The sequence below is a fragment of the Betta splendens genome, chromosome 14, assembly GCF_900634795.4.
Source record: "Betta splendens chromosome 14, fBetSpl5.4, whole genome shotgun sequence".
Classification (NCBI taxonomy): Eukaryota; Metazoa; Chordata; class Actinopteri; order Anabantiformes; family Osphronemidae; genus Betta; species Betta splendens.
This window is the reverse complement of record NC_040894.2, coordinates 16,033,612-16,177,790: the sequence shown is the minus strand read 5'-3', so window position 1 is coordinate 16,177,790 and position 144,179 is coordinate 16,033,612. Positions and strand designations below refer to the sequence as shown.

General features: G+C 43.7%; 4 protein-coding genes and 1 long non-coding RNA gene across 12 annotated transcripts; 4 read left to right on the top strand and 1 right to left on the bottom strand.

Annotated features, from left to right (window-relative positions):
• Positions 1 to 28,736: 28,736 nt before the first annotated feature.
• On the top strand, positions 28,737 to 36,254 carry vps11 (VPS11 core subunit of CORVET and HOPS complexes). Of its 2 annotated transcripts, XM_055514428.1 has the most exons (16): positions 28,737 to 28,955; positions 29,224 to 29,368; positions 29,452 to 29,587; positions 29,689 to 29,852; positions 29,951 to 30,198; positions 30,620 to 30,821; positions 30,938 to 31,089; positions 31,170 to 31,356; positions 31,481 to 31,624; positions 31,774 to 31,971; positions 32,172 to 32,333; positions 32,452 to 32,585; positions 33,307 to 33,509; positions 33,805 to 33,976; positions 34,187 to 34,409; positions 34,590 to 36,254. In XM_055514428.1, exons 1-16 carry the CDS (start codon positions 28,810 to 28,812, stop codon positions 34,752 to 34,754), a joined length of 2,781 nt encoding a protein of 926 aa, XP_055370403.1. In that variant the 5' UTR covers positions 28,737 to 28,809; the 3' UTR covers positions 34,755 to 36,254. The 2 variants fall into 2 exon arrangements, with proteins under 2 accessions (XP_055370403.1, XP_055370404.1); XM_055514429.1 differs by lacking the exon at positions 28,737 to 28,955 and having other exon boundaries at positions 29,234 to 29,372.
• Positions 36,255 to 37,517: 1,263 nt separating this feature from the next.
• hyou1 (hypoxia up-regulated 1) lies at positions 37,518 to 94,634 on the top strand. Of its 5 annotated transcripts, none has more exons than XR_008696612.1 (25): positions 37,518 to 37,663; positions 38,830 to 38,905; positions 39,019 to 39,112; positions 39,535 to 39,613; positions 39,753 to 39,907; positions 40,058 to 40,134; positions 40,221 to 40,402; positions 40,530 to 40,645; positions 41,051 to 41,237; positions 41,413 to 41,547; positions 41,893 to 41,975; positions 42,104 to 42,236; positions 42,605 to 42,789; positions 42,895 to 43,033; positions 43,232 to 43,289; positions 44,328 to 44,404; positions 48,683 to 48,847; positions 48,943 to 49,109; positions 49,183 to 49,270; positions 49,422 to 49,678; positions 49,924 to 50,008; positions 50,306 to 50,567; positions 50,649 to 50,750; positions 86,123 to 88,929; positions 90,226 to 94,634. XR_008696612.1 is itself a non-coding variant. In XM_055514426.1 (24 exons), the coding sequence occupies exons 2-24, from the start codon at positions 38,836 to 38,838 to the stop codon at positions 86,197 to 86,199; spliced, it is 2,973 nt and encodes a 990-aa protein (XP_055370401.1). In that variant the 5' UTR covers positions 37,518 to 37,663; positions 38,830 to 38,835; the 3' UTR covers positions 86,200 to 94,634. The 5 variants fall into 5 exon arrangements, 3 of the variants coding, with proteins under 3 accessions (XP_055370401.1, XP_029029495.1, XP_055370402.1); XR_008696611.1 differs by having other exon boundaries at positions 86,123 to 90,371; positions 90,613 to 94,634; XM_055514426.1 differs by having other exon boundaries at positions 86,123 to 94,634.
• A 15,404-nt stretch (positions 94,635 to 110,038) lies between these two features.
• si:ch73-261i21.5 (zona pellucida-like domain-containing protein 1) lies at positions 110,039 to 139,934 on the bottom strand. 3 transcript variants are annotated; one of them, XM_029173851.3, is made up of 11 exons: positions 138,260 to 139,675; positions 134,447 to 134,556; positions 132,510 to 132,736; positions 132,220 to 132,404; positions 131,483 to 131,555; positions 113,482 to 113,579; positions 113,105 to 113,185; positions 112,597 to 112,765; positions 112,393 to 112,510; positions 112,233 to 112,274; positions 110,039 to 111,182 (listed from the first exon to the last, which is right to left on the bottom strand). In XM_029173851.3, exons 2-11 carry the CDS (start codon positions 134,538 to 134,540, stop codon positions 111,031 to 111,033), a joined length of 1,239 nt encoding a protein of 412 aa, XP_029029684.1. In that variant the 5' UTR covers positions 134,541 to 134,556; positions 138,260 to 139,675; the 3' UTR covers positions 110,039 to 111,030. The 3 variants fall into 3 exon arrangements, with proteins under 3 accessions (XP_029029684.1, XP_055358143.1, XP_029029683.1); XM_055502168.1 differs by lacking the exon at positions 132,510 to 132,736 and having other exon boundaries at positions 138,260 to 139,934; XM_029173850.3 differs by lacking the exon at positions 138,260 to 139,675 and having other exon boundaries at positions 134,447 to 136,219.
• LOC129602979 (uncharacterized) lies at positions 127,485 to 130,233 on the top strand. The gene is made up of 2 exons (XR_008692492.1): positions 127,485 to 129,338; positions 129,580 to 130,233. It is a non-coding gene; the product is annotated as an uncharacterized LOC129602979 (long non-coding RNA).
• Positions 139,935 to 140,125: 191 nt separating the features above from the next.
• LOC114869543 (histone H2A) lies at positions 140,126 to 141,014 on the top strand. The gene has a single exon (XM_029173853.3). The coding sequence runs from the start codon at positions 140,279 to 140,281 to the stop codon at positions 140,663 to 140,665; it is 387 nt and encodes a 128-aa protein (XP_029029686.1). The 5' UTR covers positions 140,126 to 140,278; the 3' UTR covers positions 140,666 to 141,014.
• The last annotated feature ends 3,165 nt before the right edge of the window (positions 141,015 to 144,179 follow it).

The window sequence follows — 144,179 nt, the reverse complement described above, 5'->3', positions numbered from 1 at the left end:
AGTTTCTGGCCCAACCACCATGTTTTCTGTTGCTGCTGCTTGTTTATCTTCCTCTCCATCCCAGTCCAACCAGTCAAGGCAGATGGCCATCAACATTGAGTCTTGTGGATTCTTCCTGAATGAAAGAAAACTGTCCATCCTGTTAACTAAAATGTAAAACATATACTTAAATTACCTACTTATTGACTACAATTTAAAGCTTGCTATGTGTAATTTGTTGTGAGTCACAACAAATCTTTTGTGGCATTGTCTCCATTTTTTTTACCCATGTTTTTGCACTGCTACACAATGTGCAATATTTTATGTTTTATATGCAGCTCAACACATCACTAATACTCGTGTGACATAACAGGGCCTCGTTTAACCTCACTTTTAGTGTGGTGTAGCGAGGTGCTGACACTTTCCAGCATGCTTTTTTTTTAAAGGGCAACACAGCTGCTTGTATTAAAATAATTTCCTAAAAGCTTAAAAAAAAACAAAGATTTGAATATGAAGTATACTGTAGTATACTGTAGAAGAGATTAAAAGTATAATCAAATTAAAGCTAAAAATAAAATAGAAAGAGTAGGCTAAGAAAGGTAAGGATTAAGGAAGGAACAAGTGGGGAATACAATTATACAGTACATATAAAACAGAAGTACTAACTTTTTCATAATTTTTCTCTTATTAGACTTAACTATTAGTGTGTAACTACAATCTACACACAGTACTTATCAAACAAAATTTAACAATAATGCTGGGGGTTGCAAAGAAAGACAAGTAAAAATAGTTCTATCATACAGTAGTTCATTGACACTATGTTCTGACAGCTGCTTCATCTATCATAGGACATCAGCAGATTTTTAGTTGATTGCATTTTGTATAGGGAATATGAAAAGGAAAATAAATGTAGCAGAGTAATTGAAAAATGAAAACAAATTCACCATAAACTGAATATAATAATCACTGGAACAGTGTAGGGTAGACTAAATTCTTGATAACTGATTAAAATCGTCAAATCATGATTCTGTATGAATGATTCTGGTGAGTTACCCGGAGATAGCAAGCTCTGTCCTTCCTTTTGCAAAGGCCAAACAAGGTATTTGACAGTCGTCATGATCTGTGTACGTTTTAACAGTTTTATTTCCCCACCAGATTAAAACAAGAAAACAACTCGTTATTTTCTTCTCAAAACGAGAAAACTGCTTTGAATCCAATTCTGTCGAGTTTTGAAAAAAATATTTTCAGCTGGTTTATTAATTTTTAACAGTGGTTTGAATAAATTCCGCTCATATCAAGAGAAACATTGAGAAATTTGGACCCAGCCGGCGCCCTGTTTTTTCGGCCTAAGCTCAGTGATTTTGTTTTTTGTCGTGCACGGAAATAATGAAAACGAAGGCAATGACGTTTTCCTGCCCGGGCTTACCGGAGGACCTCCGCTGGTGCTTCGGGGAGCTCACCAAGCAATATGCGGAGGCATCCAGTCCAAGCCTGCGATCGCTATCCTGGAGGAGGAGTATTGGTGGCATGAGTACCCCAGAATACAGGCACTCTTCGAGGGGCTCAGGTCAGTGCGGAGGGATCTGGTACGTGCTCTGCACGCGGCACCCGTCGGCGTCTCTCTGGCTGTTCCTGCTACCAGCTCATCGGCTCCAGCTCGCGTTCCTGTCGCCACTCAGTCTGATCAAGCTCACGTTCCTGTCGCCGCTCAGTCTGATCAAGCTCACGTTCCTGTCAGCGTTCAGTCAGCTCAGACTCATGTTCCTGTCACTGTTCAGTCAGGGCAAGTTCACGTTCCTGTCACCGCATGGATCTAAGGCCCAGGCTCCAGAGGCCTCGGCCTCTGTAACCAAGCAACCCTCTCCTCCAGCAGAGGGCCTCCTTGTTCCACAAGACGACATCCCCACCTCCATCGCAGGCATCCCGGACAGCATCGTCCAGAGGATCTGTTCCCTATGTGCACCTCCAGTCCTGTTCCTGTTCGCCCACTACTCTGCTGAGGCAACGTCCGACCCAGACATCAAAGACAACCTCTTCCGTGAAGCAACTGTGCTCGCCATCAGAAAACCTGCATTGCGTGAGGCCCTGGGATTCATTGAGCCGCAGTCAGAGTCTGCCTTAGCTCCTGCAGCCCAGCCTGCATCAATCTCCGCGCCTCAGCCTGCATCAACTCATGCGTCTCAGTCAGCATCAGCTCCTGCGTTTCAGTCAGCATCAGCTCCTGCGTCTCAGTCTGCATCGGTTCCTGCGTCACTGTCTGCATCGGTTCCTGCGTCACCATCTGCATCGGTTTTTGCGTCACAGTCTGCATCGGTCTTGTGTCACAGTCTACGCCTCAAGCCTCAGTCCCTGTCGACCTCACTGAAGAGGTCGTTCCAGTCCCAGTCAGCCTCCCTGAAGAGGTTGTTCCAGTCCCTGTCGGCCTCCCTGAAGAGGTCGTTCCAGTCCCTGTCGCCCCCCCGAAGAGGTCGTTCCTGCTCTTGTCGGCCCTCCTGAAGCGGCCGTTCTTGCTCTTGTCGGCCCTCCTGAAGCGGCCGTTCCTGCTCAAACTCCTGTCGGCCCTGAAGAGGTCGCTCTTGCCCCAGTTCCTGTTGATCCGGAAGAGGTCACTTTTGCTCCAGTTCCTGTCGACCTGGAAGAGGTCGCTCTTGCTCCAGTTCCTGTCTGCCCTGAAGAAGTCGCTCTTGCCCCAGTTCCTGTTGATCCGGAAGAGGTCACTTTTGCTCCAGTTCCTGTCGACCTGGAAGAGGTCGCTCTTGCTCCAGTTCCTGTCGACCCGGAAGAGGTCGCTCTTGCTCCAGTTCCTGTCGACCCTGAGGAGGTTGCTTTTGCTCCAGTTCCTGTCGGCCTCCCTGAGGTCGCTCCAGTTCCTGTCGGGCCTCCGGAAGGGGTCGTTCCTGCTCCAGTTCCTGTCCTAAAGGGACCGCTCCAGTCCCAGCAGCAGGCTCTGGGGTTCCAGACTGGCGTCCGCCGGCCTGGGGCTCCGAGCCCTCTGTTTCTCTCTGCGCAGGTGTCAACTCCGAAGGACGTGGGGGTGCTTAGGTGACCACAGCTGGGCTCGTCCCTGGCGGTCCGGTCTCCGTTGGACAGGAGGTGGCTGCTCCGCTCCTCGTTCCAGTGTCTGTTGGTCCGTTGTGTGCAGGTGCTTCGGGTTCTGGGGGTCCGGATCCAGCTACGTCTGTCTCGGCTCCTGGTGGTCTGGCACCGACACCATCCACAGTGATTACTGGTGACCCAGTCCCGGCCACACCTGCCTCAGTGCCCGATGGTCCAGCACCAACGGCGTCCGCCAAGGCTCCACGTCTGGGGTCGTCTCTGGCCTTGGCGCCTCGTCTGTCTTCGTCTCTGGTCCTGGCTCCAGCGTCTCGTCTGTCCTCGTCTCTGGTTCCGGTCCCACGTCTGTCCTGGTCCTTGGTTTGGCATCTCGTCTGTCCTCGTCTCTGGTTGTGGCTCCGACACCACGTCTGCTCTCGTCTCTGGTTCTGGTCCCACATCTGTCCTGCTCCTTGGTTCCGGCATCCCGCTAGCTCTCGTCTGTCTATGGGTGGTCTCGCCCTTGGCGCATCCTGTGGCAGGAATGGCGCTGCCTCCTGCGTCGTCGGCCACCTCGGCTGTCCAGTTCCGGAGGCGACTCCCTGCCCGCAGGTTGCTGTTTCCTGCCACGGCGATGGCGCGGCCTCTGCCGTTGCCGACCGCCGCGCCTCCTCTTGGAGCGTCACCCGTCTGGAGAGCACCAGCGCGTGCGTTGGGCCACTGGAAGCATCTTGTTCAGATGCCGGCCTCCTAAGACTCCAGCCTTGCCTTTGGGCACGGAGTGTGCCGTCTCTGCCTGGCGGCTGCGCGGCCAAGACTCTCTTCGCCACCACCCTCCTTGATGGGGAGTTCTGGACTTCCTCCAAGTCATGGACTTTACTCTCATGGACTCGGTTCTGTTCTCCGCAATTCATTCCTTGCGTTTTGATCTTCTTGTGGATTGTTTTGGCCCCACTCCTGTCCTCCCTCCGCCCACCCTGCTAGTCTCCCTTGCGCATTTTGGGCGCCTGGGACTTCGCCCTTAAGGGGGGAGTTCTGTCACGGCCTGGACTCACTTCATGTTTTATTTTCTTATACTTCAGGTTTTGTCTTGTCACTTTTGATTTAGCTCTACAGAGGCAGCCGGTAAAAGTGTCTACCCCCACCGTGTTTGGGATTCAAATCTGCTGCGTCAATGCCCGGTTTGCACTGTGGGAAGAGTGTGTTACGTCCTTCTGGCCTGTGGGTGGCGATTGACTCCCACTTTTGGTCCTAAAACATCGTAGTTTCTTACGTCATATAGCCTCTTGTAGAACAACCAATAATCAGGTCTTGCAGGCCTAGTGGTTAAGATGGATGGCTACAAAATCTTTTTGTCCGGGGTTCGAGTCTGAGTGGAAGCAGTTTTTTATTTTAATTATTGGAAAAACAGCGTCTCATCATAATCATGTGATCACGAGATGACAACGTTGTATTACTTAGTGCATGGATCGCCAAGACCATGAACCGCTGGTCGCGTTATAGTATTTAGTATAGTTATGAACGTAAGTAAGTTATGGCAAATTATGGCAGTTTAAAGGTGCGCCCTCCCCCGTGCAGCGTTCGATTTGTGGCAGACAAGCTACTGTAACCCTGATTTCTCGCTGTTGGTACAGGCTACAATTTTCTTTACGTGGAATGCTTCTTTAATGCACCACATGGCAAGACAGTACGGCACATGTACACTTTTGTCTTTACGCCTCTCTTACCCAACGTGCGTCACATTTTCCTGTCCCCCGTCAACAAGGGCAGGTAGGAACTAATGTTAATGACAAATAAAATCACAGTAGCTGAAATGTCACGTTTCCCAAACATAAAATAAAAAAATAAAAACAATACTAACTAAGGTTACACTACTACAATTTAAAAAAGTGAATAAGGATGATCTAGACCAGGGGTCGGCCACTGGTAACACCCACGTTTTCAATGAAAAAAACAAACACTGGGAGCCGCGGAGGGCGGCAATATTATATTATTTGAGAACATTCAACATTTGTTTTTTTAATCCAAAGAAGACATAAAAGTCAGGGCTCAGAGATCTAAGAGATGATAAAACATTGTCAAGGCATTGACAAGGACAGCTAACTCGCTTTTCCCTGCTTCAAACAGCTGCTGTAACTCAGAGCAACCCGTGCGGCATCACCGGTCAATCTGGAAACGTATTCATTGGTTTGAACGTTGTTCTGCCCGCTTTCATGTAGATACAAAACTCGTCAAAGCTAAAGAGCTCAGTGCAGCATTTACAAATCACATGTGAACGTTTTAATTTTTTTTGTAAATAAAAATAATGTTTGCCCTGTTCAAACCTGGGGAATAAAAACGATTCTGATTCTGAAAGCAGCTGGTCAACTTTGTAGGAAGACATTTCATATGGTACAGGTGAAAGGGACACTAACAACCCAACGCAGCCGAGGCTGTAGCAGCAGAGAAATGCAGATCTTTGTCCTGCGTGTTGATGTGTGTTTCCCCTTCCTCCAGTGTCCCTGTTCTGGGACGTGGGTGGCCCCGCCCACTTTCATTCACCAGACGGACATGAAAGAGGGAAAACGAAATAAACAGCTGGTTAACTTCGTAGGAACACGGCTGTAGCTTTGCAATGACTTTATGTGGTACAGGTGAAAGGAGTAATAACGAAATAAACAGCTAGTTAACTACGTACTGTACCTTGCAGTCACATGATTTCACTATTGGTCCATTAGCGACACGAAAAGGTGGTAAACTGTTAAAGGTCCATTCACATGCTTTTTTCCATGCTAAATAGTGCTAAAGAATTGGACCTGGATGTCTCAATAAGGTGTCTGTAACTTTTCATGCCAAAAAGCGATGCAGATCGCCCACACGGCCCGTCTGAAAACGTGTTTTAAGATCTCGCCCACAACGCTCTGTTTTAGAGGTGTGTCACAAGCAAAGTTAATTTCCACACCCCTTTGAGAAGCGCATAGCCGTGACCCGCTGTGAGGATCAAAAGTCACGGTCACTGAATCCACTGTAACAGCCAAACTGGCTACCTTGTCCTTGTAGTGGAGATCAACCATACCTTTGATCCAAAATCTGACTCTGAAGTCGAATGTAAGGCTGTTAAACTTCGACTGGCAAAAGGTATGTCTCAATGGCATTTCATTCAATTTATTGATTTATATAATATGCAACTTGATTAGCGTCTGCTAACACTAATACTAATGGTTGCCAATAGCCTATACAGCCTGTATTAATATAAAAGAATATTTACATGACTATAGCTTCTTCAGAAGCATAGCTCGATAAACTAATATAATCTAATTTTTACACATTTTTCTCTTACTCATGCTGCTGCTGTGTCAAAATAATTTCTTAACTTTCCATAATGGGAACTTCAGCTGCATCTTATAATTTCCCGTATTTGTCTAAAATTAGGTGCCAATGTGGGAACAGTGAATGCCTTTCGATGCTTTGTCTGACAGCAACTGTTGCTGTCAAGATATTGCACATGTTTAATACTTATACTCCATCAGGTTTTCCACATAATCTGCACCATAACACGAGAATTGAAAACATAATAACATAGATCAGATTATGAATTCTTCTACTACGACTACTCAAATGTGAAATCCAAAATCTCTGTGGTGATTGATTTGATTTGGGAAAAAAAAGAAAACCAAAAAGATTTAAACTTTTTATTTTTAATTTGCCTTTAATTTTAGTTTGTTGGAAAAAATCTTCTATTTGGTTGAAACATTACATTAGGGAAATTGATTAGATTAAAATAAAAATCACAATAACACATTTTCTTAATTTGGTCAAAGTCTGCTCCGGGTAGTGAGACGTCGGTTGCTAAAGGTTGGCTCTTGGAACCGAGTTTTCCTCAGTACTGAGGGTACAGACAAGGTTTTTGAACTGTGCGTTGTCCATATGTGGGTGACTAAGTTTAAAAGACGGCTTCTGAAAGATGGAGCACGTTTGCAGAGGGAAGTATTTTCAAGATGCAACGTTAGGCCCCCCTTAGAGGGTGTTCTGCCTCCAGCATTGTTCAGTTATTGTTGCTGTGTGGTAAAACTACGCCGCCTAGTGGTGTTTTGGAAGAACCATCACGCGACCAGGTTAAGGAAGCCATACGGTCCACATAGGAGTAGAAGATTGGGTGTGTCTTCGGTCACTACTTGGCAACGGCGCAACGAGCCACAAAATCTGTAAGCGGATAGGAGTGGTTTCTTTGCAACGTGTTTGTGTGTCCGTAATAATATGAGAGTGAGCTAATGAAAAGCTACACGTCAGAGCCTCATGTCGGCTATTAGTTTAAACGGTTACGTGTAGCATACAAAACAAATGCTGATTTGTGTATATTATGCTTTGTTACAGTTTTACAAGTTTGGTGGTATTCAACAGTGAACTCACAAACTGAACTTTCGCCTCAGTAACACATCTGAGTGGTTACTGAATGTCATCAGTGTTTAGCTCGCTGCATAAGCCATGCATGGACGCTTGGCCGAGGGCAGAAGAGTAAAAAGATTTTCCACACATTGAATGCACGGCCCAGGTCCGTAGGACACCTGTCTACAGTGGACATGTCCGAGCACGATGACAACAAGCACCTGTCACAACTGGAAGTCAGGTCAGAATGCAAATCGACCGCATCGCGTCGGTCAAGCAGCTCAACCGCTAGCCTAGCTGCAGCACAAGCATGCGCCAACGCCGAAGCCGCCCGCGCCAGAGCAGAGTACGCCAAACATCAGATAGACATGGAGGCGCAAATGGCTCGTGTGGAAGCAGAACTCAACGCTCTGAAGCAAGAGGGAGAGGCTGAAGCAGCACTCCTGCAGCACGGGTCTTGGAGGCTGCAGCTTTGGAACAGTTAGACTTTGTGGTCACGGCAGAGCTACTTGCAGCGGCTGCCGGTCGCACTGAAGATTATGTAAGGAGTCACTTCCACAACAACGAGAAGATGAAGGATAAAAAACAACATGGAAAACCGGACGATAGCGATGAGTGCCACCCTTTAGTATCTGGAACGCCACACGCTACAGATTCAAATGAACACCTTGCTCCATCACTAACACGGCAGCCCGGGGCTTCGACCTGTCATCCATATAACCAGACTACAACACTGGACAGCTTGTTTCCATCACGGCCAAGACCTTCTGACATATCAGACCTCGCTGTTCTCCTTTCTCGTCGTGATCTTTTGACGGCAGGGCTGACAGTGTTCAACAACAGACCAGAGACTTATATGGCCTGGAAATCTACCTTTCACAATGCCACTGAAGGTTTGAATCTGAAGTGTAACGAAGAGCTTGATTTAATGACAAAGTGGCTCAGTGGCGAGTCCCTCCAGCATGCCCTCAGAATTAGAGCCGTACACATCAGCGATCCACAAACAGGTCTTAGACGTCTGTGGGAAAGGCTGGACAGAAGTTATCAAAGCTTCTCTGTTCAAATGCTTAGAGAATTTCCCAAGAGTTCGTCAGAGAGATTTTCACCTGCTACAGGAGCTCGCTGACCTCCTTCTGGAGCTACAGGCAGCGAAGAACGACGGGTATCTTCCAGGTCTCTGCTTTCTCGACACCTCAAGAGGGATAAATCCAATAGTAGAAAAGCTCCCACATGGCCTGCAAGAGGCGTGGGTCAAACAGGGGTCAAAGAATAAAAGGGAACACAGTGTTCACTATCCACCATTCTCCTTTTTTGTCCAGTTCATCAATAGTCAAGCAGATATGAAAACAGATCCCAGTTTTACTCTGCAAAGTTACAACAACGCATATATGAAAGTAGAAAGACCCACAATGAGAACAGCACGGTTTAGGGCCCCTGTCACGGCGAATAAGACTCAGATTGCCGCGTCCCATACCAAGATGAACCCTAACGCCCTCAATCCTGACAAACTGTGTCCTATTCACAGAAAGCCACATTCACTTACCAAATGCAGAGGCTTTAGAATGAAGTCGCTTGACGAAAGAAGAAACCTTCTGAAACAGCTCTCGATCTGCTACAAGTGTCTTTCATCAACCAGTCACAGGGCAAAAGACTGCACAGAAGCTATCTACTGTTCGGAGTGCAACAGCGACGGCCACATTTCTGCCATGCACGTCGGTGCACCTCCATGGGCAGCTGCAGACCCCAACACATCGCTAGATGAGCACGGCGGGGAGCCAAACTCATCAAACGGCACAGTGACAACATCCAACTGCACTGAGGTATGTGGGAGAGGGCTACAAGGTAAATCCTGCTCAAAAATCTGTCTAGTAAATGTATATTTTGGCGGAACCCCCGAGAAGAAGAAGAGGATGTATGCGATTTTAGACGACCAAAGTAATGTATCACTGGCCCGTTCCCCCTTCTTTGATATGTTCAACCAAGGCGGAGAGCCACTACCATACACATTAAAAACATGTTCCAGCACAGTGGCTAAAATGGGATGAAGAGCCCATGGCTTCGTCATTGAAGGCATTAATGGAAAGGTCTCCATGCCACTGCCGGTCCTAACAGAATGCAACCAAATCCCAGACAACAGAAATGAAATACCACACCAGAAGCCGCCATCGCTCACCCTCATCTATCTCGCATATTTCTCTCGCAGAAATACCACCACTCAATCCAGCAGCAGATATCCTTCCCCTCCTGGGACGAGATGTCATCAGTGCCCACAAGGTCCGCAGCCAGGTTAACGGCCCCCACGAAGCGCCCTACGCTTAACAGCTCGATCTCGGGTGGGTGGTTATCGGCGAGGTCTGCCTCTCAGGAGCCCACAGGCCCACTGTAAAGTCCTACAAAACACATGTGCTTGATAATGGTCGACCCAGCTTGTTTTCTCCCTGTGAGAACAGATTTCACACTAAAGAAAGGTTCACAGCAGAACGCTCCTCGTTTGAGACGGTACATGATGAGAGGGGACTGGGAAGACGCATATTTGAACAAACAGCAGATGACGACAAAGTGGTACATTCTGTCGAAGTGGAAGCGTTCCTGAGCATCATGCGCGACGGGTTTATTAAGGAAAACCATTGGGTGGCCCCACTACCATTTCGTTATCCTCGACAACGCTTACCTAACAACAAAAAGCAAGCACTCAATCGTATCATGTCACTACAGAAGAGATTGAAGAGGAACCCAGAGATGAGTGAGCATTACGTGGAATTCATGGAAAGACTGTTCATCAGAGGACATGCCGAGAAGGCTCCTCCGCTCGAGCCTCATGAACAGTGCTGCTATCTCCCAAACTTTGGCGTTTACCATCCACAAAAACCAGGTAAAATAAGGGTAGTCTTTGACTCAAGTGCTCAGTGTGAGAACGTGTCCCTCAATCAGGTGTTGTTAAAGGGTCCGGATCTTAATAACAGTTTTGTAGGAGTACTTATGCGCTTCAGAGGCGAGCCTTATGCTGTTATCGCTGATGTGGAGCAGATGTTCCACAGCTTTAGAGTCAAAGAGGACCACCGTGATTACCTCCGCTTCCTGTGGTTCCGCGACCACAATCTGGATGGAGAAATTGAGGAGCTTCGCATGACTGTCCGTGTGTTTGGGAATTGTCCATCACCATCAGTGGCCATCTACGGGCTCAAGAGAACAGCAGCAGAAGGAGAAAAGGAATACGGAAGTGATGTGAAAGAATTTGTTGAACGACACTTCTATGTTGATGATGGATTAAAATCGTTCGCCTCTGAAGCCCAAGCCATCGACGTGATCCACAGGTCTCAAAGAATGCTTGCCCAATCCAACATCCGCCTCCATAAGATCGCTTCAAAAAATCCCATTGTTGCCAGTGCCTTCCCTCATGAAGACCTAGCTACAGGAGCTACCTGGAGGGACTTGAGCATTGAACATTCATTACCAGTGTAACGGAGCCTCGGACTGGGTTGGGATCTGTCTACAGATCATTTCTCATTTCGAGTTGAGATAAGTGACAAACCTTTCACCAAACGTGGAGTGTTGTCGGTCATTAGCAGCTTATATGATCCACTCGGCTTTGCAGCGCCAGTCAGCATCGAAGGACGCTCCATCCTGAGAGAGATTTCTGCAGAAACCAGTGAGTGGGATACACTTACCGAAAGAAAAACAGGAAGCATGGGAAAAATGGAAAGACTCCTTGAAATACCTGCGGCAGCTCAAGGTCCCTCGCACGTACACTGTCATCCCATTCTCTGAAGCTCAGAGGAAGGAAATGCACGTTTTCTGCGATGCTTCCACAAAAGCTGTTGGAGCTGTAGCTTACCTGAAGCTCACAGACATAAATGGACACAGCGAAGTGGGATTTCTCTTTGGAAAGGCCAGGCTTGCACCGAAGCCGGACATCTCTATTCCCAGATTAGAACTGGGTGCTGCTGTGCTGGCCGCAGAGGTGGCAGAGCTTCTCCAGCAAGAGCTTAACACTGCGATAGAAGCAGTAAGCTTCTATACAGACTCAAAAGTAGTGCTTGGTTACATTTTCAATGAAACGAGATGCTTTTACGTGTATGTTCACAACCGCATGCAGCGCATCAGACGTTCAACCCAGGCTCATCAGTGGCACTACGTGCCTACTCATCAAAACCCAGCTGACCACGCCATGAGGGCATTATCTGCTGAATGCCTGTCTGACTCCACATGGCTGCACGGACCCATCTTCCTAGCCGACATAAACCAAAGGTCAACAACAGAGGAATCTTTTGATCTCATAGACCCTGAAAACGACGCCGAGCTCTGTCCGGAGATTGTCACCTGTACTATGTCCTTGGCAAGAAGCAAGCTTGGAACAGCAAGATTCCAAAGATTCTCTAGTTGGAACAACCTGACAAAGGCCATTGCCAGGCTGCAACACATCGCCACAAGCTTTAAGAGAACAGCAGAACATGCATGTTATGGATGGCACCGGTGCAATAAACACAATACAGAGGAGCAGCTAGAGCTAGCAAAAGCGACTATAATTCATGCAATTCAAATAGAGGCGTATGCAGAAGATATCAGATGCATGGAGAAGAATGAGTCCACACACAGGCAAAGCCCATTTCACAATTTAAACCCATTCATAGATAGAAATGCAGTAGTCAGAGTTGGAGGTTGGTTGAGGAGAACACAAATGACAGCAGACGAAACGCACCCCATGATCATTCCCAGTAAGAACCACGTAACCCAGCTCATAATCAAACATTTTCATGCACGTGTATTCCACCAGGGGAGACACTTTACGGAAGGCGCTATCAGAGCTGCAGGGTTTTGGATAGTAGGTGGGTAGAGAGCAGTCAGCACTGTTATCCATAATTCTGTCATGTGCCGCCGACTAAGGGGCAAACAACAAGAGCAAATCATGTCAGATCTGCCAGAGGACAGAGGGTGTGCAGAGCCTCCCTTTTCATGTTCGGGCCTAGATGTTTTTGGCCCATGGGCCGTAACAGCCAGAAGAACGCGAGGGGGCAACTGGAATCAAAAAGATGGCCCGTCATCTTCGCATGTATGAGCTCTCGTGCCATACATATTGAAGTCATAGATTCTATGGACACTATCAATGCTCTGCGTCGCTTCTTCGCCATTAGAGGCACTGTTAAATTGTTTAGATCGGACTGTGGCACAAATTTTGTGAGTGCTTGTCGAGAGCTCCAAATAGACAAACAGGGCTGTCACAACAACAAGATCAACACCTATCTTGAAGATAGTGGCTGTTGGTGGTAGTTCAATCCACCACATGCTTCTCATATGGCAGGATCTTGGGAATGCATGATCGACATCTCTCGACGTATTCTGGACGCAATGCTGTTGCAGTATAGGAGCATGAAACTCGCACACGAGGTGTTAGTGACATTCATGGCAGAGGTCACTGCAATAGTAAATGCAAGGCCACTTACGACGGTTTCCACGGACCCAGAGCATCCAGAGATTCTCACTCCAGCCATGTTGCTCACTCAGAAGGTTGGAGTGCCGCCATCGCCACCAGGACAGTTTGACGACCGCAATCTCTTTAGAGCACAATGGAGACGTGTGCAGTACCTGGCAAACATCTTCTGGGGACGATGGAAGAGAGAGTACATCAGTAGACTTCAAGTACGTCGCAAGTGGAGGACGCCAAAACCTGATTTGCGGGTTGGAGATGTCGTCCTACTCAAGGATAAACAAGAAAAGAGAAATCACTGGCCTCTGGGGCTTATCACAAAAAGAAAGTTGAAATCAAGGTCGTGATCGGTGGCGTGCAGAGGATGTATTTGAGACCCATCAGTGAAGTCATTAGGTTGGTGTCAAAGGACTGAGTTCGGAGGGGCTTTGTGTAATTAAATGACATCCCACAGATGTCAAGCGGGGAGTGTTCTGCCTCCAGCATTATCAGTTTTTTTTTTTTTTTTTTTTTTCTCCGGCGCCGGTCGAGCTGGCTGCTGGTCACAACAGCTCCTGTCCTCTTACTTCTATTTATTACTTTCTTCACTTATTTAAGTTTACCTTTCTAGGGTTCTGTTAGTAGCATTAGTGTACACAACCTGTACACAGCTTTTATATAGTTTTTCTAAGTTTGGCGCAGTACAAACGCTGTTTTTAAAGCTACGATGTGCGTCGGGGTCAGAGCGCGCATTGTTTACACCGCGGAGCAGCTGATCGCGCTGCGCAGCGCCGTAGTTCTGCCCAGAGACAGACACGAGATCACCGCTGAGGTGCTAGTGAAGTCCCGACGTGGGCGCCGCGCCGGAAAACTACGACGGGAGAAAACGAGACGCTTCAGGCCCGCTGTCCCCTCCGTCATCATGGGGAACGTGAGATCTCTCCCCAACAAGATCGACGAGCTCGCGGCGTTCACACGGCACCAGCCGGAGTACAGAACGAGCAGCGTCCTGCTGTTCACGGAGACCTGGCTGACGTCACTCATCCCGGACTCGACTGTCGCACTGGACAATTTTCATCTGCTACGTGCGGACAGAACGGAGAACAGCGGTAAGAGGAAGGGAGGGGGTCTGGCTGTGTTTGTGAACACCAGGTGGTGTATGCCACGACATTGCACTGTCAAAATGAAGCTGTGTAACAGAGACATTGAGCTTTTAGCAGTGGGCTTGAGGCCATTCTACCTGCCAAGGGAGTTCACACACGTTATAATAATTGCTGTGTACGTCCCACCCTCAGCTTCTGAGACCCTGCTCTCAGTCACCAGCAGGCTGCAAACACAGCACCCACAGGCCCTCTTCCTGATCTCTGGGGACTTTAACCATGCACCTCCCTCAGCTGCTCTGCCTACATACACCCAGTATGTGACCTGCCCCACTATAGACAACAAAACACTAGACTTATTCTACGCCAACACTAAAGAGGCCTACACTGCATCCTCCCTCCCACCGCTGGGCAGAGCTGACCACAACATCCTGCATCTCCTGCCTGTGTATAAACCTGTTGTACACAGGAAGCAAGTGAAGAGGTGGAAGCTGAGAGCGAGGAGGCTCTCAGGGACTGTTTTAACACCACTGTGTGGACGGAGCTCTGCGACCCACATGGGGAGGACATTAACGCAACAACAGACTGTGTAACGGACTACATCAACTTCTGCTGTGAAAACACTGTTCCCTCCAGGCGGGTTCGATGTTTCACCAACAGCAAGCCGTGGGTCACCTCTGATATTAAAGCTCTGCTAAAGGGGAAGAAGAGAGCATTTAAATCAGGAGACAGGGAGGAGCTGAGGAGTAAAATCCGTGAGGGGAAGTCCAGCTACAGGAGGAAAATGGAGAAGCAGCTGCAGCAGAACAATGTCAGTGAGGTGTGGAGGAGCCTGAAAACCATCTCAGGCTTCAAAGCTCCACACCCACAGGCTGAGGGGGACCTGAGCTGGGTCAACGAGCTGAACTCACACTTTAATAGGTTTGACCAAGCACCCACTCACACCTCCCAGCAGCTGCCTCCGAACCTCTTGTCACCTCATACCACTGGATTACCAGCCCCCACAGCCCTTCACACCTTTACACAAAGCCCTCTACCCTCAGCCCTGACGACTGGTAACTCATCCCAACCACACCCCCTCACTTCACACCACATTGAGACACTCCCTCAACCCCTATCCTTCTCCAGCACCCAGGTGAGAAGTGAGCTCAGGAAGATCAAGGCCAGGAAAGCAGCTGGACCAGACGGCATCAGCTCCAGACTCCTTAAGTCCTGTGCAGGCGAACTGTGTGGAGTTATGGAGCATGTCTTCAACCTGAGCCTCAAGCTGAGGGTGGTACCACAGCTCTGGAAGACCTCCTGCGTGGTACCAGTGCCCAAGACACCGCACGCCAAAGACCCCAGCAGCTTCAGACCAGTGGCTCTGACATCACACCTGATGAAGACACTGGAGAGACTGGTCCTGGGTAACCTCCGCTCTGCAGTGGGAACCTACCTGGAACCGCTGCAGTTCGCCTACCGACACGGCAAAGGAGTAGACGACGCTGTCATCTTCCTCCTACATCGAGCCCTTTCCCACCTAGAGAAGCCCGGCAGCAATGTGAGGATCATGTTCTTTGACTTCTCCAGTGCCTTCAACACCATCCAGCCGATGCTTCTGAAACACAAACTGGAGGAGGCTGGTGTGGACCTTCATCTGACGGAGTGGATTATGGACTATCTCACAAACAGGCCTCAGTTTGTGAGAGCCAGGGACTGTGTGTCTGACACTCTGACCTGCAGTGTGGGGGCCCCACAGGGGACTGTACTGGCCCCCTTCCTTTTCCCCCTCTACACGTCAGACTTCAGACACAACACGGACAGCTGTGTTCTGCAGAAGTTCTCTGATGACCCTGCGACCGTCGGACTGATCACCGATGATGACGATGCAGAGTACAGAGGACTCACTCAGAACTTTGTGGACTGGTGCCAGCGGAACCACCTCCTGATCAATGCAGGGAAAACGAAGGAGATGGTGGTGGATTTCCGCAGACAGCAGCCTGCTGTCATCCCACCGATGCACATCCAGGGAAGGGACATTGAGAGAGTGGACTCTTACAAGTACCTGGGAGTGCATCTGAACAATAAACTGGACTGGACTCATAACACGGATGCACTGTACAGGAAGGGTCAGAGCAGACTCTACCTGCTGAGGAGACTGCGGTCTTTTGGAGTGAGGGGGCCACTCCTGAAGACCTTCTATGACTCTGTGGTGGCATCAGCCATCCTGTACGGTGTGGTCTGCTGGAGCAGCAGCATCACAGTGAGGGACAGGAAGAGACTGGACAGGATCATCAAGAAGTCCAGCTCTGTCCTGGGCTGCACTCTGGACACGGTGCAGGTGGTGGGTGAGAGAAGGGTCCTGGCTAAACTGACATCCATCATGGACCAGGACTCTCACCCACTGGAGGACTCACTGTCTGCTCTGGAGAGCAGCTTCAGTAGCAGACTGATCCACCCTCGCTGTGTGAAGGAGAGATATCGTAGATCCTTCCTACCTGCTGCTGTCAGACTGTACAATCAGAACTGTTGACCACATCCCACCACAGTTACTCACCCACTGCATCAGTGGTTTATATAGCAACCTGCTCTGCACAATATTTGTGTAAATCTGTGAACAATCATGTATATTGTTACCGGCACAAATCTCATACCCATAATGGCGAGACTTTGCATGTATTGCGGCCAGGCGGGGCATTTCGCCTTGCACTGCCCGCTAAAAGACTTGGCTCATCGCTAGCGCGGAGGGTAGCGGTGAGCCGAACGATTTTAGGTAGCGCCTCCGCTCGCTCACCACCAACAGTGACATTAGTTTCCAGTACCCGGTCCGTCCAGCAGGCGGTTCTCATTGATTATGGAGCCGATGCCAGTCTTATGGACGCAGGACTCGTGGAACGACTGGGCATCGCGGCGCTTCCCTTGGCTTCCCCCGTGGAGACGGCAGCGCTGGACGGACGTCGGCTCTGGAGAGTCACCCACCGCACAGAGCCGGTAATAATGACCTTTGCTGATACTCACACCGAGAAAATTACATTTTTGGTTGTGGAGTCTTGCTACCACCCGGTGGTACTGGGCCACACATGGTTAAGGCTGCACAATCCAACGCTAGATTGGCGCAGGGGGGAGGTGAGCCGATGGGACCCAGATTGTCTGAACACGTGCTTTCAGGCCTCAGTTTCCCAGCAGGCACCTGCGGACGCAGCGGCGACAGCCAGTGAGGGGATCGAGCAGGCCAATCTAACTGGAGTCCCCGAGTGTTACCATGACCTCCGCACAGTGTTCAGCAAGGCCCGAGCGACCTCTCTACCCCCCCATAGGAAGCACGATTGTGCGATCAACCTGCGCCCAGGGACCACGCCACCCAAGGGGAGATTGTATCAACTCTCTCCCAAAGAAAACCGGGCCATGAGGGAATATTTTGGACGCTGCGTTGGCATCAGGTATTATTCGCCCTTCATCCTCGCCTGCGGGCGTGGGGAAGAAGGACGGCTCACTGCGGCCCTGCATCGACTACCGGGGTCTCAATGACATCACCATTAGAGACTCCTACCCTCTTCCATTACTTTCCTCCGCCTTTGAGTTGCTAGCAGGGGCCACTCACTTCACGAAACTGGATCTCCGTAACGCGTACCACCTGGTACGGATCCGAGAGGGGGACGAATGGAAGACGGCCTTCAATACCCCGAATGGACACTACGAGTATCTAGTCATGCCCTTTGGCCTTACCAACGCGCCAGCCATCTTCCAGGCCTTCGTGAACGAGGTATTAGGCCCTATGATTATTGACTTTGTTTTTGTGTACCTCGATGATATCCTGGTCTTTTCTCGCTCCGAGGAGGAGCACATAGCACATGTCCGCCTGGTCCTCAAGAAGTTGCTGGAACACCGGCTGTACGTAAAGGCGGAGAAGTGTGAATTTCATGCGGACCAGGTCTCTTTTTTAGGGTTCATTGTCTCCAGGGATAGGATCGAGATGGATCCGGCCAAGACCCAGGCAGTCCAGGAGTGGCCGGTTCCGCAGAGCCGCAGGGAAGTGCAGCGCTTTTTGGGATTCGCCAACTTCTACCAGAAATTCATTAGGAGGTTCATCTGAATTGCCGCCCCACTGCATGCACTAACCTCGTGTAAGACTGCCTTTCAGTGGACGGCTGAAGCAGAGGAGGCGTTTCAGCGTCTGAAACGCAGCTTCATCACCGCACCCGTGTTGCGGATGCCCGACCCTCAGCGGCAGTTCGTGGTGGAGGTCGACGTGTCCAACTCGGGAGTGGGGGCAGTGTTATCCCAGAGGAATCCCACAGACGATAGGATCCACCCCTGCGCGTTCATGTCCCGCAAGCTGTCCCCGGCTGAACGTAATTACGACATCGGAGACCGAGAATTGCTTGCTGTTAAGGTGGCACTAGATGAATGGAGACACTGGCTGGAGGGGGCAGACCAGCCCTTCCTAGTGTACACTGACCACAAAAACCTCGAGTACCTTAGAACGGCCAAGAGGATGAACTCACGCCAGGCCCGATGGGCACTGTTTTTCAGTCGTTTTAATTTCCATCTGTCATACCGTCCTGGATCTAAGAACGTGAAACCTGATGTCCTGTCTCGCCTGCACGACGCGCAGCAGGACCCAGCGGAACCAGAGCCTATCCTACCACCTGGATGTCTGGTGGGGGCAGTCGCATGGCCAGTGGAGCGTCGAGTACGGGAGGCCACCCGTGACCGTCCAGCTCCATGCGGCGTCCCAACCAACCGGCGGTTCGTGCCACCCGACCTCCGGGGGGAGGTGATCCAGTGGGCTCATGCCTCACTGGTAAGTGGGCATTCCGGGGTATCTAGCACCTTGTTTAGGTTGGGAGAACGGTTCTGGTGGCCGACCGTGAAGAAGGACGTCCAGGAAAACGTTGCGGCATGCCCCACATGCGCCATGGGCAAGTCTTCGCACCAGCGACCGGCCGGCCTGCTGCATCCCCTGCCGGTACCGCATCGCCCATGGTCACACATAGCCCTAGACTTTGTTACCGGTCTACCACCCTCCCAGGGGAAGACAGTAGTTATGACGGTGTTAGATCGTTTCTCCAGGTTAGCTCATTTTATCTTGTTGCCCAAGTTGCCGTCAGCCAAGGCTACGTCTCGCGATTTTGGCGGGAGTTCTGTAACCTCATTGGGGCAGAGGTCAGTTTATCGTCGGGGTACCACCCCGAGTCCAATGGACAGGCCGAACGGGCCAATCAGCAGCTGGAGGTGGGACTGCGGCTCCTCGCCTCCAGAAACCCGGGGTCATGGGCCAGCAAACTAGTATGGGTAGAGTTTGCCCATAATACATTGCCTTGCGCCTCCACCGGACTAACCCCGTTTCAGTGCGCTTATGGGTTCCAGCCACCGTTGTTTCCGGCCTTGGAAGAGGAGGTTCACGTCCCGTCGGCGCACGCACTGGTTTGGCGCTGCCGCCTCACGTGGTTGCAGGCACGGCGCACCATGCTGCAGGCGCGGGACCGATACAAGTGGGCGGCCGACCGTAAGCGGACACCGGGCCCGGAGTACAAGGTGGGCGACCAGGTCTGGTTATCCACCAGGGACCTCAGGTTACAGGCCCAGACTCGTAAGTTGACCCCAAAGTTCATTGGTCCGTACACTATCTCACGCATCATTAACCCTGTTTCTGTGAGGCTCTCATTGCCCAGGACGATGAGGATACACTCTACCTTTCACATCAGCCGTCTCAAGCCCTACCGATCATGTCCCATGATCCCTCCTCACCAACCGCCTCCTCCTCCACGGATCGTGGACGGAGGTCCTGCCTACACGGTCCGGGACCTCCGCGACTGAAGACGCCGGGGTTGAGGCTTCCAGTATCTGGTCAACTGGGAAGGCTACGGGCCGGATGAACGTTCTTGGGTGCCGGCCCGGGACATATTGGACAAGTCCCTCATCAGGGACTTTCATGCAGCGCATCCTGAGGCCCCGTCCCCGGACGGGATGGGGCAACACGACCGAGGCTCCGCAGACGAGGAGGACTCCGGCGCTGGTCCCTCCTCCTGATGTCCTCCCTCCGCCCACCCTGCTTCGACATCCGGCCGAGGGGGGGGATTCGAGCCCTCCTCCTACGACCTCCCTCCACCCGCCCTGGGCGGAGGGGGGAGGGGCTCGTTGGCGCCGTGGAAGACGCCATGGGGGGGGGGGTACTGTCATGTTTCACGCCATGTGTCACGCCACATCCTGTTTTATTTTGTTAAACTTCCTGTTCAGTCAGTTGTCACTCACCGGTTCCCAGTATCCACACCTGTTACCAGCACCAGTATATAGCCCCACCGTTCACAGACTCATGTTGCCAGATTGTTAGTTCCGAACTCTTTCCAGCATTTCATGACGCACTGTACAGGAAGGGTCAGAGCAGACTCTACCTACTAAGAAGGCTGAGGTCGTTTGGACTGAAGGGAACACTCCTGGGGACTTTCTATGACTCTGTGGTGGCGTCAGCCGTCCTGTACAGCGTGGTCTGCTGGAGCAGCAGCATCACAGAGAGGGGAGGAAGAAGCTGGACAAGGTCATTAAGAAGTCCAGCTCTGTCCTGGGCTGCACTCTGGAGTCAGTGAGGGAGGTGGGAAACAGAAGAGTTCAATTCACATCTATGCTGGACCACAAGTCTCACCCATTGCAGGACACACTGTCTGCCCTGGAGAGCAGATTCAGTGACAGACTGATCCACCCTCGCTGTGGGAAGTAGAGATTCTGCAGGTCTTTCCTTACTGCTTCTGTCAGACGTTATAACGAACAATTATAACAGGGTGCACATTTCTACCACACTGCCACACACACGCTACATCTCCAGAGCAATTGCACCAGTCACTGTATATATCGCACTCACTTTGTTTGGTGCAGTCACCTTACCTCATTGTTATATGTACATGATGTTGATAACCTGTGGAGGTCTAAGTTCTAATTTCCTATAATTATTATTGTTATTTCTTCTGTATATATGTCTATATGTCTCTGTGCTGTTGCAACATGGTAATTTCCCCATCGCGGAACAATAAAGGTATTCTATTCTATCTATCTACCATGCATTGAACATCTTACGTGCATGTTCTTATGATAATGTCAGTGGAGCTCTTCTCATTCATATTAACACATTCAAATTAACTTGACAACTGTCTGTACCTGTCTGGGACCAGTACAACCAGTAGGAAGCTCTTTCCACGTTGCCAAAAAGTGATTACAGCCAATATCTTTTGAAAAGAAGCTTATTTCTTCCTTATTTTAACTTCATTAAGTTAAAATGACAGGTTTAATGAATATCCACCTCATCTGACCACTGTCTGTACTTGTCAGAGACCAGTACAACCAGTAAGATGCTGTGTTTACGTTGCCTAAAAGTGATCACAGCCAATATCTTTTGACAAGAAGCCGATTTCTTCTTCATTTTAACTTCATCAATCTCATCAATCTCTTAATAAACATCCAGTTCACTTGACCACTGTCTGTACCTCTGAGACCAGTACAACCAGTAAAATGCTGTTTCCACGTTGCCAAAAAGTGATTCATGTCAATATATTTCGACAAGAAGCCTATTTCTGCCTCATTTTAAGTCAGTTGAGCTCTTCTCGTTCATATTAACACATTCAAATTCACTTGACCACTGTCTGTACCTGTCTGAGACCAGTACAACCAGTTAGATGCCCGTTTTACGTTGCCAAAAATTGTTTCATGCCAATATATTTTGACAAGAAGCCTATTTCTGCCTCATTTTAAGTCAGTGGAGCTCTCCTCCTGCTCTCCAGATTTAAGTTAACTTGACCTGTATCTGTACCTGTCTGAGGCCAGTAGAACCAGTAAGATGCTTTCTTCACTTCGCTTAAAAGTGATTCAAGACCCTCTGTTTTGATGAGACACTTATTTCTGCCTCATTTTAACTTTAGATGTGTTCTACTGGATCAAACTGAAGATTTAGTTACTGTAACATCCAGTCCATCTGATCACTTCTTGTACCAGTCTGAAATCAGTAGAACCAAGAAAAGGCTTGTTATCATGTTGCCAAACAGTGATTCTACCTGATTCTAGGTGTAGACTGTGGTCAAGTGAACTTAAATCTGTTAATATAATCAAAAAGAGCTCTTTGGACTTAAAATGACACAGAAATAAGCTTATTGTCAAAAGATATTGGCATGAATCATTTTTTGGCAACGTGGAAACAGCATTTTACTGGTTGTACTGGTCTCAGAGAGGTACTGACAGGGGTCAAGTGAGCTGGATGTTCATTAAACCTGTTAATACTGTATAACCAAAAAGAGTTTGATGAAGTTAAAACGAGGAAGAAATAGGCTTCTTGTCAAAAGATATTGGCATGAATCACTTTTTTCAAAGTGAACACAGCATCTTACTGGTTGTACTGGTCTCTGACAAGTACAGACAGCAGTCAAGTGAGCTGGATATTCATTAAATCTTTCATTTTACCTTAATGAAGTTAAAATGAGGAAGAAATAAGCTTCTTATCAAAAGATATTGGATGTAATCACTTTTTGGCAACGTAAACACAGCATCTTACTGGTTTAACTGGTCTCAGACAGGTGTGGAAAGTGTTAAGATGTACTGGATGCTCATTAAATCTTTTATTATAATCCAGCAGAGCTCCATGAACTTAAAATAAGGCAGAAAGAAGCTTTCAGTTAACAGATATTGGCTTTAATCACTTTGTGGCAACATAAAACCAGCATGCTACTGGTTCTACTGGTCTTGGTGTATTACATCTGTAAATATAACAAAGCAGAGCTCAGTGTATTTAAAATAAGACATAATTAAGCTTCTGACCAAAAGCTTTGGCTCTAATAATCACGTTTTGGCTACATGAAAGCATCTTACTGGTTTAACTGGTCCCATACAGGAAGTTAAAAGTGGTGAAACAACTCCGTGGTCACTCGTGCAGTTTTAATCAGACACAAAATGTGAAGAACAAACATGTTGCAGCAACATTGGGTCGTAGATCTGAGTCCTAGCGTCATGTCATAGAGTTAAACAGTCACGATCGACGATCGCTGTAAAGAGAACTACGATGATTATTTCCGTCGTTTACACAAAGTTTAAAAGACGTGGTGTTACTACGTCCACTAGAAAACGTGTAGCGGATAATATTTACAAGTTCTGGCCGTTTGAAGCCGAAATAAGCAGCTGCAGTCCTACACAAACCGAGCTAAACGCATTAACGAGGCGGTGCGCGCTCCCGCGTGCGGAAAGCAAATTCTGGCAGACAGTCACTTTTTGGCACGACACCTGTCTATGCTCTTAAGCCCAGGAAGACTCTCTAATGTTGTGCCGATCTTTGCAAGTATTCTAAACAGTGATTTATTACTATTATTATTATTATTATTATTATTGTAAGGCAGTCCTAAATCATAGCTCTGCATGCTGTTGTTCTTCTGGAGTGTGTAAGGGATTTTGGCCAAAAGAGGACATTCGTGTCAATTATGACTGTCTCTCTGCCTCATATAGGTCATAGGACTGCATTACAAGAGGTGAACCCACAGTGCTCCAGGATGCACTGTTGTTTCTGATACATCTGTCATCCTGATCTGAGGAAAACAGTCTGTAGCTCTTTTAGCAACTTGTTTTCAAATAATTAAGCCATTGTTTTATATGTTCCTATGCTGATAGATAATATTACATTTTACATGTTCAATAAAGTTCAGCCTTGAAGATGTTGAAGATTTTGTGAGTTGGCAGATTTAAACTTGGTAAATAAACATTGGTTACAAAACATATGGGCAGTTCTGACTACAAATGCTTTGTGAAAAAAAGGACTGCTGCTTTATTATCATAAGAACATGCACGTAAGATGTTCAATGCAAGGTAGATAGATAGTCTGACAGAAGCAGTAAGGAAAGACCTGCAGAATCTCTACTTCCCACAGCGAGGGTGGATCAGTCTGTCACTGAATCTGCTCTCCAGGGCAGACAGTGTGTCCTGCAATGGGTGAGACTCGTGGTCCAGCATAGATTTGAATTTCCCAGAACTCTTCTGTTTCCCACCTCCCTCACTGACTCCAGAGTGCAGCCCAGGACAGAGCTGGACTTCTTAATGACCTGATCCAGCTTCTTCCTCCCTTCTCTGTGATGCTGCTGCTCCAGCAGACCACGCTGTACAGGATGGCTGATGACACCACAGAGTCATAGAAAGTCCCCAGGAGTGTTCCCTTCACTCCAAACGACCTCAGCCTTCTTAGTAGGTAGAGTCTACTCTGACCCTTCCTGTACAGTGCGTCTGTGTTGTTAGTCCAGTCTAGTTTGTTGTTAAGGTGAACACCCAGGTACAGTCCAATCTCTCTGGATGTTCATTCCCTGAATGTTCACTAGAGGAGGGGGTGTAGACTGACATCTGCGGAAGTCCACCACCATCTCCTTTGTCTTCCCTGCATTGATTAGAAGGTGGTTCTGCTGACACCAGTCCACAAATTCTGTGTCAGTTCTCTGTGCTCTGCGTCATCATCGTCAGTGATTGGTCCAACAATTGCAGAGTCATCTGAGAACTTCTGCAGAACACAACTAGATGAGTTGTGTCTGAAGTCTGCAGTGTAGAGGGTGAAGAGGAAGGGGGCCAGGACAGTCCCCTGGGGGGCTCCCACACTGCAGGTCAGAGTGTCTCACAAAGATGATACGATGCACATTAGGGCAGTCATGGCTCACAATGAGTTTAGTTATTGTGAGGCAGGTTGAGTGTATTATTCTCCCGCAGGTAAAGCAGGCTCTGACACAGGAAGTCCAATGATGGAGCATGTCTGAACAGCCACAATACACTGTGATAAATCACTGTTTAGAATACTTGCAAAGATCGGCACAGCATTAGAGCGTCTTCCTGGGCATAAGAGCATCAACCGGCCAAGCAGGAGGACGCGATTTCAGTCTCATCATAAACTGAAAATCACCGAAACACCGCAGATGCGCTAAATTCTACCTCATCAGGTGTCGACAAGGTCGTGATGTCGCTGCAGTCTAATGAAGCAGGATGTCCCGAAAACTTAGCTTTATTGGCAGGTGATTCTGTAAGTGACCCGACGGTGGCGAGCTGACTGACCTGTCATTCGTTTAGCAAACGCCATGAGTCGTAACGTAAACGACAGTTGTCAGCACTTGGTTAAATAGCTTGGTTAAATAAATGATTTAGATAAATGATTGTTACATTGATTAATGTTAACAATGTGGGTCTCAGTGTGTGTCAAAACACAACCGCAATCCTTCAAGAGTTACAAATATTTGTTGATGTTGCGCTTCAAATCCTGTTGGGCGTTTTATTGTGAAAGTCCGGCCACTGGCCCCGCCCCCGGTTTCCCTTTTTCGTATTTTGTTTTGAAAGTGGAGAAAAGGAGAATGTGTAAATCAGTATATCGCAAATGTGTTTTACCGATTTACGGAAATGAAACACAGCATAAAAAGACGTTATTTAATTTTCATTTTACACATGAATAATGAATTGCACTTCATGCACGGACCCTGTTGACATTTTGATTTCAGTTATTTGAGAGTTATTTGCTTTTGGACTTCTTGTTTTATTATTCTGTGTTTTACAAAGTCAACCTGTTTTTTTCCTTTTTAAATGACCTATATAAATAAAGTAGGATGGATTGCATATAAACACATTATAACCAGGGGCCGTGAAGATTGCTACATTTTAAATTAAATACAATCACAGAAATAATAAAAAAACGAACAAGGGATGGTTGCAGAGATAAGCCAGTTATAAGTCTAGCACATTCCATGACAGCGATTTGCTTGTTCTTTCATTGCTCATCTTCTCCCAAAGCATGTTTTCTAACCGTATCACTGTCATCTGTTCTCTGTTTTAGCAACAGCAACAGGACCCTTCTCTCCCCTGTATGTAGTGTACAGAGCACAACCCAGGGCACAGCTGGACTTCATGAGGAGCCCAGTCCAGCCTCTTTTCATAATAAGGTAAGTATGCATGCATGTGATGCTGACTTGCTGGTTATAGCCTGTAGTGGGTAGAGCAAGCAAGCTGTGGCGAGGGTGGTGGGATCTCCTGCAATACAGAACACTTTGAACATTGTCTTGTGTATGCAGGTTTGATAGACTTTAGAAGACTTGATACACAGAGCTTTGTTTGACCCTTCCTTTACCGCTCAAATTGACCTGTTTCAAATTTTAAAACTTTTTTAAATAGGCAAGTATTTTTTGGGGATAAAACTTCTTCTGCTTTGCTTAATAAGGGCAATCAACATAAAAACAAAAATGGTTCATTTCACATACGTGCACCCCTTCCCCTACAGGTTTCTATTAAAAAATCAGGACCCAAACAGCATCATATGTGGTTGTCTCTTGTGCATATTTTTTTCCTAAATTCTGCCTGCAGGTGACTGCATTCCTGGACCACGAGGTTTCCAGTTCAGTTTCCAACCTGTTCTCACCTGCCCCTCTTTTCTCCACTCACCACTAGCCAAGGCAGATGACTGTTTAACATGACTCCTGTTCTAGCGGTTTCTTTAATTACATAGCTTCAACTGTAGGTTCCTGCAGCTAGTGTGAACCTTTCTGTAGATTTGCTTTGAGAATCTTTCTCATAACTTTCTAAACAAACTAATGTAACAGACCATAGAGTGTGCAGAGAAATCATTCAACATTTGATCAAACATTAAGGTTAATAGTAATGAGAGAGAGTTTAGACTTTGAAGCTTTTCTTTTTGCTGGTTTGCACATCTGGTGGGTTTGAATTACACACGGTTCATCTGGAAATATTCTGTTATTGTGCTCTGAGTAAGGACACATAACTCATCCTTCACACACCTTCCCGTGCCTCCGCTCTACTACCAAACAGAGACGCGAACCAAACACAGTGGAAGTCACTTCCACGGGGATAAAAATCCCGGACGAGCCCCCAATTTATGTTACTGCCCCGTCTAGGTAGGGCACATAACTAACTTTCCCCACCCAGACGCCCAATCAAACGCGGGGCCAAGCAATTTCCCGTGCAACAATTTATTTACAAACCAGCTACCCATGTGTCAGGTTTTAGTTCTTGGTTTTATTTTGAAAGGACTTTTCTGTTTTTGATTCCAGTTTCCGGTTTTACTTTGTAGCACTTCCGTTTCTGATCACACACCAGCAGTTCCCGCTTCACTCCCGGTCCGCATTACACTCACCTGTTTTGTATCAGTAATCAACTCCTTGCATTTAACCACCACCTGTCACATTAGTTCTCCGCCAGATCGTTGTTTTGTGTGTTCCTGTCGTAGTCCCGTCCGTTTATCTAGTCCTGCCGCAAATCATGTATTTTGTATTGTTACTCCTGTCTTTCGTGAATGACTCTGCCTGAACTGACCTCGCCTATCTGGAATAAACCACCCTTAATCACCGTCTACCTGTGTACGCTGTGCATTTGGGTCCTCATCCGAGCGCCTCCGGTGACACCATGAGTGTCAGAGAGTATTTACAGTGTAGAACGAAAAACAACCACAAAAGACTTCGCGTTGAACCAAGGCCAACACAACAAACAAAACGATGTCTACTGTCCCCCTGGATCTTAACTAAGCCCTATTACAGTACAAAAGTAAACGGCAGAAACAAACAGACATTCACTAAGCCTAACTCCCTACGTAATAAACAGGAGGAAAGCAATCAAACAAAAAGGCAGCTCACCCCTACGGTGTGGCGAAATAGGCACATCGGCGCAAACAAAACAAATCACACGATTGTAACTAAACGAAAACACTGGTCACACTGTTTAACTATCTGTCAGTTCAATTCTGTCATCTCTCGTCGTTTGGGGTGTGTGTGTGTGTGTGTGTGTGGGGGGGGGGGGGGGGGGGGGGGTGCTGGTCTGGCTCTTCGTCCCTTTATCCCGCGACGTCGCTGCCTCTACCAATCAACCTCCCTTCCTCCGCCGCCTCGTCCAATGGTGGAAACTGTCTGCGGTTCTAGTACAGTGTATTTATTATGTTAAGAGCTACATGTCTGAAAATTCAGGAGAGGCGGATGAATACCTCTCAGCAGTAAATCATGTGTTTTTAGTGTTTGCTAATGTTTGTCATTTTTTATATTATCAAAGCATACAGCTCATTTATGATACCGACATTGTCACTTCACTAGTGCACTGTGACATGCATGCGACACATACTAAGATCTTAATAGTGATACTTATAAAAAGAGTATAGAAATTTCAAGCCATGGGATTGAGGTAGGTCTACTCAAGTCCCTGTGGCCTAGGTTGTTATTTGCTGCTGTCCAGAATGGTTGGCATCCAGTCCAGTTACCACGTGGGAACTTGCAGCTAACTTTACCTGGGCAAGAGTTTACAGAGATTTTTTGGAACAGTAATTTAAAAAGTAGCACTGTCCATCAATTGTGTTTACTGACCCTGTGTTTCTCATTGTAATCACAAAAGCAATGGAACAGTTTTTTTGTTGAATTATTAAAACATTAATACTGTTTCTGTAATAATAATAATAATAATAATAATAATAATAATAATAATATGTACTTACCATATCTTGATCCCTGCACCATTTCTACTACAGTTGCTCAGCTTCACTTACCTACCAGTTGTGCTATGCTTTAGAATATTCGTTCCTTTAAGCAAAGAAGAGGGGGGGTTATGAAGCATAAATAGTACGTGCTTGATCATTTTGACTTTATTTTATTATCTTGCTGTGTCCCTGTCTACAGCATTCAGTGAAAATGTTCTTTAATAGCCTAGGAAGGTGGCATTTTGAGCTCTAGTTCAGTGTGCTTACATACAGTATTATCTGTGAGCACTAGTTATCGACTACTTTTCACTGTCGTCAGTGATTGGCTCGTTACTTTGTATTGGTGGGGAAAAACGTAGGCGGGAAAGAACTGCATAGACAAAACGAGACGCGTCACAACCGGACATGACGCTTTTTGAAAGCGCCACTCAGTCATGTGCCTCAGTCACATGACATCGGCCTAATTAGCGCTAGTGCTGCAGTGTAGTGAAATGGCAGCGTTCCTACAGTGGAGGAAATTTGTCTTCTTTGACAAAGATGTAGTCAAGGATCCTTTGGAAAATGGGAAGAACTTTTATCTTCCAAGCGGAATATCAGCATGTGACTCCGGACGTGGTCATATTGTTCTTGGTGATATCCTTAAATAAACAGTAACTACCTAGCGTTAGCTCCGCGAATGCTATTTACCAGTCAAAGGTGCATCAAGTAGAAAGAATTTGTCCCCTGTTTATGCTGTTGTGTTAAAGATATACGGGGATAAGATTACAAAGCAATAACGCTAGCCTCGTTGTGTTAAAGATTATTTTCACTGACCTGCAACAAGTGCTGTTTTGTAGCATTTGGCATACATGTTCTACTCATTGCACGTCTAGGTCACTGTCCTTGACTTGCAGAAAATTACATATGGGGGGCAAGATTTGGCTTTTGATGCGCTCCCTACAATTAACACATTTTCAGGCCTATAAGTTGCGGGTGACCCACATCTATCAGCTGAAGCAGCACAGCATCCTTGTGTCAGTGGGGCAGGATGAACATGGAATAAACCCTCTAGTAAGTGAGTAGTTTTTTTGGTATTACTGACAATTGTGTCACAGATTATTGACCACCACGAAACTACATACCTGTATTTGAAGGTAAAGGTCTGGAACCTTGACAAGCGAGATGGTGGAAATCCTCTCTGCACGCGGATTTTTCCCGCAATCCCTGGCAACAAACCGGCTGAAGTGTCCTGTTTAAGTGTGCACGAAAACCTCAATTTCATGGCCATTGGTAATAAATATTTGAAGAAAGGTTCTGTCTACTGAACCATCAATTACTGATTCATTAATCTGAATTTCTCTTATTTCGTATGTGCTTTTGTTTCTTGACAGGCTTTACAGATGGCAGTGTGGTATTGACCAAAGGTGACATCACCAGAGACCGTCACAGTAAAACTCTGACTTTGCATGAAGGAACGAGCCCAGTCACAGGCCTTGCCTTCCGGCAAGTGCTAAAGGTCACACATCTGTTTGTTGCTACTCTCGAGAGAGTTTATGTAAGTATGATTATTGTGAAGAATAACTCCATAACGTTTTTGACAATTTTCAAGATTTGCGACCTCTTATCCTCTCCTTGTATATTTCCCCTGCTCAGTGCTACGCCCTGTCTACCAAGGAGTATCCTAAAATACAGCTGGACACACACGGCTGTGCACTGCATTGCTCATCCCTTTCAGATCCCTCTCAGGATTCCCAGTTTATTGTGGCTGGTGATGAATGTGTGTACCTGTATCAGCCTGACGAACGAGGACCATGCTTTGCTTTTGATGGACAAAAACTGTTGGCCCACTGGCACCGTGGATATCTGTTTTTAATCATCAGGGATGCAAAGTCACCTAACAAGTAATGATTTACTTTATGACATGTAGATACATTTATTATTGGGGTAGTTCCCTGTCATATGCACACTATATTTTCATTTTAAAGTAAAATGTGGGCAGGGCTTCATGTCTGCCATGTCAAACACTTTGTAAGCGCCAACACTTTGTTGTTGCACCAAATTAAAAAGTAACTTTGCAGTAAATTCAACAGTCCAGTATAATTATGAACGCAGCAACTAATATTTAAATGACAAAATAAAGAAATCTTGAAAGAAGAAATAACGTTAAAGAAAAATTTCTCCGACATAGTCATCTGTCTTGAATTGTGCTATGTATCATGGTAAGAAGTGTTTTGATCCTAGCACTAAAGGCCAACTTATCTGATGTGTGACAGGAGCCCCATGTTTCTTGTTAAACTACAAATATTTTTAATTTGAACACAGGACAGGGTTTGGTAGCCGGGAGAGCTCTTCGGCAGAGAATCAGCTTTTGACGATCTATGACCTTGACAACAAGTTCATCGCCTACAGTGCCCCCTTTGAGGATGTCATTGATATAGTGGCAGAGTGGGGCTTGTTCTACATCCTGACCAGAGATGGCAAAATGTTTGTTCTTCAGGAGAAAGACACGCAGACCAAACTGGAAGTGAGTCCAGCAGTTTACCACTAACGATTCCAGACTTTTCTAAAGGCAATGACTTGGACAAATCAGTAATAGGTGATCAGGTAACACAGTTGTCACCTCTTTGTTTTTTTTATAAGATGTTGTTTAAGAAAAACCTGTTTGTCATGGCAATAAACCTGGCTAAAAGCCAGCACCTGGACAGTGATGGGCTGGCAGAAATCTTCAGACAGTATGGTGACCACCTCTATCTTAAGGGAGACCATGATGGTGCCATCCAGCAGTACATTCGGTAATTGCTTTACTAAAGCTAATGCGTTGTTTAACCATATGAAAAATATATTAAATTCTTTCTGTTTGGTTTTTCAACAGCACCACTGGTAAACTGGAGCCATCATACGTCATCAGGAAATTTCTGGATGCTCAGAGGATCCACAACCTGACAGCATACCTACAAGCCCTGCACAGACAATCACTAGCCAATGCAGACCACACCACGCTACTGTTGAACTGTTACACTAAGCTAAAAGATAGCGCCAAGCTGGAAGAGTTCATTAAGGTTACTGATTTTTTTTTTACTGTAACTGTTCATGAGAACTAAGATGTCACTATTATATACTCTATGTAGTTTGGCCTGTGACATGTTCTATATACCAATATCTTTCTGCAATGTATTTTAACAGAGTAGTGAAAGTGAGGTCCACTTTGATGTTGAGATAGCCATTAAAGTTTTGCGACAGGCTGGCTACCACAGCCATGCTGTTTTTTTGGCTGAAAAACACAAGCACCATGAATGGTACTTGAAGATCCAGCTTGAAGACCTAAAGGTAAAAATCATTCAAACAAATGTATAAACTGTAGATATTTTAATTTTTTTAAAAGTCTTTTATCCTTTCATTTTTATGTTAACAATTTGTAGTTAAATTAAAATTTTCATCTGCATACTGCATACTACATACTGTGATGTTCGCACTAGAACTACCAGGAAGGACTTCGTTACATTGGGCGTTTACCGTTTGAGCAAGTTGAGAGCAACATGAAGCGTTACGGAAAGACCTTGATGCACCATGTTCCTGAAGGTACCACAAGACTTCTGAAGGGGTTATGCACCAAGTACCAACCCAGTGCAGACACTGCTGAAAAAGACCTTTATGAAAGCAGTATTGTCAACAAGGTTGGTTTTACTGTCTTTACTATATATGGGTTTCCACTAGTCTCGTTGTCTCGTAATTGTAATAGTAAGGGCATTTTTTGATATATGTATGCATGTATGTATAATACTAAAGTGTACTGTTTGTTTACTGTTTACAACCAAATAAGTAATTTCCCCACTGTGGGACTATTAAAGGTTTTCTTATTTATTGTTTGTTTAAGGCCAACTCTGAGGAATTCATTCCAATTTTTGCCAATAACCCTCGGGAGCTGAAAGCCTTCCTGGAGCACATGATTGAGGTGGACACTCTATCTCCTCAGGGTGTGTATGACACACTACTGGAACTCCGGCTGCAAAACTGGGCACACGAACAGGACCTAGAAGTTAGTACAAAACAAATACACTAGTCATAGGTTCTTGCATAACAAAGATGAAACACAGACAGATTTGTTTGTTAAATAACAAAAGTGAAGCTAATTTTTTAATGCATGTGTGTGCCAGAAAAAAAATATTCTACAGGGAGAAGCTTTGTCACTGTTGAGAAGTGACCACACAGTGTTTGATAAGGCCCTGGTCCTGTGTCAGATGCACAACTTTAAAGAAGGCGTCCTCTACCTTTATGAGAAGGGTAAACTGTAAGTAAGCCAGCAGCAAATGTATGAAAAGAAAACCTGGATATGTAGCAAAGATGTGTGTTAATGAAATCTCTATAGGCTCAGCCTGTTCTTCTCAAAGTTTGGTGTCGATTGGCAGAGCTCAATTTGGGCTCCCTCTGGAAATTATTTCAGCTGCTTGTCCTTTGGATCTTTTCATTTTATTCATGAGTAGAATGAGAAACCAATTGGTAAAGTAGACGCTTAACCTTTTGGCGCATCTGGTTATTTACCACAACAGAGCATTACACCAATCAGTGTTGCGGATGCACCAATATGTCTCTTGATTTTATATGCCATCCTTGCCTCAGTGCACATCTTCAGCATTAAGGACATCCTCAATAAATGACATCCAGTCAGGAGAGACATGATACGAAAATATTATGATAACATAAATTAGAAATCTATATCTGTCCACCTATCTGTGTTAAAATATTACTTTGTGTGGCAGTCAAACCCATGTACATGGGTTTTGCTCCGGGTCCAGTTTCTCCCCACTGCTCAAAGACATCCAGTTACTGTAGGTTGAAAATCTAAATTTCTAATTTGTGTGTGTAAGAGGTAATGGGGTAGTCTATAACACACAAACACACACACGCACGTGTGTAGTGTGTCTTATTCCTTCATATTCCCCAAAGTACTTTGAGCATTTCATGTGTTATAACATTATTTCTGTTTAAAACTTTGCCACATGTATACACAGGTACCAGCAGATTATGCACTACCACATGCAGAATGAGGAGTATGGTAAAGTGGTAGAGGCCTGCAAACGCTATGGAGACCAGGAGGGCTGTCTGTGGGAACAAGCACTAGGATACTTTGCCAGGAAGGAAGAGAACTGCAAGGCCTACATCAGTGAGGTCTTGCAGCACATTGATCAAAACAACCTGATGCCTCCATTACTAGGTGAGCAGGGAAAATTTGGAGGCACTGTGATCAAAATATTCAAGATTTAAGAAGTTTACTATGCATATGCATGATAAATATAAATCTAATAAGGATAAAAAGACGGCGTAGATAAATTGCACGGTGACTCTACTGAGTCTGATGCTGTGTTTTCTTTTCTATGTGTAATATATTGTCTTTATTGTTATGGGCCTCTTGATGCTCCCTTAGAATCATTACATGTAAAGTGAGCAAATACTGAGCTTGACTTTTGTGAAAATCAGTAATGCACGTGAATTTTATGTGGACTTTGCAGTAGTTCAGACACTGGCCCACAACTCAACAGCCACTCTCTCAGTCATCAAGGACTACCTTATCAACAAGCTTCAGAGGGAGAGCCAACAGATAGAGGAGGATGAACGCAAAATTCGCCAGTACCGCGATGAAACTGCTCACCTTCGCTCTGAAATCCAAGAGCTCAAAATGAGGTGAGTCGTGTAAAAAATTACGTTTGGGAAACTCTTAAAATTAAAAATATGTTCTGTCAATGTAGCTCTAGTTAAGTAGGAGGAGTGTTTTTTTTTTTTTTTTTTTTTTAAAAACTGGAAAGCACCTTCTGCTAATGTGGCCTACACGTATCAAAGACTGCCATCATGGCAATCGTTGTAATGGTAATTTCTCCACTTATTTCCACATAGTGCCAAGATATTCCAGAAGACTAAGTGTAACATGTGCAACAGCCCCTTGGAGCTTCCATCTGTGCATTTCCTGTGTAGCCATTCCTTTCACCAACACTGTTTTGAAAGCTATGCAGAGAGCGAAGCTGAGTGCCCAACGTGCACTCCGGAAAACCGCAAAGTCATGGACATGTTGCGTGTTCAGGACCAGAAACGTGACCTGCATGATCATTTCAACAGACAGGTACGGATACTTGAGCTTTGAATGAACCTTTACCATTCTTATGTGTTGAATATTTTACTTGCTTCAATTTATAATGTGCCATAATTAGTGTTAAATAGGAATAATATGCTTTGTTCATCCATAGCAAAGCAATTAATAATTATTGATGTTGTATACTGACACAAATGTTTGTTTTTACAGTTACGCACCTCCAATGATGGTTTTTCTGTGGTGGCTGACTACTTTGGTCGAGGAGTATTTAACAAACTGACTCTGGTCACAGACCCACCTGGTAGCAAAACTGCAGGTAGCCTAGAAATGAATCTGCAGAGAGACCTTCTTATCCACACCAAGAGAACCTGCTAGAAACTTCAGCTTGTGTATATGGTTCAATGCAGCATGTAATACTACAATATATAGCAACATATGCATCAGTCTGATTTTAGTACTTATGGTGTAACCTTTTGCGGAATTATATTCATCATCTTGTAATCTTCTGGGGATAGTAAAAATGTACTTTGCTTTGAAAATTTGTTACATGGTTTTCAGTGTGTTTTACTGTATGTACTATAAAGATACACAACACTTTAATGACAGAAACAACTGTTACAAAGGGGCAATATTGTACTTAATTTTAAATGGTTTTTTGCAGCAAACAATCTGAAATTAAAATCATGCACCTGCTTCTTAGTGTTAATGTAAGATAGTTGTTAATGTTTTAGCATTCACACACCCATGAACTTGTGTGTTTAAAAGATGAGAAGGTGGTAAAAAAGCAAATTACAATTACAGACTACATAACACATGTTTTTATGCAGGTGCAGTTCTGAATATGCCTGAGGTGATATACAGTATCTCACAGAAGTGAGTACACCCCTATTAAATATATAATATTGTTATATCTTGTCATGTGACATTGAAGAACTTTGCTACAATGTAGCAAAGTAGTTCCTTTGCATCTTGTATAACAATAAACATTTTGCTGTTCCCCTTAAAATAAGTCATTAATGCCATTAATGTCTAAACAATTGGTCACAAAAATGAAAACACCCCTAAGTGACAATGTCCAATTTAGGCTGAAAGTGTCAATATTTTGTGTGGCCTCTTTTATTTTTAATCTGCCTTAAAACTCTCTTGGAGGCATGGAGGCACCTGTACCACTGTACCACTTCAACTCCTCCATGGCAATGTCACGGAGCTGGTGAATGTTAGAAACCTTACGATCCAGCAGCACTTATGCATCCCCACACACCACGACACTCCTGCTATGTTTGACTTTAGGCAAAAAACACACCGAACTTGTTTGCTGCCACACAAGCTTGACACCATATGAACCAAATACTTCAAGTTTATCTTGGTCTCAGACTACATCACATACAGTAGTTCCAGTAATGCATATTCTAAGTCTGCTTGTCTTCAGCAAACTGTTTGTGGGTTTTTTTGTGCATCATCTTTAGAACAGGTTTCTATCTGGGGCAAAAACAATTCAGACCAACTTGATACAGTGTGTGGTGTATGGTCTGAGCACTGACAGTCTAAGCCCCCCACAACTTCAACCTCTGCAGCATTGCTGGCAGCACTCATATCTATATCCAAACATAACCTCTGGATATTATGCTAAGCATGAGCACTCAAATTCTTTGGATAACGATGCCAAGGCCTATTCTGAGTGGAACTTGACAGCAAATGTTGAATGGTATACAATCTGTATAGTTACTACAGTACTTTATTTTGTAACAAAATGTCAATTTCTTAGTAATGTCATATGACAAGATACATTAAAATATTCACATAAATGTGATGGATGTACTCACTTTTGACATACTGTATGTAATTAAATAAAAATCAATAGTAATCCACCAGACAGTTTATTATTGATTTCATGAATTTTTGTCCCGACGGTAAAATAAAATATATTGCAGTATATATATATGTCTACATCAGTTTAAACCGGAGCTGAGGTATGTCACAGAGGTAAAGATCACAAAACTGTAATTTGATTGTAACATCACTGATATATTTGATGCTGGGAGTCAATAAGTTTAATCTGTGTGAAATTGTTTCTTGTAAAACTCTGACTTGATTCTGTTAACATCCATTTGTTTAGATCATTTAAAGACAAGGCATTAACAAAACATTGACACGGACAGCTAACGTGCTTTCTTAATGCTTCACGCAGCAGTTCAGGTCAAGGAGCGTCAGGTCACCAGTTATTGTGGACACTAGTTAATACAGAAGACTGGCACTGCAACTCTGGTTAGTTGAGATCATGGTATAATTGTAGTTGTAAAAGCACGCCCTGTGTGTTCTCCTTGCTTAGCTGCCAGTTTGAGGCACCATTTTTATTGTGTTGCAAGTGCTTGGAAACATACAGTTAAGATGTTAGGACAATTCTTGGAGTAACGGTTAATGTATAAAATACATGTTTCTTTTTATCTCACTACAGGATTCCCACTGTCAGGCAGTAAATAGTCAAATTCATACAGTTTAATGGGTACACTACAAAAATTATACAACAAATTATAATTATATCTCCAGCTGTCACCTCTTTCATCTGTTTTCCAAGCGAAGTGCAATTTATCCTTTCATCTCGAAAACATCCCTCTGCTGGTGATAATTTTTGTATTTTTAATGTATGGGAACGGTGTGCCTAGACTAACCTAACTTAACCTGGAAACGCCGCCCTATGAACGCCAACTGTCTTAGCGTGGACCAATTGCTTTTTTTGTTTTGACGTGGACCAATTGGACATAGCCAGGAGTCTATTTTTGACGTCACTGTATTTACTTGCGCAATTCTACTCACGTGGACCAATCACCGAGCAGTGCGTGGAGGAAGTTGGGCTCGAGAGCCGGAAGCGTTTCTTGTTGTACCCGGCATCAAGACAGGTGACGTAAATTACAGGTTGAAGAGGATGTTCCTTTCAAAACAAGAGCAAGTGTATATATCTTGAAATGCAGTTATGTAAGAATACTGTAAAACGTCATTGAGAACGTTTTTTTATTTACAAGTCGTTACAAAATTACTACAAAGCTTGACATTTTATTACAAAACTATTAACTTGTTTAACAGTGCGTGCAGTGTTTTGTTATAACCGGACGCAGTATGGTCATAAACAGACGACTTGACAGTTTTTCCTTTCAGCAGCGGGTCCTGCGGATCCAATGAGGTGACGCCGCGTTCTGGGCCTGACTAGCGAGAATAAGCCATTGATAAAGGGGACTAAACACTATCAAGCGTGATAACAAAGCTGTTCCGAATACACTCAGAACCAGGTAAATTATTCTTCGAAGTTTCCCGGAAAGAAACTGGCGTACAGTTAACATCTCTTGCACACACTGACGGGTCGTACCTGAAGAAGGTAACGTTGTGTTCATGCCACAACTGTGTGTTAATCATGCTTTCCTATTAATGGTTGTCAGACAGTATGATAGCTAAGATTATATGTGAACTTGTGTAATGACTACGTCCTCCACATAAACATTTATTGTGCTACTTTTAGTTGGAAAGGTGCGCGTACATATTTCCGGTTTTGTTGGGATGGATGAAAGCTAGATTTGTTGTATCGATCTCATTTAGCTGTGCGTAAAGTTCTCTTGTGACCATTAACTTCACCAAAGTCATTTCCATACGATAACATACACTGTCTTTCCTAAATCGTAAAGGTTGATCAATTTTGCATTTTATGCATCACTGCTTCATCAGCAAGAAATTTACATGGAGATTGTTTTTCAAAAACACAATTTTATAATGTTCCAATGTGTATTTTTGCTTGGTCCGATTATGCACTTTTACTGCTAAAAATTTTAAAATGTACTTCTTAGATGTTAAAGCTTGAACTAAGAATCAGAACTTGACAACGACAAATAATGCCACGTGTTTGAAACTATGTACGAATCAGGTGCGTTGGATTGACATTGGACAGCGACTCTATTACTTATTGCTAAAATATGCAACGTTATAAATGATTTATCGATAAATATATGTAGATACACAATGATTTTTTTATTATAAAAAGTCGTATGATGACGCAACTATCCCCGTTTATACTTGTCGAAAAATTACTACTACAAACAGCAATAGATGAACCATCGGGGAACCACAACTATGGCGACCAAAATACCGTCGTTTTCCTTTGCTATTTTATTGCACTGTCAGTTAATCAAAAAGAGCAGCTAACCAGAGATTGGTTAGGACTTTGGTTGCAACTTCTTGGTTATGTTTTTTAATAAGAGGCAACAGCACTTGTTAAAACACATAACTACCCTGCAGGTCAGTATTCTAGAATACAGTATAAAGCATTTGTTTTGTATGATTATATACTGAACTTAAATAATAGCAGTTAGGAAGCTAGGGTTTTGATACGCAAATGTGAACAATGTTAGAGTACGCTACACCCTGTGAATCTATTCACATAACTGTTTGATTCATATTTTTGTAGCTCATCATGGGAGCGAGGAAGCTGCCAGTGGTTACTCTGTTCTCTCTTGTTCTGGCAATTTTACCCACTTACACAGGTAAACAATAAAGTAATATAAACACATTTATGTACTGTTTTCTTGAATCACTTGCTGGTAAATATTGTTGTCATACTGGCTTGATTTAGCGTACTGTATGTCTTTGTTTGCAGAGACTGTAGCTGTCATGGCAGTTGACCTTGGTAGTGAGTGGATGAAGATTGCGATAGTGAAACCTGGTGTGCCAATGGAGATTGTTCTCAACAAGTGAGTTCTCTGGTTTGGCTGCTAGAAAAAATGTGATAACATTTTTTTTCTTTAATAATAGTACCCTGAAGTTAAGGTTATGTTCACAATTTGTAAAGTGTGTCTGAAAATGCTATGGTGCCCATAAGGCAGATTTTCCTTTCTATTAATTTGAACTTAATTAAAACTCAACTAAAACTTGAGAGAATGCTTTTCTCATTGGCCTTAGATATTAAATTGTACACATTTTGCTGTAGATGCTACCTCATCAGCTCACGGTAAATCTTGAGCAATAATCACTTCACTATATTTTGTTCCGGGTTTATAGAGACAGCTGACTGTAAAATAGTGTCTAACTTATCTTTTTGCATAAAAAAATAAAAGTAAATGATTGCAGCATTAAATTATGTTTTGTGTATTGTTTTTTTCCTTTTTTCTCTTAGGGAGTCTAGGAGGAAAACACCTGTAGCTGTAAGTCTCAAGGAGAATGAAAGACTTTTTGGAGACAATGCGCTTGGAGTGGTAGGACTACTTCTACTACTTCTAAGTTACTTACTACTAAATAATAATCACATCAAACTTATTTTGTCAAAGCATATATTAAATTACAAAATTTGAATCCTTGTATGCAATTAATGGTCATTTATTGTGCACAATTCAGTCTGTGAAGAGCCCCAAAACTGTTTATAGACATCTTCAAAGTCTTCTGGGCAAAAAGCATGATAACCCCCAGGTGGCACTCTATCAGAAACGTTTTGTAGAGCACCAGCTGCAGGAGGATCCAGTCAGAGGCACAGTTTACTTTAAAAGCTCAGAGTAAGTCTATATTGTTGGTTTAGGAATTTTATGGTTGTTTTTTTTTCTTTATCTTTCTTACATTTTTTTGCATTTCTTCATTTCTGCTGCTCAGTCACAATAAATACAGCTTTCAAGAATATAACTGACTTTTTATTTTATTTTTGATAGAGAAATGCAGTACTCAGCTGAAGAGCTCCTTGGAATGGTGCTCAATTATTCTTGTGCACTGGCTCAGGACTTTGCAGGTCACTTGACTTTTTGTTTTGAAATTCTAAATAAAAAAGAAATCCTGAACATAATTAATTTTTTCCTCATCCTTTCTAATGCACAGAGCAACCGATAAAAGATGCAGTAATCACAGTTCCAGCATTTTTCAACCAGGCAGAGCGCAGGGCAGTCCTGCAGGCTGCACATATGGCAGGTCTAAAAGTTCTTCAGCTGATCAATGACAACACAGCAGTGGCCTTAAACTATGGGGTCTTCAGGAGGAAAGATATTGATAACACACCAAAGGTAAATAATTGACATGTTTCATGTTTTGTTATACATGCTAGACTTGCATTAACACATCTGTCTTGAGCTAACTTTTGTGTATTCGTAACAGGTTTATTGAACTTCTGACCCTTTTTTGTATTTTTAGAATGTGATGTTTTATGATATGGGCTCTGGCAGCACCACTGTCACCATCGTCACTTATCAGACGGTGAAAACGAAAGAGTCTGGCACCCAGCCCCAGTTACAGATCCGAGGTGTTGGGTAGGTTCACTTTCAAATCATCATCATCATTTGTGTGTGTGTGTGTGTGTGTGTGTGTGTGTGTGTGTGTGTGTGTGTGTGTGTGTGTGTGTGTGTGTGTGTGTGTGTGTGTGTGTGTGTGTGTGTGTGTGTGTGTGTGTGTGTGTGTGTGTGTGTGAGTGAGAGAGCTTGCTAACTATGAAAAAAACGTTTTGAGATTGGAGGACAAATACCTTGCATATTAGATTATAGGGACATTAGTGACATGATTCATCTGCTCCCCTCTAAACTGAGGATGGAATATAGAAGATGAGCTGTGTAATACCAGTCATTGAGACATTTTAATTATGAGCCATGAGACATTATTCTGTATGTCCACGAATCCATATCCAGACAAAAAATACTGTACTTTTTGTTCTACTCCAGATTTGACCGTGGGCTGGGGGGCTTTGAAATGGACTTGAGACTTCGAGACTACCTGGCCAAACTATTTAATGAGCAGAAGAAGAGCAAGAATGATGTGAAGGAGAACCACCGTGCCATGGCTAAACTGCTTAAAGAGGCCCAGAGGCTTAAAACTGTGCTGAGTGCAAATGTAGACTTCATGGCCCAGGTGAGTCCAGTGACTTTAGTGAATCCTATTAATTGTACATACCAAAGTAAGTTTGTGTTAAAATTTGCAATACCTTCATTTATCGAAAATGTCAACTTAAAAAAGTGCACTTCCTTTTTGAACATTCATACCCATTTGTTGTAGTGCAATTTCAATGATTAAAGTATTTTATTAGGTGGAAGGTTTGATGGATGACATTGACTTCAAGGCCAAGGTGACCAGGGCTGAGTTTGAACATCTGTGTTCTGACCTTTTTGAAAAAGTGCCTCTTTCAGTACAGGATGCCCTCACTGCTGCAGAAATGAAGCTGGTTAGTAGTAGTAGAAGACACTTAATTATCTTCAAACATGACACAGAAATACAGCTATGAGTCAATGGAAAGCAGTGTATTTATTGATGAATATACTCATCATATTTAATCTAGTTGATAGATTATAAAAGTAGTATAATGCATGTATTATGCCACACTATTTTTATTTCTTGGCCTTTATTGTTGTTGTATTGTTGTTGTTTATTTTGGTAACCTCTACTGGTAAATAAAAAATTCAAATTAACTAGTGAGGACTTATCTTAAGGTGTAGTGTTGCCAGGTGTAAATGGCGTCTTTTAAAATTAATGGATGGTCTGAAATGATCGTTTGTTTTTCTGAAAACAGGATGACATTGAACAGGTGATTTTGGTAGGTGGCTCTACCAGAGTACCCAAGGTTCAGGAAGTGCTTCTCAAAGCTGTGGGCAAGTAAGCAAATCAAAGTAACAATGCTGTACTTGTGTTTTAAAGTTGTATCGTATTTTTCCAGCAACTTTACTTAATTTTGTCTTTTTTTTTGCCACTGTTGTTATTGTGTGTCACTTTTTTATTTGTAGAGAGGAGCTAGGGAAAAACATCAATGCAGATGAGGCAGCAGCCATGGGTGCTGTGTACCAAGCGGCTGTTCTTAGCAAGGCCTTCAAGGTCAAACCTTTCTTGGTTCGTGATGCAGCCGTTTTTCCCATTCAGGTCAGTGTAGCTTCATCACAGACGCGTGGTCTAGGTCACATGTGTCGAGCTCCAGTCCTCGAGGGTCGGTGTCCCTGCTGGTTTTCTAGCTCTCTTTGCTGATTACCTTGATCAGGTTTGTCAGTTGACTTTTTCAGCTTGTCATTGACTGAACACACCTGGTCAAGGTAATCAGGGAGAGGTGGAATACCAGCAGGGCACCAGCCCTCGGAATTCAGATTATCCCTATCTTAATAGGAAAAATGTTAGCTTTGCTGATTATCTATTCAAATCTTTAGTGTGCAAATTAGAAAACAAAATTAAAGACCTAAATAAATCTGAGTTAAATGGTAAGAGACAAATTACAACTATTTATCTCAATCCATCAGGTGGAGTTCACCCGTGAGACAGAGGAAGATGGGATCAAATCTGTTAAACAAAACAAACGGATACTTTTCCAGAGAATGGCGCCTTATCCACAACGCAAAGTCATTACATTCAATCGTTACAACAACGACTTTTCTTTTGACATCAACTATGGTGACCTCAGCTTTCTGAGTCAGGAGGACCTCAGGTTGGATAATTAGTTGCTTCAGCTTGTCATAATAAATAGATAGGGGGAAGCCTAACGACTTGCATAAATTGTAATGACCAATGATTTTCTCTCTCATTGTTGCAGTGTATTTGGCTCTACTAACCTGACTACTGTAAAACTTACTGGAGTGGGCAGCAGCTTTCAGAAACATGGAGATTCAGAGTCAAAAGGCATCAAAGCCCATTTCAACATGGATGAAAGTGGAGTGCTTCTTCTCGATCGAGTCAGTATTATTATCATTGTTTTATATAATATATATTTATTTTTGAGCAGTAAACCAGTAACTCACATTTGAGAGAAACTATTCTAACCAGAGTGGCTGAAACAAATTTTTGATAACATTTCACTTCAAATATACTTTTTATTTTATTTGCAGCAGTCATTCAAGCTGGTAATAAATTCTTGTAATTTGGATCTCCAGGTGGAGTCAGTTTTTGAAACCATTGTGGAGGAGAAGGAAGAGGAATCCACATTGACTAGTAGGTTTTGTTTGTAGGATAAATGCTCTGTCTCTGTTTAGACATCAGCACTCTGGGTACAACTGGAGGACCAGTGTTGCCAGATATACAATAATTGTCATATTTATAAAGTAGTTTTGGGGTCTATATTGTAGAGCCAATATACGATAGTTTTTACACTGCCGTTAATCATGTTTGATGTTGCTTTGATTGCTTCAACTGACAACTTATAATACACAAAATGCCAAAAGCAATTCAAACCATGGAAAACTTAGGAAAGCAAAAACACCACAATAAAGTGACTCGTACTCCATCTTCCCTGCCATTGTTGTTTAACGGCACGGCACGGTAGCGGTCACGTGACAAATGCAGGAAAGATCCATAAGGATCTGTATAAACGAATCGCAAAAGAACTGGAGTGCTTGCTGCTCGCCACAGTCTGCGCACTAAACAGACTTGACATAACATAATCTATATACATAACAACACTACACACATCTACAGAAATCAAAGACCACTAATTATGATTCCAAGAATAAACTGGAAAAAGTAATTTTTCAGAGAAATAATGTTTAAGAGATGTTCTGTCGCTGTAAAGGCTCAGATGTTCTGTTGCTGTAAAGGCTCAGATGTTCTGTTGCTGTAAAGGCTCAAAAATGTAAAGGCTCAAAATGCTGATAAGCTAGTTGCGCGTGTGTGCGTGCGTGCGTGTGTGTGCTGCCTTTTCATTATCTAAATTGTTTACCTTTTACTTTCATGTTTATGCTAGGCACTTGACATTAACATTGTCACTTGGTCAAAAGCAAAATAAATGCTCAAAGAATGTTCCTATTTTCAGATTACTTTTCTAATTTGCTGCTTTATATTATTGCCGTATTACATTCCTTTTTCCTTTCAGTCTGCTCACATAATGGCAAAGGTTCACCATCTTCTAACTCGCTTGACTCACAGGCTGCAAAGAAACAGCTTTATGCAGTAGTAAAACCAGCATTACAACATGTTCTTTTGCACACACATTTGCACATATTATGACTTAGCCAACACTTTATTGTCTTTCAGAACTGGGTAACACAATTTCTACTTTGTTTGGAGGAGGGTCCTCAGAGCCAACGTCAAATGTCACTGAACCTGTCCAGGTAACTGTGTCTGTGTCTTTGGTGCAAACATGTGTAAATTTAGTTTTACTATTTGACTTGCTGCATTTCCTCCCCAAATTCTTATTTGACAATCATCTTGTGACACTAATCATGCAGGCCTCACACAAGATTGTAATAACTAGAAAAACATTTCCATAGGAAAATGCACAGTGAATGCTGTAATGCTCAATGTATTGCTTAACAATTGCTGAAAGTAGCTCGAAGTAGTTGAGGTATTAATTGCATAGTTGAATATATCCGAAGATCTGTTTTTTAAACAGAGCTGACTGTGCACAAAGGAAGCAAAAACAATTGAATTTAAAAATAAATTAAAAAAACACCATTTGCACATTTTTAATACTTTCCTAAGTTAAATGGAAGAACACTTCACCTTTTTTAAAAAGCTGAATATTATGATACTCAAATGGTTTCTGTAGCTAAAAGTATGCAGGACTAGCTCTGATTGGGAAACAAACCCGGGTCTCCCACACGACGTTGGCAAAAAAGTTGAAAAAAGATTAATACCACTCCATTCTCACCCTTCGTGGGTGGGCTCATCCACTTTCCAAGCTCGGGTCCTCTACCAGAGGCCAGGGAGCTTGAGGGTTCTGCACAGTATCCTTGCTGTTCCTAGGACTGCACTTTTCTGGACTGAGATTTCGGATGTTATTCCAGGGATCTGTTGTAGCCACTCCTCCAGTTTGGGGGTCACTGCCTCCAGTGCTCCGATCACCACAGGCACCACTGTGGCCTTCACCTTCCAAGGCTTCTCCAGTTCTTCTCTGAGCCCTTGGTATTTCTCTAGTTTCTCATGTTTCCTTCTCCTGATGTTGCCATCGCTTGTTATTGCCACATCCACCACTACACCTTTCCTCTGTTCTTTGTCCACCACCACAATGTCTGGTTGGTTCGCCATTACCATTCTGTCTGTCTGGATCTGGAAGTCCCACAGGATCTTGGCTCGCTCGTTCTCTACCACCTTGGGAGGTGTTTCCATCTTTGACCTTGGGGTTTCCAGTCCATACTCTGCGCAGATGTTCCTGTATACTATGCCAGACACTTGGTTATGGCGTTCCATGTATGCTTTCCCTGCCAGCATCTTACACCCTGCAGTTATGTGCTGGATTGTCTCAGGGGCCTCTTTGCACAGTCTACACCTTGGGTCTTGTCTGGTGTGGTAGATCTGGGCCTCTATGGCTCTGGTGCTCAGGGCCTGCTCCTGTGCAGCCAGGATGAGTGCCTCTGTGCTGTCCTTCAGCCCAGCCCTTTCAAGCCATTGGTAGGATTTGTTGAGATCAGCCACTTCAGTTATGTTCCGGTGGTACATCCCGTGTAAGGGCTTGTCCTCCCATGATGGTCCCTCTTCCAGCATCTCATCCTCTGTTCTCCACTGCCTGAGACATTCACTCAGCACGTCATCTGTCGGGCCTTATCCTTGATGTACTTATGGATCTTGGATGTTTCATCCCGGATAGTGGCTCTCACGCTCACTAGTCCTCGGCCTCCTTCCTTGCGGCTAGCGTACAGTCTCAGGGTGCTGGATTTGGGGTGGAACCCTCCATGCATGGTGAGGAGCTTTCGTGTCTTAACGTCTGTGGTCTGTATCTCTTCCTTTGGCCACCTTATTATTCCTGCAGGGTATCTGATCACTGGCAGAGCGTAGCTGTTTATTGCCCGGGATTTGTTCTTGCCATTGAGCTGGCTTCTTAGGACTTGCCTTACTCGTTGGAGGTATTTGGCTGTTGCCGCATTCCTTGTTGCCTGTTCAAGGTTTCCGTTCACCTGTGGTTTTCCAAGGTACTTGTAATTGTCCTCAATGTCTGCTATTGTTCCTTCTGGGAGTGGGACCCCTTCTGTGTGGATTACCTTGCCTCTCTTTGTCACCATCCTCCCACATTTCTCGAGTCCGAATGACATCCCGATGTCTGAGCTGTAGATCCTGGTGGTGTGGATCAGTGAGTCGATGTCTCGCCCATTCTTAGCGTACAGCTTGATGTCATCCATGTAGAGGAGGTGACTTATGGCTGCCCCGTTCCGGAGTCGGTATCCATAGCCAGTCTTGTTTATTATTTGGCTGAGGGGGTTCAGACCTATGCAGAACAGCAGTGGGGACAGTGCATCTCCTTGGTATATGCCACATTTGATGGATACTTGGGCGAGTGGCTTTCCATTGGCTTCAAGGGTGGTTCTCCACAACCTCATCGAGTTTGCAATGAAGGCCCTTAGAGTTCTGTTGATGTTGTACAGCTCCAAGCATACAGTGATCCATGTGTGTGGCATTGAGTCATAGGCTTTCTTGTAGTCGATCCAGGCTGTGCACAGGTTGGTGTGTCGCACTCTGCAGTCTTGGGCGACTGTTCTGTCAACCAGGAGTTGGTGTTTGGCTCCTCTGGTATCCTTACCAATGCCCTTCTGTGCTTCGCTCATGTATTGACCCATGTGCCCACTTATCTTAGCTGCGATGATGCCTGACATGAGCTTCCATGTTGTGGAGAGACAGGTTATTGGCCGGTAGTTGGATGGGACTGTGCCCTTTGAGGGATCCTTCATTATCAGGATCGTTCGCCCTTCGGTTAGCCATTCAGGGTGAGTCCCATCCCTTAGCAGCTGGTTCATTTGTGCTGCCAGGCGCTCATGGATTGCAGTGAGCTTCTTTAGCCAGTAGGCGTGGATCATGTCAGGGCCAGGTGCTGTCCAGTTTTTCATACCTGAGACTCTTTGTTGGATGTCTGCCACTGTGATAGTCACTGGATTCTGTTCAGGGAGGTTGCTGTGGTCTTCCCTCAGATCCACCAGTCACTGTGCATCACTGTTGTGTGATGCCTCCCTTTCCCATATACCCTTCCAGTACTGTTCAGTTTCCAGCCTTGGTGGGTCTGCTCTGTTGTTATTACCCTGCCATTGAGAGTACACTTTCGCAGGTTGTGTTGCGAACAGCCGGTTTATTCGTCTGGCTTCGTTATCTCTGGTGTATCTCTTTAGGCGGCTGGCCAAGGCTTGTAGCCTTTGCTTGGCAGTTTCGAGTGCTTCAGGTATGGTCATCTGGCTGTACCTCTTGGGCATCGGTCTTTTCATTGCACCTCTCTGGGACCATGGTGGGTATTGTTTCTCATGGCTCCCATGGTTGCTCTTATAGCCAAGCACCTCTAGGATCACTGATGCTGAAGCGTATATCAGCTCATTGGTGTTATATATATATATATATATATATATATATATATATATATATATATATATATATATATATATATATATATATATATATATATATATATAACACACTTCTCCTCAATATTTTGATATTTGAATTGTTTCTTTAGTTGCTCTTTAGTTGAAAAGTATGTGGGACAAAAATAACTATCCAAACACCCTTCTCACTGTGAGGCTATGGTGCTACCCACCGTACCACCATGTCGCCACAATAAACTAGATTAAACATTTCCATAGGAAAATGCACAGCGAAGGCTGTCCTGCTAGATGTATTTCAGAAGAATTGCTGAAAGCAGCTGAAACATATGTGAAAGTAACTGAAGCATGTAAAAGCATAAATACATGTATCTAAGGAGAATTTGGAGCTGTTTAAAGAGAAATGAATATTTACAGAAGAACAATGAATAGCTCACACTTGTAATATAGTACATATATAGTTTACATATATAGTTGTAATATAATTTACCCAATGTGGGATCAATAAAGTTCCATTCTTTTGTATTATTTAATTATTATTAATTGAATAACTGTTAAAAAAAGGCTCTAAGTAGTAATATTTAACCAGTCAAAATCTTGAATGAGTTAGTGAATGCTTTGCAGCATTCACTGTGACTATAATTAATATTACAATTTTAATAGTGATTTTCCAAAACTAAAATTTTAACCCTTCAGCAACCAGTTTCTGACAATGCTATGGGTTGAACAGCTGGATTCATGGAAGAACAGAAGTTTCCCTGTTTTACATTATTCATAATTGCAAACTCAAAGGTTTCAATAGGGGAAAAAAGTTAAAAAACACTTAATAATTCAAAGACTATGAAAGATATACCTATGTGCTTTGCAGCATTCACTTTGAAATAATTAGAATTTTATTCATCCCAGCAGTGCGGGAAATGTTTTCCTTCATTTCACCCAATTCCTGGGGTAGCAGTCCCAGTGAGCTATTGTGAAGGTTCTTGCTCAAGAACACACCTGGTGCCATAAGCAGGGATAGAACCAGGCCGATGCTCTATCTACTGCACTACCAGGCCAGTCTTGACTGACATTATTTTGTGATTACTTGTCCAGGATGAGGAGGAAGTGCCTGCACAGTCTGGAAAGGATTATAAGGAAGACGTGCCTAAGGATCAGAATGCCAAGGAGACAGAGGATTATTCTGAGAGAAGTGAAGGTGAAGGCAAAATTAAGGAGAGTATAGGGACAGAGGAGGTAGATGACAAGACTGATGCCAAGGTGAGATCCATAACATTAACAATCTCAATACAAACTTTGCAGAGTCCAAACTCTTTAGGACAGAAAGTGACCTGAGTGCAACCATATTTCTTTAGGAGAAAAAGGACAGGGAAACCTTTGAAAACACTGAGGAAGAGAAAGAAGTGGAGAAGAAGACCAAACCCCACAAAAAGAGCAAAATATCAGAAGAAATTTCAGTGGAACTAGTCATCAAAGATGTCCTCGATCCAACTGCAGATGATATAATTTCTTCTAAAAAGAAGTAAGCTCCTATTGACTTTCTTTTAGCTTGTTCAGTGTTGGTTTCTTTCCCTAAAGTTGTTGTATATTTTCAGACTACAACATTTAACAGACAGAGACTTGGCCAAACAGGAAAGGGAAAAGTCTCTCAATAGTCTAGAAGCTTTTATTTTTGAGACTCAGGTAAGTAGATGATTCTTTTTTTTTTTTAGTTTTACTGTTTTACTGTACTGTTTACCACTTGGGAGTTGCAGTTGTTGGTTGGATGGAATCCTACACCACCATTGATCCTTCCATAAACTGTGTATCATTATTATTATTACTTGTTTACCAGGATAAACTCGACCAGGATGATTATCAACTGGTATTGTCAGAAGAAGAGAAAAATGAGATCTCCACCAAGCTGAGAGAGGCATCTGAGTGGATGGATGAGTATGGCTACATGGCCATCACCAAGCAGTTGAAAGAGAAGCTGTCTCAGCTAAAGAGTCTTTGCAGGGACATGTTTTTCAGAGTGGAAGAGCGGCGCAAATGGCCAGACCGTCTTACTGCACTGGACAGTATGCTCAATACCTCCAGTTTTTTTCTGAGGTTTGTGTTCAAATAAAAAAAAGTTATCAGGACTTGTTGTGCTGAGTGGATATTCACTTGTTAAATACCTTGATATAGGCACTTTTTCTTCTTATTGTTTATAATGGGATTAATGATTTTTAGTTTTTTTTTTTTGGATAAGAAAATGTCAATGGGTATCACCTGCCTCTTTTGTCAGGTCATGCTGCAATGTCAAAAAATATAGCAGAGATGACATTATTTTATCTTTTTTGTTTTTTTTAAAGGAGTGCCAGACTTATTCCAGAGTATGACCAGATCTTCACAGATGTTGAGCTGAATATGTTGGAAAAAGTCATCAATGAAACAATGGTATGTTGGTTTTATTAATGTTCCTCACATTGAGTACTATGGTAGATGACAGTTCATTTATTTCTCTTAACTATGAATTTCTTTAGTATTGCACATCTGCTATTTAGTGACAAATTCCAAGAATGCTTGTTCATATACAGTTTCCATATTGCACCCCAGTAGCTTCCTTCTTTAAATCTATATGTGCTTATGCCTCTAATTGGTAATCCTAATATGTCAAGCTAATATAACATTACGAAGTAAATTAAGAGTTCTTCGTATCAAGGAAAGTTATTGTTTCAATTCTGTCATGTCCAGACGTGGAAGAATGAGACTGTAGCAGAGCAGGAAAAGCGCTCCCCTAAACAGCATCCCATCCTGCTATCCAAAGACATTGAGTCCAAGCTGGCTCTGCTGGATCGAGAGGTCAACTACCTGCTCAACAAGGCCAAGTTCACCAAGCCAAAGGCTAAAGCCAAAGGCAAGAACAGCACTACCTCCGATAAAAGCAGCAAGGCCAACAACACGGCTGAGGAAAAAGTCATCCATAAAAATGGGGAGAGCATAGATTTGAAGAATGGTGCGTCAAGCGTTTGCATGATTATTATTCATTATACAGTATTTTAATTCATTATACATTATTTTATTATGACAAATACAGAAAGCCCTGAAGAAGTACAGAAAGGCCAGGCCCCGACCACTGTAGAAGGAACTGTCGACACAGAGAGCCCATCGCAACCCACAGAAGAAAAGACAACTACAGGTTGGTATGCTGCTTTTGTCAGACTTTTTTGTCACTCCTTCTTGTCATGTTGCAATGTTGTTTTGATTCACCGAGTGATTACTGTAAAAAAGTGTGTTTAAATGTGCGAAGTGGAATTCTAACTTTGTTTAAACATAAACTACACACAGTGATGCAGGCAGCGGTTCTTAACTCCTGATAAGCTGTTTTACTGTCTTTTGAATTTTCGAAAAGGTAGTAGGTCACGTGCAGGGTGAATTGCATGACTAACATTCTGTAAAACATGCAGCAAAACGAGTAAGCTCCAAAATGTTCAGCAGTTTTAAAAACTGTGCCTTTGTGGCGCTCCTGTTCCTTGTGGTGAGATTACTGGCTAAAATACTGGAGGCAACAACTTAAGTTGCCATCAGATCCTACCTGTGATTCCTGATTATGAGTAAAGGGAAAACGTCTACCTGTAGCATTGTCAGAAACTTGTTGCTGAAGGGTTAAAGATTTACGTTTTGGAAAATCAAGACAGTATGGTTAATACTCCCCATGACTGCAAGTCTGAGGCTAGAATAGGATGCTAAATTCAGCTTGATACACCTGTTGCTTCCACTTTACAGAGGAGACAACCCTTCTTTCTGTGGTTTCCTGATTATTTTAATTCAGTTACATTATCACATTGTTATTAATATTTTACAAAAGTTGTGTCTATGCAAACTCATTTCAATATTGGGAAATTATTCAACAAACTAGACCTCCTTATTGAAATGAGAGTGAACTAAGCATCACAGGTTATCTGTAACTACAATATATGCTGTGTTGACAGAAATTATGAGCATGTGAGATTTGCAATCAACACATTCATTAACATGCTTCAGTATTTGTCTAACCCGCATCAAGAAAACCCTCCTCTCTCTGACTTCTGCAAAATTAGAGACTATATGAAATAGTGCCAACTAATATACTGATGTGGGTTACTGTACCCTAGTAGTACACACTAACTCAGTATCAAAGTATACACTAACTCATCAAATCTCCCTAACCATTTTGATGCCTTGAGGATCTCTTCTGTAACTTCTATTACATCTCTTCCAAGAGAACAATTATGTCACTGTGAATGAACGTTTGGTTGTCACGTTTTCAAGAATACATATGACAGAACAAAGATAACAAAACTTCACATACTTAATCTCAACAGTGACCAACGTTAGGTTGCTATTGCCACTTACTAAGCCTTGTCCCAAAAGAAAATGGCACAACCATAAGACATTCGCCAACCCTAACTCCCTACACAGCAAACAGGAGAAAGCAGATCCAAAAAAACGGCAGCTCACCCCTAGGGTGTGGCGAAAACAAGATCATCGGCACAAGGCCCGAAAAGAAACACTATCACAACGACCGGATCACTGAACACACTGGCAGAGTCACAGGCGTTCGTCTCTCAAAGAGGGGCCCCTTCTGTCCAGCTTGAGGCCCATTTCAGCCCACGTTCCCGTCCCTTCCACCAATGGTGATCAATTAAAATCTCCCTTAATACGTCAGTGTATTTTTTTTTCCAAAGTAGCACTTCGCCAAGTTGAGTTTAAGCAAAGCTTTCCTGAGACTCTCAAAAATAACGTTCAGTGTGACCAAATGATCAGCCCAAGTGTCTGTCTTGAATACACAACAATATCATCTAGATAAACCTCACAGTTGGGAACGTGAGTGAGGACAATCATCATCAGCCGCTGAAACGTGGCAGGTGCGTTCCATAAGCCTAAGGGCATCACCGTATATTGGAAGAAACTGTTGAGGGTGATAAAAGATGATACTTCTGATGCGCGTGGAGTTAAAGGAATTAGCCAGTATCCTTACAATAAATCTAACTTGGATATGAATTTAGCAGAGCCCACACAATCCTCCATATGAGGCAGTGGGTATGAATCAGGCTTAGTTATGGCATTTACCTTCCGGAAATCCGTACAAAAGCAAGCGCTGCCATCGGTCTTCGGCACGAGTAGGCAGGGGGAACGCCACGCGCTAGAGCTAGAAATGGCAAGGCACTGCTCCAGCAAATATGCCACCTCCTGCTGCATTAGGGCACGTTTAACGGTGTTTACTCGATAGTCATGCTGTTGGCATGTAATAGGTACAGGATTCCCAACATCAACATAATGGACTTACACAGTGGTTTGGGTCGGCGTGTCAGAGAATACCAATAGTTGTCAATGAGCTCGACCAGATCGTTTCTATTCTAATCCTTCAAATGTTCAAGATAGGTGTGCAGATCTCTTAAGACCAGAGAGACCGGACACCCGGCTCCATATTGTCCACCTGAAATCCATCACTCTCAGCAGAGTACAGTGAGGGCGGAGGTACAACGACTGTGCATACCGTAGAAGGTGCACTTGAGAACGAAACAGTGGGCTTGCCTTCCCAGTACAGCATGTTAACGTGGCATACACAAGCTTTTCTTCTACAATCAGTCGTGTCTATCACAATCAGTCTCACTGAGCTTTCGCCGCATCACATAAGGACCACAGAACTTGGCCCCTAACGCATAGCTAGTGATGGGCAGCAACACCAAAACGCGATCTCCCACCTGGAAATCAGGCTTAATGGTCTGATCAAATTTCACTTTCATTTTTTCCTGTAATTTAAAAATTTAAACAGCGATAGGCAGGCACTGGCCTTAGGCAGGGTTTCTCTAAATGCGCTGACACAGTCAAGCACATTTTTACTGGAAGTAGGGACTTCCGACAAAAATTTCTCCTTCAGCAACTGCAGGGGGCCATGCACTGTGTCACCAAAAACCAACTCCGCCAGACTGAAACCGGTGAATTCCTGCACACCTTCGCGGGCTGCAAGGTCGAGGAACGGCAACCCATTATCCCACTCTCGCCCAGACTCCCAGCAGTATTTCTTTATCATGGACTTTAACATTCGATGGAAACGCACCCTGCGACTGGGGATGGTAGGCACTGGAGGTGCGGTGCTGGATGGAGAGCAATTTCAGGACCTACCCAAACAACTTTGAGGTAAAGTTAGTGCCCTGTCTGGACAGATTTTGGGATACCAAATGTGGTAAAAAAAGTAACTAGGACTTTGATCGGGGGGAGTACGCTACTTTGGTTTCCTGATCAGCTGGCAAACATGGCACGTGCAGCAAAAACTAGTAACATTCAATATTAAACCAGGCCAAAAGAAGTCACGCAGGACGCTGTATGTTTTCCTGACTCTTAAATGGCTAGAGGAATGGTCCTGGGCAAGACAAAGCACTTAGGGGTGAAACTTCTGGGGAACCACCACTTGCCGCACCACATTCCACATCACCACCTGTCAGTGACGCATTAACATCCCGCCCTCACTATAATATTTGCTTACACTTGCCTTGTCCGAGGTGGCGGCAGAAGTGAAACATGGGGCCAAAGTTTGATCGTCCCGCTGCTCCCGAATAAAATCAGCCTTTTCAACCTCACCACATAGATCAGTGTTAATGGTAACAATTTACCGACTGCTGATTCAGCTGCGTCCGGCTTAGTCCCCTCATTCTCTGTATTGCTACAAAGGAACGGGTCGGCCAGCTCCACATCTGGACAGAAAGACCACAGGAGAAAGAGCTGCAGTAGGTACACTTGCATCAGTGACAGGGTTACTGACAACCTCGCGTCTCGGAAACACTTTATCTCCGGCTTAGTGATTCTCTAGTATGAGGGCTACCCCCTCTACTGGTAAACGGGGAAGGACGCCAACTCTTATTGAGCTGGACAGTAGTTGACACTCTAAAAACAGGGGCAGTGACGTTCTCCAAACCTTCATTCCTACTCTTCAGACAAGCACATCTGATCAAACAAACAAATCCTGTAAAACACTCTGTAACATTAGTGACTGAGCAGCCCTAGTGTCACGTAAAATTCTAATTGGCACCTGATTCTTCACATCCCCCATTTTAGAAACAAACCCATGTAGACTAAATGACCGATAACTTTTGTTCATATTAGCTATCAAGGGAACTGGGTCAAGTGAGTCTGACTGTGGAGGAACATTCTGCACAAAGCCGAAACTCTTCGGACTGCGCTGAATGCTCTCACACTTTTTTTCAGTTAGCTATCGGATGAGCCACCTCATGGGGTCCTGGGTCCATAACATGGAACACACATCCATGCACATATCTATTCCCTTTTCTTAAAGTACACTTGTTTCCAAACCAAAGATCAGAAACATAAAATGGTTGGATGCCGTAAGTCCATTCCATCATCCATTCTGCAGAATCATAACTAGTACACTGCACATACCTTTATTTTGTTGGTGAAGCATTACAAATGATACGTTGTACTTTTTTGCCTCTCTTTCTTTCCAGGACCAATAGAAAAGGGCCCTCCTGAAAACCACATAGAGGATGAATTATAACGAGAACTGGGAATACATCATTATTTATTGAGTGTATAATTGTTCAAGGTTTTTTTTTCAACATTGATACCCCCCCCCCCCCCCCCCCCCCCCCCCCCCATTTCTTTGACTGCTTAACTGCTAATCACACCAGAGACCACTTGTCATCCTGTCATCATCTGTCTGTCCAGGTCATCGATTTTTGAACTAATGGAATGGAAACTAATGGAAAAAAACAAAAGCCCAGGACTGCATTTCAGTTAAGATCCATACAGTAGTTTTGCCTCCTCACCACTAACGATGGTACTGCAACAGAAAATGGAGGCTGTGCTTAGCAACTGTGGTTTGTCATTCTGGAGCCATTAATGTCCTCATGTCCCCTGCACTGTATCGGCCCCCATATATAACACCTACACTATTTGGTTGCCAGTACTAGCAGTATGGTTTAGTGCTCTAAACCATGATTTCTTTGGCTTCAACCTGACTTTATTCTGCCATGAATGTTTATAAATTGTTTTAATTGTTTTTGACTTGTGTAGCTGGTTAGAATGGAAAGCATGTTTAATCTGTTGAATATGTGCTTCTGACTGTGCCCTACACTGTGCCATGTAATCCATAGCACAATATCAGAAATTCTACAGAAAGTGAAGATGGGATCCTTAGGAAAAAAAGTGCTTAGATTAATATTGACCATCATACATGACAGTTTTTTTTTGTTTACAGATGGAGATTTCATATCCAGAATATACGTCAGCATCCTTTATGAATTTCTACCTGTTTAATTTATTAAAATTCAAATTGGCTGAATTGAATCAGAATTGCTTTAGAACAGAAGTACATGCTTGTGTCTGTTATTTAGCTTTTGGTGTTGACCGTTCAATGCTCATAATGTGTACAATAGTTAATAACGGAGTTGCCGAAAGGTTTGATTTGAAAAAGTATTTCCCGTGCGTGCGTGCGTCCATTTCTTTTGACAAACCTCAAAAAGCAGACTGTCTGTCATATGCGGGTCCACAGGAGGTTGTAAGAGGAATGTAGGGTTTGGCCTCCTGTCTGCTGCTGCATTTTGGGTTTCCTGGATTATTTGAAGGTTAACCAGAAAAAAACTAATTCTGAACCCTTAATAAAGACTTTTTTGTTTTTGACTTGTCACTTTGTTTCATTGTGTGCTTGATTTCCTGATCACATCCCCTGGTTGGTCACAGTTATTCCTTGTTTGTTTAAAATAAGAAAAGGTCCAGTCTTAAGATATCAGTTATAATATCAGACAAAAATGTCAATAAATGTGTGCATAGGTGGATGCCACCTTTGCACATTCAAATAGAATTAGATACCCAGGAACCCAACACATTGGAGAGACATCGGGTCTAGGAACACTCAGGAGCTACATCCTCAGTCTCTTCCAAAACCCCTTTTGTTTATTAAATGCCCACACAATTATAGTTTGCCTTTTAGAATGTAGCTACCTTATTTGCCAACTTTAAGACCAGTCATAGGCCAAGTGTTTGGGAATCACCAATATAAGGATTTCTATTAATCGCAGGAATAAGTTTCATTGGGTGTAAAAGTTCATTGGTAAGCCAAGATCATTGGACTTAGTACAATGATCTTGATGTATAGGACAATAGTGAATTAGTTTAAAAGTAAGCTCTCGTGATCTAATGAAAAGTTACTGCAATCACAGAATGAGGAACCTTTGACAGTGAAATATTTGCAGTCAATGTGTGTGTTCTCTCAATAAAATTTCAAAATACGTTTTACATTTAAAATTTGCATTGGCCTCAAATAATACAGCAAGTTTATTCTAACATTTGGGCACCAATGCCGAACCCATTGGAATCTAAATACCAACAAGCCAAACTGTGGTGTTGGTTAATTTCTTTGAGTGGGACTGTGGAAGTATGTGTTTTATCTATTTCTAAGGGCCAAACCAGTTGTTTTGTGCATAAGCTATGTTATCAAAGACCAACAGCATAAAACCTTGAATGGAACAGGTCTAAGAAAATATTCTGTGTAAAGGAATTCATGTTTTCTTAACATCAATTCCCTCTATTGATAAGCAGCAATGAAACAAGAACTTGCATAATGTCTACAAATGTCAAAAACAAACCATTTTGACTTGTGACACTTGGTGCCAAAATGGATGAATGTGCGAAATTAAATCTCTTATGTTTGGGTATTTGGATAAGAGGGGTTTGTGTTTGTTTGTCTGTCATTGCTGACCAAGATGCTGAACAAGTTTGAACTAGTTTCCTGCCTTGCAGTTTTTAGAAAAATAAAAAGGCAAAAGAACACCACACAGCGAAAATAATGTAACTTTATAGAGAGATGATGTCATGGACAAGTTTAAAGTGGGGTAAAGTCATAACTGTTTTGAGAACACCACTGCACAAGCCATGGCCTTCATGGAAGAACGGAAAGTAAACAACCATTGCTGAAAGTCACATGATGTCCTGTATACTAGTAATATAATACAGAGCTAGTATGATTCAGAAAAAAGTACATTCATGTGGTAAAGTCAAATTGAAGACCTAAATCTAGTTGCGAATCTGCACGTCTTAATGTTTGCTGCTCCTTCTAGTCTGACTGAGTTTGACGTATTTTCTAAATGATGTTGGGGCAACGTGAGGGTGGTGGTCTTGCCAAATGAATTAGTAACACCACCTGGTCTCAAAAAGGCTGAGTTAGATTAACCTCACACAGGTTTGCACCAATTATGTTGGGGATATGCGAGGAGCACAAATTATAATAATTGGATTTATAGCTCCCGAGTGGAGATACCAATTATGTCTATAATTTAGATTCACAAAACGTGGTTATTAGCTTAAATATATATAACTACAGTATATGACAAAGTCTATAGTTTGGTAAGTGAAACACTTAACTATTATTGCTTTAATAATTATTAATGGAATTAATAATCACTTAATTTACGGGGCACCACCCTGTTGCCAGGGACCAATAACCAATTTGGAATAGCCAATACAGTCTCAATTGTATTTAAGTTGGTTGAAGGATGAGGTCCGTACCATAGCCGACTCAATTCACCAGTGCTGTAAAACCATATACAAATAATCACAGAAAACGACCAATTAAATTATGAACGCTTTATTAAACAATATTAACTTCAGTGTCAACACTATCTTGAATAACTCAGCAAATCACAACTTAATTTAATGGTGTGTTTGTCTGGACGTACTGTATGTGTATGCGCGTTACCTGGGATAAGAGGTGTGTGTGTGTGTGTGTGCGTGCGTGTGTGCGTGCGTGTGTGTGTGTGTGTGTGTGTGTGTGTGTGTGTGTGTGTGTGTGTGTGTGTGTGTGTGTGTGTGTGAGAGAGAGAAAGAGAAAGGAGGAGGGAGAGCGCCCCCCTTTAGGGGCGTGGTGAGGTGGCACAGCTGTGCGCGTGTGCCGGTGAGCCCTTTGAATGGAGCGCGTGTGTCTGGCGCTCACAGGGAAAGAAGCGTGTAAAGGAGTGTGAAGTGGGACTAGCAGTCTCAAACACGTGGGCCTATATCCGGCGATATAGTCACGTGATCGCGGAAGCGTGCAGTGGTTGAAACGTGCGCTTGCCGTGGTCGCAGCAGAAACAACAACCGCACAGTACCACAATAAAGCACTTAAGATAGCAAAATCAGAGATTACAACGCTTCAATGTGCACCTCTTAGATTCACGCAGATCTACAACAACGTTACAGTCACTTGATCGCGGAAATACACTGATCAGATTGCGTGTTCAGGAAAAGAAAACAACACAACAATAAAACAATTACTGATCCCCTAAGAGTTCTACTCTGCTCAGACTTAGAAGAATGCCTCTGCCTTACTGCTCAATCCTGGTGAGAAGATCCGGCTTTGCGTGTGTGCATGCTTGCGCTATTGTGGTCCGGTTCGGTCGAGGTGTTCGTCGTTGTGATCAGCTGATGCGGCGGCAAATAAGGCGGTTAAGCTGGCGGTTTCCAGCCGGATGGCTGGAAGTAGATGGGTGATCAGGCCCGTTCTATGTGACGACGTCTCCGTTAGTTCAGCTGCCGGTGCAGAGGGAACCTCCAGGTGGACGGAGGCGACAAAGAGGACAAGGAGAGCAAAGGTTGCTCGATCCTGGTGAAAAGGTCCGTTGTTTTGTCGTGGAGAGAACAAGGGAAATGGGACAAGGTCGGAGAGAACAAGGGAAGAGTCTTTGGTGACGGCGGCTTTTTATAACCGTGTTTTTGGTCACGCCTGTCCTATTGTTTGGTCCAATCAGGATGGGAGACGTACAAGTTCCTCCTTCGTCGCCGCAGGAAATCCTGACGTCTTAGCGGGGGTTCCCCAGCCTGGCGCCTGGTTTTGGCGCTGAGATTTGAAATCTCCTTGTTCTCACTCACTATCAGGATGAGGACTTTACATGCAGGCCGCAGTGCCTCCTTTGTTTGAGCATGTGGGACCTTAATAATAATTCTGTTAATAACAGATTATACAGATGAGGTCCCCCTACATCCCCCCTTTTTGTTCTGAATGATGGTGTGTCACCCGTCGCTTTGGAACAAGATGTCGAAAGGGACCATGTGCTCTGACAGGTTTGTTAAGGTCTTCAGTGTATTTGTCATCTCCTGTGGGCATTATCAATGTTCATTGACAGTCCATGTATTCCAAACAGTCCTTGTTTGCTAGAGTTGTAGGCAAGTCTGAGCATTTTAGAGGCATGTCTGAGCAGAGGCAATAGCATGTCTGTCTACAATCCTAAACCATGTTATTTCCAATGTATTTCTCAGGTGAAAGAAAACACAAGAAAAGAGAGGGATAGATGAGTGAAGAGAGGTGTGGTTAGAGTTTGCTGGTTAACTCATGAAAGAGCTGACAAGGCATTGCCTGGTTGGTGTCGTTATGAAGTGTACATGTTTGTGTCTGATGTGGACTACAGTCTGTGTACATTCTCTCATTGCATGAGATCTTCTAAGACATGGACCTGTTTCTAACCACAATTTGAGTTGGTACTGCCAGGGTTGTGGTACCTGAAAGGGATGCATAACCGTGGTGGTAGTGGACACAAGGCTTTCCTTGATAAGGCTTTAACAGAAAGTCAATAAGTTGCTACTGACTCTGACCGAGGCGCTAACTTGCAGATGAGATTTCATTAGCCTACCTAGCTACCTGTACCTGAATTATCTTCTCTGATTGTCCTGGAGGGTCTCAGGAGGCTGCAAAATCATTTAGGAGAAGAAAAAAACTGTGTGGGTTACACATTGTTTGGGCTCATCCAGAGATCCAGCTACTCCTACCAGGTTGCTGATAAGATTTTGGGACCTACAATGGATGCGGACTAGTTCTCTTTATACATATCACGTTGTGGCATGGACTAGTCTACAGTCGTCTTCGGGAGCTGGGACTGCTCCCCTTTCGATATGTGGATGTGTTTGACGCAGGCTTGGTGCCCGGTCTAGGCCACCTATGTCTTTCGTACCTAGTGTAATAGGGAAAGATGCCTGGTCTAATCCACTAGTGGGGAGTCAGTGTCTGGGTTCTGTTGAGGTCTGAAGGAGCAGCCGAACTGTTGGGCCGATTAAGTTCTTTCAGGGCTTCCTCCACGCATCTCCGTACCAGACTTACAATGTCCACCTCTGAGTCTTCCCGTGACAGGTGAACTGGACTGTGGTCCCTGTGTAAGTTCTGTCTGAACCGACCTCTTCTCCCTCGTGGGTGGGAACAAGGTTGTTTTGGCCTTGAATTACAGTGTTGAAGAGGCTCATCTTCCTGATTGACTGTGTCAAACTGCTGGTGACGTGACGTGCGGTTTTAAGTCTTCCTTTGCCCTTGTCTGCTTCTCTTAGCTCAAGGCATTTCGTGGCCTTCATGTGTTAAGTCGGACGTTTGATTGGTCTGGATGCTAAAAACTCTGGCGTCCCATACAGGTTTCCTAATGGGGCGTACACGCGTTTCCTATACCAGCTGGGCATATCTCACAACTCCCTGCATTGTGCGTCTGCCTGTCTTACAGTGCATAGCAACATCAAATTGGATGCTGTCATGGAGATTATGCAGGAATAAGGACTGGAATGTACTGTCTCCTTCTAGGTCTGGTGTATTCCGTCCTTGGAAGGAGGCCTTTCTGAGACGCCTGTAATATTCTTTTGGAGGTTCATTTCTTTTGTGTAAGACATTGAAAACTTCAAAGATAGTTGCTGCCGGGTCAGAATATGGAGCATATTCTTCCCTTAAAGCTCGACAGAGTAAAGAGTAATGATCCCGAATGGCAGGCTCGAGTGTTTCCATGAAGACATGGTGTGGTCTTCCAAATTAGCTTCAGTTTCTCACAAGCTGTTGCATGAGGGAGGTCCAATAAGCAACGATAGACTTCCTGCAGGTAGTTGTCTATGGTGGAATCATGGCTATTAGAGTCGAAGTGCTCAATGTCCTTGGCTAGGGATTCAAGCTGGCGTAGGTGCAAACCTAAGTTTTGGGAAGGATAAGCACTATCAGAGTCACTTGAGCTTGTGTTGTCCCACTGGTCGCTGTAACGTGGGTGAACCCGACACTGCTTCCGCCGTTTGGGACGAGGTGCTCTCTCCTCCAACAGGGGGCTTAACCTGCCACTGTCACTCTGGCTCTCAGGTGGGTTTTCCCTCCTCAGAGTGGGGGCATTCCTGTCCTCAGTGCATGAGGGGGAGTAAATCAAGTTTGCTCTGGATGCTTTCCTGTGCACTGGAGTGCTAGTGTCCCTGTACTCAACCACTGTAGTGTAGTGTGTAGTGTAGTCTGAAAACTTTTGCCGTTGACTATCTCACAAGTGAGAGTTACACAAGTGGCTGGACTGAGCCGGTGCTCATAAGGAGGTGGCTGGGGGGTCTCTAGCCTCTGGGCGAGAGCCACTGCGCATGCTTGGGGCATCTGCAGCTTTGCATGTGATCGGTTTGTTTGGGTATCAAGAGGCGGGGGCTGCTCAGCCTTCCTGAGACCTAGCCTACTCTCCCTACCTATGCCTGACTTGGTCTGCTCTTGTCTCCCTGGACTGGCGCCATGTCTAACTGATCACTCTGGCTCATCCTCCTGGCTTTCTCAACTTCTTGACGGGCCTCTAGGACACTACATTGTAGGGCATCATGGTTCTGCTGCAATCTCTCCTTGTCCTCCCGGAGCTGCTCCAGCTCTTGTTTCATTAACCAGAGACTCTGCTCAAGGTGGGAAATGGTCTACTGCTTAGCTCTGTAGCCACTGCACGCAAGGAAGAGCTTCTTTTCATACTCTGCAGCCTTCAGCTGCGCCTTACGGTGGCACAGTAGAGCCAACTCACCCATGCCATGTAAAATAAATACCTCTGAAATTCAGTTTCACAGTCACCAATGGTATAACTATTGAGGTCTTCTAATTCTGTTACTGGCATTTCTAAGATCTTTGCAACAATTATTTGAAAGTCTAAGTTTCCTTGCCCGGGGAAACGTTCAGCACAGGATCTCCAAAGATTCGCGTTGCCCATTTTGGTTCTGAGGAGCAATGTTTAAAACTACAGCTAGTAGTAGCGAGTAGTGGTGCACAGGTGACACTTCAACATGTGACTTACTTGAATGTTTATTATGTGTCAGCTGTGGAGGCTTTAGTCTGGGTTTGTTTTGCAGCAAACCGTCCTTGGCTCCCGTTAACACACAATTAGCTAGCAGGGGTTGCTAACTGAAAAGACACTAAGCCTACTCACTTTGGTTGCAGTGAAGGCTTGGCATAACCTATTTTCAATCTCTGGGGTTGGGGTTAGAAGCAGTTAATGCTAAGGCAAGCACAACGCAATGGTACAGTATCAATTAGCAGTTAATGCTAAGCTACTCCAACTCACAGCAGCTATGCTAATGGTAGCATGCAAACACGCACACACTAGCTGACATGTGGTAGCTTGTTGCTAAGCTAACGCTAAGCTAACAAAGCACAGCTTAGTAATACTGATGGCAGCTAACCCTTAGCTAATACCTAAGCTAACAGCTAGGCTAACACTAGTATCACTGGTGGTATAGCAGCCTGTGCTAAAGCTACAGTTGGCCTCTTAATGCTAAGCGGAAGCTAAGCTTCTAGGCACACTGTTCCTACTGCAGTTCTCAGTAACACGGTTGTGGATTCTTGCATCCACCAGCAGATTATTTGTACAGAAGTAAGCACGGTAAATAATCTTTGTCGGCCTCACATGGGGCACCATTATGTTGGGGCAGTGTAAGGGTGTTGGTAGTGCCAAATGAATTAGCAACACCACCTAGTCTCAAACAGGGCTGAGTTTGATTAACCTCACACAGGTTTGCACCAATTATGTTGGGGATATGCGAGGAGCACAAATTACAATAATTGGATTTTTAGCTCCTGAGTGGAGATACCAATTATGTTCATAATTTAGGTTCACAAATCTTGGTTATTATCTTAAATATATAACTATATGACCAAGGTCTATAGTTTGGTAAGTGAAACACTTTATTATTGATTAATAATTATTAACTGAATTAATAATTAATTAATTTACGGGGCACCACCCTGTTACCAGGGACCAATAACCAATTTGGAATAGCCAATACAGTCTCAATTGTATTTAAGTTAGTTAAAGGGTGAACTCCGTACCATCCATCCATCTATTTTCATCCGCTTATGCGGGGCCGGGTCGCAGGGGCAGCAGTCTGAGCAGGGAGTTCCAGACTTCCTTCTCGCTGGACACTTCCTCCAGCTTTTCCGGTGGGACCCAAAGACGTTCCCAGGCCAGCCGAGAGACATAGTCTCTCCAGCGAGTCCTGGGTCTTCCTCGGGGCCTCCTACTGGTGGGACATGCCCGGAACACCTCCCCAGGGAGACGTCCAGGAGGCATCCAAAACCAGATACCTGAGCCACCTCAACTGGCTCCTCTCGATGTGGAGGAGCAGCGACTCTACTCCAAGCTCCTCCCGGGTGACAGAGCTCCTCATCTTATCTCTAAGGGTGCGCCCAGCCACCCTACAGAGGAAGCTCATTTCAGCTGCTTGTATCCATGACCTTGCCCTTTCGGTCATGACCCAAAGCTCATGACCATAGGTGAGGGTAGGAACGTAGATTGACCGGTAAATTGAGAGCTTTGCCTTTTGCCTCAGCTCCCTCTTCACCACGACGGACTGATACACCGACCACATTACTGCAGCCGCCGCACCGATCCGTCTGTCAAACTCACGCTCTTTCCTTCCCTCACTCGTGAACAAGAAGATACTTAAACTCCTCCACTCTGGGCAGGAACTCTCTTCCAACCTGGAGAGAGCAAACCACCTTTTTCCGGTCGAGAACCATGGCCTCAGGTTTGGAGGAACTGATTCTCATCCCAGCCACTTCACACTCAGCTGCAAACCGCACCAGCGCACGCTGGAGGTCCTGGTCCGATGAAGCTAACAGGATAACATCATCTGCAAAAAGCAGAGATGCTATCCTGTGGTCCTCAAACCAGACCCCGTTCGGCCCCTGGCTGCGCCTAGAAATTCTGTCCATAAAAATAATGAACAGAACCAGTGATAAAGGGCAGTCCTGCCGAAGTCCAACATGCACCGGGAACAGGTCTGACTTACTGCTGGCAATGCGAACCAAGCTCCTGCTCCGGTTGTACAGAGACCGAACAGCCCTTAGCAAAGGGCCCTGGACTCCATACTCCCGGAGCACCCCCCACAGGATGTCACGAGGGACGCGGTCGAATGCCTTCTCCAGATCCACAAAGCACATGTAGACTGGTTGGGCAAACTCGCACAAACCCTCAAGCACCCTGCTGATGGTATAAAGCTGGTCCAGCGTTCCACGACCAGGCCGAAAACCACATTGTTCCTCCTGTATCCAAGGTTCGACTATCGGCCGAATTCTCCTCTCCAGTACCCTGGCATAGACTTTCCCAGGGAGGCTGAGAAGTGTAATCCCCCTATAGTTGGAACACACTCTCCTGTCCCCCTTTTATGTGACGAGGGACAACCACCCCGGTTGTCCAGTCCAGAGGAACTGTCCCCCTCGTCCACGCGATGTTTCAGAGGCGTGTCACCCAAGACAGCCCCCCAACATCCAGAGACTTGAGGTACTCAGGACGGATCTCCACCCCCGCTGCTCTGCCACCGAGGAGCTTACTTACTACCTCAGTGACCTCAGCAACTCCGTACCATAGCCGACTCAATTTACCAGGGGCTGTAAAACCAGGAGGGAGAGCGCGCCCCCCTTTAGGGGCATTGTGAGACGGCACAGTTGCGCGCATGTGCCGGTGCAGCAACAGGAAAAGAAAACAACATAACAATAAAACAGTTACTGATCCCCTAAGAGTTCTACTCTGCTCAGATGGTGTCACAAACCGACGATGGAGGAAGGACCCAAATGCACAGCGTTGACTTGAGTATAATAAGAAGGTTTATTAGCAAGGTCAGGCAGGCAGAGGTCATACACGGTGGAGTAGCAATCAGGATCCGACAAGGAGCAGGCAGAGACGTGGTCAAGGTACAGGCAGAGGTCGACTTACAGTACAGGACGGTCATAGGCTAGGCAAGAGCAGGGTCGAGGACAAAGCACGGTCAGTAACACAAGGCAAGAGGTCAAGGAATGCTGGAATGCTAGTGAGGAATCAATGTAGACAATCTGGCAGGGAACTATGGCTGGAGGTGGAGCTTAAATACTACATGGCTAATGACTGATGAGATGCAGGTGATGATAACAACAGGAAGTAAAGCTGGGTAGACTGGGTGTGGACTAAACAGGAAATGATAACAAAATAAAACCGGACATGACTAGACAACGTAACTAAGAAACATGAATCGTGACAGATGGTTGACGTCCAAGTTCCTTCTCCGTTTGTCGCTTATATCAGCGGGAGTACGGATGTCTTAGCGGTGGAGCCAGGTATGGTTCCCCAGCCTGGCGCCTGGTTTTGGCGCTCAGATTTGAAATCTCTTTGTTTCCACTCACTACTATCAGGATGAAGACATTACATGCAGGCCGCAGTGCCTCCTTTGTTTGAGCATGTGGGACCTTAATAATTATTCTGTTAATAATAGATTATACAGATGAGGTTCCCCAACACTGTGCTCTAAAGCCTCTTAACGCTAGTAGTTTCCCAGCTTTGTCACCGTGAGTGTAAAAGTGACTTCTGCTCTTCAGTAACTAACTAACTAATAATAAATTGAATTTGGTTTGTAATTCTATTAGTCTTTTATACAAATCAGGGTTTTTGGATAGAGCATATTATTCATCTATTACTTTTATTTGATTAGCCAGTTATCTACACTCCTTATTTGCTTTCAAGAGGCTTTGAGAGCATCCCACACAGATAAACTTGACACTTCCAGTGTTTTATTCACACTAAAAAATGAAAGTTATCTGGTCCTCCATAAATGTAATAAATTTCTCATCTGCTAAAAAGGGTAGAGTTAAACCACCAATATTTTTTAGTTTGGGGGAGATCATGAAAGGTTCAAGACAAAACCACTGGAGCATGATATGATACCACAATACTCCCATAGTCACAGGAGTAAGCTTGGCAAGGGTTATCTGAGTTACGGATAAGTTGTTTGTTAAAAGGTGATCCAACAGGTGATCCTCCCACGCTGCCTGTAAACAAGTACATTCAGTAACAAACCTCACAGTTTTCATTCTGCATAAGTGTCCTCTTTATCACAACAGATTCTTCACAGACTCCACACCAACCACAGTCAATCATGAAGGTCTGTGATCTCACGTCGTCCAGCAACTGCAATTCAGCTCATGCACGTGCAAATTCAAACATCAGTGTATATCAACGATGCAGCAAAGGGCGGTGCTCCGCTCACACCCTATAGCCGTGTTGGTCAGCGCAGCCCCACAATATTAGGTGGGTGAGGATTCTTGGTGTAGCTGGAATTGAAATAATTGGACTCTCCATCAGCTCCTTCGGCTCCATCAACTCCTCCTTCGTCCGTCACGGTTGTACTGGAAGCTGTGGCACTGCACCCTCTGCGTTGTCCTCGGAACCTCATCTGATGCCCTGCCTTTCTGCTAGCGACCCAGTTGGCCCAGCTTGCCTTCACGTTGAACACAGAGTCCCTCATTTCTGGACCGTTCAGGGCTCCAGCACACTTCTGCTGCACCATCCTCTGTTCCCCCTCAGACTGGTGCTCCAGCTGTGACCTGAGAGCTGATAGCTGAGAGGCAGAAAGATCTGCACTATAGTGCAGCATAAACCATCCTACAGAGCTAGGGTTAGGGTTAGGGTTAGGCTGAACAGAACATATAGTTGGCTTTTTGTTCCAGGTCGTCGCTGTAGAAATCAAAAGATCAGAGAAAATAAAAACCCACAGTCGTAGCAGGTCATAAGACACACCCTCCTCTGATACTGAAGTAACCTGTGGATGGAGGTTAAGAGTAGGAGAGAAGTTGGTTAGGAAAGAGGTTAGGAAAGAGGTTAGGAAAGAAAATTAGTTTAAGCGAGATGTTTATGCTGACACAGTTTCTCCACTGCTGCTCTGTGTAGAGAGAAGGGTTGAAGTTGTTAATGTGAGCTTCCTGTGTACAACAACACACTGAGATGCAGAATGAAAATGGTTAAACCCTCATTATATAAAATCAACAACAATAAACATCATTGACATGTGTCATAGTCAGTCCGTAGAGCATATACAGTATCAGTCAGTCATGTCACTGTCATGAGCTCAGGGTTTTTGTCGTGCACGTGAGCTAAGAGAGAAACCTCTTGCTCTATGAGAACTATAATTTAGAAAGGCTAGCCTGTGACCTTGCTCTGCTAAATGAGTCAGCAGTGTCACTCAGGGCCCATCGGTGATCCGGAGTTTGATCTTCTTTGTCCTCTTCTTTCTTGCAATGGAACCACACAGCTTTCCTGCGTATATTAATCATCTGTTTCACATAGAAACTTGGTTGATGCATTAAACACTATTTTGTCAAGCAAAGCTTCATGCAATGTTAGTCTATGCGTTCGGCATATTTTTACAAGCTACACACTGAAATGCAATGTTCACAGTACTTTTTCATCCCTCTATTGTCATTGTCACATTTACACTTTCCTTTTCATTCACTCCTTGATTAAATCACTAAATTAAGATGGATGGATAAAAGAACACTAGCAAAACCCTTAAAAGGAATTTCCTACACTTATTTATCCTACGTATTTATCCTTACCAGGGATCATCATCAATCCCTGAATAAAACTGAGTAAATTTGAGGATGTCCGTTAAAAGGATTAAGCTTCAGTAACTACTACAACAACACAAACTAACCCGATTACAAACACAGAGTCACTGCGATGTAGAAAACTTTATTGAATTCAATAAGCATTGCGGATGCATGCATTAAGTGCCTTTATAAAAAAATTAACGTAGACTAAATAAGCTGCATCCTCACAACCTATCAGAAGTGACACATGGACAATAATACAACCTAGTGAACTGTTGGAAGCGCAAAGCTATAACCTAGAAATACAAACAACCACACAATTATTGCTACATCTAATTATAATTCCCCTGTGACTATCAGAGTCTGTAGTGTGCGGGGAAACCCCATTGGATTTCGACTTTTGTGATAACAAAACAGCTGTGGACGATAACTGAAGTATTGTAACCTATTAATGAAAGTCCATATAAACCCACATACAGTCAAACCTCTTGGAGGATAAAGCACCGTCACTGTTGCTACTCAGTCTCTTCCCCAGACCTCCTCCTTCCATGCCGTAAAGAACACCACAGCCCTGTCACACTTGTTTAAGGCCTGCAGACTGATGACATCTATGTTAACTGTTTAGCAAAAGGATGGAAAGAAAAAATGAACTGAGACCTGGTTTACACATTTGCTAAATGTGCCTTCTGCTCTGTTGGAATATATTAATGATAGTGATGATAAGAACTAAGTGGAACCTCATCAAAACATGTCAAGGTGATCATTAAAACTGCAGCCCCACTTAAACAGTAGACGTATTGTGCAAATACTAAGTGTAGTGTAGTGAATTGTAGCTGCTTGCAGCACCACAACCCATAGCATCACAATACAGTACTATAGAAGGCTAAGCATTGTTGCAACAGTTACACCTTGCGGGTTCTGAGTGGTTTGGTTTTTCTATCTATTGGAGAACTGGCACAGTAGCAGTGAAAGGCACACCTGGTTTTAGTCACCTTAAAGTTTGATGTTGTAACACTGTAACACATGAGAGCATGATGCGTTATACTAGCTTACATACTGTAGGGATCAAACTGCTGTTTACTGTTTGAGGGAAACATTTACACTCTCCTCATTCCCTTTTTAGCTGATTGACCTCCTCAGATACTTCACTCACTTTATGGTATGTGGGAGGCACTTCCTACAGTGTTGAGGCTTGTCTAGTAAAACTTTCTTACCTCTTCACATCAATAATGTGAATGAGTCATTACCAATATCATGAGACAACTGTCTACAGTTAGTGTTAGTTGGAGAGATGAAATGAGGCATGTCTCAAAGTCTGGTGCACACAGTCTCTTCATCCACATACTTCACATTCACATTGTTTTTAACACCGTCAACCACTGAGCATCAGATGGAGCATTTGTCAGCAGAGTGATTGAATTGTGAACTTTATCTTGAAATATTCTCTATACCTTTGTATTTCCCTTGCCTGGTAAAATTGGCATATTTTTAATTTTTGTCTCTGTTGGCAGGTTCAAGGACTAAGTCATTCTCACCAGCCGACTTGTTTATTTTGTTTCCAAATTTTAGATATTTGTCTGAGTCTCAAAGTACTAAAGTGTGCATCAAGGTGAAGTCACAGATTCAGAAGCCTCTGGCTTTTTGGCTTTTGATGGAGCCCATCCACAAAGTTCATCAATCCTGCAGGTGTCTGGTCCTCTCTAGTAACCAGCTGAGGGGCCTCCACATTGATCAGCGGACCCCTTGGTCTGGGCACTCCTCGTGAGCCTCGTAGCCAATCAAAGCAATGGCTTCTTACGTGACCAGTCTTCCCACAGCAGTAGCATCTCACGCCTCCTCTGTGGCTGCCTCCTGTTCCTCTGCCTTTGTCTGCAGGGAACACTCCTCTCCTCATAGGAGGTCGTCTTGTCCACCCTCCTGGTAGAATGTACATCACCTGAGGTGTGGCCATGCCTGGTGGTGTAGGTGGGGTCTGAGGCACGCTGGCTGGTTGAGCAGAGACCATCCTCCTCTCTCTTTTCTCCCCTTCTTTTCGCTGCTGCTGGCGTGTTGCTTCTTTTACTGCCTCCTTTGCCTGCTTCTGACGCGGCTCAACAGCATGAATCACATGCTCAGTTATTTGTTCTAGTGACAAGTTGCAAAGTCCCACAGTGTCAGTCAGATCATTCTGTTCCGGTTTTGAAGGCCAGGGCAGATTTTGACACTTTGCCCCTTTGATCAGCAGAGGAAGTCCATCAGAAACCTCATTTACCCGTTCGTCACCCACACACACTGATTCCTCATCTGACTCAGCCCACAGTGATCTAACTGCTCTGTCACGCAGATCACTTTCACTGCAGGAATTTCCAATTGAGATTTTCTCTGTTTTTAAATAAATGTCGGGCAGTTCTAACCACTCATCCCTTTTCACTGCCCTGTCTGTCCCTTCTAGATCAGCTACTGGGTGAACTGGCTTCTTTGTCCGTAATGGTTTTGTTTCTTCTGCATTCATCTGGGATGCATCTGAAAGAGTTTAATTATAGAGATCTGATTAAATTGATTATAGCCACATTGAGTCGTCTTTTTGCTCATCATTTTTGCACAGTTAATAAACAATTGCAACACTGCATTTTCTCTTTCCCGTTTAAGGCCTCGCTTTACAGATTTGTCTTTTATCTTATAGGTTTTTATAAAACCCTGCATCTCTGCACACTGCCTCAGATCAAATGTCCCCTCTGACGGCCAGGGTGACGTGGATTCATGCGTCCGCTTGCTCCATTTGTCTGAGCATTTCTGAATTTCCTCCATCAACACCTCGACTGGAGACATGTTCCCATCCACAGATTTCATTATTGAATATGTACTTTACTGAAGATATGATTTCAACCCCTAATTATACTTGTAACAAAACTAATCTCAATGAGTGTTCATAACTGAAGTAAGTTCCCTGTCTTTACGACCCATAGTTAATAAAAAGCAACATAAATATTAAACAGTTAAATTTTAATTAGACGCTCTTCCTTTCTGGGTATCTTGGTTTTACCTCTGTTTTAAGCAACTGGCCCAATAATCATTCCTAGTGACTGTTGACCTAATAAGTTTTGATTTGTTTTGAATAAACGAGTAAGTCTGATGCAAAGATAAACCAAACCACTGCAGAAACACCCACTTCAAAGCAGCTGCTGAAGAAAAATTATTAGCGTCTTATTGGAGCTGATCATGTGCTTTGTTTATTTTACTAGGTTTATATAAAATCAGCGTAATTGAAACCTTTGATTTAACGTGATAGTGATGTCCCATGCTGTGCCTAAACCACATTAGGTCCCACATGGTGGTCTTGCTCATGAGAATGCAGGTGCTACAGACGCGTGAGCAGAAAGACCTTTGATATAAATGGAGAATTGTTTATTAACTTTGCCCAAATAACCTAGTTAACCTAGAACCAGACAAAATGGAAACTGAAAATGACAAAATAGAAGCTAAATCCCACCAATACACACTGACAGAAAGTATAACCAACACGCTGCAGACCACTACTGGTACACTAGCATGTACGTCGCATAAACCCCTTCTGTAGTTCTATTCTCACCTACTGTATTACTAACATTTATTCTCACCTAATATTAACCAAGTACTAATAGTCTATGCATACATACAAAGCTCTGATCTGAAAAGTTGGAGAAACTCAGGGGAGGGGTGAGGCGGAGCCTCAGACAGATGGAGGCTCAAAAGTACTTTGTTTGTCTTTGTATTTCCAGTCTGATTCTGCTCTTAGAGAAGCACACGGCTGACGGCTCTGAGCCAATTTAGAAGCGTTAGCGTTAGAGTAAAATTCCTTCCTCTTCAAACAACGTAGGGGAAAACGCGGTCTATACCGTTAATCGTTCAGAGGTCAGCCCCCTTTGACCATGGCAAATACCATGGCAGACGAAAAAATATTAAGATTAACCTCTAGTTGTTACACAGATGGATGCAGTATCTGAACGTTCCACACACCCTTGATTTAAAATCTTTTTTGAACTTTAGCTGCTGTCCGTTACAATAATAGTAATAATAGTAACAAGACTAAGGCTTTACTGCAGTCTGCCGACTATGTGTCTATGTTTCTCCAATGCACACTCACACACACACACACCCACACCCGAGCCTACTCCTAGGACTAGTACGACACACACACACACACGCTTGAGCCTAATGCTCTGAGCAGTAAAACACACACAGCTGACGCCTCCACACCCAATTCAGAGACCGCGCCTCAATTCACAACTTCCCCTTTTTTATTTTTTAATAAACCAAGCAGCCGCGGTCTTCACACACTGTGACCAGCTTGACCACTCCCAACCATAGTGCGGACACGTCGTCACAAAAAATGCACTGAAATACTCAGATTATGTCAAAATGATTATAAAAGTACAAAGAAAAGTAAACATAATATAGGACAATAAAATATGTTAAAGTCTTAAACTACAACAAAATTAAAAAGCAACTTTTTCTCGCCAATTGGCACCAAGCCAACGACTCTCCCTGTCAGATCTCCAGTTTCACTTCCTGTTTTAGTTTAGCAGTTTCCGGTTTGTCACATCACTCTGCCTGCGCTAACTTTACTTCCGGTTCTTATTCACGCACCTGTACCCTATTCATCATCACTCCCCAGGACATTTAAGCACCACCTGTGACAGTTGTTATTCGCCAGATCGTTGATTCATTGTTCTCACGTTCCAGCATTTGTCTAGTTCAGCTTCCCTGTTATCGACCCTGTTACGTTTTTGACCATTGCTTCTCGTCTGATCCTGACCACTCTCGTAAGTCACTCTGTTACTGAACTCTGCTCGTTTCTGGACCTGTCTACGCCCGCCGATTCTGTTCCTGTGATCTGAGCCCTTTCTGGTTTTGACTCCCGCCTGTCCTCGGACCCGATTTTGCCTAAGCCCTGTGGTGTTGCTACTCTGTGAATGACCTGGACCGTTTTGTGACTTGGATTCTGTCATTAAAAACTCTCTTAACTATATCCACTGTCTACCGAGTCATCGCTGTGCATGTGGGTCCGATCCTTGCCGAAATCTGACACTCCCCAACTATCTGAAAACAATCACATATGAGGAGCGGGGATCTGTCTCTAGTCACACACACTCACTCACTCCCCAGCCTTCCTGCTCTCTTCTGCTCTCGCTCACACACACACACTCCTTCTGCACCAGAGTAGAAGAGCCGCTGTCAACCCAGCCTACTCAAATTTAACTCAGCAACAAGCAACTATTACCACCTATTACGCCGTTTAACTTCACATACGTATATACACAAATAAACACTTGATTAAACTTCATACACTATTGCCAGCTCACTCTGTCTTCATATGCATATCACAGAAAGCGCTTTTACAGGTTTCCCTATATATAATTAATCTCTCAGGCCTCACAACTCATGAGAAAATCTACACTTGGATTGATCAGTTCCAAGCTTAATGTAGGTCTCCTCATACGCACATAAACCTACAGTGCCTAAAACCAAAATTTGATTGAATATGTAGCACAAGGTCACACTCTATTTCCTAATGCACTGAGGCCGCACCGTAACATGACGCTTGTTACGCCACCCCCCCCTGTAAATTTGGTACACGCTTTTGAAATGGCATAATATAGCTCCTACCCTATAAAAGAGTAAATAGAGAGTGTCCAGTCCAATGAGAAAATGAAAATGTGCATATGTTTTGCCACTTCTGCGTTGTTGGGCCAAAGCCATCGGCATCAGTTATGGTACTTACACAGCCTTTATATGTACTTTAACCAAATACAGACTTCAAAGCCCTTAATATTAGAGTGTCCAAGCCACGTCTGCCTTAAGTTAACATTTAAGTCAACGTTTAGAGGTCAATAGGCCATGTCATTTTTTCCCCACAATAAAAGCACAGGACAGCACAGAAATAAAGCAGTTGGTTAGTTATATTTATATACAGCAAATTATACAAGCAAATTCTCCACTGCTTCTCTCTGCTAATTCCCACACTGATAATTTCCTAGAAACAGCCGAATCAGAATTTAGAATTTTCTAATATAACCAACATTTGCCCACACTGCCCCCAACCCAGAGAATCGTCATGTAAGACCTTAAGCGCATCTCACCTGTGGCCACCAGTGACGAGTCGTCTCGGGCTGAGTGCAGTCGGGCACCTGTCGGCTCCAGACCCGGCTTTTCCTGCCTGTTGGAGTGACGCCAAAATCTGTCGTGTATTTTCTTTTCTTCAACCTTGGCAGAGATTTCACAAGAACTCAACTTTGAAGTTTAAATCAATAGCATACAGGTTTATTATATGACAAACTAAAACATTCATGTAATGATTACAAAAGAGTAATAGCAGGAGAGGCAGAGACCGAATTCACCTGCTTGTTCCTCTGCAGAGAGAAGTGAGAGGTCGGAAAAGGTCAGCTGTGTGCTACCAGCGGACCCTCTGCGAAGCGCTCTGAAAACCCCAGCCTGTGAAGGCCTGCTTTTAACCACCACCTAAAATCTTTCCCCATGTCCAAATAAGGACGTGTACTGTAGATGTTTTTCTCGGCTACTCGGGAAGTCCTGACACTGGGCCGTGTTATTTGTCCAGCTTCCGGATCAATCTGGCCCACCATCAACCTCCTAGCTCCTTTCCCAGGTCAGCGTTACATTTTGAATATTTCCTTAATAACAGCTCGGATAAACATTGTTACAGTAGGCAACACCAGACTCTGCGAACCCAGTTTAAGCAAACTCTTTAACCCCAGTCACTGAGGACACACATGAACCCATCTAGCCTCTGTATTTCTCCCATAAGCAATGATCAACTTTACTACTAAAAGTAACTGTAAATGTCTGTTTCCTGGAGTCTATCCCAGATGCTCCCCAGACAACGACCCTGCCAAACTACAAGGGTTGCGGAACAGTAACTGCATCTTAACCTGACCAGAACAGATTGCTCACTCACTACTGGCCAAAATGGATAAAACTATTTGAAAGATTCCGCATAGCCTCTGGTTTGGAAAGACAACCAGAAGAAAACCAGGTAAATGCGCTCATCTTCTCGATGGGAGAAGAAGCAGAGGACATCCTAGTTTCACTGCATCTTCGTCCTGAGGAAACGGTTGACTATAACGTGGTGAAAACAAAGTTAGATGTTCACTTTGTGGCCCGCAGTAATGTCATTTTTTGAGCAAGCAAAGTTTAACCAAAGGCAGCAAGAGATGGGAGAGACGATCGACAACTTCCACACAGCACTACAATGCCTGGCGGAATACTGTGGCTATGGAGTCCTACATGACGAAATGGTAAGAGACAGATTTGTCGTTGGCTTAAGAGATAAACGCTTGTCAGAGCAACTTCAAATGGACCCTGAGCTAACACTGGAGAAAGCCGTTAATAGAGCTAGACAAAGCTAACAGGTTAAGAAACAGCAAGAAGCACTTAACAGCGGGTTCAAAGCAGACAGGCAGCTGGACAGCGTGCATGCGCGCCAACATGGCGGTGCGCAGCCCAAAATCAATAAGAAGCCAGTCGGTTGTAAAGTTAAGAAAATGCGGCAGGACAGGCCGACACAGAGCAAAAGATGTGGAGATACAAAAGGCCACAGCTGGGAACAGTGCCCAGCAAAGGATGCAGCATGCAACCAGTGCCAGAAAAAAAAAAAAAGTAAGTAAGTAGCAAGAGGGTGCAGAACAAAAAATGAAGCTTGAGGAGAGAACTGTGTTTCTTGGCTCAGTGTCGGACAAGGAAACAAAGGGTCCCTGGCTGACAGAGGTAGATGTGGGAAATCGTAGAACCGTGTTCAAAATCAACACTGGGGCTGATGTGACGGCAGTGTCTGAGAAACTGTATAACCAGGGCCACTTCAGTGAACTTGCCAAGCAGCCATAGCATTACAGCTGGTTGCCAGGTTGGAAACCATCAGCCTAGAACCAAAGGAGACTGTTAAAAAAGAGTTTCCAAAGCTTTTTAGCGGACTAGGGAAGATGGAGGGGGAGTACAACATTGTGCTGAGGCCTGATGCACAGCCTTTTTCACTCAAAACCAAGACGAATCTCTCTCCCACTTCTACCAAAGATCAAAGAGGAGCTAAGCCACATGGAACAGCAAGGAGTTATCTCTGTGCACCTATGGTGGTGGTGCCTATGGTGGTGGTGCACCTATGGTGGTGGTGCCCAAGAACACAGGTCGGGAGAATGAGAATATGCACTGACCTCACAGAGCTGAACAAATCAGTGTTAAGAGAGAAACACCCATTACCCTCAGTTAAATATACTTTAGGATAACTTCCTGGAGCGGAAGTGTTCTCAAAGCTGGATGCCAATGCAGGATTCTGGCAGATACCACTGTTGAAAGTCTTCTCTGCTGACCACCTTCATAACACCATTTGGGCATTACTGCTATAACCGTTTGTGTTTTGGAATATCTTCAGCTCCATTTCCAGAAACGTATGTCACACATCCTGGAGGGTTTAGATGGTGTCGTGTGTCAGATTGATGACGTGCTGATATGGGTATCCACACAGAGCGAAAACAATGACAGACTGAGAAAAGCACTTTCACCACTGCAGGATACAGGGGTCACACTCAATGAGAAGTGAGATTGAATGAGAGAGAGAGTGAAAATTAAATTCTTGGGTCAGCTTATTGAGCCATCTGGAGTAAGCCCAGACCCAGATAAAGTGGCCGCCATAACAGCCATGAAGGAGCCCTACAATGTAAGTGAAGTGAGAAGGTTTCTAGAGATGACCAATCATCTTGGAAAATTTTTGCCTCACCTGGCAGGGAAAACACGCCCTCTAAGAGACTTATTAAAAAAGTCCAATATGTGGTGCTGGGGCACACAGTAGCAGGAAGCCTTTGATATCATCAAAAAAAGGTTTAACAACACCTCCAGGCTTGGCACTGTATGAGCCAAATGCTGAAACACTTTTATCAGCGGACTCTTCCTCGTACGGAATGGGGGCAGTACTCCTACAAAAAAAAAGGGGGACGCGTGTTGGAGACTGGTAGCTTCAAGAGCTCTTAGCAGCACTGAGCAACGATATGCTAAAATCGAGAAGGAGGCCCTAGCCTCTACACGGGCATGTGAGAGGTTCCAGGAGTTTATCATTGGGAAATGTTTCCAGATTGAGACAGACCACAAGCCTTTAATGCCACTGCTAGGCTCAAAAAGCCTGGATGAGCTACCACGCATACAACGGCTCCGCATGAGGCTTATGAGATTTTCCTTCACTTTATCTCATGTGGCTGGCAAGGACATGGCAACAGCAGATGTACTGTCCAGAGCACCAGTTAACAGTGGAACGAGAGGCGTGCAGGAGGACGAAATCAACATCTATGTGGATGCTGTCATAGCCAACCTGCCCACTCCTGAAGCGAGACTAAGGGAAAGCAGTCAGTGTGGTGGCCAGGTCTTAACAAGGATCTGACCAAGATGGTAGAGAACTGTGATGTCTGTTGCCAGGAGAGAATAAATCTGAGAGACATTGTTGCCGACAACATTTCCTTCAAGGCCATGGTCAAATGTAGGAGCAGATTTGTTTCAGTTTGACAACAATATTTGATTGTTCTGGACTATTTTTCCAGATACTTTGAATTAGCTAAACTGACATCTACGACATCAGAGGCAGTGATAGAGCAATTTAAATCCATCTTTGCTCGTCATAGGATCCCTGTAGAAACGCGATCAGATAATGGACCACAGTTTGTTTCTGAGTCATTCAAAAAGTTTGCACAGGATTGGGGCTTTAGTCATGTGACGTCTAGTCCTCGTTTCCCACAGAGCAATGGGGAAGGCTGAGCGAGCTGTGAGAACGGTAAAGGGGATTCTCAAAAAGTCAGCTGATCCATACCTGGGGCTCATTGCATATCGGTCTGACCCGCTTGCAAATGGGTACAGTCCGACAAAAATTCTTATGGGAAGGAGAATAAGAACTATGAATAAGAACTGTGGGTGAGGGACATGTCAGAAAGAGGCACAGTTGTGTCAGGAGCTGGTACACCACGGTCTTATGTCATCGGGAAACCCATGGGGACCCTGCGGAGAAACAGGTTCCACCTTTCAGCAACCTCACTGCCAGGACCAGCACAGAGGAGTACATCTCCTGGGGAAAAAAGCATTGCCGTAAAATTATCCTGAAAGAGAGAGGGCGCCTCCAGCGTACCTAAAAGACTATCTTTGTTTAAAGATATAGGAACCGAGTGAAGATTGGGCAGAATAATCCCTAAACTCAGGCCGAGAGGCTGGGCAGTCTACCCCAACTCTGTGTCGAGGAAATGTTTGGTTCTGAGAACGTTAAATCATCAGGTGGAAAATTATGGCACATTACTGAATAAATGAATGTTAGCCTGTACCTATACATCCTGTTGGTATTGTGGGCTCAGAAAATTTTAATCAAGGTGGGAAGTATTAATGTATGCCATCTATTCTCGGCTCAGTAGGGGGGACGTAGTATCAGCTGATATCTGCTGAGTAGGAACCTTGTGTAAAGTGTAAGGTACTGGGGGGGGAGGACTCTGGAGTAGAGCACTGCGTGTGTGGCTGTGTCTAATTAAACCACACAGAGTCGTTAAGTAGAAGACGACAGAACACCTTGGTATAAGACGACAGAACACCTTGGCCCCAAACCTTTCAAATACCTCAATTCAGCTATGAGGTAGACATTCAATTGCAAAAGGCCAACAATAACTTCTATAACAATGAAACTCTTCTAAATCCAAGTATCAAAATGAAATCAGACATACTGGATGTTTTTGAATCTGAAATTGTTGAATTCAAAGTTTATCCTACAAGTGCAGAGTTGGATGATGTGGCACACGCTGTGGTAAATAAGTATCCCTGTTTAAAAAGGGCAAAGATCAGTCACTGGCTTCTATGGATGGAAAATAAGCTTCAAGTATTTAATGGCCAACTACCGCACTAGGCTTAGAAATATTGGCTGCTGCTAAATTCTGCAACAAAGCGCAGTTCCATGGGCTATGGTGTAAACCAAGTAAAGAAGCCACAAAAAGCAGAAGTAAATTTCTGCCCAGGGGAAAGCAGAGAGACTCTTGAAAAAGAAAGGCAAGAAGTTGTCTTTGACATGGCAAAAAAAACAAACGAAATCAACAGCTAAACAGACACACCCACAATTTCTCCAAACATCAGACTCAAACTCAAAATACTCCTTAAACTAACGAATAAAATACGACAGGAGGCGAAACATAACGTGGCTGAGGCCTGGCCTGAAACAAAAAAACAAAACAAAAAACGAGCAGAACGAGGCAAAGGCACGGCATAAGCAAAGGCGGCTAAACCATAACCAACACAACAAGACTAAGGCATGGTATGAATACGCGTGGCTAACATGGACAACCTGGGCATGAAGAAACAGAGATCTAGCAATATGACATGAACAAAGGAGGCTACTGCAAACCATGAATCACAAGATAGGTGCCTTTACACGTCTTACATGCCGAGCAACGCGTGACTGAGTGGCAACAGAACCCATCAACAGTCCAATGCAGTAATCAACCTGACGTGAGCAGCGTGGAGCGATGAGATGACAATTACACAGCGCTGTGCTGCAGGAGTCTTTAAAAAGGGAGACAGAGGGGAAGCACAGGTGTGGCGAGTTTGTCCAGGAGACTACTGAGGGAAAGAGAGGTAGTGGGCATTGTCCAAAGCTGAGGCGTGGCTTGGTGAGGGAAAAGGTGCGGTCCAGGGCAAATACAACAGGATGGCTGACAATAGAATCCTGACATAGCCCCCCCTCAAGGGTCAGATTCCAGACGGCCCAACACGAGCCCCCCCATGAAGTCCGAGCAGGTCGGGTGGAGGGAGGACGGCAGGAGGGCCAAAACAAAAGACTGCCCCACCCCCTCATGGACACGTGAACTTGGCTCGACCTCCTTCCTCATTGAGACGTCGTCTGAGGCGGGACCACCGAGGCGGCCGAGCGTAAATGGTCTCCTTCGGACCACCACAAGGAAACGGAGCGTGCGTAGTCTCCTCCGGACCCCCACCAGAAGGCGAGGTGGGCGTGGTCTCCTCCGGACCCGAGGCGGGCGAATGGTCTGGGTGAGTATCGATGGTGGCAGGGTTGAAATCCAATAGTCCAGAGGAGTTGGATAGATAGATGGCCACCTCCCCACTGCCACCAGTGCCCTCCTGGAGTGTCGGCGAAGTAGCCTGTGCCACGACAAAGATTGGACTTGGAGCCGTGGTGTGGACGAGACATGGAGCTGTGGCAAAAACAAGTTGTGGGACCTGGGCAGGATGTGAAGCTGCAGCGAGGCATGAAACAGGATGTGGAACTGCAGCGGAAAGCGGGGCAACCTGTTTGTCTGGTTGGATGGCAGGATCTGATGCGGACTGTGGTACGTAGGTCATTGGCAGTACATCCAACTGTTCTAACAGGAAGGCCAGTTCCACCCAAGCGGCCACCAAGTCCACTGTGAGGTCACAGAAGCCCTCAGTGCACAATAGCCATGGTTCATTTGCAATCATTTCATTGGCCTGCTCTAAAATAATAGGTTGTGAACCTTTGTGGCCATGGATAGGAGTGAAGTATTCTCCTCCAAAACCGTGGCTCTGACGGGGTCCATGTTGGGCTGACACAAGATGGCGGATCAAGGCTGTGGAAGTTCGTTTGGACAGAGTCAGAGCCAAGTGTGGGCCATGAATCCATGATAACAGTTTATTTTAAACCAAACTCAAATACAAAACACTCCTTTAAAACTAAACAAAATATGTCAGGAGGCAAAACATAACACAACGTGGCTGAGGTTTCTTTTCAGCACTGTAGCCAGGCTGACAAAGAGTCAAAGCTGTATTGAGTCTACTATCCCCTTAAATCTCAGCAGCAATGACTTTATGAACTACTTTACTAATAAAATTATCATCATTAGAAAAAACATTCAGCAGCGACTTCTTCCAAATGACAGAAAGCACTGTCTAGATCCATCAACTTTAAATTTATTAAATCCTCTGTCTTACCTAGACAGCTTCTCCCCCATAACTCATATGGAGTTAACCTCAATAATTAACTCTTCCAAGTCGTCCACTTGTCTTTTAGATCCAATCCCAACCAGATTACTCAAAGAAGTTCTACCTTTAATCAGCTCATCCATATTAAATCAAATCAACCAATCTTTACAACTAGGCTATGTACCACAGGCTTTTAAGGTGGCTGTGGTCAAACCTCTATTGAAAAAACCAACCCTTGACCCTGGACAACTAGCCAACTATAGGCCCATTTCAAATTTACCCTTTATTTCCAAGATTCTGGAAAAAATCGTGGCTAAACAATTATCTGACCACCTTAGTGGGAATAACCTGTATGAAGATTTTCAGTCAGGATTTAGAAAACATCATAGCACAGAAACAGCTCTGGTTAGAGTCACTAATGATCTTCTATTAGCTTCGGACAATGGTCTAGTTTCTGTCCTTGTCCTGTTAGATCTTAGTGCTGCATTTGATACAATTGATCATCACATTCTATTACAGACACTAGAACATAGAATCGGGATTAATGGAACAGCATTGGGATGGTTTAAATCCTATTTGTTGAACAGATTCCAGTTTGTTCATGTTAATGATAAATTCTCCACACGCACAAGGATTAGCTATGGAGTTCCACAGGGTTCTGTGCTGGGTCCAATTCTGTTTAGCTTATACATGTCTCCTCTAGGTGAGATTATTAGAAAGCATTCTATTAATTTTCATTTTTACGCAGATGATACTCAGCTATACATGTCCTTGGAACCAAATGAAACAGATCAACTAGTCAAAATTCAGGGTTGTTTAAAAGACATCAAATCCTGGATGTCCCAAAACTTCCTTCAACTAAACTCAGATAAAACCGAGATTCTTATTGTTGGGCCTAAAAATCTGAGAGAGACACTATTGAGTCAGATAGCCACCCTGGATGGCATAACATTAGCTTCAGATTCTACTGTGAGGAACCTTGGTGTCATGTTCGACCAGGATCTCTCTTTAACATCATACATTAAACAAATCTCCAGAACCGCCTACTTCCACCTTAGAAATATAGTTAAAATCAGAAGCATCCTCTCTCAGAGCGATGCAGAGAAACTGATCCATGCATTTGTTACCTCTAGGCTGGACTACTGTAACTCCTTACTCATAGGATGTCCTAACAGCTCCTTAAAAAGCCTACAGCTCATTCAAAATGCTGCAGCCAGAGTTCTGACAGGACTTAGAAAGAGAGCTTCTCTGCACTGGCTGCCTGTAAAATGTAGGATAGAATTTAAAATTCTCCTACTTACATACAAAGTAATCAATGATAAAGCTCCTTCTTATCTTAAAGACCTCAGTTCCTTATGCTCCCAGCAGAACACTTCGTTCTCAGAGCGCTGGGCTACTTGCGGTTCCTAGAGTGTTTAAATGTAGAACAGGGGGCAGAGCTTTTAGCTACCAAGCTCCTCTCCTCTGGAACCAGCTCCCTCTTCAGGTTCGAGAAGCTGACACACTCTCCACCTTTAAGATTAGGCTTAAAACCTTCCTTTTTGATAAAGCTTATAGTTAGAGATGGTTCAGGTCACTGGCAATTATTGTTAGTCACAGGAACCATCTCTTAGTTAAGCTGCAATAGACATAGACTGCTGGGGGACTTAATTTATACACTGAGCTCCTCTGTTTCCTTCTACCTCCTCTGTCCCATAACCTCCCATCATTGTCCCATGTTTAACTAACCTTGTCTCTTTCTGTCCAGTAGTTGTGCTTCTCTCCCCCCCCCCCCACCCCACCCCACTCTTTCTCCCTCTCTGTCCTCACCCACAGGTATCATTGGACTCAAAGTTTGGTGTCTGTGATGGGCAGCTGCGGATCCAACCATCCTGCCTGTGCTGTGTTGTTGCTTGTTGTTGCTTGTTGCTGTTGCTGTGCTTTTCTATCTCTCTATCCTCTCACCCTAACCAGTCGAGGCAGATGGCCGCCCACATCCAGTCTGGTTCTGCTGGAGGTTTCTTCCTCGTTAGAGAGGGAGTTTTTCCTCTCCACTGTTGCTGTCAAATTAAATGCTTGCTGTATGTGGGATTTGTTGGGTTTAGTTGTGTGAGGTTTTAAACCTTACTTTGTAAAGTGCCTTGAAATAACTTTGTTGTGATTTGGCGCTATATAAATAAAATTGAATTGAATTGAGGCCTGGCCTGAAACAAAAAAGAAAAAAAACCTACCTGATCGTAACCGACCTGACATGAGCAGCGCAGCGCAATGAGATGACAATGACCCTATGTCTATAAAAGGAGGCAGAGGGAAAGCACAGGTGTGGCAAGTTGGGCTGATTGCCAGGAGACTACTGAGGGAAAGAGAGGGAGTGGGCGTGGTCCAAAGCTGAGGCGTGGCATTGTGAGGGAGAGGGTGTGGTCCAGGGTAAAGAAAAAAACAGGATGGCTGGCAGAGCCAGCCCAGATTCCTGACAGATTGTTGTTTGTGCTTGTTATAAAATTACAGATAAATGCAGAATTCACACGCATTACTACAGTACCTCTGATGTCAACCTTTATGTTACAAGTGGATCACTACTCCAGCCAACTAATGAGGGTGTTAAAGGAGAAGGCTGGAGCAGCAGGATGGCAAATTGGTGTCATCATGTAGTGCGGGCTGTGACCATGGGTTTAGTTTTACTTAGTTATTTATATATTTTTGCTTGTTTCAATCTGTTATTTTTTTCTTTCTGGTTCAGTTCAAATATGCTTTATTACATGATCTTGATAGTACAGCTAATAAACATAACCCTCTCTTTGTTTTTCTTTTATAATTTTATAGATGTTTTTATGGATGTTTGTCCTGGTACACGATACCATTGATTTTCTTGGTCTTCCACAAAATCCCAGTTTGGAGGTAGTTCTAATCATACATTCAGTTCTAAACATAGGGACAAATATTACTCAGTTAAAAACAAAATTTGACATTTTAAGTAATATGGTTTTGATTGTTTGAAGGATGTTGATCTGGAAGCAGCAAGAGAAAATAGTACTACTCTTGGGGGTCTATGCTATTCAACATGAGGAAGCAGAGCCCACTGATGCACTTGCAGATGTGGGTATTGTCATGGAAGGATGTGAAGTGCTGCAAGATTTAAGAGATGTGGCACATTGATGTGCCCTTCTACTTGGCCTTACAGTATCTATTGTTTAAACCTGAACTACCCCAAAAACCTGAAATGCAAATTTAAGTTTCTTCAGAAAGTTCCGATGGAGTTGGATGGTGCCAAGCTGTCACTCAAGGTACAAACCTTCAAAAACAAACTTCATGAATGAATATTTATGTTTATCCAAAAATAATATCCTGAAGTCTTTCCCACTTCTGTCTTGTTGGATCAAGTGTTTGTTTTTTTTTTTTTTTTTATTTATTTATTTTATTTTTTTTAAATATTGCACATTACAGTGCTTCTTGAACTAAACTGGGACCTGGGAAATGTTATTTTGAAATTGTGGTTCATATATATATATTATTATATGTTAAGTGAGTTGAGTTGTATTTATTTGATTTATTAACTTAAACAGCACATGGATTAGGTACAATTCAAATCAATCACATTATTGCAGCTATTTGTAGTTCATTAAATTTTAGCAGTCTTAGCAGTCTGTGGCCTGATGCCGTCTGGACCTGCAGCTTTCCTTAAATTAAATCGCTTTAGTTGTTTTCTGGTCTGAAGTTAGGGAGAGGGGGAGGACGTGGGGGGCAGAGGGCTGCTGCTAGTGGAGGAGGATAGTGTGGGCAGGGCTGTGCCGGTTGTTGAGGGGGAGGTGTGAAGAGGTGTCTCCACACAGAAGTTGATGTAGTCTGTGATGTAGTGGATCAGGCTGTTGACGTCCCACTATGAGAGCTACAGAGTGACTCCCAGTCTGTGGTTTGAAAACAGTCTCTGAGACTCTCACAGGCCTCATCAGTCCACACTCTCACAGACGTCTTCTGTGCCGGTTCTCTTCTCACCCTGGGTCTGTATTCCGGAGGTAGATGTACCAGATTGTGATCAGAATGGCCAAATGGGGGGAGGGGTTTAGAGCTGGCCGAGGGGGAGATTTACACAGCGACCTCAACGATGTGTGAAATCTCCTTTGGGGTGTAGTAAGGCCGAATGCTAACGGCAAGGAGCTCAATGTCTCTGGGGCAAAACTGTTCTCTAACAGAGACATACGTTGAGCTTCTCCATCTGTTGTTCATAGCGCTTCACTTTTTCCAAATTTTTTATGTTACAGTCTTAATTCAAAATGAATTTAATTTATTTATTTCCTCAAAATTCTACACGCTACCCCGTAATGTAAATGAGAGAAACGATTTTTTGAAATTGTTGCAAATTTATTAAAAATAAAAAACTGTAATACATAATTATTTAAAGCCTTTGCGCAATACTTTGGGTCATTGTCCGGCTAGAAGGTGAACCATTGCCCCAGTCTGAGGTCAATAGCACTCTGAAGCAGGTTTTCATCCAGGTGTAATGGATGAAAACGTAATTAATGCTTCTTGTGTTCATTTCTGACTCTGTATAATAACCATGCATTCTGTACTTGTTGATTAGACCCAGAACTGAACATTCTTAGACAAACAATCTATCTTCCTCTCAAGGTTCTGTCGCACATTAAGTGCTGACATCTAATGTTGTGTTTGACTGACCGATTGTTTATGGCTTGTGTCTGCCTTTTACCCCTGGTCTCTGGCTCCTTTCTATCTGAAGCCTCACCAGACCCAAGGCTGTAAACCTTGTGTATTCCCTGTGTAATGTAAACATCTTCACCCACAGTGTGATAGGAGGATTCCACCAGGTCCCGGGAGAAGGGTTAAAAGGCAGAGACAACCTTAGAATGGTGTGATCTTTGCATTATACCTCCGTGGTGTATGTTCTGATCTCCCCAGCTGGCTTTTTGATTTGCTTTCCTCATTACTTGTTATTTTCTTTATTATTTCAATAAATCGCACAAAAGGACAACTCTCTCTCATCAGCCTTTATTGCAAAATTTCCACCACAGAAATTGGCGTCTACGAACAGGATCCCGCGGCAGGTCGTCTGGACAGCGTGATCAGGGACGGCGGTCCTGAGGACTAGGGTCGCTCAGCCTCCAAACCTCTACAGCTGTTCTGAGTGGGAGGACTGCTCACCCGTCTGGATCGCCTCTGACGAGATCCAACGAACTCAAAATCCAACCTCTACTCGGCCCGGTGAGAGAGATTCTGTTTTGGTGCGACTTGTTAAGGAAAAAAGAAAAAAAAGAAAGAAAAAAAAGAAAACGGGTTTTAAATTGGTTTCAGGTATTCGGGTTTACTTGGCTCTGATCATTTGGTTTAGAGAAAGTAAGGTAAATAACAATTAATTCTAAAACATCCCCAACTAGACTAAAACAAACAACGACAAAAGAAAACATAACTAGGAATAGAGATAATTTTTCTAAAACGACTATGTGGCTGAAAACATCTAAAATATAATAATTAGGACCAAACATTTTTTATTTTATTTTAAATTTAATATTCGGGTAGAAAAATTAATTAGGTCAAAGTCTGCCCTGGTGGCCGAGACGGTGGTTGCTAAGGGTTGGCTCGTGGAACCGAGCTTGTTTTTGTCTGTACTGAGGATACAGACCAGTGTGCAGATCTGAGCGCAGTCCAAAGGGAGTGGACAAGGAAATAAAAGACGAGCTTCTGAAATACGGAGCGCGTTTGCAGGGGGAAGTGGTTTTGAGATACGAGGGGCCTGACGGTGAGGGAGCACTTCCGAGAACCCTGTCGCTGATCTGAGCGGTTCCCTTTCTACGCAGACGTCCGTGGAAGAGAAATTTCGAAAAAAGGTTCCGGCCAGAACACAAAAAAGTCTAAGGCAGAAAACCGCCGGGACTCTGAAAGATGGGTTCGGGGCGATCTAAGTCTCCACCACCAGACTGCAGCATTACAAAATTAATGAGACCTAAATATGGTGATGAGTGCGTGTCATGTCTTCACGACTGGACAAAACATTATGGGTTTCAAGAAGGTGGTTCACTCAGTGTGAAGGACATACGCGCTTTAAAAGAAAAATTAGAAGAAAAGGAGAAACAGCCCTGTAAAAGTAGAACGATCAAGGGTTAAAACTTTAGAGGAAATTGAATTAAACAACAGATGCCTTGAAATTTGGGTTAAAGAATCAGAACGCAGGGAAAGACTGAAATGCCAAAAAGAGTTAGGAGGGAGAAAGGACGAGAGTGGTGACGTAGCTGGCAGAAAAGATAACAACTCTGTGGAAGCTTGCACACCGCCACCATACACACATACACACACACAACATGATGAGAAACAGAGCGCTCCCACTGTCTCTGCTTTGTATCCTTTTGCAGAGCTGAGCGCGGTCAAGGTGAATCCCGACCTGGACTCCTTCTACGTCAGCAGGAGGGCCGGGCAGGGTGGACAGCCGGACCAACAGCAACAGCCTGATCAACAGCAACAGCCTGATCAACGACAACAGCCTGATCAACGACAACTGCGTGCCCCATTGCAGCAGCCTGGACCACACCAACAGCCTGACAAACAGCAACAGCCTGACCAACATCAACAGCCTGCATTGCATCAACAGCCTGCCCCACTGCAACAGCTTGGCCAACATCTGTCATCAGGAGCTGCAACATCGGGTGCAGAGCAGTCAGAGCATGTGAAGGACAGCGAAAATGCCACACCAACTCCTGGAATGGATGCAGAGGCGTTCTGGGCCAACTCACCTATTGGCTTCATTCCTACATCATCCACTGCCACAGGCTCTGCCCATGCACCAACTGCCACTATGAGTGCTGCCTCTGCAACTACCAGCGTTCGTACCCTAAGGAGCAACACACCAGTAGCTCCAGTAATCAGCTTGCCCATGGTGGAAGTGGCCGGCCCTGAAGGAAGCATGTTAGTGCACAGACCATGGACTAGCGCTGACATAGCTGACTTTGCTCACACTCTTCCAGACATCACTGTGTCAGGAAAGACATTCGGCGCCAACCTTCTGGCTTTCTGCCAGGAGTACAGACCCACTGGAGCTGAGATCCGTCGCATCCTGGCCAAACGTCTTGCACCTTGTGAATACCAAAAGCTGGCTAGGCAATTGCCTGATGTGACACTTGCTCTCAAACACAAAGACTGGACAAACAACTTAAATGATGGATTCGTTGCCGCAGTGAGGACGCTTGTTGCCCACCTCGAAACTGCGTTCCCTGATAAAGTCTGTATGATTAAAGTCACTACATGCAAACAACAACCAGAGGAATCAGTTGATGACTTTGTTCACCGCCTCACCACCGCATACAACACACACGGAGGCGTTCATCCTCCCCCTGAAGGAGTGGGAGGACTCATCTGTTCAACATACGAGAGTCACCTGTGTGAACTGGTGATGAAAGGCTTACTCCCTGAAGTTTTTGACGCCGTGAAGCAGTCATACATCGGATGGAAAGAAGAAGCGCGTCTGTCTGACCTCACAAGACACGCACGCCATGCTTATGACACTCTCCAGCAGAAGAAGATGGCGAAGAAGGAAAAACAACAGAACGAACTGTATCTGCCATCCTTGGAGATGTTCTCTGCAATGCATAACAATAACAGAGGAGCGGGCAGGTTTCGCGAGCGAGGACGAGGAAGAGACTTCAGACGGAATTGGCACAACAGAGACACAGGAGGCACATCTGGAGATCCAGGAAACGCTTGCCACATCTGCGGCGAGATGGGACACTGGAGGAAGTACTACGTCAGGTTCCACCCTCCCGGGCACTCTCGTCAGACTGACTAGAGGAGGAGCCCAGCGAAGGTTTCCGTTCACATGATGACGTAGACGGTACCGCACAGACATACACACACACGCTCACACTTGGTACATGTTCAATTGATTCAAATTCATGCTTATCTGCTTGTAATGAAGACTTGCTTTCTGCTCAAAACATCCCACAGAGTGATTTTGAAAAGAATAACAAACAGCTAAATGACAACTGCTCTATGACTTTACAGTCAAATGGTTTCAAACAATTTCCTGAGTTTGCTCTGACAGTTCAAGGTGAACATATGGTGTTTTTAGTAGACTCAGGAGCAACAAATTCGGTAATAAAATCTTCCATGTTTTCCAATCCACCTAAAATGAGTGGACGATTTGTGCACACTATAGGTTCGTCTGGCCAGACAATAAAAGAAAAACTTACTGTGCCTCTGTCTTGCACAACATCAGACGGCAAGACACTCAAACATTCATTTTTGCTTTCAAACTTATGCCCAGTTAATCTATTAGGAAGAGATCTCATGTGTAGTTTAGGTATTTCACTGATTTCCACTCCGGAGGGAGTGCAGGTCACAACCACGGACAATGTAAATAATTTTTCTTTTGTTTGTGTTAATTTCAGCTCAGAGCTGCTGCTCTACTCTTATCAGTGGCTGCTGAAGGGAGGGGCTGTAACTGAGGCCCTCATACAGGCTGCTCGACAGCTTGTTTCCTCACAGAATACGACCTTTAGAGACACATCTGACCTGTCTTGTACAGCACATGTGTCCACTGGTCCTGATGAGGAGTTTGAAAAATCATGGTTACGCACACATGCGGACAAACTGACCTCAACCTCTCTTTTTTGGGATGAACATAGGTCTGCGCTTGCGATTTCTCTCACTAACGAACAAGAGAGATTTGTTGATGCTTATTCTACAGATCCACATGTCCTTCTGTCAAAACATGACGGAAACAGATGGCAGGACTTGGGTCCTTTCGTGGACAGATGTCAACGGGAAGGAGACTGGCAAACGACTTCCGACCCGAATGTGATGTATTCACCTACCTTGCATGCTTACAAAAAACTTTTTCAGTCTATCTTTCATGTGCAGCGTACAGTGCACTTGGTACCTCAACATTTCACACACACTTCACACCACGTGTTTTTGTCGGAGGACGCTCTGACGCAGTATCCAGCCTTACAGGAAGTTCCAGCTTCCCTGTGGGCCACACACAAATATGATGTAGGTTTGATCAAAGGGTGTGACCCAGTGGTCATCACGCCAAAATCTGACTACAGACCATGCAAACAGCAATACCCTTTAAAGAGAGAAGCAATTGAAGGAATAACACCGGTGTTTAACTCTCTTTTGAAAACAGGAGTCATCGTCCCATGTGACAACTCTCCAGTGAGGACTCCACTCTTCCCAGTTAAGAAAATCAGAGACAAAGGACAGCCAACAGAATGGAGGTTTGTCCAGGATCTGCAAGCAGTAAATGCGGCGGTCCAACCACGCGCGCCTACGGTACCGAACCCCTACACCATTCGTTCTCAGGTTCCGCCCAAGGCTAAATTTTTTTCAGTAATTGATTTGGCCAATGTTTTTTTCAGTGTGCCCGTCCACAAAGACAGTCAATTCTGGTTTGCTTTTGAATTTAACGGAAAGTCATATACCTTTACCAGACTATGCCAGGGGTATTCAGAAAGCCCTACAATCTACAATATGGCACTGAAAGACAGCCTGGATGATCTTGTCTTGTCCCCAGGCACCGCCCTGCTGCAGTACGTTGACGACTTGATGATCTGCAGTGAGGATCAGGAAACTTGCGCAGCAGACACGATCAAGCTGCTGAAACACCTGCATGCTGCAGGACACAAAGCAAGTCTGTCTAAATTACAGTTTGTTCAGACTGAAGTTACCTTCCTAGGTCACATCATCACCGCTGAAGGGAAATCAATTTCACCTAAAAGAGCTGAAGCTATTCAGAACCTGCCCCTTTGCACATACAAACAGCTTATGTCCTTTTTAGGCATGTGCTCTTATTGCAGGAATTTCATTCCCAACTGCGCCGTCTTGGAGGCTCCGTTTAGAGCTCTGATGCAGACGTCTTCTGCATCCACCACCCGCCTCATGTGGACATCTGAGGCTGAACAGGCGTTCACCGACCTCAAACTTGCTCTTCAGTCGGCTCCTACTTTGGGTCTGCCTGACCCTACGCGACCTTTCACCCAAACGGTGGATGAGAAATCAGGTTGTATGACCTCTGTCCTTCTACAGGATCACGGAGGGCGTCCACGCCCTGTAGCCTATTTCTCTGCTAAGCTTGACCCAGTCGCTGCGGGGCTCCCACGATGTCTCCGAGCAGTGGCTGCGGCAGAGAAAGCCGTGCTGGCATCACGTGACATTGTTGGCTATTCTGATGTCACCCTGCTGGTTCCTCATGCCGTGTCTTTGATCCTTTTGGAACAAAAAACATTACATCTTTGTAATGTAATGGCTTAGATACAACACCATCTTACTGGAAATGACAGCCACTTTGTTTCCAGGCCCTGACGATGGCGAGCCTCACAACTGTGTTTCGGTCTTGAACCAGGTCTGCACTCCGCGCCCAGATCTATCGGAGGTGCCAATTCCTAACTGTGACCTCGTTCTCTTTGTTGATGGCTCTGCCTCTAGAGACCCTGCTTCGGGCCACTGTCAGGTTGGATATGCAGTCTGCACCTCTCATACTGTTTTACAGTCTGGCCCTTTGCCAGGACATTACTCTGCTCAGGCTGCGGAGTTGATCGCACTGACCGAAGCCTGTAAATTGGCTGAAGGGAAGTCTGTTACTATCTACACAGACTCCAGATACGCTTTTGGCGTCACACATGACTTTGGTGCTCTGTGGAAACACAGAAAGTTTTTGAAATCTGATGGCAAACCTATCTTGCATCATGATAAGGTTGCTGATCTGCCCGACGCAATTCTGTTACCAGCTGCAATTGCTGTATGTAAGTGCCCCGCACACACTGGGGGCACTGATCCCATCTCTGCTGGAAACGCGCGCGCTGATGCTGCTGCAAAGACAGCTGCCCGACTTCCCTTTCCCTTTGTTCCCTACCTCTTATCCTCCACCTCTACCCAACCTTCCTCTCCTCCCTCTGCTCTCCCTGATCTTCAGACATTCTCTACCCCACAGGAACGCAAGCTCTGGCTGACGAATGGCGCCACCAGTAGCCATGGCGTTTGGTATGGGCTCGGGCCCATACCAAACGCCATGCAAACTTGCCTACCTAAACACTTTTTCCCTCATTTCGCGAAGCTGACACATGGATTAGACCATGTATCAAAGGGGGGAACGTTAGATGCTCTTACAAAACATTGGTACACTAAGGGTTTTTCAATCTATGCACAAAAATACTGTGAAGCATGTATGACATGCGCCCAAAACAATCCAGGTAAGACGACTGCCAAACCACTGGCAGCTCACCCACCACCGGAACAGGCGTTTGACCATTTAATGCTGGACTTCATCGAACTAACGCCAGCAGAAGGTAAAAAAATTGTTTAGTGATTGTTGATATGTGGTCAAAATGGGTGGAGGCCTTCCCAGCTAAACATGCTAACAGCCATGCAGTTACCAAAGCCTTGCTGACAGAAATAATTCCCAGATGGGGGATTCCATCTAAAATCAGCAGTGACAACGGCTCACACTTTGCAAACCAAGCCCTCGAGGAAGTGGGAAAGTTTCTGAACATTGACATCAGAAAGCACTGCTCTTACCACCCTCAAAGCGGAGGGGCGGTAGAGAGAGAGAATGGCACTTTGAAAATCAAACTGGCTAAATGCTGCTCAGAGACTGGTCTCAAGTGGACTCAGGCTCTTCCCATTGTGCTCTCATACATGAGAATGAGGAGAAGGATGAGAACAAACCTCAGCCCGTATGAGATCCTACTTGGTAGGCCTGCTACAGTACTGTAAGAACTTCATTCAACCAGGAGACTGGGTGATCATTAAGAAGCTTCGCAGGAAGCACTGGAACTCAAAACGGTGGCAAGGTCCCTTCCAAGTCCTTCTGATGACCAACACGGCTGTGGAGATCGCAGAAAGAGCGACTTGGATCCACTCCAGCCACTGCAAGAAGGTCCCAGATCCGACAGACGACCCTCCATCTACATCTACACCACACGAGAAAACCACCACTGACGAAAAGAACTGAGAAGGACGACCCTCGCTGTGCTCACACACACACACGCACTGAGGCGAGGCTGCGTTGACTGTTCAGCTAAAGGTGTGAGCCAAGCGCCGCCTGAAGCTGCGCCGATGAATCACACTATCAGACCATACGTCTACACACACGCTCCTGAGAAAACACACACGAGCAGCCTTGAGTTGCCGACGCTGGACGACGTGTAGACTCTTCACATCACGGGGAGTGACAGTGACTCAGACGACATTGGGAGGAAACCTGGCGGGGATAACGAATCCCAGGTGTCCCTGTGATCAGCTGATCACAACCTGAAGAACCCCAACGAACTGTCAATACATCAACACACAGGTTGGGAAAAATCAAACACCACTATTCAACAGGAAGAAGAAGACATTGATTGTGACCCTGTTGTTTTGATCCTTATTGTATGTTACTTTAATATTTGCTCTAAATGGTGTGGTTGATTTACATGTATACCTCTCTGTGATTTTTATCCACTATTTTTGAACAAAACATTTTACGACAAGCATATCTAGAGTTGTTTTCCACTTGATTCACACTTTCACACAAATTTTTATCTTCCACTGACGCAAAATGACATTCACCAGACGAAACAAGATAAAAATGATTGTCATATCGACGATGACGGCAATATGCGTAGTCACTCTGACATTCGCATCAACCGAAGACACTCTTATCCACCGCACACCGGAGTCACCCACAAATCGATCATGCTTAGTTTGTGCCATTAGAGACCTGATGACCATGACGGAACAATTGCCCCACATAGCAAAGACAACATGGCAGAATAGAATGGCCTTAGATGTTATTAACAAAGATGGGAAGTGTTTGTGTCAGGTTTGGTAAAACATGCTGTACCTTTATTCAGGATGATTGAACATGAACTGATTGAAATCACTCATCACTAGGCTTATGTCCCTGTCTAACTACCCACAAAAACAGCTCACAATCTTTTATTCCTACGCCATTTACATCTTTATAAGCAATACATTTAACAAATCATTTTTAAAGAATCTTTTATTACTACAAAATGAATTCCACGATTGACAATTTTTATTCTTTTAATGTTTGATTAATGTGTAATCAAAAGGGGGGAAATGTAATGGAAAAATTGTACTTTAATGCTTCTTGTGTTCATTTCTGACTCTGTATAATAACCATGCATTCTGTACTTGTTGATTAGACCCAGAACTGAACATTCTTAGACAATCTATCTTCCTCTCAAGGTTCTGTCGCACATTAAGTGCTGACATCTAATGTTGTGTTTGACTGACCGATTGTTTATGGCCTGTGTCTGCCTTTTGCCCCTGGTCTCTGGCTCCTTTCTATCTGAAGCCTCACCAGACCCAAGGCTGTAAACCTTGTGTATTCCCTGTGTAATGTAAACATCTTCACCCACAGTGTGATAGGAAGATTCCACCAGGTCCCGGGAGAAGGGTTAAAAGGCAGAGACAACCTCAGAACGGTGTGATCTTTGCATTATACCTCCTTGGTGTATGTTCTGATCTCCCCAGCTGGCTTTTTGATTTGCTTTCCTCATTACTTGTTATTTTCTTTATTATTTCAATAAATCGCACAAAAGGACAACTCTCTCTCATCTGCCTTTATTGCAAAATTTCCACCACACCAGGATGTCTCTGTACATTGCTGAATTTGTCTTTCCCTCTATCCTGACCTGTCTTCCAGTTCCTGATGCTAAAAAACATCCCACATCATGATGCTGCCACCTCCATGCTTCACTGTAGTAATGGTATTAGTCTGGTGATGAGCGGTGCCTGGTTTTCTCCAAACGCAACGCCTGGCATTCACTCCAAAATGTTCAATTTTAGTGGCAAATTCCAGGTGGGCGGCTATGTGCCTTTTACTAAGTAATGGTTTCCGTCTGGCCACATATAGACCTGATTGGTAGATTGCTGCATGTGTTGGGCTGAGAGGGACCTCCAACGTGTTCCCAAAAAGTTAAAAATAGCACGGATGCTGAGCACAAGAGCACAAGTGATCTACCTGTGTGAGCACTCTAAGCAGGGTTTACCAAAATAACCAAAAATCTGTAAAAAAAAAGACCAACATACAGTAGAAAAGAAAGTGTTTGGTCTGAAAATACCACAACAGCACTGATACACACAGAGACGAGAACAATAAAGCGCAACTGAGAGCCAACCAGTTTTTACTTGAACAAGGGGAGCTCGCCTGAGATTTTAGCGTTGTAAGCGCTTCACTCAGAGACCACCCAACTCCGACAAACTCATTGGTGCACTTGTTAACATGCGGAAACGCACAATTAGGCATAGCAATACTCCTCCATAACCTCTTGTGGTTTTGAACCCCTACGCCTGAATAGGAGCACAAAGCAAATGTGACAAAATTGTTCTTCATACATGACAATACTTGTAAAGAACTTAAGCATGTGGTTAGAAGTCTGTGCATATGTCAATGTGGTTATAAGGCACAGCAAATGCAAACCATAAATGGTAAATGTAAAAAAGGGTAAATGATACATAAAAAGATAAATCAATAGAAATGAAATGAAAATAAATGATTAAATGATTACATGTGTTAAATGATATATGTGATTATATGTAAAAGATATTGAATAAACAACAAAGATAAATGAGATTAATAATAGATGAAAATATATTCTCTCCAACAGAAAAGAAATAGGAGCAAGATAGTGGGAGCTGTTCCAGTAGGCAGCTACTCAGGCAGCACCAAATAGCATAAATTCTCCATATTAATATTTGGTTGAAAACCCCATGTTGGCAATGACAGTCTGAAGTCTTGGACTCATGGACATCATCAGATGCTGGGTTTTCTCCTTTTGAATGCTCTGCCAGGCCTTTCTGTCTGAATTTTAGTCTTCAACAAGTGAAATGCATGCTCAATTAGGTTAAGATCAGGTGATTGACTTGACCAAGAAAATTCCACTTTTTTGCTTTAATAAACTCCAGGGTTGCTTTGGCTGTAGTTTTGGGTCATTGTTCATTTATATTATGAAATGCCACCCAATCACTTTGACTGCATTTACCTGGATCTGTACAAACAGTATGTCTTTGAACACCTCAGAATTTATACGGCTGCTTCTGTCCTGTGTTGCATTATCAATAAACACTTGTGTCCCGGTGCCACTGGCAGCCATGCATGCCCAGGCCTTCACACACACACATGCTATGGATCATGAGCTTCTCTCTCAATGCTTTTCTCTTGCCATCATTCTTGTAGAGGTTGATCTTGGTTTCATCTGTACAAATAAGAATAAGAATAAGAAAACCTTGAATAGTGCCACAATGGGGAAATTTTGTCTCAAAACAGCGTGTGATACAGGAGAAGAAAATATAGCAGCAAGTATCAAATACAATACAGATCAGTGAAACTGACTTGAGTTGGCACAGTATAATACAGTGGTCAGAGTGGGTATGCAAAAATGTCTTAAATATAATCTACATATTGCACAGTTTGCACAAATATTGCACAAGTATTGCAGCCAGCGATTGTCCTAATTACCACTGATGCAGTGGGTGGTTTATCAGTTTTGCTGTGTAAGATAGTTAACATTGTTAACATTGTTGATTGTATAATTTAATTGCAGCAGGTAGGAAGGATCTATGATATCTCTCCTTCACACAGCGAGGGTGGATTAGTCTGTCACTGAAGCTGCTCTCCAGAGCAGACAGTGAGTCCTCCAGTGAGTGAGATTCCTGGTCCATGATGGATGTGAGTTTAGCCAGGACCCTTCTCTCACCCACCTCCTGCACTTCTAAAGAGTCCACTGTACTCTGCATCGTCATCATTGGTGATCGGTACCATTGAACGATCGCAGAGTCATCAGCTCACACAGCTGTCCGTGTTGTGTCTGAAGTCTAATGTATAGAGGGTGAGGAAAGGGGGCCAGTACAGTCCCCTGTGAGGCCCCCACACTGCAGGTCAGAGTGTCAGACACAGTCTCTGGCTCTAACAAACTGACGCCTGTTTGTAAGATAGTCCATAATCCACTCCGTCAGATGGAGGTCCACACCAGTGTTGGGGGACCTCATCTGTATAATCTGTTATTAACAGAATTATTATTAAGGTCCCACATGCTCAGACAAAGGAAATACTGCGGCCTGCATGTAAAGTCCTCATCCTGATAGTAGTGAGTGAGAACAAAGAGATTTCAAATCTCAGCGCCAAAACCAGGCGCCAGGCTGGGGACCCATACCTGGCTCCCCCGCTGACACAAGCGACAAACGGAGGAGAAACGTGGATGTCAGCCGGAAGAACTTGGACGTCAGCCGTCCTGATTGGACCAAACAATAGGACGGGCGTGACCAAAAACACGGTTATAAAAGTCGCCGTGACCGAAGACTCGTCCCTTGTTCTCTCCGACCCTGTTCCGTTTCCCCTTGTTCTCTGCGATTTCCCCTTCCTTTCTTCTCTCCGACTTCGTCCCGGACCCTTCTCTCCTCGCACACGAGACCACTGCAGACCTTTCTTCTCTCCGTCCGCCTGGAGCCTCCACCGCAGCCAACAGCTGAACCAACGGAGACGTCGTCACAGAGAACGGGCCTGATCACCCATCTACTTCCAGCCATACGGCAGGAAACCGCCAGCGTAACCGCCTCACCCGCCGCCGCATCAGCTGATCACGACGCGATCACCGCGACGCACACCTGGACCGAACCGCAACAGCGCAAGCATGCACGCACGCAACGCCGGAGCTTCTCACCAGGATTGCGCAGTAAGGCAGAGGCATTCTTAAGTCTGAGCAGAGTAGAACTCTTAGGGGATCAGTAATTGTTTTATTGTTGTGTTGTTTCTTTTCCTGCACACACGATCTGACCGCTGTGTGTTTCCGCGATCACGTGACTGTAACGCTGTTACAGATCTACGTGAATCTAAGAGGTGCACATTGAAGTGTTGTAATCTGATTTTACTAGCTTAAGTGCTTTAGTGTGTTACTGTGTAGTGCTCTGTTTCGGCTGCGACCACGCCAAGCGCACGTTTCCACCACTGCACGCTTCCGCGATCACGTGACTATATCGCAGAATATAGCCCCACGTGTTTGTGTGACCACAAGCCTTATTCATGCTAGTCCCACTTCACACTCCTTTACACGCTTCTTTCCCTGTGAGCGCCAGACACGCGCGCTCCATTCAAAGGGCTCACCGGCACACGCGCGCAGCTGTGCCCCCTCACCACGCCCCTAAAGGGGGGCGCTCTCCTCCTCCTCCTCTTCTCTCCTTCTCTCTCTCTCTCCCTCACACACACATACACACACACACCCCTCTTATCTTAGGTAACGCGCATACACATACAGAACGCCAGACGAACACACCATAAGATTAAGTTGTGATTTGCTGAGTTATTCAAGATAGTGTTGACACGAGTTAATATTAACTGTTTAATAAAGCGTTCATAATTCAATTGGTCGTTGTCTGTGATTATTTGTACATGGTTTTACAGCACTAGTGAATTGAGTCGGCTATGGTACGGAGTTCACCCTTCAACTAACTTAAATACAAATGAGACTGTATTGGCTATTCCAAATCGGTTATTGGTCCCTGGAAACAGGGTGGTGCCCCGTAAATTAAGTAATTATTAATTCAATTAATAATTATTAAATCAATAATAGTAAGTGTTTCACTTGCCAAACTATAGACATTTGTCATATAGTTATATATATTTAAGCTAATAACCAAGATTTGTGAATCTAAATTATAAACATAATTGGTATCTCCACTCAGGAGCTATAAATCCAATTATTATAATTTGTGCTCCTCGCATATCCCCAACACCAGTCTCCTCCAGTTTGTGTTTCAGAAGCACCGACTGGATGTGGTTGAAGGCACTGGATAAATTAAAAGACATGATCCTCACAGTGCTGCTGGTACTAAGGATTTTTAATCCTGCAGCCACCTGAAAAAAATCAGGGTGCTAAACTTGTGTTAACCACCAGGTGGCGCAAAGATGTGAGGTCCGACTGTTCATTTCTATCTGTGTCTGCACATTCAGCAAAAACAACGATGTCATGGTATTGTATCATTAAATGTAGAGTAGTTCATTTTTAAATATTATAGATTATTATGCGTCTTTGCTCGCTAGTGCGCTAGTGTTTGTCAATTGCCGAAGCTGCTGATGTTTTTACACAGTTTTCAGGCCAGCTGAGAGACACAGTCCCTCCTCCAGCCAATCCAATAGAATAATATAAGTATAATAACATAAAATAGGAATCTATATTTATTCATTAATCTGTGTTATAAATGTATTTTATCTGTATATCTGTACTCGTCTTCTGGTTTGTTGATCATGAGGAAAAAATACAAAACAAACTTTTTTTTTCATTTCAACTCAGTGCTGAGGAGCCACTTATTCATAGGCAGATGACTTGGATCAAGAAGATAAGATAAGATAAGATAAGAAAAACCTTTAATAGTCCCGCAGTGGGGAAATTACCTCTCACAACAGCAGTACAGATGAGCAAGAATACAGGTACAGAACAGTTTGTGTTGGCACAGTACAAAGCAGTACAGTACAGTTAGAGTGAGTATGAGGTCATTGCAGGGTTATTGCACAGTAATGGGTATAAGATTTGTACCGGTAACAATATACATGATTGTTCACAGATTTACACAAATATTGTGCAGATCAATTGTCAATACGCGCTAGTGTTTGTTGTCAGTTGTTGATGTCGCTGCTGCCTTTATACAGTATGTCCTCGTGTTTAAGTGTCGGGTCCGTGTACGTTTTAACGGTTCGATTTTCCCCTCCAGAATAAAAGCTGGGAAGACGAGAAAACACGTCGTTTTAGAACGTTTTAAACCCGGAGGACCTGTTAATGTGTCTGAACACGCTCCAAGTAAGTCCAGTAACTTCGTATTGTAACGAGAAACCCCCAGCATCTCGTTTAAAAAGGACAAACGGCATTCATTCAAAGCAGCGTGTTAAAAACGAATAAACAAGCTGAAAACGGTGTTTTCAAAACCAGACACATTAATGGATTTAAAGCCATTTCCCGTTTTCTCGTTTCGGGGGAAAACAAATCGCCTGTGGCATTGGAGCATCTTGCCAGAATGAGCTTTGCAAAGAAAGGACACTTGATTTCAAAACCGCGACCTAAGCGTCCCCTCAAACTCCACGTTTGGGGAAGGATTTCTAGGTGGGGACCAGGACCGATGATTATTTTCGAGGGGATTATGGATGGACAGTTTTTCGAGGAGTCCATAATCAAACGCACAGTGGGGCCATATATTAGAAAGTATATTGAAACACGGCATCGGTTTTTCCAGGACAATGACCCCAAACATGTCGCTGCAAGAGCCTGTCTGGAGGCGGAAAGAATCAGCTGGGTGCACACACCGACGGAGTCCCCTGATCTGATCCCCTACTAATTAAACAACATCTGGCTTCTAAAACCAATGGTCTTTTTCTTATACTCCTGACATTAAAAACCTTTCACTTCACTGCTTTTAAACGCAGTTCCTATGGACGTTCACATAAAATCTGTAAGAGGATTTTATTACATATAAATAAATACATTGCATTAAATCTTTCTCTATGGCGCGACAGAACGTCAGGACTCAGCAGATCAACAAGGCATTAATGCAGCAGCTTGTTTGTTTTACATGTGCTTATTACGCACGATAAACGTTTTTCACTGAATGAAAACGAAAATAACTCCTGCTCTGCAGCATAAACCACTTTGACCACTTTTAAGGTGGTCAGGTTAAACAGTTGGAAGCTGCATTATTATACTTTACCGTAATGACATTTACCACAATATCTGCAGAAAAACATTGTTTTATTACACAGGCAACACAGTGGATTTGGAACTCGCTCCGCGCGAGTTACGGCGTCTGATGTTGATTCAGTTGCAAAGCAAACTTCAAACCCCACCCCCTACTACGTATTGGCACAGAGACATTAACATATTGTCTCCACTCAGTCAATAGGTGTAAAATACTTTAGCTCCGAGACAAAGAAAAACTCCATGGGAGATCGTGCGCGTGATCAGCTGCACCTACAGCTGTGAGACGCCAAAACCTTTCACTTGACTTTTTTAAACGGTCTTCTTATGGTATTTAACACAGGTCTGGCAGACTACCACTGCTAACGTGTAGAGTTATATCATATAATAAAAATAAATAAATTGTAATAAACTCTCTGTGGTGCCAGAACGCCAGGACTGAGTAGATCTCCGACTCATTAATGCAGCAAGTTGTTTGTTCTGCATATACTGATTCTGCATGAGTAATAAGGACTGTTTTACACTTATTTAGCCGAGGACAAAACTCAAAAGAGAGACACCCATCACGTTTTAACAAATGTGCAATAAGAAATATAAACAGAAATAGCTTGAAAGCGTTTCCGTTTTATATTCCGTTTATTTCGTTATTACTGCTTTCATCTGTACCACATAAAGTCATTGCAGAGCTACAGTCGTGTTCCTACGAAGTTAACCAGCTGTTTCTTTCGTTATTCCCTCTTTCATGTCCGTCTGTTGAATGAAAGTGGGCGTGGCCATCCACGTCCCAGAGCGGTGACACTGGGGGAAGGGGAAACACGCATCAACACGCTGGACAAAGATCTGCGTTTCTCTGCTGCTACAGCCTCGGCTGCGTTGGGTTGTTAGTGTCCCTTTCACCTGTACCATGTGAAATGTGTTACTTTGATCAGCCGCTTTCACAATCAGAATCGTTTTTATTCCCCAGGTTTGAACAGGGAAAATATTATTTTTATTTACAAAAAAAAAATTAAAACGTTCACATGTGATTTGCCCGCTTTGATGTAGACAAAACTCTTGAAAGCGTTTTACTTTACATTCCGTTTATTTCGTTATTCCTACTTTCATATGTGTCTGATATTAAAAGTGGGCGGGGCTATCAGTCCCGTAGCAAAGGTAAGCGCTGACTGTGGGGGCTGGGCGCATCAGCATACAGGACAAAGACCTGTGTTCCTCTGCCACAGCCTCCTCTTTCAGCCTGTTGTAATTGCAAATGCTGCACTGAGCTCTCTTTTACTTTGATGAGTTTTGTGTCTACATGAAAGCGGGCAGAACAACGTCCATGCGTGTGTCACGCTGAAAGCGGCTGGTGAACCTCTTGGGAACATGGCTGTAGCTCTGCAATGACTTTATGTGGTACAGGTGAAAGGGAAAATAACGAAAGAAACGGAATATAAAACGGAAACGCTTTCAAGCGTTTTCTGTTCACCCAAACTAGATGGGTGTACAGTCATCTTTTCAGTAATTTTTAGCATTTGCATGTTATTGTATATAAATAACGAAATTAACAAAATCTATGTTTGAAAAAACTGTGCAGAGTTCCGTGTCTACATGAAAGCGGGCAGAACAACGTCTGTCTATGACTCACTGACGAAAGCGGCTGGTGAACCTCTTGGGAACATGGCTGTAGCTCTGTTAAATAAGACTGGCAGCCAGCCCTATTAATCATTTGTTATTTTCTTGTATGCCAAAATATAAAAATGTTTAGTAATTACAACTTCTGCTTCCACCGGGATTCGAACCCGGGGTAAAAAATTGACACATCAAGGCTGTTAAACAATAAACAAACCATTACACCACGGAGGCGTTAATCCAGGGCTCTAGATGGGCCTATATAACATACGTATAGGACAGCGTCATAAAGGCCAGTGTGGGGGCTGATCGCCACCTATAGGCCAAATAGACGTAACACAGCTTCAACGCGCTAAAAACCCGGTGATACCGCGCTGAAAATGCAAACAGATTGCCGTAAAGGCTGACACTTTTAAGTGCTACGACTGTATGCCGTGTCGGTAGGCGAACTGCAGCTGGTCCAGGTAGGTTTTTTAAGATGTTTTGTAGCAAAGTTCAATCTAGACTGTATTTTTGACGCTTATGAGTGGCTTGCACCTTGCAGTGTACTCTCTGTATTTACCTTCATGCAGTCTTCTCTTTATGGTAGACTTTAATATTGATACGCCTACCTCCTAGAGAGTGTTCACTTAGTTGGCTGTTGTAAATGGGTTTCTGTTAGAAAAATACTGCATTTAATTATTGAAACATATTTTGCTGATTTATTGTAACTTTGTTAGCTTTGCCTATCAAGAACAGGGAGTACCTGTTGTAGCATCTTTGTCCTTGATGCTTGCTCTGTGCAGAGAATATCGGCCCTGCACTGTGTGACCAAGGTATGAAAGTAAGCTGTACTCTTGGCTTTTGCTGTAAACTGCTCACTCCTGCGTAAGTAAAAATCCAAAAAAGTTCTCAACTGTTTGTGTCACTTTTATTTAAGGTGTAACTAGAAAAGGGAATTCAATTTGGGGGCTCGTCCGGGATCCCAAGATCCTTGCTCCACTGGAACATTGAGGGGAAGACTGAAGACTGTGCGCACAGCCAGGTTTACCCCCTGAAGGAAATCCTGGGAGGTGGATTCCAGGCCTGGTCACGAGTCGGCTGGTATTCTGATTATACGAGGTGACAGGATCCTGAACCAGAGCCAGGACACAGTTCAGGCGAGTATAAAAAAAGGAAATCCTAAGGTATCTTAAATTCTGTGATTGGCTCACGAGGTGAAAGAAGTCTGGGTCTTCATAAAAGTGACAGGTGTGGTGGAAATTTCCCATAAAGAGGCAGATGAGAGAGTTGTACTTTCGTGCGATTTATTGAAATAATAAAGAAAATAAAAATAATGGGGAAAGCAAATAAAAAGCATGGATGTTGATCGTGCACATCAACAAACCAAAAACCTGCTAGGGAGATCAGTGCAAACACCACGAAGGTGTGATGCAAAGAGCCCACGATCCTCAAGTTGCTTCTGCCTTTTAACCTTTCTCCCGGGACCTGGTGGAATCTCCTTATCACACTGTGGGTGAAGATGCTTACATTACACAGGGAATACACAAGGTTACAGCCTTGGGTCTGGTGAGGCATCAGACAGAAAGGAGCCAGAGCCCAGGGGTAAAAGGCAGACACAGGCCATAAACAATCGGTCACCTTGAGAGGGAGATAGATTGTCTGTCTGAGAATGTTCAGTTCTGGGTCTAATCAACAAGTACAGAATGCATGGTCGCTATATAGAGTCAGAAATGAACACAAAAAGCATTAAAGTACAATTTTTCCATTACAACAGGATCACAAGATAAAAAGAGGACCGGGCCCTCGCAGCCGAGAGGAAACCTAACGATGTTAATATAAACTCTGCACTCTGCAACATGATATTGGAAGCAACGAGTGCACGTGTTACCTCACCATCAGAGGACTGCGAGCAGTTTGTGCGTGATATGGGAGAACTACTGCAAAGTTATCAGTTAAACGGTATGGAAACAGAGAGAGTAATTAGGCAAATAGTGGCAGGAAAGTTGATCTTGATAAAAGGAGATTGGAATCCTTTAGATAACCAAAATCATCCATTGCCTTATGGGAACTCTGGCCTAACTACAAAGTCTCTATGACAGATGTAAATCTCAGTGGCCCCAAAGAACAAACTGGACAAAAATAAATGTCTCATGCCAAAAAGAGGACGCAAGCGTTGTGGATTTTTACAATAGAATGGCTCCTGTGTTTGAAGTTCATAGTGGTCGTCAACCAAACAATGACCAAAATGGGCCTTGAAATCAGAAACTGAAAAATGCTGTGTTCAGAGGTCTGAAACTGGACTTGAAGAAAAAGGAAGAAAAGAGTCTAGTAGACCTGCCCACCTGCACATTGAACACATTTCTGGACCATGCAAGGCATGCTGAAAGACTGATCAAAGACAAAGTAAAAACGACAGCATTTTGAAGAATGTTATTGGCAAGATAGTAGGTGGCAGAGGAAGGTTTAGAGGACGTGGTGTATGACCATTTAGGGGTGGACGAGACAGAAACCCTAATAAGAAAGATGAGAATGTGTGTTGGCAATGTGGGGAGACAGGACATGTGACTATAAACGTGACACATGACTAACCGACCAAATAGAGAAAGAAGGGGATGATTGGAATGATGAACTGACTGAAGAACTGACTGGCAGAAAGACTGTTTCACATGCATGACTACCTTCAAATCACTTTAACTGTCCTTGGTAAAAAAGAGATTTTTTTAGTGGACACTGGAGCCACTAAGACAGTGATAAACGGCAGTTGGCTCAAACAACATCTAGGCAAAAGCGAAGTTATGGTGCAATCAACAAATGGAGACATTGACATGGAAACAGTAACAGAAGCCTTAGCCTTGAATGATTCAGTTACAGGAAGTGAGGCTATTGTACATGTTTTATATAGCCCATCCTGTCCAGTAAATTTTATTGGGAGAGACGCAATTACCAAACTTGAATATAGTCGCTTATAGAATGGAGACTGATTATTTGACGTATCAGACAAACACATAAAATTGAGCTGTTAACAGAGTTCATGCTTGGCAACCACAGCAGAAGTACGAATACAGCCCAGTGACTGGCTGGGAGAAGATAGCTCTGAACTGGACAACCCAGACTGTGCCCACAGCCCACCTTGGAGGAAACCCCTATAAATCAGAATGATGTTATGTTGACCTTGAGGTGAATCAAAATGAATTACAACAGATCCCTTCACATTTATGGAAAAGAGATGATGCAGATGTAGGGCTAATGAAAGGAGTAGCCCCTGTCCATATAAAAGAATATAGAATAAAGAATATATAAAAGAATACTCACATATTCCCAGTAAAAAAGACCCTTCCACTGGTTGGAGAATGGTGCAAGACCTTCAGTCTGTAAATAAAGCTATACAACTAAGAGCAGTTGTAGTACTTGATCCCTACACTCAGATAAACAGATCTTCTCAGTTATAGATATGAGTAATGCCTTTTTCAGTATTTCAATACACCCAGATTCACAATTTTGGTTTGCGTTTACTTACACAGGTCAGCAATACACATACAACAGGCTACCCCAAGGCTATTGCGAAAGTCCCACTATTTTCTTTCAGTGTATGTCAGCAAATCTGGCTAAGTTTACACCACCACACGGCAGTCAGATATTATTGGACATGGATGACATTCTGGTGGCGTCACAGACTAAAGAAGAATGCAGATAAGATACTGTAGCACTTCTTTCATTTCTGGCAGAGAACGGCCAAAAGGTCAGTAAAAACAAACTGCAGCTGTGGAAAAAGGAAGTGAAATATTTAGGACACACCAGTCGGCGGACAAAAAACAAATCCAGATGGAGTCGCAGCTATATTAAAAGCAAAACCTAAACCACAAACTAAAAAACATATAATGTAATTTCTGGGCATGACAAACTACTGCAGGAGGTGGATACCAGATTATGCACATTTAACAGCCCCAAGAGCTGATGTTTAAAAAAGAAATAGCAATGCACATGAAACTAGAATGGACAACTGAAGAAGAAGCCTCTTTCACACAACTTAAAAAAGCAATGCATTAGGCTTTCCAGACTACTCCAAACCCTTTGTGCAGATAGTAGACTGTAAAGAAGAATACATGGTCTCTGTACTGGCACAACAATTTGGCATGCAAATGAGACCAGTTATGTATTATTCGACATGACTTGGCCTAGTTGCCAGGGCATTGCCACCGTGTGTAAGAGTAGTAGAGGCAGCCACAGAAGCGGTGTTAGCATCATCCACCATTGTATTGTATTACCAACTGACACTGTTAGTGCCACATACCATCTCTATTCTGCTCCTGCAAGAAAAGATAAAACTACTTTCCCCGGCGAGACATTTGTCGTGTATGGCAGTCCTACTGGAACAGCCACACATGACAATAGTAAAGTGTACAGTTCTGAATCCCTCAACTCGGATGCCTACAGAAGAGGATGGAGAGCCTCATGACTGTTAACTCAAATGTTAAAAAGTCACAAAACCTAGGCCAGATTTACAGGACGACCCAATACCTAGTTCTGTATTTATCTAAGTGGATGGATCAAGCACAAAGTCTGAAACTGGAATAACACAAAGTGGCAATACAGTTGTAACTGAAAACCGTAAAAGCAGAACCAATACCCCCACACTACAGTGCGCAAGCAGCAGAAATAATTGCACTGACGGAGGCATGCAAACTCATGGCAGGTCAGATAGTTACCATCTATACTGACATACGCGCTGTATGCGCATTCAAGCATTTATATATTTGATAGTCAATGGGAAAATCAAGGCATCATAACGTCAATGGGAAAACCTATAGTGCATGGCAACTTAATAAAAAATTTATGAAAAGCAGTACAACTACCTACAAAAATAGCCATTTGCAAATGCACTGCTCATACCAATTCTAAAGACAGAGAGTCAAAAGGAAATGCTAAAGCACATGAAGAGGCCAAAAGGGCCGCAAAGCGATGTCACATTTATCTCGCTGACCCTGTAGATGGCACACTCCTAAAAGAAATGCAAAACAGCACCCCCACGTGCAAAAAAGATTAATGGACCCTTAAAGGATCAATGGTTAATCCGCAAGGTTATTATGTTTGAAGAGGGAAACTTGTCCTACCAGCGTCGCTCTATAAATGGGCAGCGATCTTGAGTCATGGGCTTTGGCATGTCTCAACAGGGGGATGGTACGGATAATAAACAAATACTATACTACTTATGGATTTACAAATTATTCTGAAAGATTTTGTTCCAAATGTATCATGTGCGCCAAACATAACCCTCAGGGAAATATTTGACAACTAAGAAGAACATTCCCTAAAGCAGAATATCAATTCCAATATTTACATATGGATTTTATTGAATTAACTAGGTGTCAAGGTGAAAAGTATTGTTGGTTTTTTAATTTTTCCCATATGGGTAGAAGTCAGTGACGTGCGGTCAGGGTAGGCATGGGAGGCGGGGCCTCACCTCAGCTGACAAAATAACATAATATGAATGCATAATAACATGAAATAGGAATCAACATCTGTCCATTGATCTGTGTTATAATTGTATTTCCTCTACATTTTTCAACATTTCTTAACATTTCCACAAGTAAAATCGATGAATATGCGTATTTCCGGTCCTAATATGGGGAGAAACGCGAGACACATTCATAACTAAACAACTGCTGTACTGCGGTTTACCTTGAAATTAAATATTAATACCAATAATAGTGTTAAGGTATGTGCACACACTCATACAAACATATACATATATCATATACTTACACTTATGCATTGTTATACATATCTAAAAACTACTTAATAATAGCCATGATGTACAACATCACAATTTCCATATTTACACATTATTGATATTGGCAGTGATAAGTATCTGTAATAATTATGGTTAGATTTAAAAACCCTGTTTATCAGCTAAGGTGTTGAGTGTCCCACTACAAGCTTAGTAAAGCTGTAGCTTAACATTGTTCACCCAAAGTGTGAGGCAGATAGTGGTGCATGAGCAATGCCACTTGTGAAAGCCAGGGTGATAGGAGGAGCTCAGCCACTACACCCAGCCAAACGAGTGGAAGGAAGATACCCAATAGCCAGGAAGCCCACACCTTCAGTTCCAGGAGGCCAGGTGTTGCGACCCAAGCCACTGTGGTGGAAATTTCCCATAAAGAGGCAGATGAGAGAGTTGTCTTTTGTGTGATTTATTATAAAAATAAAAGGAAAATAAAAATACTGGGGAAAGCAAATCAAAAACATGGATGTTGATCGTGCACATCAACAAACCAAAAAGAGCCCACGATCCTCAAGTTGTCCCTGCCTTTTAACCCCTTTCTCTGGCTCTGGTGGAATGTCTCTCTGCACCAATAGAATTGTTTGTGCCACCTTATCTCGTCGTGAGTAAGAATGTTTGCATTCTCACTTCTGCATCATCATGTCTTGTTATCCAAAGGAAGGAACACCAAGCTTCCAAGACAAGATGCATTCGCTTTAACAGCCTTGGGTCTGGTGGGGAGTCAGATAGGATGGAGCCAGAGTCCGGGTGTAAAAAAAAACATATATCATAAATTATTAGTCAGTCAAATGGAACATCAGATGTTTTGATTTGATGTACGACAGCAAGAGATTAGTTGTTTGTGTAAGAATGTTCAGTTCAGTATTGCACCTAACCAGCACATGACGACTGTGTTGGATAAGAAATAGCACAAAGGCACAATTTTCCATTACAGCTGCCCACACAGAGCTCCCCAGGCAGAGCTGCAGCAGCCACAGAGACAGCAACCAAGGTCAGAGTGGACCACTGTGATCAACGCTATCCGCCCCAGGAGTTGGTTTTCTGTTGTCTAAAAAACAGAGGAAGTTGCTTTTGCCGTAAACTGCTCAGTCCTGTGCAAGTAAAAATCCTAAAACGTCTCAACTCTTTATGTCTCTTTTTAAGATATAAATAACTACAAAAGGGGATTAAATTTTCAACAGTTTCTCCTCACTATGGAAAAAAATCTACGATCATCCACCACTGTTGTCTTTTGTGAATGTTCAGGGGCCTCAGGTACTAAGGGTACTGAAACACTTAAGAATCTACGCCTACAATGTTCAGATGTATGACTACGTAAAGTAGAAATGGGAATAGACCTACAGTAGCTCCCTGGTTTCCTTAAGTACTTTTCTACAACTATTGATCCGCTGGCAACACTAAGAGGTGAAACTGGGAAACTGGTAATCACTTAAAAATGATCGTTAGTCACACGGGAGAAAAACGAAAAATAATGAATACCATTGTGCAATTAGATAAGAGGATATAAAAATATAAGCAAAACAGTACAAACATATTTTGAATAGCCCTGTTAGATGATCTGGTAAAGGTTTAATTAGAGGATCCATTAAAGGCGTCTGTTGTTGGAGCTTGACAGAGCGAGAACCACGCAGCCAGCCACATTCAGCTGCTGACCTTGGGGGGGCATCCAGAGGGAGCTGCAGGTTAGTTGGGTACAGTATATGCCAGTGGACCCTAAGCTGAGCCGAGCCATGCCAGCTGTGTGGGACGCAATCATCTGTATGTCAGCAAGGCATCAAGTTCACATACAACATTCTCCCTGCAAATTGCGCTTTAGCCGATTTACCTGATGTAATCGGATCCATCGACTGAACACATTGTTATAAAAGCACCATCGCAGGATGAAGTGACATATGTCAACAGAAAACATTTTTATTTCATCAGTGTACAAGTGATGCCCAAATGCAGCTACAGTCACTAACATTGTCTCAAGGAAGCATGATCCGTTCATTTTAATGAACAGCATGGTTGGGGTCAGATTTGAAGCTGGTAGCAGATTGGTGGCTTCTTGGTAAATAATTTACCGGCCTTGGTATTAATTCCTGTTGCACAAAGAACCTAAGCGCCCCCAAAGTACATCCTGTCTTCGACGTCAATACAGGTCACTTGTTTGATGTAAAAACTTCCTATTAGTAACTGAAAACAGTGTCAGGAGGTTTATTCTTCAGTGATACTTTGGCCACCCTTCACGCCACATCCACCTTTAGGTAAGATAACTTTAATTTTTTTATTACCATTACTGTGCAAAACCTGCAGCATTAACACCTGCACACAGTCTGACTCAGTGTACTGCGCAGACACAGACCATGTTTTCAATAGCATAGAAATCAATTGTCCAATTACTTACGAGTCCACAAAATGAAGGGTTTTTTAACATTTATAAGCAAGCACTGTGTAGACTATTGTTGTAGTCGGAGACCTGTTCATTTAGAGTGGAAAGATAGTTTATATTAGGCAGTTAATGCCATCACAAAGCATGTCCATATTAATGTCCTTAATGTCGCGATAGGGTATAGTCTGTGGTGTGGTGATTGTTGATAGTAGTTAACATTAAAAGCTATGAGCATACTGTATGGTTGGAGAAGGGAATGTCAGCAGAAATGATTCCAGTGCAGCAAACCAGATGCAATATGTGTCCTTTAGAGTGAGTGGGGACATTGATGTATTGTTAAATTCCAAAGCTGTCCAGGCAAGATAAAAAAAAAAAACATTAGTGACAGTTCTGGCAGCATTATCAATGTGGATGTTCTCACGCAGATCTGTGACCATGGCCTCTCATTTGCTACTGAGGTGTTGTCAGATATATTGTAATTTGTATATTGTAAGTCCTGACCTTCTGTCATTTTGGGGGGCACAAAATTGTGTTAGGGTTAACATTGGACTGGGACATGTAAACAACAAAAGCCAACAGACTAAGGCAGATAGTTCCGATGGTGCCTGCTATGAGTGACACAGCCAGCAAGATACTGTTCATGAAAGCCTTTGGAGTTTCTGAGAAAAAAAGCACAAGATTAGACAAAACAGAACACTATTCAGACATGAGTTATTTTTTTAATTCACATGAGCCCTGAAAAAACAGATGAGAGCATTCTCTCAGCATCTCTACAGCTCTTCTCCTACAGAAGGAAGAGATGAAGGAAGATGTTGTTATCAAACTTGCTAGTTTCATCCTCTGGCTTGTCTCTCTCTCTTTCTCTTTCTCCTCTTGCTGTCTTCCTTTTGTTGCTTCTTCTTCTTATTTATTAAATTAATATTCTAATATAGTTAAATAGCTGATAATAAATCAATTCTGTGAATTCTACGGTACATTATAGAGATAATTGGCACCTCCTCTCAGGTGGTATAATCCCAATTATCATAATCTGTGTTATTTTGGTTGCCCTGCAAATGTCGAGGAAAGACACAATAACATTATCTATTATACACTTTATGTTAGGTGTATATATCAATATTTCACATTACTGTAATGTTAGACTTGATAACTCTGGTTATTTTTTCTACATAGTCTAATATTGTTAAAAAAATATTTTTCTGATTTCAGTGAAATGCTCTCTGGTGTTTAAGAATATATCAGTTGACCTTCACGTGTGAGAAGCTAATTCTGAATAATGCTCCTAATGCTCTGTGACTCACTTCCCCATTTCTTCACAGACCACCATAGTAAATCCTTATGCTTCCTATAGCATAAAAATGGCTTTAAGCTTTATTGCGACTGAGAGTTTGATACTGATCATGCTGCCTCTTGTACAGTAGTTTGCAAAGTGTCTGACCCGCATTCTTGTCCATGTTCATATTCAAAAAATGAAAACATGAACCTTTGGTTATGGGTAAGTGCAGGAACCAGGATTTTGACATTGATCCTGTTTTTTGTCTCCCAGTATCCTCAGTTTGAGACTGTACCTGTCAGAAATAAATTCTGGAATGCATGCATTAACAAAATACGAGTAAAATAGTAAGTTATGCCAAAATTACTGGAAAAGCTAAATCCAGGCTAATGTTATTGTCATATGTATTGTTTCATATAAATATAGAAACTAATACCTGTCTGCAGTGTCTGCGTGCTCTCAGATGCCACCAGATTGCCTGTGAGGAGAAACCAAACCATCACCAACAACAAATCCAGCAAAAAAATATTTTATTAAACCAATTTATTGTTATACAAATATAATTAAATGATTTGTGTGACTGTCTATACTCTCACCATCGTCTGGGCGGATAGTGATGGGGCCTGAACTGACAGTGGCAGTGTCAGTCACTGTGGTGATGTGTTTGCTAGTAATACTGCGAACCTTCCTCAAGGTAGAGTCGGTAGTGCAATTCTGAAATTACATTTATAATTGTGATTTTTGTTTAACTAAGATTTTCATTAGGGATATGGCGGTTTTCACTTAATGCAGAATCTGACCTCCACAAGGTCAGGGCAGATGGTCTTTACACAAAGTCTGGTGGCACAATGTATGTAGTAGGTTGAAACAGGACCTTGGTTTTGAAGAAGACGAAAAGCTTCAAATGAGAAGCGTGCTTCCTGTTGCTCTCCATTGACTATTATTAATGTCTCACAATCACGGTCACACCTTGAAGAGGAAAGATCTTTGTGATTTGTGTCTGGTTTCGATATATTGTATCCAGGGCCGGCCCTGGCCAAGTTTGCACCCCAGGTGAGATCCTGATTTTGTGCCCTCTACTCACCCCCCCACCCCGAGACGCAATTGCGGTTACAACCCCGTCCCAATCGCGACTATGTGTGGGGGGGCGCAATTGTTTCGGTGCTCTAGGCGAGAAGTGGAGCCCTAGGCGACCACCTAGTTCACCTATGCCCAGAGCCGGCCCTGATTGTATCTATGAGTACATAAAATTACTAGTACAAAGAGTTGTAAAAAAATAACCAAAAACTTGTTAGTTCAATGACTCACCCAACAAAGAGATCGTGTCCTGTGATGTTGTAGGCAAAGGGTAAGGGTGTGGCATAACAATGGTCCAAGAGCAGATTGAATCTACATGATGAAGGTGAAACACATGGATTGCTAATGTGCCCCTAGAAGTCAATGTCCTGCGGCTTACAGTACTGTACCCCAGCTGCCCCAACTACTTTCACATGTGACCTATTCTCCACGTAGTTCTTTACTTTGTATGCTGTTATTTTCTTGTTCACCCCAGATCATCTGCCCCTGTAGTATTGCCTACTTTCCTGTGCTTCATACTGTGACTGATGATATTTTTATCTGACTGATATACACAGTTCTGACAACTTTTCAATATACCTCAGTTGTAAAAAGTAAGTGTGATGTACCTCTTGGTGAGATTTGACGCCTTTACTTCAACATAGATCCTGGTCCTTACCTCCAGGCCTTCTGGAGGGATCTGCAGCAAGTCGATGTAATAGCTGTCCTTTGGTGTCATTAAAACATGGAAAGAAAGCATGCTGTTTAGATAGATGTGTATTTTTGCATTGTTTTCTGGGCCACATGACCCTTGTATGCTGTTACTTTGAATTTTGCAGGTCTATCATTCCCACTCTCATCAATGCTTTTGTACACCAAGATAGGGACAGAGGATATTTTTGATGGAAGCTGCTTTTGAAATGCTTTAAAATGTTATATCATACAGACCAACCTGAGCTCATATTACCTAATTGACAAATAGAGTTGATTGCATTCCCAGATCAAAAACCTTTAGAATATTAGTCGTTTAAGACTAAACAATGTCAGACTCCATAGTTTTCTGTGGACCACTCCATAAGTTGGCCAGTGATTAGAAGTTTAGCTGCATGTTGTCACTTAACTTCAGGCTGTATCTGTGGTATCCTTCATATGTTAGATTAATTCATAGATAATGAATCTTCCATAAAACCCTCTGTTATGTGAACATTTCTTATTAACTTTTGAATTGACCATAATTGACCTTGCAGCAGCTGGAAAGAAATCTTACTATAGCAGATGTTTATCTGGTTATGCTGTTGCCAGACTGAAGTAGATGGTTCCTTGTAGCTACACAGATGAGAACAGTCACCTTAATCCTTATGCACAGGTCGACTGTCTTGTAGATGATGCTGCAGCCTCTCTGCATACAATTTTAGACACAGTGGCTCCTCTTAAGAAGAAGTAAATGAATCAGAGTGATATGTTTTATGTACTTGACGGTTCATTTAGATTGTTTAACGGTTGTCTGTGCCTAATAGACTCTGGACTCCCAAGCCAAAGGCCAGGGAGTTGTCTCTCTCTGTCTGTTGAGACTTAGCACTCCATCTTCTCTGATACTCAATGCCCGTTGTGCAGTGGTACATCTTCGCACACACACGGCGACAGGGATGAGATAGTGCATGCAATTTGATTGAATTAGACAGACATTCCACCCCTAGTCGGATCGAGGGGTTAAAAGGCGAAGACAACTTGAGGATTTTGTGATCTTTGCATTATACCTTCGTGGTGCATGTTTTGATCTCCTCAGCTGGCTTTTGATTTGCTTTTTCCGTTATCTTTCATTTTTCTCTGTTATTACAACAAATTTTACAAAAGACAACTCTCTCATCTGCCTTTTATTACAAATTTCCACAACATTTTTGGTGTCGCGAACAGGATCTTCGCTGCAGGTCGTCTGGACGGCATGAACAGGGACGGCGGTCCTGAGGACTAGGTTCACTCAGCCTCCAAACCTCTACAGACATTCAGAGTTGGGAGGACTGCTCACCCCATCTGGATCACCTCTGACAAGATCCATCAAACTCAAATTCCAAATCAGCTTGATCCAGTAAGAGAGATTTCTTTTTGCTATGATTTATTAAGGGAAAAAGGGTGGGTTACTTTGGTTCTGGTTATTTGGTTTCAATAGAATAATACTTACAGTTGGATTTGGAAAGCCTGTTTATCAGCTCAGGTATTGAGTGTCCCACTACAAGGTTAGTAAAGCTGCAGCGGGTGAGGCAGACGTTGGTGCATGAACAATGCCACTTGTGAAAGCCAGGGTGACGTGAGGAGCTCGGCCACTACGCCCATCCAATAAGCAGAGGAAGGAATCCTAGCAGCCAGGGAGCCCACGCACCTTCAGTTCCAGGAGGGCAGGTGTTGCGACCCAAGCCGCCCCCACACAGAGCCCCCCAGGCAGAGCTGCAGCAGCCACAGAGACAGCACCCGAGGTCAGAGTGGGCCACCGTGGGTCAACGCTGTCCGCCCCATGAGAACCAGGGGCAAACACTCCCCCCGGTGGGAGGGTCGGCCTGAAAGAGTGGAGCCCGAGGACCCACGGTCCGTAGGGAGCCCGCTAGGAGATGCCCCCGCGCCCAGAGTGGGACCCGCCCCCAGTCCACCAGCCCCACACGAGCTGAGCGGTGCCTACCCCATCGGCCCAACCCTATCCCCTGGCACCACATCGCAGCACAAGGCCAGCAATTGGTGGGGGTCAGCACAAAGGAGACCACCCAGGCAGACGATCAACGTACCTCGAGCGGAAAACCGGACCCCTCACACTCCAACCGCACCACACGCATACAGACTCACACAAACACAGACGCATACACCCACCCACATGTATAACACACATCATCACACACACACACCATAAACTCTCTTACAACAGACTAGTCATTCATACGTGAAACCATGCACTCTCAGACACATTCTCACACCCACACCATTCGCCTGATCTCATTCGTGGGGAGGGTAGGTCTGCCGCCCATGTGGCCCCAGGCAGGGACCGCAGCTCCTCCTGAGCTTGGCTCAACTCCCCCAACCCGGGAGAAGCAGAGGGCAGCAGAAAAGGCACCCCCGAACCCTGCAACCCAGCTTGGACGTGAGTGTGTGACACTAGAGTGCACTGAAAGTGGCTGACACCTCCAGGAGCATGACCGCTGGCTGACAGTGTCCCCCCCCGGACAGTGCCCCCCCCACACCCTAAATGTCTTTTTGTAGTTAAAACTGTGTGGTGATCTCCCCACCAGGGCCAGTGGGCGAGGCCAAAACCGGCCTCAGCCCCAGGCCCCAGTGAAAGAGCCCTGGTCCCTCCATGAGCAGGGCGCCCCTTGCAGACCTAAAGTGGATGAATGTGGAGAAATGTAGTTGGGAAGCAAAGGACCAGGGTCCGCAGAGCCAGGTTCCCGACTAGCTCTACTACCCATCCCACCGCCCCCCATAACCCCTAGCCAGGAAGAGACAGCCAAGACCCGGGGACCGCAGTACTACTGCCCAGGCACCACTCAGCCAGAGCCATCCTCACCCTTCTTTCACACTTAGCCATTCTCTCGCTCAAGTATGCCCATGCTTGCCCCGTGTAGTGCTACACTCAAACCTACACACATACTCTGCGGTTGTGCATTGAGGGCCAACCTCCGCCCAGGGCCCAATGAAGGTTGCAGCTCGAGTAGTCCGCCAACCCCCCCCCCCCCAACAGGCCAGCCAGCCCGCCTCCGCTCCCCGGAGACAGGCACACACCAACCCCCAAAATGGCCCTACTCCGGCATAGGACCGCCGGTCTCAGCAGCCACCACACCCCAACCGCAGGGGACCCATGCTGCCAGCAAAGAATCCACTTTGTCCTGGTTCCTTATGTAGGCAGGTCTCTCTAGATCAAGCCTACTTTGTTACAAACTGACGAGGGAGGAAGGACCCAAATGCACAGCGTTGACTTGAGTATGATGAAAAGGTTTATTAGCAAGGTCAGGCAGGTAGAGGTCATACACGGTGGAGTAGCAATCAGGATCCGACCAGGAGCAGGCAGAGACGTGGTCAAGGTACAGGCAAAGGTCGACTTACAGTACAGGACGGTCATAGGCTAGGCAAGAGCAGGGTCGAGGACAAAGCACGGTCAGTAACACAAGGCAAGAGATCAAGGAATGCTGGAATGCTAGTGAGGAATCAACGTAGACAATCTGGCAGGGAACTATGGCTAGAGGTGGAGCTTAAATACTACATGACTGATGACTGATGAGATCCAGGTGATGATAACAACAGGAAGTAAAGCTGGGTTGACTGGATGAGGACTAAACAGGAAGTGGTAACAAAATAAAACCAGACATGACTAGACAAATGTAACTAAGAAACATTATTCGTGACAGAACCCTCCCGTCTAGGGCGGATTCCTAGACGGCCCAGGGAGCTCCGGGTGAGCTTGGTGAAAGTCCCTGAAGAGGGACGGGTCCAAGATGTCTCGGGCCAGAATCCATGAGCGCTCTTCCGGGCCGTACCCCTCCCAGTCCACCAGGTACTGTAGACCGCGTCCTCGGTGGCGGCAGTTGAGCAGGGTGCGGACTGTGTAGACGGGGCCGCACTTCTCGGCTTTGACGAATAGGCTGTGTTCATAGAGCCTCTTTAAGACTTGACGGACATGGTTCCGGTGTTCTTCTTCGGTGCGTGAAAAAAACAAAATATTGTCGAGGTACATGAGGGCAAAGACGTTGATCATGGGGCTCAATATGTCGTTAACCATGGCCTGGAAAATCGCGGGGGCGTTGGTGAGACCAAAAGGCATCACGAGGTACTCGTAATGTCCGGCGGGATTGTTAAAGGCCGTCTTCCATTCGTCCTCTTCTCTGATGCGAACCAGGTGATATGCGTTCCTCAGATCCAATTTGGTGAAGAACCTGGCTTCAGCCAGGAGCTCAAAAGCTGAGGAGAGCAGAGGAAGAGGATAAGAGTCTCGGACTGTGATGGCGTTGAGTCCACGGTAGTCGATGCAGGGACGCAGAGCCATCTTTCTTTGACACGAAAAAGAATCCTGCGCAGGCTGGGGACGAGGATGGGCAGATGACTCCGGCGGCTAAGGATTGGTCAATATACTTAGACATGGCCTTTCGTTCTGGAGCTGAGAGAGAGAATAACCTTCCCTTGGGGGGTGTGGTACCTGGGTGAAGATTGATGCAGCAGTTGTAGGAACGGTGCGGCGGGAGAGAAGTGGCTTTCCTCTTACTGAAAACTTGGCCAAGGTCATGATAACAAGACGGGACGGATGAGAGATCGAGCTTCTGCCCTGGCATGGCTAGCGCTGGGTTGGGTACCGACTAAGGACTTGGAGAAAAACATGATTTGTGGCACTCGGCCCCCCAGCCCGTCACCTCTCCTGTCCTCCATTAATGATTATATATCTCCCTTCTGGATCTACAATTGTATCGTTATGAGTAAAGTTAATCTTTTTATTTATCAGGATGGCGACCCCTCTTTGTAACCAGCTAAGTAAGCATGTGGGAACTCTGTTGATGCCAGAGTGTCTATCTATAGTTTTGGTAATATGAGTTTCCTGTAGTAAAGCAATGTCTTCTTGTAGGGTTTTTAGATGATTAAATATTTTAAATTGTTTCTCCTTCTTATTGATTCCACGTACATTCCAAGTGACAATCTTCAGTGGTGTCATATCTTACCTGACTGCTGTGGATCACTAGTCTTGTGTGTATGTAGTGTGACAGGCTTTATGTGTGTGGCTAACCTTAAGTAACTGTATATTCTGAGTGGTGTGTTATCTATGTATGTGCACGCGTTTCCCCTGTGCAGTAGATGTTTGTGTGTGGCTACTGGAGGGCTACATAGCTGGCTGACTACGTGGGAGAAGAATAGAGAAAAGAAGGATGTACAGAGTGTGGAGTGAAAGTAGGTGAAGGAAAAAGAGTAAAGGGAAGGAAAATTAAAGTGAAAGGAAAGTGAGTGATTACGTATGGTGAGCGCTTTGCAAAGTGAGTGAGTGAGTGACATTAGATTGACAATAAACATTTACATGAAACATCTGCGAGAGAACGAGTTTGAATACTGGATGTAAAGTTATAACACATAGTTGCATCCATCCATCCATCCATCCATTTTCATCCGCTTATCCGGGGCCGGGTCGCGGGGGCAGCAGTCTAAGCAGAGAGTTCCAGACTTCCCTCTCCCCGGACACTTCCTCCAGCTCTTCCGGTGGGACCCCAAGACGTTCCCAGGCCAGCCGAGAGACGTAGTCTCTCCAGCGAGTCCTAGGTCTTCCTCGGGCCTCCTACCGGTGGGACATGCCCGGAACACCTCCCAAGGGAGGCGTCCAGGAGGCATCTGAACTAGATGCCCGAGCCACCTCAGCTGGCTCCTCTCGATGTGGAGGAGCAGCGACTCTACTCCGAGCTCCTCCCGGGTGACAGAGCTCCTCACCTTATCTCTAAGGGAGCGCCCAGCCACCCTGCGGAGGAAGCTCATTTCAGCCGCTTGTATCCGTGACCTTGCCCTTTCGGTCATGACCCAAAGCTCATGACCATAGGTGAGGGTAGGAACGTAGATTGACCGGTAAATTGAGAGCTTTGCCTTTCGGCTCAGCTCCCTCTTCACCACAACGGACTGATACACCGACCGCATTACTGCAGCCGCCGCACCGATCCGTCTGTCAAACTCACGCTCCTTCCTTCCCTCACTCGTGAACAAGACCCCAAGATACTTAAACTCCTCCACTTGAGGCAGGAACTCTTCTCCAACCTGGAGAGAGCAAACCACCTTTTTCCGGTCGAGAACCATGGCCTCAGGTTTGGAGGAACTGATTCTCATCCCAGCCGCTTCACACTCATCTGCAAACCGCACCAGCGCACGCTGGAGGTCCTGGCCTCCTGTCCAACAGGACAACATCATCTGCAAAAAGCAGAGATGCTATCCTGTGGTCCCCAAACCAGACCCCCTCCGGCCCCTGGCTGCGCCTAGAAATTCTGTCCATAAAAATAATGAACAGAACCGGTGACAAAGGGCAGCCCTGCCGAAGTCCAACATGCACCGGGAACAGGCCTGACTTATTGCTGGCAATGCGAACCAAGCTCCTGCTCCGGTTGTACAGAGACCGAACAGCCCTTAGCAAAGGGCCCTGGACTCCATACTCCCGGAGCACCCCCCACAGGATGTCACGAGGGACGCGGTCGAATGCCTTCTCCAGATCCACAAAGCACATGTAGACTGGTTGGGCAAACTCCCACAAACCCTCAAGCACCCTGCTGAGGGTATAAAGCTGGTCCAGCGTTCCACGACCAGGCCGAAAACCACATTGTTCCTCCTGTATCCGAGGTTCGACTATCGGCCGAATCCTCCTCTCCAGTACCCTGGCATAGACTTTCCCAAGGAGGCTGAGAAGTGTGATCCCCCTATAGTTGGAACACACTCTCCTGTCCCCCTTTTTGTAAAGAGGGACAACCACCCCGGTTGTCCAGTCCAGAGGAACTGTCCCCCTCCTCCACGCGATGTTGCAGAGGCGTGTCACCCAAGACAGCCCCACAACATCCAGAGACTTGAGGTACTCAGGACGGATCTCATCCACCCCCGCTGCTCTGCCACCGAGGAGCTTACTAACTACCTCGGTGACCTCAGCCTGGGTGATGGGCGAATCCGCCTCTGAGTCCCCTGCCTCTGCTTCCTCAGCAGAAGGCATGTCGGAGGGGTTGAGGAGATCCTCAAAGTACTCCTTCCACCGTCCGATAACATCCCCAGTTGAGGTCAACAGCTCCCCACCTCCACTGAAAACAGAGTTGGTAAAGAACTGCTTCCCCCTCCTGAGGCGCCGGACGGTTTGCCAGAATCTCTTTGAGGCCGAGCGATAGTCCTCCTCCATGGCCTCCCCGAACTCCTCCCAAGCCCGAGTTTTTGCCTCCGCAACGGCACGGGCTGCAGCACGCTTGGCCTGACGGTACCCATCAGCTGCCTCAGGAGTCCTACAGGTCAACCATACCTGGTAGGACTCCTTCTTCAGCTTGATGGCGTCCCTTACCTCCGGCGTCCACCACCGGGTTCGGGGATTACCACCACGACAGGCACCGGAGACCCTGCGTCCACAGCTCCGAACGGCCGCGTTGACAATGGAGACGGAGAACATGGTCCACTCGGACTCTATGTCTCCCACCTCCCTCGGAATCTGGTCGAAACTCTCCCGGAGGTGTGAGTTAAAGGTCCGTCTGACAGAGGGTTCAGCCAGGCGTTCCCAACAGACCCTCACAATACGTTTGGGCCTGCCAAGTCGTTCCAGCCTCCTTCTCTGCCAGCGGATCCTACTCACCACCAGTTGCATTGCATCTATTATTTTTTTTAACAAACCTTATACATTAAACCATTGTTTTTACATACCACCTGCTAGTAGAGCCACGGAGTTGCTTCCCGGTCCCGGTAGAGCTCTCCGTTGACGTACAGTTTGTCGACGCTGATGACAGCCCTGCAGCCTTCTGCCATGAACCTCTTATGGATGGGGAACAGTCGTCGGCGGCGGTCGAGGATCTCCTTGGGGAACTGGTCGTTGACGCTGTAGTCGGTTCCCTTCAGCTGTCTGCCCCGGCTCTTAACCAGTTCCTTCTGCTTAAAGTCATGAAACTTGGCAACGATCGGTCGAGGGCGCTGGCCATCCGGTCGTCTTCCTCCAAGTCTGTGGGAACGGTGAAACGCCATGTTGTCCACTACGTCCGCTGGAAGCCTTATCTGTTGTTTAAGGACGTTTTTAACGGTGGTTTCCGTGTTTTCCACCGCCTGTTCTGGAATCCCTGAGAACACCAGGTTGTCCCTCATGCTGCGGGCCTGCAGATCAATGATGCCTTCTAGCTGAGCCACATCCTCCGTCAGGGACTGCACCGTTCCCTTCTCGCCTTGTTCTCGGTTGCGAGAGAAACCACCTGCTGCTGGCTGAATTCCAGGGAGTCGCGGAGGGCCATAAACTCTTTGTGGAGGAGTTCCACTAGCGCCAGTCACATGTCGAAGCTTGATATTTTTTCTCTATGGACTCCAGGATATCCGTGATGTTTTTGTCCGCCGAGCTAGCTTCAGGTGACTCAGGTGAGTCAGACAGATGGGATCTTTTGTTTGGAGCTGTGTCCTTTTTCCCCATTACCAGACACTCGAAGCACTCGTCGATGTACTCGAAACCTTCTTTGGTGTTATCCAGAATAGTAAGATGGTTGATTGTTTTCCGTAGACTGAGGTAGTTATTTATTTATTTAAATTGACAGATAGTTTGTCAGGCTGTTGTTTACTACCGGTGTTGCGCCGCATTGTTGAATTTCTTATGCTGTTCTCGCAGAGTCTCGCGTTCTCTCACAGCATTGCGCTCTCCCTCACAGCCTGCCTCACAGCCCTTTAACTCTCTTTTGAAAGCAGAGACAAGTCATTGTCCCAGTCTCCTGTGAGGACTCCACTCTTCACCGTTAAGAAAATCAGAGACAAGGGACAGCCAGCAGAATGGAGGTGTGTCCAGGATCTGCAAGCAGTAAATGCGGCAGTTCAACCATGCGTGCTACCGAACCCCTACACCATTCTTTCTCAGATTCCACTTAAGGCTACATTTTTTTCAGTGATCGGTTTGTCCAATGTTTTTTTCAGTGTGCCTGTTCATGAAAATAGTCATTTCTGGTTTGCTTTGAATTCAATTGAAAATTGTACAAATTTACCATATTGTGTCAGGGATATTCAGATATCCCTCAAACCCCCTACTGGGCTTCAGACATTTTCTACTTCACAAGAACGCAGACTCTGGCAGATGAATGGTTCCACCTATAGCCATGGAGTCTGGTATGGGCCTGATGACAAGCCATGCTTACCAAAACACTTCTTCCCCCCTTTCGACACAAAGTCCAACCCATGTCTCAACTTTGCAAAGTGAGGGATGTTAGATGTTCTCACAAAACATTGTAGGTGAAAGCAGCCCTGCCCAAACAGGTGACAGGACCACTGCACACCAACAAACCAGGGGACTGGATGATCTTGAAGGAGTTCAAAACTCCAAACAGTGGCAAGGTCCTTCTGACGACCCACACAGCTGTGAAGGTCGCAGAGAGAGACTTGGATCTGCTCCAGCCACTGCAGGAAGGTCCTGGATCCAACAGATGACCGTCCATCTACACTACACGGAAAACTCATCGGAAGTGAGGAGACATGAGAAGGGCGATCCTTGCTGTGCTCACACACGCACTGCTTAACCCCCCTCCCGCTCAAGGTCAGTCTTCGGCTCCTGGATCTTCTTGTGGTCCTGCTCATGTTTCTGCTCCTGCTTCGACTCTGCTTCCCACTAGAGTTGCAGCTCCGGCATCTCAGCAGCCTCTCAGTTGACCTCCTCGGGCTCCACCTGCTGGAGAGTGGCCACAATCAGACTCTGCCGTCCCTCTGCACAGCGGTGGAGTTTTCATGGACTCCCCTTTGTGTCCTGGCTCCACCATCGACCTCCGTGCTGGCACCTGGTGAGGGACGCCAGATCTGAAAGGAGCTGAAGGCTCAGAGTATCCCCGACCTTGTCAAACCGTCCTCAGACTCTGCCCTGACCCCTGAGAGGAGAAGAGCGTCCTCTGGCCGCCACCATACTGTAACCAAAGAGGCCGCTCCTGCCCTCGTCGGCCCCCTAAAAGGTCACTCCTGGGGGTCCTGGACTCGATCATGCCGGTCCTGGACCCTGTGTCTTCTGCTCTCTTGTGTACAGGTATCTTCCCCTGAGCTCCTGTTGGTTCTCAGGGGAGAACGTTGGCTCCTGGTTGTGGTAGTCCAAGGGAGGTCACGCCAACTTCAGGCTCCAGTGGCCTGGAGATGACTGCACCAGCCTTGGCCCCTGTGCCCTCTGCTTCTTTGTGTGCAGGTGCTGCTTCTGGGGTTCCTGGCATTTGGGTCCTTCACCCTGATTCCTGACAATGTTCTGATCTCCCCAGCATGCTTTAGATTTTCTTTTTCTATTATCTATTATTTTTCTTTGTTATTACAATAAATTTCACAAAAGACACCTCTCTCATCTGCCTTTTATTACAAATTTCCACATCAAAAGGGAGTGGTGTTTCAACAAAATCAATGTAAACTGCATAGCATGGAAGGACAGTCTAATAATATCTAAAAAGAAAAAAGCTTTTTGTGCTGTTAGGAAAACATATTCTTATTACTATACTATCCCCTTAAATATCAACAGCAATGACTTTATTAACTACTTTACTAATTACAATGATTACCATTACAGGCATGGTGATCAGCATGCATCAGCATGTTCCTCCAAATGACAGAAATCACTGTCTAGATACAACAACTTTAAATTTACCAAATAATCTATTTTACTTAGAGAGTTTTTCCCCCATAAACTTATGAAGTTAACTTTAATAATTAACTCTCCCAAGTCGTCCACTTGACCCAGATTACTTAGATTACCTTTAATCAGCTTGTTCTTATCGTTGGGACTAAAAATCACAGAAAGACACTACTGAATCAGATGATTCTACTGTGAGGAACCTTGGTGTCATTTTTGACCAGGATCTCTCTTTCACATCATACATTAAACAAATCTCCAGAAATACCTACTTTAACCTTAAATGTATAGCTAAAATTAGTAGCATCCTCTCTCAGAGCAATGCAGAGAAACTGATCCATGCATTTGTTACCTCTAGGCTGAACTACTGTAATTGCTTACTCATAGGATGTCCTAACAGCTCCTTAAAAAGCCTACAGCTTATTCAAAATGCTGCAGCCAGAGTTCTAACGGGACTTAGAAAGAGACATTTCTCCTACATTAGCTTCTCTGCACTGGCTGCCTGTAAATTGTAGGATAGAATTTAAAATTCTTCTACTCACCTACAAAGCACTTAATAATAAAACTCCTTCTTATATCCAAGACCTCATAGTTCCTTAAGCTCCCAGGAGAACGCTTTGTTCACATATCTCTGGGATACTTGTGGTTCCTAGAGTCTTTAAATATAGAATGGGAGGCAGAGCCTTTAGCTACATAGCTCCCCTTCTGTGGAACCAGCTTCCTGTTCAGGTTCGAGAAGCTGACAAACTCTCCACCTTTAAGATCATACTTAAAACCTTCCTTTTTGATAGAGCTTATAGTTAGAGATGGTTGAGGTCACTGGTAATGATTGCCCTTTCTCTTCTATCCAATTACCTCCCATCATTGTTCCATGTTTAACTGACCTTGTTTCTCTCTCTCCAGTAGCTGTGCTTCTCCCTCTTTCTCTCTCCGAGTGAGGTGGCGTGTGGGAGTTGTGAGTGTTGACGGAGTGATTTACTGTTTTCTGACGTTTGTTCGTGTAATTAATTGCTTTTTGTTCATGGGGGTGTTTTGGTGAAGGAAAGCTTTTTTGTTAGGTGTGTATATATCGTGGGTAGAGGGTGTATTTGTTTTTTTTTGTGTCTTCATTTGCCGACCGGTGTCTGCAGGTGAAGACTACCTGGCTGATGTTAGCTTGCTGTTCACCGAGCTAGCCAGAAAGCATGGCCTAAGGATCGCCGCTGCTGGCAGAGCAGTATGAGGTGCTTTGCTGGACATAATTCAGAATTGAATGAAAAGTTAGTGCGAACAATGTCATTATTTTACTCAGACAGTATGGCAAGCCACATCTTGGTGGACAGCCACTGTGTTTACATACAGTGTGTTGGTTTTAACTTACTCCAATATAACATTGACTGCAATCTATTATCCGATGGACAGCTAATCCCCCCTCCCACGAATATGACAGTATAACTGTTAAACTGTCATGACTGTTTAGATTCTTTTGAAAATCTGCTGTTGATTGTCTATTATCCGACTGAAAGCTAATCTCCTGGTCACCACGAAGATGACAGTTCACAGTTGAGCAGTCAGGTTGACTGGACATAGCAAAACGCTAGCTCTTATACAGTGCTTGAGTGTATGCAAAGAAGCTGATGCATTTTAAAAGAAAGAAAACTAAAATGGATTTGCTGGAATTGGTTTCCAACAACTACAGAAATTAAGCATCTAACGCTTTGCTCAAATTGTATATCGTATAACCAGTAAAATATTACAGTTGAAGAAGAACATAAGTTTTTTTGTATAAAATATTTAAAAGTATGTAGAACAAACTGAATATCTTAAATTGAAACCTCACATATGCTGATAGAATTTTTCAAAAATTTCGCTAAAACAAGCACAATTATTATTTTTTTATACATCAGAAATTTAACTGTATTAAACACTTTGACATATTAGCTTTTATCTTTGAGATGTTTAAAGGGGTCGTATCATGCAAACTCCACTTTTTAGACATTTTGGAGCGTTCCTATGACTCTATGGGTCACATACAGACGTGGACAAAATTGTTGGTACCCTTCGATCAATGAAAGAAAAACTCACAATGGTCACAGAAATAACTTTAATCTGATAAAAGTAATAATAAATAAAAATTCTATACATGTTGACCAATCAAAGTCAGACATTGTTGTTCAACCATGCTTCAACAGAATTATTTTAAAAAATAAACTCATGAAACAGGCATGGACAAAAATGATGGTACCCCTAACTTAATATTTTGTTGCACAACCTTTTGAGGCAATCACTGCAATCAAACGCTTCCTGTAACTGTCAATGAGACTTCTGCACCTCTCAGCAGGTATTTTGGCCCACTCCTCATGAGCAACCTGCTCCAGTTGTGTCCGGTTTGAAGGGTGCCTTTTCCACACTGCATGTTTCAGCGCCTTCCAAAGATGCTCAATAGGATTGAGGTCAGGGCTCATAGAAGGCCACTTTAGAATAGTCCAATTTTTTCCTCTTAGCCATTCTTGGGTGTTTTTAGCAGTGTGTTTTGGGTCATTGTCCTGTTGCAAGACCCATGACCTGCGACTGAGACCAAGCTTTCTGACACTGGCCAGTACATTTCTTTCTAGAATCCCTTGATAGTCTTGAGATTTCATTGTACCCTGCACAGATTCAAGACACCCTGTGCCAGACGCAGCAAAGCAGCCCCAAAACATAACGGAGCCTCCTCCATGTTTCACAGTAGGGACAGTGTTCTTTTCTTGATATGCTTCATTTTTTCGTCTGTGAACATACAGCTGATGTGCCTTGGCAAAAAGTTCGATTTTTGTCTCATCTGTCCATAGGACATTCTCCCAGAAGCTTTGTGGCTTGTCAACATGTAGTTTGGCATATTCCAGTCTTGCTTTTTTATGATTAGTTTTCAACAATGGTGTCCTCCTTGGTCGTCTCCCATGTAGTCCACTTTGGCTCAAACAACGACGGATGGTGCGATCTGACACTGATGTTCCTTGAGCATGAAGTTCACCTTGAATCTCTTTAGAAGTATTTCTAGGCTCTTTTGTTACCATTCAAATTATCCGTCTCTTAGATTTGTCATAAATGTTCCTCCTGCGACCACGTCCAGGGAGGTTGGCTATAGTCCCATGGATCTTAAACTTCTGAATAATATGTGCAACTGTAGTCACAGGAACATGTAGTTGCTTGGAGATGGTCTTATAGCCTTTACCTTTAACATGCTTGTCTATAATTTTCTTTCTGATCTCTTGAGACAACTCTTTCCTTTGCTTCCTCTGGTCCATGTTGAGTGTGGTACACACCATATCACCAAACAACACAGTGACTACCTGGAGCCATATATACCCACTGCCCACTGACTGATTACAAGGTTGTAGACACCTGTGATGCTAATTAGTGGACACACCTTGAATTAACATGTCCCTTTGGTCACATTATTTTCAGTGTTTTCTAGGGGTACCATCATTTTTGTCCATGCCTGTTTCATGAGTTTATTTTTTAAAATAATTCTGTTGAAGCATGGTTGAACAACAATGTCTGACTTTCATTGGTTAACATTTATAGAATTTTTATTTATTATTACTTTTGTCAGATTAAAGTTTTTTCTGTGACCATTGTGCGTTTTTCTTTCATTGATCGAAGGGTACCAACAATTTTGTCCACGTCTGTATACACACACTGAGCATGGTAGAAATGCATTTCCTCCTTTTTTCACATTTTGAAAACGTAAATTTTCTCATCCAATGGAGAGAGACCTCGTCCTACTCTGAGGCCGTTCCCCAGTTGTCGTCGTATTGGTAGGAAGTTCTCCCTGCAAATCCTGAACCACCACCCCCACAATGGTCCCGAACCAAAACTGGACTTCCGCCATTTCCCCCATCTCATTTATCGTGAACAGACGAGCACAGCAGCGTCCAAGTGCTCCCATAGAAAGTGTTCAGTTCTTGGGTGTTTTAACCAACACCAAAGTCTCTTCACTTTACCAAGGGATCAACAAGTGAGGACTTGTCACTTTTATTTTTAACGGACCGGTGCCAGAAACACTGCCTCAGCATTTATACGTATGTGCATTTCAAACAAGGGTGCGCACAATGCTGGATATCTTTCACGGCTCCTGTTGGAAATAACGGATTTCTTCCTAAAGTCCCTTATTCACTCACTGATGTAAGTAAATGCTTGATACTTAAATGTTTTAAAATGCTAATTTGTCTATTTAAAATGTAGTAACCTATGTGTGAGGCGCGTTAGTTAGTTAGCTAGCTATGCTAACGGCTACAGCCAGATGACCAAGCCTTTGTTCCCTTCAAATGTGCTCATGTGGGCTCCTGCAGCCACACACCTGTGTGGAGAAAAGCTAATTGCTATCGGCATCGAGCGGCTACAGGCAGGGAGCGGTGGGTCTAGCGTTTGTCCTTTTTCTGTAATCGCATACACCTGCGGGAAACAGATAATCGTTATCGCCCTTCCAGCGGCGACAGACAGGAAGCGGTGGATCTAGCTCATTGTAGTATGTTTGTGCTTGATACTTGTGATGTCTTAATATGTTAGTTGTTTTTTTTTAAATGTGGTATCCCACATGTGAGACAAGCTAATCACTAGCGTTGCTAACGGCTACAGTGAGTCAACCGAGCCTTTGTCCCTTTCAAATCTGCTACTCTGAGATGGCGCAGTCACACACCTGTGTGGGGAACAGCTAATAGCGATGGGCCTTCGATCGGCGACAGGCAGGAAGCGGTGGATCGAGCTTTTGTCCTGTTGACGTGCTGCCGCTCCTGTTTGTGTGTTGCGTTAGCCGTTAGCATGCCTTTAGGAGCTACAGCTGGTTGATCGCTACAATAAGAAACTGCAGATGAACGCGGTTATGTTTGTTATTACCCCGTCCTGTGTCACAGCCTAAATCAACTTGTGATTTGGGCTTATGTCATTGTTCTATTAAATTCTAACATGATTTGATTACGGTGTTGTGTTGCAAGCTTAGTTGCCAATTAGTCACATCTCTACAAGAACTGCTGCTTATCTGGTCAGTAACCTATAGCTTGTACCATAGCCATTATATTTGTAGGACCAATACAATTTACAGTAAATTTAACATTGTCTTTTCTATACTGTAGGGGGACACATTCCAGTTACCCACATGCAAGGAGGCTGTCAAACAGAAATCACTGCAGACTGTTGGTACACAGCCATCTGCTGCCCAGATCAGGAGTGAAGGTATGTAAGTTTGTATGTACCAACAGTAAGATAGGAAATAGAAGATTTTAATTTTAATTAGTATATACTGTTTAGATTTTATATTTGAATTGTAACAACTGTTTATCTGTTGTTTTAGCACAGACAGGCCTGTCCTCTTGTTTGGTTTAATTTTTTGTCTGGTATTGTGTATTCTAACATTAGAGAAGGTTTTGACCTACATAATAATGAACATTTCACTAATCTACAATTCTGATTGCAGTACCTTTTGTTTTGATGAGGTGATGGTGAGGACAGCCACAGCTTCCATCTGGTAGAGGACTGCTTCCGCTCAGTCTTCCAAATAGTGATGAGAACAAGGATCACCACATCTCCCTGGTCATCTATTTACAACTATAGCTGTCCTGCTGCAGAAACAAATCTCCAACATAACCATGTCCTACCCAGGACATGGACTGTTTACCCCACTTCCATCAAGCATTTAATATTCAAGGCCCTGCAAAAGCTTCTGTCTTTATACCCCCAGACTTCTTAATTAATGTGTGTATGAAGGTAACAGTTTGTTCTAGCTTTGGAGTAGTGGTACATTTTTTTGGTTGACAATAAAGTTGGCTTTAACTATTAGGTATTTCACTGAACTCTGTTTCTGAAGGAAAACACTTTTATTCAGGGAATCATAGAAAGAGAAAAACCATGTAATTTCAATACTAATACAGTAAGCTATGAAGTTGAACCAGCCATAAATAAAAAGCATATAAATTATATATAAATTAAAAGTAGTATTGCACTCACAAAAAACACATATTTACTCAAATGGTAAAGGAGTTATTCCACAGGTGGTCTACATCCATCATAAAATGAAAAAAAAAATAAATAAAAAAAAATAAATGTTTTATCCATCAAGAAACTCTGCCTTCATCTACAACCCAAGCATGAAGAGATGGCAACTCAGACTCTTCAACCCAGGAATCCCCAGCACCAGCTCACTAGCCTCTGTAGACTAGATATCTGTAACAACTGCAGATACAGAGACATATTACTGTCAAGCAGTAAAAAATACATCAGGTCAATATATAATTTGAACCAATGCTTTTTGTTCCTAGGTAGGTCATGCAGTGATTGCTCTAAATATTAATGCACATTTTTTTTAATAAAATAATGTCAGAGCAGCAGCACAAGTAAGACAAAAACAGTGAAATGTCTAAATGTAAAATGTATTTATATTATTTCAGCTATGCTCTCAAACTTTTATTTATTTGTATAATGTAAGCTAAAGTACTGTTTTATATTGAAGAGAGTTTTCCAGGTAAGTCGTGTTGTGAATATTCAAGCTGCACAGGCCATTTAGCATTAGCATTAGCAACCGCTAGTCGCTTTGCAAATTACATTAATCAATTAAATTTAAGTAAATGCGACATTACCAATGAGACACATCTTGCATCAGCCGAAATGTGGTGACTTCAACAGCCTCCTCTTCAGCTTCAGGGTCAGATTCGGGATCGTAGACGTATGGTTCTACAACGCTACGAATCAGCTGGCTAATGTTGTGCAGTCCTGTAGTGGGTCTTCTTCTGTGGAGGATTGCGGTGAATTGCATTCTCAATGTCGCGCTACTGCCACACATTGTATCCTAACCGTGCGGTGGCGCTTAACCATGAAGCCAATTTAAAAAAAAATAAACAACAAAAAAGGTATGCGCTTCCGCACAGAGGTGTGTTGAGCAGCTTCGCTTGCAACACGCCCAGAAAACACAGCGTTTGCTGATGGGGAGTGAAAATCACATATTGACAGGGGCAGTGTGGACGATCTACAGGGTTTTATGGGATGAAAATTTACAGAGACCTTACTGAGACATTGAAGTCCAATATTTTTTAGAGTGAAAAGCTGTATGATCAGGGAGCTTTAATGAAAGTTACTTCTTCTAGTCTATTTTCAGAACACAGTTTTTTAAGCAGTATCTGTGAAGACATTCAGTCAAATGTACAACAGTTTTGTGTAGCCTTCGTTAGTGAGTTTGTTTATACATTGGTTGTAAATGTGTTTTATTTGAAAATAGTGATCTTGTTTTCAGCTTAACGTTAGCTCTCCAATTCCTGGTGGTGAAGTTCCACTTCACTGCCTGTTTTGTGAGAATTGCCATAAATCAGCTTTTTAATGATACCTACCGAGAAGATTTGCATGCTCAGTGCACTGACGAACGTTCCAGTACTGTCTTTGACTGCCAGATTGACCTCAGCCCTGTAGGACAAAGAAATAGTCTGTACACAGCTGGAAATCATTACAACAAATCATTCATTATTGTCTGAAAACCAAAGTGAGATTTAAAACTGGAAATAGACAGCACACTGGTTGGGGGTAAATAGGCTTAGTTTATATCTTGAATATATGTATATATATTCTAATTACATCTGTATTATACCTAAAGAAATAGAAAAACAGAAATAGGTGAGACAGTATGTAATCGCAATGCTAAACATGTTCTAAATTTAAATAGTGCAAGTGTGGAAAAATACACTTTTTCCACAAGTTCCAAGCAACATTTGCAGTTAACAATTCAAGCTAACCAGGAGTCCAGGAAAAAAGCAGCAGCAGTACAGTATACTCAGGGAAGTTCCTAAAAGGTTAATAAAAATTGAGGATTGCATAGAACAACATGCAGTATGTAAGCAACAAGTCAAATTTCTACATCTGCCTACAGTTAACTATCCCCAAGGTTTGAACAACCATGCAGCAAAGTGTAAATTGATAGAGGCCATTAAAACAAATATTGCTTACTCAAAGATGGTACAAGCCTCTGTCTTTAGTCATATTAAAGACCTGTCTTTAATTTTGTTTTCTTTTGTTGGTTATATTATATTAAATATATTCATGTCTGCCAATTTTAACAGCAAAGACGACTTACACCTGTATGTCAGTGTTGTCCATAAGGTACTGAAGTGGATATCGGCAGGAAAACTTGTATGCCAGGTCTTGCTGATAGTTGACGATTGCTGTGTTGAGGTCCTGTGAGCGAACCGTGCCTGAGATGTTGATGAACTGGACACTAGAGATGTCTGAAAACACTCCAGTTCCCACCTCCTCAATGACCTTTAAATAAGCAGATGATAGAAATGAAAAAGAGTATTAGGTTATTAAAATTAAAGTAATTTGTAGAGTAAGAACCTGTAGGTGCGTTCAGTAAAGATCACATACTGTCAATTTGCTGGAACAGAAGGCAATAGCTTTCTCTGTGATGAAGAATCTGAATCTGATAACAGGTGGATCTACTACCCAGTCAGGTGTTCCTTTACACTTGTCCATAGAGAACTGTGAGTTGAGGGCCAACATGGACTCATTGTATTCAAGGTAAATGATGGGGCACAGGAGGATCTCCAGCTCTACCGTCTGAGAGCCACAGAACACCTCAATGTCTGAGTTAGCTGAAAAAGTATTAAAATTAGTTACAAAGTGAAGGTTATGAATCTGAATTGTACACTCATAAAAACAATCGTGCCTAAAACTTGGAATCAATTCTCATTTATCTGCATTGAAATTTTCCATGTAATTTTATCATAAATACTAGGTAAGAGGTGACATTTAATGTAAAGTCTTTCAGGTTAGGGTCAGGTTAGGGTTATGCCATTAAATAAAGGATTACATACTGTAAAGCTAATGCAATTTTCCACATAAACCTTATGCTGGTGTGAAATAATTACATAAAATAAGATAGGTCATACCTCATGTTCTCTGCATCTAACCTGCTCCCTCATTAAAGTTGAGCAGCCACATGGGGCATGTTACAGTAGGAAGTGTGAAATTTCTTACTCAAGGACCTGGTGGAATCAACTGGGCTTAATCCTGCTTACCAGGCTAATGATCTACCCACTGGGCCACCAGAGGACTGCTATTACCTGATGTGAATATTTAAGAAAAACATGATTTATAAATAAAAGTATAAATATATAAGGTTGATTGGTTATTTATGCACACTGAAAACATACAAATAATTGAAAAATGAAACAGTTAAAAATTTGTTGTTATTGCTTATCCAATAAAGTACCATCTCTTTCATCATTGCTCAGGTGGCTCAGTTGGTAGAGCTTTGGTCTGAGAAGCAGAAATATGTCAGTTCAAGCCCAGATCACTTCATCAGAAAACAGTTTCCTCAAAATAATCAATTATCTATGTCTTTTCTTATTTTATGTACATATTTCTCATAACCATAAACTGATGAAATATTTAATGTTAATATGAAAGTCCTCATTACCTGTACATCAGGTACAGTATTTGAACAAAGCTTTATGTGTAAAATTACATTAACTTAATGTCATCTAATTACATAACCATACTGACCAACCTGTTCCATAGATTTCAAGTAAAGGTTATTTGATTTTTTTTAAACATAGTATATGTTTTAGCATATTTCTGTTATGTTTATTTAACAAAACACATAAGCATTTTTCATGTATATAATCCTTAAGAATTATAAATGTGTTTTATTAGGGGCAAGAATCATTTTTTTGAGTATAGATGTGGTAGGGAGGGATGGCGGGTGGCAGACTGAATGTTGTGACTGTTTTAAAGAAAACAGTTACATCTACTACCTTCCTAAAAATGAAAGCATCAGGAATAATTTGTCCCTGCAAACCCAAGTTGAATCATTAATGCAGTTCTGTTACATAACGGACAAACAGTTAATTAGAGTTTCGAGCTTGGGGACATAATGACTAACAGAGACACTGGACATCTGATCATCTAATAAATCTTATAATTCAGTAATACGTATTCTGTATTTGTCTCCGAATAAACTATTACAAATTAAAAGTCTGTTTTGTGAATTTTGTTATCAATAGTATGTTATATATTACTAACTACTGTATATGGGGTCATGATGTCAAACCTATCAGATCTAATATAATGCAATGTTTTACTGAGGGTGCCCCATCTTGCTTCAAGAGTGTATTACATGTAACATTAAAGTGAAGCATTATGCCTCCTGGACGAAGACTTTCTGTTTCTTTTGTGATCCCCAAAGTTTTAATGCTCCTCCCTGCAGACATAAAGACTCCTTATGTAGGCAGGTGCCGCTGTTTTAATAACTATTAGGTTGCAGTTGACTTGAGGGTGTGAGCAGAACTAGTTTTACTGACCTGGCTCTCTGAATGTGGAGTGTTTGATGCACGCATTTTGACCTCGGGCAAGTAGGAGTGTGGAAAGTTGATATGTAAGACAGGCCAGTAGCATTGTTCCCAAACTGCACCTACGACAAAAAGACATTCACATAGGACTTGTTTTGATTATACCCTGGTTAGTCAAGGAATTATGTCTGTTTTTTTTATATTTCATCATTTAAGTCAATTTGGACATATTTTTCATACTGGAAAAATATAATGTTTTTATTTTTTATTTTTGACAATGTATTCAAATTAAGGTGTAAAATTTAAAACATAGTAATTAAATATTGTCAGATTAGTCACAGTTGAGTAAACCAGGAAATTAGATATTCAAGTAGACTGTCAGCATAAAAAGTGAAATAACAAAATACAGGGTGACACAGAATAACAGGAACTTTTGGCGAACAAATATAAATAGAATACAGGCAACAACAAAAAAATTCTTGACAGTAATTGAACCACTACAACTTGCAGTTCCCTTGCTGCCAACTGTACATGGCTACTACTACGTACCTCAAAAGTTCCCATTCAAAGTTCCCGTTTATCTGTGTCACCCTGCACTACTAGCAGTGCATTACTTCCAAGTTCACCTGACACCTTAAATTTCTCACTTAAGCATGTGTTCTTTTCAAGCTGCTGAACTGGACTGGGCATGGACGAGATATGGCAAACTGTAGCAACAAATTAGTCAGGTGCTTTCCCACCTGCCTCACTAATCCTTTATTCTTAAGTTATGTAATTTAATGGCATAACCCTAACCTGACTAAAAGACTTTACATTAAATGTCACCTCCTACCTGGTATTTATGTGATAAAATTACATAGAACATTTACATGTGATTTAATTACATAAAGTCTAGGTTTTATGATTACTTTATAGAGTGTATACTGACCAACCTGTTTTATATATTTCAAGTAAAGGTTATTTGATGTTTTTATGTACAGTATATATTTGAGAATATTCATTTAAGGACCATGTTTATTTAAAAAAAACACATAATCACTTAAAATCCGATTTTTCATCTACTGTATATAATACTAAAAATATGTTTTAGTAGAATCTTTTTTTTTGAGTGTGCAATTGATGTGCTGGTGAACATAAATATTAAAAAATTGAAAATCAAGCTAAGGTTAAGTGTTGTAACTGCAGGGTTAACATACTTCATACTCTGTAAGATGTCCACACAGCCAGAGAAGCCCAAACTAGGGGTGGGCAATACTGCAAACTCTGGAGTGGATAATACCAATACCAAGTAAATACTGGACCAGTATCACCGATATTGATACCGATACTTTTTGACAATTAATGCATTATCAAATATATATGCATTTTCATGACTTTCAGGTGTTTTGTTTTAAATTGTATTTATTTATTTATAAAGCCCAGACAAAGTTCAAGAGTAAATATAAATATATAATTCAAATTGGTGGTGTTGCCACTGTATTTAACAGCCGTTTTACAGATTGTACAACTTTACAGATTTTACACATTGTAAAACAATGGAAATTGTATTTTAAAATATCTGTATGCAGATTGCTTTGTGGATTAAAGGAAGGAATTTACAGTACTGTATATACATAAGAAATTGTAGGGAAGTGTTGCTGCATCTTGAGGCATAAGGTTTCTTGGTGTGCATGTATAAAGTGAAATGCAAATGTAACAATGGTGATTTACTAGACAGGCCTGGCTTTAACATTTATCAGGCCCTGATGACATCTATTGTGGACTATGGCATAAATGTCAGCAGCCAACACCCATCTTAAAAAAGTTGGACATGGAATACATATGTGTTTAGAATTTGTACAGGAGCTTGTAGAAGTGGGAGGAGAGAAGAATTAATTAAATGCACTCTACGAAGAGTGCAGCTTATCCTCACATACACAATTATTTACAGCATTTTATTGAAGGTAACAGAATCCAAGAATTTAGTTTGTGATACTTTGGACTGCACTTCCTTTTTATATAAGATAAGATAAGATAAGATAAGATAAGATAAGATAAGATAAGATAAGATAAGATAAGATAAGATAAGATAAGATAAGATAAGATAAGATAAGATACGATACGATACGATACGATACGATACGATAATCACAGCACAGGTGTATGGGGTGCCAAATGTAAAAGGAGCACCTATAATTAGTTTTCTCACATTTAACTAAATGACACAACATGTTTTCTCACATTTAGTTAAATGTGCAAAAGTCTAAATGTAAATGTTAAATGTAAATGTTAAATGTAAATGTTAAATGTAAATGTTAAATGTAAATGTTAAATGTAAATGTTAAATGTTGGCCGAGTGTAAAACTGAATATTCATGAATGTGCAAGTAGACTCCACCCCTACCCTCAAACAGCGCTGGTCTCAGATCAGAGACGCGAACTCAATCACCTCAAACAGTGCGCGCAAACCCCGCCCACATCTGATCTGGAAACTTTTGTTTTTAGCTTGGACATAACTTCGGCTACCTAGTATAGTTAGCCAACTAATTCTCCACCGGCGCCACAGAAATATTCTTTTTAAACCTACTTGACTCCTCATTATTGGTGTTTAGGACAGAACGGCAGTTTGAAGCGGAGCCTCAGCCCGCACACCTGCCGTTACAGCCCGTTCAATCTCCCCCAACGGGAGGGAGTCGGAGCTGGCGGCCATGATGGCTTCGACTTCAGGCTTCTCTCCAGTATTTTCGTGCACCGATCCAGAGTCAGATGTGGGCGGAGCTATGCGTACTGTTTGACGTGTTTGAGTCCGCGTCACTGATCTGAGACCAGCGCTGTTTAAGGGAAGGGATGGAGTCTACTTGCCCATTCATGAATATTCAGTTTTACACTCGGCAAACATTTAACATTTACATTTAACATTTACATTTAACATTTAACATTTACATTTAACATTTAACATTTAACATTTAACATTTAACATTTACATTTAACATTTACATTTAACATTTACATTTAAAATTTACATTTAACATTTACATTTATATTTAGACTTTTGCACATTTAACTAAATGTGAGAAAACATGTTGTGTCATTTAGTTAAATGTGAGAAAACTAGTTATAGGTGCTACGTTTACATTTGGCACCCCATACAGGTGCAATAAATAAAAAGCACAGCAACAGAATTAAGTTGAGTTGGCATAGTACAACACTATACAGATGGAGTATGGGGTCATAGGTAGAGTTATTGTATATTGTATAAATATAATGACAGAATCTGATGATCTGAAGAGATCTATTAATATAACAATAAGATTTTGTTGATATGCCGCATATAAGTGAACATAGGTTTTACACAAAAAAATAGTGACTATATATCAACAAATCCAACTAACATCCATCCATTTTCCATACTGCTTATTCCCATATGCGGGGTCGCGGGGGTGCTGGAGCCTAACCCAGCTGGCTTTGGGCGAGAGGCAGGGTCCACCCTGGACAGGTCACCAGCCTATCGCAGCGCAACACAGAGACAAACGACCATTCACACACACACTCACACCTACGGGCAATGGCGAGTAGCCAAACAACCTAACGCATGTTTTTGGACTGTGAGAGGAAGCTGGAGAACCCGGAGAGAACCCACGCGAACACAGGGAGAACATACAACCAGCATTTTAGCTTAAAGTAGAAAGAACGCAAGAATATGAGACAGCATTAAGCAGCTGCCTAAGAAATTATCGTACTTAAATTTAAAAAAATTCTCATGTTTGTTACAAAACCCTACAAAAGTTTAAATACTGAGATTTCAGTTTAAACCAAACTGTTTTAACTATTTTAAGTTTCCTCCTACCTTCTATGAATGACTGCAGAATGCTGTCCTTCCACTTTCCTGGTGTAGGTTTTTCTGTGTCTGCTCCTACCTTCATGACAGTCATTTATACTGAGGCAAAAGACAAAAGGAAAGAGAGCAACAAAAGCGAGACAGGAACCAAGTGGAGCCTATGCAATGTTACCTTACCACAATAACCTCAAAAGTTGTGATTTTGATAAGGCAGACATTGTAACGCACCTTAAACTACAGATGTATCCTGCAGAGAAACCATATAAGAATGGAATAATGTGTGCAAGATAAAACACTGCTGAGTTGTTTCATCCATATTTAATAGAAAAAATGTTTCACTAAACATCACTAAACAACTTTTTGTCCTATCATGCCCAAGGCTAATACCCTTTGTTGAAAGGGAGAACTCCTACCATACCGTGTTAGACTGACAGAAACGCCCTGCCAAACAAAACCGCTTAAAGCTGTCACCTGAACCGTGACTTCCCCCGAGATTCCCACCTTATGCGAACAATGGGTGGAGATGTATTTACAAAGACCTGAGCATTAGGAGATGTTTTGTTTGTCCTTCCCTTTCATTACATGTGTATCTGAGCAGCTAAGCCCTGAAAGCTCCTGTGGCTCACGTTTTGTTCTTGCTTAAAACAGGCCATAAGGTTCAGGCCAACAAGGATGCATGCTTTTGTGTCAAATGTTATGAAATCAGCTTTGTTTATATTTCTTGCCCAACATTTCGCTTCGCTAGTTGCCTGAGGCCAAAACATGTTTACTTTTCTGGATGAATGTGCTGCTTTTGTGCAGTAATGAGACCTGCATGTGTATATCAGTTACTAAATTATTATTAAATTATTTTTACGCCTAGATCAAAATAAAATACTGTTTAAAGAGTTTTTTTACATCATGTTATCCTGTTGATTTGTTCATTCTGGATATAATCCACTTAATTAATAATTTACAAATACTCCTACAAGCGAGTGCTGGCCTTCCAATCCAAAAACAGTGACTCCAATACCATTTGGTGTCGCTAGATTCACGATTTGCGGCACGCTGTGTGTCAGTGAGGCTTCTGGCTAGAAGGTTTAGATCTTTGTTTGCTAGAATCCCACATTGTACATTGTACGTATAGACCCGTGTTTGCAATGTGCAACTGAGAGTGCCAGTTTATGAGCACCGCTTAAAATCATTTGGAATTTGTTCAATAACGGGGAAAAACAGGACGCTGACTCGAACATGAGGTATGTTGCGTTTAGTCTGTATTCCACGTTTCTATTAGCCCGTCTCCCCCGCTGCTGACCTTCTGTCAGCCTCTATTTGGAGCTGGTGTGCTTGGTCACGGCCGTCGTGCTCTCTGCACTGCCTACTTTGTGAACTCGCCTGGCAGCGGCGGCGGCAGCGGCAGGAGCGGCAGCGGCAGGAGCGGCAGCGGCAGCGGCAGCGGCAGGAGCGGCAGCGGCAGCGGCAGGAGCGGCAGCGGCAGCGGCAGGAGCGGCAGCTGTTTGGATTTCGCTGGAGCTGATGGCGGCCTGTCGCGACGCTTCCCCTGCGATACGCTCGAAGATATCGTTAACAAACCAGTTCATGATGCCTATGTCCTTGGAGGAGATTAACCTGTTTCGAGACATAAATGGCGTATCTTTCGTTCCTGTTTCTTAACTCCCTTTTTGTGTCACTGCTTCTTTGTAGCTGGTTTTGAGCACGGGGGTAGATTTTGTAGGACCGCACATTTTCACCTCTATAATAACCACAGCAGAATGCCAGCAACGAAAACATCGCAGAAGCCGACCTCCTAACCCCCCCTTTTATACCACATTTGTGTAAATACGAGTGTGTCGTTCCCTCTCTGCGATTGGTGCATTGTTCCTGAGGGCACGTCTATCAACGTAGAACGCGTCGAGCTATTGGTTAGGATGCGCAGCAGTTTCAGTCGACCAATAGGGGAAGCTTTGTGGCTTATATTATTTTACTCGCAAAAGCCTTACGTGCAGCATCAGAGCCTTTTGTCTTTATCGAGCTGTCTGCGTAGTAAGCATGTCTGGCAGAGGGAAAACAGGAGGCAAAGCCCGCGCAAAGGCGAAGTCTCGCTCGTCCCGTGCCGGACTCCAGTTCCCCGTGGGTCGTGTCCACAGACTACTGCGCAAAGGCAACTATGCGGAGCGCGTCGGTGCCGGGGCTCCGGTGTATCTGGCGGCGGTGCTGGAGTACCTGACGGCTGAAATCCTGGAGCTAGCGGGCAACGCAGCCAGAGACAACAAGAAGACTAGGATCATCCCGCGGCATCTCCAGCTAGCAGTGCGCAACGACGAAGAACTCAACAAGCTCTTAGGAGGTGTGACCATCGCCCAGGGAGGAGTGCTGCCCAACATACAGGCTGTTCTCCTCCCCAAGAAGACGGAGAAGCCGGCCAAAAGCAAGTAAAGGCTTTTCCAGAGGCCCGGATTCGGCCGACGTTTTCTTTTTTTTTGTTTGGATAAACCACCTTTATATTCGGGCACTGTTTACTGGTTTGCTGTGTCTACACTGGGAATTTCATTCGTTTACATTGGGACTATTCAGTCGCCACCGGTGTGTTCATGGCTCTGGAAAATGGAAGCACTTTCTACGGACTGGGAATGAGGGCCGCAGGAATAAATCAGTGTGTAAACACGCTCCAGTGCTGAAAGCAGAGAAATGTTTTAGCTTTGCAGAGCTGCTACAAAACATAATCAATTGTTGTATTATGTCTTGGTGTCTAAATAAATGTCCTGTAGCCTTTTGTCACACTGCACGTATATTGAGTGTTTATTTTAAGTGTCACCTGGGGTGTTAAATCTGTCATTGGGTCTATGAAAGGTAAAGAATGACTGTAAGTAGTGATTGTGGTGGTAAAACAATTCACCTGTACAGCGCACTATGATTAGTCCACATCCAGTTTGTGTTCTGTGTGACTTATTTGCTGAAAGCTTTTAGAAATCTCAGTGTTGCTCTGTTTGACTATGTAACATTTGAACATGTCGTGTCTGCCTTTTAGGGGTGCAGCTACAGGCTGAAACCAACATACACACCCTTGTACATACATCAAAGTGATGACCTCCATCGACATAATGCTTTCTGTAGCCCCTTACCCTAACCATCACAACTAAAGGCAGACTACATTCCTACATAACCTTAGCCCCAAAAACATGTAACATCAAAGAAACCTTTAATGAAGTGAGGGCCGGCCAAAATGTCCTTACTTTGGTAGGAAAATATGTTTTTTAGTTCTCATTTTGATGCAAGTAAACACAGACACACACATTATATATATATATATATAATACACATGCATGCATACATTATATCTAAAACAAACAAAAAACTTTCAAATACTCTTCAGCTTTGTCTTTCAGCTTTAACTACTTCAACATCCTTTAAGATACAAACACAAATTAAACTACAAAACAATCTTCAACTATTCAACTAGTATTCTTCCTTTCAGCTTTTTAAAATCTGTAATAGTTTCTGATTTATAGCAGTTGAAGCATAGGGTGTTTTTTGCTTAATTCTCAGCTTTTTCACTAGTGAGTATTTTGTGAGCTGGAGTGCCTGATGTCACAGCTGGAGTGTGAGGACACGTTTTTTAAGCCAGAACCTTTCTCTTTAACTGTTCACTGTCATGGGCTATCAGGGAGGCTTGGAACAACTGCAGTATAATGTTCTTTAATAGGGACAGATCCCAGGTGTCAGGCAAAGTCAGGGTCAGACAGGCAATGATCAAAAAATAGTAATCCAATAATCCAGGCAGACCCAGTATAGAACTCCAAAGTTTTCAATATTAAATTAATAATAGGACATTATAAAATAAATACTATGAGAGACAATTATGTAAGATGACCATGAAATTATGAAATAATCACATTTTCCAAAGTAAGCTTATTATTATTATTATTATGAAATACGTTTCATTACGCTGTAAAATCTGCTCATTATTATGAATATAAATTTATTTCATAATGATTATTTTCATAATAATACAAATTATTACATCTTCCTTTATATTCAAATCTAGAAGTTTTTATTTCAAAATGTTTTTTTTCCAATGTCGGCTTTTATTGCATAATGCACTTTTCCCCAGTACCGTATTTATTTCATTGCATTTACCAGCAGATACAGTTTTGAGTTGTTTAGGTGATATTTTTAAATGCTCGGTATGTTTATGCTCTTTAATGTGTTCACATTGAGGACGCCATTTTCAACCAGTTGTGATAAATTGAGCGTTGTGTCCATATGTAATATGAGAGGAACCATTCTGTTGTCAGTCCACGTCTTGAAATTCCAAGTGCAGCAGTAAGGACTTTTGTGCTGTCTAACATGTCTATCAAGAACATTGCCATCATATCTGCTGCGTCACCCAGTACGGTTCAGAGGAGAATGGGGTGTAGCGAACAACTTCCTAACTGCAGTGGTTGCTCTTAGTGTCTGTCAAACATTGACGCATCTGAATCCAGTTTTATGTTGCGCAGATTTGAAAACTTCTGGGTTGTAAATACTGACTGTAACGTCTGGGAATGTTGTGTATTTCCCATGCATGTTGTATTTGTGTCAGTGTGTAGTATTAAATGGTCCTATTTGGCCTTATTACATACAGAAGAGTGGTGTTATTTCGGAGGGCCCACAAAGGCACCACGGAAGAAAGTACGCATCGAAGCGAGTGGTTTGATCGGTGAAAGCAGTGTACGGGAAGAGAAAGTAATAAGGAAACTAGTGACACTGTTCTGGTTAAAGTCAGTTAATATGTAGGTTATGGACATCGCAAAGCTACAGTATTTTCTGCTTAATTACATAAACTGCGTTAATCGATTATGATAACTAGATACAGCACATATACGGTCCAATGGGGTTTTATTAGGTTGTGCAGTCTATGTTAGTTTATCCATCTAGCTCTAACGTTGGTTTGAGGTCAATGAAGGAATAAAGAAACGTCAGGCCTTCAGTAAAGCTGTGATTTTCTTGACTGGACAGTATACTGGCTGACATTGTTTCATTGGCCGAATACATTCAATTAAAACCACATCTAATATATCGTGTGTTATGTTTAATGGCGGGACATTAAATACGACCTGCAGCGTTTTTATGCAAATAATTTACTGTGTTATCATATGGACAAAAATGTCAGTTATAAACGGTACTTTCACATTTTATGACTCTCATGCTGTACTATAATATGAAGTAGACGTCCAGTCACAGACAGATTATTTATGGTGTCTTTTCTGTGTAACCTGTGTCCTCGTTGCTGCACTTTGACATTTCAATTCTCATCCTGTCTTTGACACTAAATAGTTTGATATCATAAAGAAATGCTCGCAGACACAAAAAACCAGGAAATGGTTGTATATATATATCTAGAATGAACAGAACGGAATTGAAAGTGTTTGAGAATACTTTTAAAATGATACTTGTTAAACTTAATCCAGGCTTCAAAGACAAAACACAGAGGTCTGGCATTGGCACTTTATTGAAAGCAGATCGTAGCAATTTAGGAGCAAACTTACTCAGTCCTCATTTTCTTTTAACTACAACACGAGTGGCGTTCAAACGGCGTCACTTCTTGTAAAACCCCATGCACAGACAAGATAATAAAACATTGTCAAGGCATCGATAAGGAGAGCTAACGTGTTCTTCCTGCTACAAACAGGAGCAACCAATGCGTCATTCTGAAGCTGGTCACCAATTAACGTGACCGTAAGTTGTTACAGAACACCCACATTAGCAGTCGCATTACCATCTCTTTCTACTTCCGCCTCTCGAGGAGTGCAGACGTGTTTTCTCTCTGCTCCCACTCTGCTTTTGCTTGCAGTGTCCTTGTCTTGTCTTTTTCTGAGCACCCTGATCTGCTATTCTGGAATAACATTTTTGAACATGGAGCTAATCAACTGGTCACTCAGCGCATTGGACAAAATGTTTTCACAAAGGA

Bases quoted from the DNA above. Each gene is read 5' to 3' on its own strand.
- vps11 (XM_055514428.1), top strand. From the start codon at position 28,810: ATGGCAGCGTTCCTACAGTGGAGGAAATTTGTCTTCTTTGACAAAGAT. The intron at 29,853-29,950 runs GTAAGTATGATT...TCCCCTGCTCAG, and splicing joins CTACTCTCGAGAGAGTTTAT to TGCTACGCCCTGTCTACCAA. The intron at 32,586-33,306 runs GTAAGTAAGCCA...ATGTATACACAG, and splicing joins CTTTATGAGAAGGGTAAACT to GTACCAGCAGATTATGCACT.
- hyou1 (XM_055514426.1), top strand. From the start codon at position 38,836: ATGGGAGCGAGGAAGCTGCCAGTGGTTACTCTGTTCTCTCTTGTTCTG. The intron at 39,113-39,534 runs GTGAGTTCTCTG...TTTTTCTCTTAG, and splicing joins ATGGAGATTGTTCTCAACAA to GGAGTCTAGGAGGAAAACAC. The intron at 39,908-40,057 runs GTAAGTCTATAT...TATTTTTGATAG, and splicing joins GTTTACTTTAAAAGCTCAGA to AGAAATGCAGTACTCAGCTG.
- si:ch73-261i21.5 (XM_029173850.3), bottom strand. From the start codon at position 134,573: ATGTCTTTTTGTCGTAGGTGCAGTTTGGGAACAATGCTACTGGCCTGT. The intron at 132,737-134,446 runs GTCAGTAAAACT...ATACTTTTTCAG, and splicing joins CTCCACATTCAGAGAGCCAG to CTAACTCAGACATTGAGGTG. The intron at 112,275-112,392 runs GTGAGAGTATAG...TTCTCCTCACAG, and splicing joins CACTATCCGCCCAGACGATG to GCAATCTGGTGGCATCTGAG.
- LOC114869543 (XM_029173853.3), top strand. From the start codon at position 140,279: ATGTCTGGCAGAGGGAAAACAGGAGGCAAAGCCCGCGCAAAGGCGAAG.